Source organism: Podarcis erhardii (genome assembly GCF_964252035.2).
Source record: "Podarcis erhardii genome assembly, chromosome: 8".
In the NCBI taxonomy this organism is placed as follows: domain Eukaryota; kingdom Metazoa; phylum Chordata; class Lepidosauria; order Squamata; family Lacertidae; genus Podarcis; species Podarcis erhardii.
This window is the reverse complement of record NC_138499.1, coordinates 67,141,551-67,285,729: the sequence shown is the minus strand read 5'-3', so window position 1 is coordinate 67,285,729 and position 144,179 is coordinate 67,141,551. Positions and strand designations below refer to the sequence as shown.

General features: G+C 42.0%; 1 protein-coding gene across 3 annotated transcripts; it reads left to right on the top strand.

Annotated features, from left to right (window-relative positions):
* Window positions 1–53,509: 53,509 nt before the first annotated feature.
* On the top strand, window positions 53,510–136,617 carry EXOC2 (exocyst complex component 2). 3 transcript variants are annotated; one of them, XM_081872994.1, is made up of 28 exons: window positions 53,510–53,601; window positions 56,100–56,259; window positions 57,032–57,208; window positions 58,113–58,239; window positions 67,611–67,724; window positions 71,736–71,860; window positions 74,935–75,015; window positions 79,896–80,041; window positions 80,146–80,227; window positions 81,236–81,338; window positions 84,988–85,106; window positions 94,519–94,644; window positions 95,500–95,624; window positions 99,754–99,822; window positions 100,490–100,647; window positions 101,955–102,076; window positions 102,604–102,665; window positions 103,363–103,443; window positions 103,750–103,809; window positions 104,689–104,750; window positions 106,253–106,319; window positions 107,325–107,441; window positions 110,524–110,665; window positions 128,128–128,183; window positions 129,318–129,440; window positions 132,279–132,340; window positions 133,973–134,032; window positions 135,970–136,617. In XM_081872994.1, exons 2-28 carry the CDS (start codon window positions 56,142–56,144, stop codon window positions 136,061–136,063), a joined length of 2,778 nt encoding a protein of 925 aa, XP_081729120.1. In that variant the 5' UTR covers window positions 53,510–53,601; window positions 56,100–56,141; the 3' UTR covers window positions 136,064–136,617. The 3 variants fall into 3 exon arrangements, with proteins under 3 accessions (XP_081729120.1, XP_081729119.1, XP_081729121.1); XM_081872993.1 differs by lacking the exon at window positions 53,510–53,601 and adding an exon at window positions 53,623–53,763; XM_081872995.1 differs by lacking the exons at window positions 53,510–53,601; window positions 128,128–128,183; window positions 129,318–129,440; ... (1 more) ...; window positions 133,973–134,032; window positions 135,970–136,617 and adding exons at window positions 53,623–53,763; window positions 112,606–112,754; window positions 114,962–115,069.
* Window positions 136,618–144,179: the final 7,562 nt, after the last annotated feature.

The window sequence follows — 144,179 nt, the reverse complement described above, 5'->3', positions numbered from 1 at the left end:
CCACTGTGTGAGTAAAATATTTTCTGCTCTTTAGGGATCTGAACGTGGTGAGCATTCTGATCCACTTCAATACAATAAAATAGGTACTTGCTTTGAGAAAAAAGAATATGTAATATAAAAAATATCAGCTGGGGAGATATGTACATGCTCATTTATTTATTTGTTTGCATGTACAGACAGTCTGGAGGGACGTGGGTGGCACTGTGGGTTAAACCACAGAGCCTAGGACTTGCCGATCAGAAGGTTGGCGGTTCGAATCCCCGTGATGGGGTGAGCTCCCATTGCTTGGTCCCTGCTCCTGCCAACCTAGCAGTTCGAAAGCACGTCAAAGTGCAAGTAGATAAATAGGTACCGCTCTGGTGGGAAGGTAAACGGCATTTCTGTGCGCTGCTCTGGTTCTCCAGAAGCGGCTTAGTCATGCTGGCCACATGACCTGGAAGCTGTACGCCAGCTCCCTCGGCCAATAAAGCAAGATGAGCGCCGCAACCCCAGAGTCGGTCACGACTGGACCTAATGGTCAGGGGTCCCTTTACTTTTATACACAGTCTTATCCTTGGGTACTATATGAGTTCCGGCATTTCTCATCCAAGCTGTTTGTATGAGGAAACTGGATCAGCAATCATTAATTCAGACAAAGAAGAACTTGTAAAATGATCAACAGTCTAACTGCTGGGATCAACAGTTTAACTGCTGGGAGATACTTAGTCAGTTGACTTCTACACCTCCCACAATCCCATGCTACAAAGTCAGCATCTCGCTGGGATGCCACCCATCGTATCTGGCATAGCCACAAGTCCTCCTTATATCCCTGCTTGATCCCAGGGGTCTTTGAGGGAATCACTGTGAGTGGTCCCCCATGGCTCAGACGCATAGCCACAGGAGCCTTGAATTTGGTATTGTGGGTCCAATTTTGTGGAACTCCCTGCAAGCTGAGGTCAGACAGGCCACCTCCCTGCTGAACACCCAGATTTTAAACTGAATCCAGATGTTATTGTCTTAACTTGTTTTTTAGTCTCATTGTAGTGAGTCTTCTTAGAGTCTCCTGTCATTCAATGGTATATGAACTGCTGAAATAAATAAATAATAAATATGGCCATCGGCTTGAAAAAAAAGGTTCCCCATAGGTCATAAAGGATGGTTCACAAAGCAGCTAAAAGCAGCTGACCACAGTCATATGGAGCTTTTAAAACTGGTCACAAAAAGCTGGCAGGTTTGTGATAAGAGTATTAGGTACAGTTTCCAAGCCACATTGAACCTGGTTACAGAAGGACAATTTCCTCAAGGGTGCTATATGGACCACTGATCTGGCTTAGCATAATACAGTTTTCTTCTTCTTCACCATCTCTATTATTATTAAATCAAGTAGAAACAAACTAATGATCGTACTGGATAGGATAAATCAGCTCAGTTAACATTTGTGTTTTGAGGACATTAGTAACTGAATGACTAACTAAGCCATATAACCATCTTGCTGATTTATCATGATTAAAATTATGTATCCTTTATCTGGCTGTATTTCTGAGCTATGCACAACCTGCGGTGTAATGAAAAACAGTTGCCCAACAGCAGCGTCTGCTGAATTTTATCTCATGGTTAATCAAAGATAACATTTGTAAATGTTTTTCAGTAACAGGCAATCCGCATCCACCAGTATCTCACCTTGTTACATTTTTACACGACCTTGCAACAGATATTTCCTGGGTAGGTTTCACAGATGCAAACGAAACAATAACACGATGAGGATGTAATTCAGTCTTAAAACAATACGAATAACAGCTCTTAAAATAGAATTAACATTTACTTAAAGGGGTTTTAAAAAGCCTGGGAGAATATGCCCAGCAATGAAAAGTTAAGTTTGCATCCTGCAATCTATACTAGGGAGAAAGTTCCACCCAGGGGATGTCATTACTGAGAAAGCCTTGTGCCAGTCACATCCCATGGGATGTGGGCAGACGAGCCTAGTGCCCAGGCAAGTTGATGTGGTAACAGGCATTCAGGTCCTAATTCATGCGGGCTTTATAGCTGAGCCATTCACACTCATTCCTATTTTACAAATGGGAAACGGAGGCCGAGAGAGTTGTAACTGATTGAATTTATGCAGAGATGTGCCCAGCCTGCATTTTGACATATACAGTGGTACCTCGGGTTACAGACACTTCAGGTTACATACGCTTCAGGTTACAGACTCTGCTAACCCAGAAATAGTACCTCGGGTTAAGAACTGTGCTTCAGGATGAGAACAGAAATCGCGTGGCGGTGGCACAGCTGCAATGGGAGGCCCCATTAGCTAAAGTGGTACCTCAAGTTAAGAACAGTTTCAGGTTAAGAACAGACCTCCAGAACGAATTAAGTTCCAGGGACACTTTTCCTTAGGCCACCCCTGTTTTCATCAGAGAAATGTTGAAAGGGATGGAGTTATCTGACTGCCCGAGCCATCTGAAGGCAGCCCTGTATAGTGAAGCTTTTTTATGTTTAATATTTTAAAATACGTATGCTGGGAACTGCCTAGAGTGGCTGGGGCAACCCAATCAGATGGGTGGGGTATAAATATTATTATTATTATTATTATTATTATTATTATTATTATTAGCGTTACAGATGCTTCAGGTTACAGACGCTTCAGGTTACAGACTCTGCTAACCCAGAAATAGTACCTCGGGTTAAGAACTTTGCTTCAGGATGAGAACAGAAATCGTGCTCCGGTGGCAGTGGGAGGCCCCATTAGCTAAAGTGGTGCTTCAGGTTAAGAACAGTTTCAGGTTAAGAACGGACCTCTGGAACAGATTAAGTTCTTAACCCGAGGCACCACTGTATTATTATTATTATTATTATTATTATGAGGTAAAGGGACCCCTGACCATTAGGTCCAGCCGTGGCCGACTCTGGGGTTGTGGCGCTCATCTCGTTTTATTGGCTGAGGCAGCCGGCGTACAGCTTCCAGGTCATGTGGCCAACATGACTAAGCCGCTTCTGGTGAACCAGAGCAGCGCACGTAAACAGCGTTTACCTTCCCACCGGAGTGGTACCTATTTACCCACTTGCACTTTGACATGCTTTCGAACTGCTAGGTTGGCAGGAGCAGGGACCGAGCAACGGGCGCTCACCCCATCACAGGGATTCGAACCGCCAACCTTCTGATTGGCAAGTCCTAGGCTCTGTGGTTTAACCCACAGCGCCACCCGCCTCCTATTATTATTATTATTAGACATCCCTATTTTCATTGGAGAAGTGTTGGGGGGTGTATAAATACTGTGCAAATGAAACAATTTGCTTGTATTACTGCACCTGCTTTGCCCTCTGTCCCTGCCCACCACAGTCATGTGGCCCATGGAAAGTTGCCAAGGAAGGAGTGAGGCCCTCTGTAAAAGATTCCCCACCCCTGAACTAGTGAATGTAATAAGTGGCACAGGTGGGTATTGATTTGATGAGGAGGATGTTGTCTCACATCTCGCCCACCATTCATTTCTAACTCTGGTGCTCTGCCTTGTTCTCCCCACAACTCTCCTCTTCTTAGGGTGCTTCAGAAATACAATGTGGTAGAAAGCTTACTTGAGTAGAATGTGCGGAACAGCCTGACCCTTGTCACAACTGGCCCACAGCCTGGATTTCCCTGCATTATTCTCGACAGTCACCAGAGCCCTCCCTTGATTACACCTTTGTAAAGGCTTAGAATGCATCAAGAATAATTGCAGTTTGTTTAATATGCCTACATCCTTGAGGCTTTAAAAGCCTCTCTGCGCCGCAGCACTATGCCTTCCTGTTGAAACTCTGAGAAAAGCACTCCACAGTTCACGGCACGAAAGTAATTTAATCAAACCATTTTCTTTCCACCGTCATGCTTTGAGCTGAACCAAGGTTTTCATTATGAAGCGGTTACTTAATATTTTCTTCAACGTTAAATGCTTTTTATTAACGTTTCAATAGTACATATGCCGTTGAGTAAGTCGGGTTGCACAGTTAATGATGCCAGTTTCATAGCTCGTAGGATTGCGTCGGCTGCTAATAAAAACCGCTTCAGTTTCACTACCAACATTCTTTCGGAAAAATTCAGAGACGGTTGCCTTTTCCATGGGCTATGTGCATAAGCCTTTCCTGGAATCTGGAACCTTGTGAGACTCATGTCCTGGATTCTAAGTCCTGGGGAAACCGACACATATAGAAGCCTCTGCATATTGCCTTTCCAGTTACTGATGCTCTGACCCTCCAAGTGTCCCTGTTTCCCAGCGACAGTCCCGGATTTTACAGAAGCCATCCTAGTTTCTGATTTGAGCCCAGAATGTCCCGCTTTTCCTTAGGACATCCCTGTTTTCATTGGAGTAATGTTGGAGGGTATGGAGTTATGCAACCCCCGAGCCAAGGAGATAAGTAACTATACTACCTTTTAAGACGACACCTAAAGGCAGCCCTGTATGGGGAAGGGTTTTTTTAATGTTTAATGTTTTATTATGTTTTTATATATGTTGAAAGCTGCCCAGAGTGGTGGTAATATTAATAATAATAATAATAATAATAATAATAATAATAATAATGGAATAGGACATTCCTATTTTCATTGCAGGAATGTTGGAGGGTATGCTCACACCTAACGCTTAGATATTTGGAGGCTGGGAAAGGTGCATAATTTCTGGAGTTGGGCCAAGACTGTCCTATAATGATGTGGACCACTTTCTCGTTTATAACACAAGAAGGTGGCTTATGGGTGAATCTGTCAATCTCAGTTTCTCACAATTTCACATCAATTTGTGTGGTGTGTGTGTGTGTTTTTAACAAAAAAACCGGTCCTAATGTGAATTCATTCCCAGTCACAGGGAAAAAAGTTGTTTGTGCTTTAAAAAACAGTAGTAGTCCTCATACTTTTCTGTGTATGACTTCTAAAAAGTCAGGTAGTCTCTGGATTTTTAAAGTCGAACCCGCTTGATAAACCAATTGAAGCTGGCTGGCTCACCATAGTTTGCTGAGGGTGAAATTACTTTAACGCACCAACATCATACAAACGCCTGGCAAGTAATCCAATGTGCTGCTTTGAGGGCCTGAATATCTATGATTGAGCGTTCTTTTGTGACCCCTAGTGGTTAATTCTAATAATGTCCTCGAAATGAGAAAGGGTGGCGAATCTTCTTAAATCGCTTGCTTATTTCCATTCCTTTTTAGAAAGCTGAAAGAAAGTGAACTGTCAAGCATTTGTAGCAAATACTTCCATTTCCCCATTTTCAAATTACCAAAATTACATATCCGTCTCTACATTTTAGCATATCGCATGCAAGATGTGAAAACTTCATTCAGCTGTCTCGGTGAAGAATCAAATCGTTTTACTCCTAGAGCAGCCCTTGCCACAGCCTAAATAAAACCGATGTGCAGTGCAAAGCTATGCATGTTTACTCAGAAGCAAGTCACACTGTATTCCATGGGGCTTACACCCAAGTAAGTGTGCATAGGATTGCCTCTGTTTCATGGAGTTTTAGTTCCTAGTTCTGTGGAAGTCATCTCCTTATGATGTTACAGTTTATTTGGAGAATGCTTAATTCGTTTTACATGCTGATGCTAAACACATTTATTATTGAAAATTCCTGCCCATGTACGCGCCCTTTCTATTGTACTCCTAGTCACGTATTTACATGATTTCATCGCTTTGTGTGCCTGCCTAAGTAGTTCATTTGCTGAAAGAGTATGCTTGTTAAAAATATATTATTACCTTGGACAGCAGCAACGTGGAATGAAAAAGGGGAAAGGGGGCGTCTGTGTACTTTGTGCAGAAGATTTCTCTGGTCCACTTTAACAGAGAGGAAGCTGGACAAATCATAGGCACACAATGGTAATGAAACTCTGTTTAGAAACACCATCTCTAACTTAAACAGAAACTCCTGCAAGCTGAAATACAGGGACTTCCAAACCCTTCAGTAAAGAGCTGTGGACAAGCTAATGGGCTTTAAAATGCTCCATCTGTGGAGCCATCCACAAGGACTGAGTGGCCTCTTCTGCAACTCTCACAGATAGCAGGACCTGTCCTGTAATCCTTCGACGTATACGTCAAAGAGCCGAAAATAAACGGAAAACGAAACAGAAGCGCGGCAGCAGTCGAAGCAGGTCACGTTCCTGATTGTTACCATCTGGGGTTAGGTCCCACAGAACACAGGAATGGGAGTTGTGTGTATAAACACCGGCTAATTGGCAAGCAATGTGGGGGAACCTGATCCTGCATTAATGAGGGAGCTGCTGCCGGGCCACCAAGAGACAACGGCTTGGGAGCCGAAGGAAGCTCTAGTCACGCATCTCTGCAAGTGTCATCATCCACCCAACTCGCCAGGTGTTGCTGGAGGCCCAGACCCTGCCACTTCTGACCTCTCCACTTCCATGGTAGGAAAGGCAAACTAACACTCCGTGAAACAGCTGACACTTGGTCCTTCTTTAGCAACCTCCTTGGGAAATTCCATAGCTGTACGTAGAACTGGATATCTCTTTGGTGCATGTTATCGTTTGTGATTGCTTTCTTTCTCTCTTACACTACTATAAGTAAAAAAAAAAAAAAATAGAATGGTTCCCTAGGACTTGTTTGTCGGGACTTTCAGCAAAGAAAGTGCATTACAACCCTTATGCTTCATGTTTTCACAGAATAGCACTTTTACAAATGGGTGGCAGAGGCTGGAAGAAAATAGTCTGGATCGCCAAACACCACCCTATAACAGTGGAACTTTGAAACACACTGTGCAGTAAGTCATCCCAAACCAACATGAATTTTCGTTTTTACATTTGACTGAGGTGGGTGGTGGAGTGGAAGGCAGCAGAAAAGGTAAAGGACCCCTGGATGGTTAAGTCTGGTCAAAGGCAACTATGGGGTTGCGGCTTTCAAGTCGAGGGAGCCGGTGTTTGTCCACAGACAGCTTTCCGGGTCATGTGGCCAGCATGACTAAACCGCTTCTGGCACAACGTAACAGAAACCAGAGTGCACAGAAACATCATTTATTTTCCCACCACAGCAGTACCTATTTATCTATTTGCACTGGCATGCTTTCGAACTGCTAGGTTGGCAGGAGCTGGGACAGAGCAACGGGCACTCACCCTGTCACAGGGATTCGAACTGCCGACCTTCTGATTGGCAAGCCCAAGAGCTTCAGTAGTTTAGACCACAGCACCACCTGTGTCCCCAGGAGAGAAGAGTTTGCTAGGTCTGTATCATTCTTTGTTTACATGGCAATAAAGCTGCTTTACAAGGAATCAGACCACTGGTACATCGAGCCTAGAATGGTCCGCTTTTTTAACGAGCCGGTAGCTTATAGGGATGCGGGTGGCGCTGTGGTCTAAACCACTGAGCCTCTTGGCCTTGCCGCGACATGGTGAACTCCCGTTGCTCTGTCCCAGCTCCTGCCAACCTAGCAGTTCGAAAGCACGCCAAAAGTGCAAGTAGATAAATAGGTACCACTCCAGCAGGAAGGTAAATGGTGTTTCCATGCACTGCTCTGGTTTCGGAGTTCTGCTGTGCCAAAAGTGGCTTAGTCATGTTGGCCACATGACCCGGAAAAACTGTCTGCAGACAAACGCTGGCTCCCTTGGCCTGTAAAGCGAGATGAGTGCCACAACTGCAGAGTCGTCTGTGAATGGACTTAATTGTCAGGGGTCCTTTACCTTTACCTTTACCTTTAACTTAAGTTAGAAGTGAATTGCAGACTTCACAATAAGGCTGCATATGCCTAAGCACATATGAAGCACATTTGAAGAATTCTGGACACTGTGGTTAAGGGTTTCTGGGAATGGCATCTCTGTAGGGATAAACTACAGTGCCCAGAATTCCTTGAGCAGGGAAATGTGCTGGAAGTGTGCTTGAAGGGTATTGTGTAGATGCAGGCTGAGTTATATGTGTTTTGTAGCAATCTTGGATCAAATCCCCTCCATAAATGTAAACTCTAAAAGTGAACAAAAAGTTGGCAGAAGCACACATTGATGTTATTAGATCAAGAGCTACGAAATAAAAGAGGGAAATGTCTTAAAACAAAACATCCATATGGTGCAAAACGTCAATGGATGTCTTTTACAAGTACACAGAGTTTCCTACATCAGAAGAGAGATTCAGCATTTTTTGCATTGTGATCATTTCCAGAGTCCTTGAAAATGGCCGACTCGTGAGGCAATCCCACATTCTCTCCCCGAATGTACAGTTCATTAACATTCCTACTGGGATTATGATCAAAGTTTTGTACTCAGTTCCATTCCACATGCTCCTTTCAATGTGTTCCAAGTCTTTTACAAAGTCAATGTGTTGTGTATTTGTCAAGAGACCTTCCTGAACTTTTCCCACCATATCTAGAGGGTTAAAAGGTAGACATCTCAGTTACAGGGGAAATGGCTTCAGACTGGCCATTTGAAGTAATGTGCATTTGGGGACAGCAGAGCTCAGTTTGAATTAGCAAAGATGGTTACATTATTTCAAAGCAGCTTTGATTTTATTATTGATTATTTCATTTCTAAACCGCTTAATATATTAAAAATATATCTAAGCAGTGTACAAAAAACTGAAGCAATGACAGACAACTTAAACAAAATGTTACAAAAATACACATTTCAATATAAAAATGTTACATTGATACAAAGTTACTCAGGGCTTTTTTTTCAGCCGGAACTCGCCAGAACTCAATTCTGGCACCACTCATGTGGGCGCCATTGCCATTCTAAGAGAATGAGGGAGGCATTCATGGTGAGTTCCAGCACCTCTTTTTCTAGAAAATAACACTGAAGTTACTAATATATATGAATCAATATGGTTTACTTTTCCTTCTGACACACTCGCCTTCTCAGCCTCTGGGTTCTCACCCAGGGTCCAAACCAGGCATAGGCAAACTCGGCCCTCCGGATGTTTTGCAACCACAATTCCCATCATCCCTGACCACTGGTCCTGTTAGCTAGGGATGATGGGAGTTGTAGTTCCAAAACATCTGAAGGGCCGAGTTTGCCTATGCCTGGACTCCAAACAAACTCTCAGCTCACCACAAAAGTCTCACAAGGAGAAGAGTTTCTGGTTTGAGCTACAATCCTAATTATTGTGTTGGTCTAGAACCTGGGAGACAAGGGTTAAAATTCCCACTCAGCAATGAAGCTTACTGGGTGACTGTTAAGCATATGGGTATTATTATTTATTTTATTGATAAGCATGTTCATATACCACTGTATCATAAAGATTTATCTCAGTGGCTTGCAAGAATATAAACAGAAAACATTATCAACATGTCATGGCACCAAATAACACTTTGTTGGTGCAGATTTCCCTAACAGACAGGCAGACAGACAGACATCTATTGACACTTAAGGCCTGCAATACTGAAAACTGGGTGGGGGCAGAAACCCCCTTGTTCATGGCCCCCATTCATTTCAATGGAATATACGCATATTGCTGCCTCCACCACTGAAGTAAGCTGTGATGTTCTTTTGTAGACTGAATTCCCACATAAATAATGATCCCCTGAGTCAGACTGGCTATTAAAGTATGAGAGATGTGTTTATTCTTAAATGTCCTGTGGACATCTGTAGCAATCTATTGCCGTTTGATTAGCTTATTCCTGTCAATAAGAATGTTTTTTAGGATTCCATTTGGATTTTTAAAATTGCCATATTTTGGAGAGGGGACTATAGAGTATAAACGAGGTTTATTGTAGAAAGTGGAATTTTGGAATGGGGCAGCATTCTCCTTTTGGAAGAATGAGCATAGGTTCTTGATTTGTCTATAGGCCAACTTCCATCAGACAAAGGCTTTATAGTGTAGAAAGTACGGTACTCATTCAACAAGAAATTATATTTTTGAATTAAAAGAGCAGAAGGCAGTAATCAGACAGCAAGCAAAGCAAAGACACTTTAATAAAAGAGAACACAGTCATTTTGATCCTTAGCCATATTGTAATAATATAGTGAGCAGACTGTCCATTAGACCATAGCCTTTGGTCTGCATGGATGGGAACGCGCAAAAAGTGTAAAACTAGCCACAAGAAAATGTTCTTGTTATTGACTGAATACAATAAAGACCAAGTGAGATTTACAAGGGAAATTTTAATAAAATATTGACTGTAGAAGCAGTAGTTTTCAAAGTAGTGTTCTCTATATCCAAATATCTGCTTGTGTGTGTGTGTGTCTGAACCTTATTCAGTAATAAGGTTATTCAGTAATGAAAGATGAAAATAATAGGTTTCCATTTTACTTATAAATATTTTCTCAAGCAAGAAACCTATTAAATCATGTGGAGGCTGGATCACATAGTATTAAACTGATCATGGCTGGGGGAAGAAAAAGAAATAAAACCACAAGTCTTCAAATGCATAAGACTATGACATTGCACCAGCACCGGTACTGGTTCCACATCACCAGGGACCAGCTGCACACTGGACACACACTGTGTGCTGACATGTGACTGGTTCCTATAGACCGCACTAGGAACAAAGGAAGCTGCCTTCTAGCAACTCAGACCATTGGTCCATCCATATTGTCTACAGTAACTGGTAGTGGTTCACCAGCATTTCAAACAAGGTTCTCTCCCAGCTCTATCAGGAGATGATACCTGGGACCCTCTGTATGGGAAGCCAATGCCCTACCACTGACCAACCACCCTTCCCCACTAATAGGCATCAGTTGAACATTGGAAGTGTGACTGGCCTCCATTTCCTCCTCTGCAAATCTATGTGATTGGGAGTAGGGGTGTGTGTGTGCCCAGAAGCAACCTTTGATCAGAGTTATCCCCGTGATGTTGTTTTCAAAGGAAAAAGGTGTTGAAGGACACTTCATTCCTGATCAATGTGCATTTAGGCCAGCTGGTATGTTGTCATGGTGTGGAAACCACTTCCTGCTTATCAGGTCCCATGCTAGGATGGAAACTTCCATAGATACAAACCACTTGAGATGGGCAGATTTGCAGAGTTACTTACTATGCCAGCACCACCTGCTTCAAGCATGGGAAGCAGCTATGTCATCTGTCCATCATATGCATTTCCTGTTTGCAGGCAGCTCGATCCATGCACTTCCTGTATACAGACATTTTTTGTGTGGCATAGGAATTGACCGTGGAAAGTTGTTATGGGCCTGCCTAATAGTGAATAAATTATAAAACTATTGGGCATAGGATTTTGATAGAGCTCACTACAGACCCTAACAAAGTCCTCACTGGGCAGTTTTTTAGCCCATTGGTACTTTAAAAAAATACTTTCTGTAGACCTCAGGCTCCCTGATCCTGCTGCTATCTCCCTCTTGTTCTTCATTAGCTCTGCTCCATCTTTGTTGCCCCTCATTCACTTGAATTTGCTATTAAAGGGAATAATACTCTTTCACCTGTCCACAGAGTTCATAGTAGGGAAGATGTCTCTTAACAGAGCATCCCTCCAGCTCCCCTCCCACTAAAAAAGCAAGTTCTTTTTGATAACAACTTGCTCCCCTTGAGTGCTAGAGTTGATATTCCTTCCATTCACTGATCAATTTTGAGGGTGTAATTGGATTACTAAGCGATCGACAAATATCTTTTTGCAGCCAATGCCATTAGAACACCATTTCAGAATATCACAACCAGATAGTGTGTTTTCTGGTATTTTCTACTATGGAGCCCAGTGGATCAAACCATTCAGTCTAGTGAATCCTTTATGTCTGATCTGGTGCCTGGTGTACATGCCACAGACAAATTGCCATGTCTGCCTTATGAAAAAGTGAAGCCTCTTAGATTTGTGGGACCATACAAGCCCTTATTCATATATTTGAATGCTTGCCTGAATTATTATAATGCAAACCATGGTGGTCTGCTAGGATGTAAGACCCAGGCTGCTGGGAAAAGGATAGTTACATTAACATGAGGCATGGCAGCATCAGGGGTACCAGCCTTGTCAATGTCTCATGCTGTGATTAAACACAGGGGTATTTTTCCTACATTAATGAAGCCCAAAGGTATTTGTTTTGATTTCATCACTCTCACCTCATTAGGCATGAGAAACGTTAACTTATACACTGGGCCGGGTTTGCCTAAGGTTCTGTTTACTCTTCATAAATTAACATCTTAATTCACTGTAATAAAATTCATGGTTTACAGAAAGATATCAAACATCGTCATCCATTATACTCCTTAATGCTGCGGCTTCAGACTGTGCAGCTCAGGGCTCTATTTACAAAGCAGCTGGATGGAGCACTTAAGACTGCAGCAATTTACATCCTAGTATGCTCCATTTTCTGAAGTGGGCCGAAAAAAAAGAACAGAGATTATTTCCATGTACTGTGACTGACTAGCTTCAGAGCATAAGCCTGAAGGGTGTAGAACAGGGCTCCACAACTTTTGATCCACCAAGCCAAGTGTAACCCATGGCTAGGTTTAGTTTTGGAGGGTTGTGGGGTATTTTTTATTTTTTTTTTTTTGCTTGGGGGCAGTTTGTTTTCATTCACCTCATGTGGCAGTTAAGGCATTGGGTGGAATCCTTGTCTTTCTGTTTTTGAGTGAAGTGGTGCATCACCGTGTCTTGAACCAGTGGTGTATCCCTCGTGAGAGGGATCTTGGTGGAATCTCTGTCCAAAAGCCAAGCGTGGAGCAGATAGGCCGTAGATCTTCCAGTGGTGGTCTTGGGATGGCCACCTCAGTAGATCGATGTCTCGGGAGAGGCCTATATTCATTGGCACGACCCTGATGTGGTTTCAGCCCTCCAGCGGGAGGCTGAAATGGATACACACCCAATGCCTGAGCAAAAATTCCACCTACACCCGTGGCAGTTTTTAACCCAGGTCATTGCCTGTTTGAGTTTGTTCTATCTTAGTACTTACTGGCTGGGTGAGGGTGGCACTGCAGCTGGTACTGCAAAAGGCCAGAAGGAATGGATTATTTCCATGTAATATGATTGACTAGCTTCAAAACATGAGCCTGAAGGCTATGGATCAGGGCTCCACAACGTCTGATCCACCAAGCCCAAGTATAACCCATAGGTACAACCAACCATGGCTAGGTTTAGTTTTTGGTTTCTTGCTTTGTTTGTTTTATTTCATGAAGTTGCCAGAAACACACACACACACACACACACACACACTCTCTCTCTCTCTCTCTCTCTCTCTCTCTCTCCCTCTCTCTCTGTGTGTGTGTGTGTGTGTAACTGTTGCAACACTATGCCTGGGATGTGGAAGTATATGTCTTTTGCAGCTAGCTTCAGTTGGTGGGTCTTGAGGGTCTAGTGAAAAACAAAGAAACAAAGGCGATTCCACACCCACCCACACCCAAGTCTGTACAATAGGGAATGGGAAGCCTCTGGTCCTCCTCTCTTTGCATGCTGTTGTTGGAAAGCCACTTCCACTATCTCTGAACACTGGCTATTTTCTGCCATTGCCCCTACACTGTGGAATGCCCTTCCCTCTGCCATAAGTGAAACATTGCCCATCAGTTGCTTCAGACATCTCAGGAGACATCGCTTTTGGCCCTGGATTTCCACTGACCTGTGAGATTCAATCCTTTAATTGCTAAACTCCTGGCTTTTTATAATACTGTTTTACAAGTCTGTATGTTGCATCTCTGTTTTTATGTTACTGTTTTGTTGATTTTACATTGTGTTTTTGTACACCACTTAACACACTTGTAAGTATTAAGCGGCTGGGAATGCTTAGATAAATAATTTTAATTACATCTAATTTGGAAACAGAGGAACAGACTGGTAATCAGTGCAGACGTTATGGAATTGATTTAACATTTTTGCATGGGCCACACCAACATCCTTGCAGCAGCACTGAAGACGGTCTGAAGTTTCCAGAGACTTTTCAAAAGTCTAGAGTACATTGTAAAAGTCAAACCTGGATGTAGCTAAAGCATGTATTACCGTAGCCGGGGCTGACTTTCCTTGGGAATGGCTGCAGCTTTTCCTGCCACAGAGATAGGTTTCACTCATAGTTTCTGTATGTTAGCCTGCTCTTAAAGACACAGGAGAAGGATCAGCCATATTGCTGAAAACATAGGATGGCTAAAAAATAAAGAGTGGTCTGATAGCCTAAAGCTCAAACACTAGCTCAGCTGGTTAGAGCATGGTGCTGATAACTCCAAGGACACAGGTTTGATGCTCATATGGGACAGCTGCCTATTCTTGCATTGCAGGGGGTTAGACTAGATGAACCTCAGGGACCCTTCCAACTCTACAATTCCATGCTTCTATGCTTCTACCCATGGCCATTGGCATTCACTGACTACTTGCTACTGCATTGATTGCATTATCAGCGGCTTTGAATATTTCTTAAAGAAAAGGAGGTTCTAAATCAGCTACATATTATGGAAAGTTGTTTGCCTATTTGCTATGCATTTGAAGACCTCTTAAGATACCGTAACCAAATTTTGCATGATAGTTCCTGAGATCAAGGAGTAGGTTGTCATCTTTCTTTTGGTACAACTGGATGCCATTTTGAATCAAGATGGCAGACTGATGCTTTCAAAACCACACTGATTTTAACTACTAATTTCAAAACTGCCCTGGTTTCTTTGGTTCCTTAGAATTACTGAGCAATGTCAGGTATGACAAAACCTCTGATTTTTTTTTTTTTAATGCTAGGGTTTTACCTAATGACAACGGCAATTCTATATAAACTCACCAAGGAGTAAGTCTTATGAAACACCCACTGTAAAGTTGCCACTTTGGAATAAAAGCTCTGAACTCAAAAAAGCAAAGGGAATTGACTTCAGTGGCAAGGAATTTTCAGTTAATTTCCCACAACTAACTTTTTCTTTCTTTCTTTCTTTCTTTCTTTCTTTCTTTCTTTCTTTCTTTCTTTCTTTCTTTCTTTTTCTTTTTCCTGTCTCTCTCTCTCTCTTTTTAATAGAAAATATATTTGTAATGGACTTGATTACATTTATGCCCAGAAAGAAAAGGGCGTGGTGAGATTGGCACAAGGGTAAACAACTGGCAAATGATTCATTATTCAAAATGTGCCCAATAGCTTTTGTTTTCACTCCAAAGCCTTTTAGAAATTAGAAACTGCTCACCAGATGGTTTTTTGTGTGTGTGCATGTGCGAGGGGAAAAAAAATACTAATTTAACTGCTAAAAGGTTCATTGTTATAATATTTTCCTGCCGAAAATCTCTATGTCTTGTTAAATGTTTATTGAATACTGTAATGGTATTACATTTACTGTTAAATGATATTGACATTTTTGAATAAAAAGAGGGGGTTGGTACATTTCACCCGCCTCCCTTTACCCTTTTTAAAACCGAGTCAGGATAAAATATGAACATCTGGTAGGAACCTTATGTGTGGCATTGAAACAAATAGCACTTTTGGCAGTGTTTCCCTTGAGTGTTTTTTTTTTTTTTTTTTTTTTTAAGCAGCATATAGCTTTTGTAGCACTGAGTATGATTAAGTACAAGACCTTCTTGCTATCAGGGTAATGTTTAAAGACAAGTCGCCAATAAACCCTCAACAAGGTGGCTAGTGAAGTTAGGTTCAGCTAGCTATGAAACAGCTGCTTCTGAAGCAATAGCCCAGCTGTTTGGCATGGGAGAGACCTTCCTAGAATTATATTAATCATGTTATTAAAAATAGAAAGCTAGCTCACCGTGGACAGCCTCTGGCAGCAGACGCTGGAAGAAACGGCAATCCCATCCCCACCACAAGGAACGTAATAGGAATAATGGGTGTTCCGTGTTTATCAGAATCAATGCGTTTGTAAATGGTGGATGAAAAGGGATAGCCAGCAGCAGAATGTGGATCATTCTTCACTCTTCTCTTTGGTGCACCGTTCCATTGCTATAGTATTTTGTTGACTATAAGTGCTTTTCCATATTCCTCGCAGCTTCTCTTGTAAAGGTGGAATTGGGTGAGCTGTTGGATAGTGGAGAATCTTCCCCACCACATCAATGTTTTAGGGGAACTTGATGCCTTAAGTAGGATTTTGGAATTTCAGATCTAACCTATAATGGCTTTGCACAGGAACAACTTGCCTTCATGCTCCCTTCACTGCAAGGTTCGAATTCCAGCCCTCTATTTGAGAATCAATGGTCTAAGCCACCAAACACTGTATTCTTCTAAATCAGCCTTCCCCAAACCTTGATATGTTCTAGGAACATAGGAAGCTGCCATATTGTATTGCATTGCATTTATACCTCAACTTTCCTATAAGGAGTTCAAGATGGCATACACGGTCCTCTTCTTCCTTATATTATTCTCCTGCTTTCGTTTGAGCAGGGGTAGTCCATATGGTGCTCCTCAGATGTTTTGGGGCCATGGCTCCCATCATCCATGATCACTCCTTGTCCTTGCTGGGAGCTGTAGTCCAACACTTCATTAGCTAACTCCTAGATGGGTTACCTTCCCAGGTTGACAAACTCCATCTCACTTCCCTCTGCAGTACGTACAGAAACCGCCTTCTTGACTGTTGGACCCATTATTGGTCTTGTCCACTCAATCTGCTGGAGCCTGTCTTCACATGCAGGGGAAGTCCCTAACTCACCAAGGGTTTGAGACCCATCGGCTACCCTCGCCTGGTTTAGGCTGGGTGTGGCTGCTGTCACATGCTGACAGCTTCTACGAGCTACAGGTGAGAGTCGAGTGTAGGGTGGGGACCAAAGGTGGACAAACTACCCCAGAAGGAGCACTCTGTGTCCCTCACCAGAGGAACTACCCCTCCCCTAACACCCCATAAACCCATTTATCCACACATTTGCATATTGTCATGTGTGGAGAGTCCATCTCTACCTTCAGTAGCTTCACAGATAAGAATTAACGAGCAGTTTATATTTTATAGTCTTTTTTATTCAGGCATCAGGTTGCAAGCAAAAACCCACAAGGAGAGCAGTTAGCTACTCTAAATCATTCCCCTTCCATCTTCTGCAACATACTAGGTGCCAACAGGAAGTTCCTCCTCCTCACTGCATCCTTTGTTCTCTAATAGAGTTGGACCTCCTAGCTCGTGGGGAGGGAGTGTTCCCCACACTCTTTAATGATGTCTCTGCTATCTGTCCCCTCCCTTCTGTTTCTCTTGCCATTATCTCATAGCTAGGCAACTCCTGTCTAAGCTGCTCTTTGTGTCTCACACAGCTTCTGAGACAGCCGTAGACAATCTTCCCCTTTCAGCTCCTGAGAATGCATTCCCCAATCCTCTGCTTCAGACCATTCCCTGACACACATATGTGTGTACATATCTATGTACAGTATGCATATATATGTATACATATAACATAGAAATTATATGCAAGCAATCTTTTCTTGTCCACTTTTTTGGCAACGTGTACATGACCTCTAAGGGATGCAGGTGGCACTGTGGTCTAAACCACAGAGCCTAGGGCTTGCCGATCGGAAGGTCGGCGGTTCAAATCCCCACGACGGGGGTGAGCTCCCGTTGTTCCGTCCCAGCTCCTGCCACCTAGCAGTTCAAAAGCACATCAAAGTGCAAGTAGATAAATAGATACCGCTACAGCGGGAAGGTAAACAGCGTTTCCGTGCGCTGCTCTGGTTCGCCAAGTGGCTTAGTCATGCTGGCCACATGACCTGGAAGCTGCCTGCAGACAAACACCAGCTCCCTTGGCCTATAGAGTGAGATGAGTGCACAACCCCAGAGTCGTCTGGACCTAACAGTCAGGGGTACCTTTACATGACCTCTATAACCAGGGCTCCCAAACCCTTGCTCAGAAATCCCATATTTACTTCTTGATTCCATTACCAATCTATGTATGGGCTTATGTCAGCGTAGTCAACATGGTGGCTTCCAGCATAGCTAGTGGTGGAAGATGATGGGAGCAACATCTGGATGGCACCCAATTGAGTAACCCTGGTTTATGTGCATTATTTAGAATTCCTTGTGGGGTCCTTTTCTTTGTGTTGTGGCTACCAGCAGGTGCGCAGGTGGCTTCAGGCTAGCTTTAACAACAGTGAAGTAAGATATTTTGACTGCGCCATCATCCTGCCCTTCTCTTTAAATTTCAATGCCGGGTGTTCATTCAAAACCACACCAAAAAATGTGAACATTCGCTCCAATATTCTAGATGTAGGACGGGAAATTAAATAGCTTTATGGCAGTGAATTCTTATCCTCATAGGCTCTTCTTAGCTCCATTAGTTAGCTGCAAAAAATGTGCTCCAGGCTGAACTTTTGTTCACTTGACCAAAGGCAAATTTTAATACTCAGTTTTGAAATATGTATTTTAAGATGCAGGGCTTGAGGTATAAGAGTTTAAAATAATACTTTATTCAAAGGCTTGTGTTTCATTTCTATAGTGTAAAAACTCTCTGAAATCTAGAACTGGAAACAAAATCAAATATGAAAAAAATAAGAGTTTTTCCCTCTCTCACCAATAATACTGAAACCTGGCTCTCAGTTTACAGCCAATTTAGTTATGATTTGTGCATTTTTGTCTGGTCTACGGGCTTCCCATTCTAGCAGTATTTGAAAACAGAATGAAAATGTGCATAAAAATGTCCAGAATTAATGTTAGGCCCATTGCAGCAAAAACTGTGTAACCAGAACCATGGTCAGACATCTTCAAAGACCATCCCATTTAAGGGGTCCACACTGCCAGGCCTTTATTTGCCCTGTGCTTGCTGGGCCACCCTCTCTGACCTGGGGCTGAGTGAGGATGGAGAAGTGAGTGAGAACAACTACAACAAGGATAAGTAGCAGCAATGGTTAGTCTCTTGCAGCAAAAACAACAAAAGTTCTCTGGCACCTTACATTGATTTAAATATGAAGAAAGCTTATGTCGTATAAATAAATGCATAAGTTTTCTATATGTCACAGGTCTATTTGTCATTTTTAAAGGGGGGGGGAATTATTTACATAGGGCTGGCTAACCCAAGATTGTTGCACTTTGATTCAAACGTCTACAGCTAGACTGAAATGAAGAGACCAACAGGTCTTAAGACTTACTGCATTAATGTGGTTAAAGAATTGTGCCATACCTATACACCTTGGTTGTCAAACGGAATCCATTCCGGAAGTCCGTTCGACTTCTGAAAACGTTAAACAACCAAGGTGTGGCTTCTAATTGGCTGCAGGAGCTTCCTGCACTTAACCGGAAGCTGCGTAATCAGCGCCAGACATTCGGCTTCCAAATAACGTTTGCAAACCAGAACACTCGCTTCTGGGTTTGCAGCATTCAGGAGCCAAAATGGATGAGTACCAAGGTGTTCAACAACCAAGGTACAACTGGAAGTCTTTTGATGCATGTGCATTTGAAAAAAGATGCATCCCTGCCTATTATGGGGTGAACAAATTTGTCTGTTTCTGGTCCATATCGCTTTCACATCAGCATTAATCTGTCCCCCCTCAGCAAAATAAACCTAATTCCTATCCAAATAATTTCTTCAATACATATTTAAATGTGTGCTTTCTCTCAAAATCCCTCTGAGAGCTTAACTCATTAAAGAACATTTTCTCTCAAAATACAGATATTCAAATGCACATTTTGTTACATTTAAAATGCTGAGAGCATTCAGAGAAGAGCGGTAAATCTGGGGAATGGCTAGATTCTGACCTGCACATTAGCCTGAGAGGTGAATATTGGATCATTTCCTAAAGGAATTTGCAAAGATCAAATTCTCCAAACGAAAAGATGTATCCTTTGCCTACACAGAGCTTTATAGCTAAAATCCTGAACATAATAGGCATAAGATCCATTGAACACAGTGGAGTTATTTCTGAGAAACCATGATATGACTCCCCTGTTGATTGCTAGTTATCGGAATAACCATCCTAGCACTAACAAAATTATACAAGGCATCTTCAAAGGCAAAAAGGGGGCAGTGATCTACCAGCAACGGAGACCAGGACATAGGGATTGTGCTTGGGAAACAGGAGTTGGCAAAACCCAAAAATCTTACACTCATTGTCTCAAATGTCCTAGCAGAGTACCAGAAACAGCGGCTTTAACAATGCTTCATCCAGTATCAAATGAATGCTTTCCTATGCTCACTTAAAGGCAAGTTATAAAGTTAACCTGTTTACACTGAACTTTTTTATAGCATACATTAACATATACATTGAGCTTGGAGAATGTAATTTAACTTGAGGGGGCAAGAGCATGCTAGAATCCAGCCTTTGGTAATCTGGTGCCTTCCAGATGTTTTGGACGACAGCTTCCGTCGGTCCCAGCCAGCAAGGCTATTCTGATCCATGCTAAGGAGCAGAACTGAGGGAGGCGAGGAAAACCACTGGAAAATGAAGACAGGCAAACACACTACAAGATCTTTTGTTTTCCCCATACCTTTTCCTTAACAAATGCCTTTATTGAGCTGTGTTTCCAAGTGATGCCCACTGCAGTCTTGGATTTCTGCTACAACACGGTCACATATGCAGACAGACTGTATTTGTGGTCATCCTCGGGTGGAAGATGTCACTCATCTGTTAGCCTGCCCCTTATAGAGAGAGCCAAGAGGTTGTTTTCTCCCTTGGTTGTTCACAGAAGCAAACAGGTACACACTAGTTTCTTTTGAGTGACAATAATAGCTTTGTAACTCAGAGACTGGCCCCCTATGCACTGGCTGGGGGGGGGGTCAGGAAAAAAACAATTAGATTCAGAGGTTTAATCTGAAATCAAGCTGGATTTGAGTTTGTTGGTGTCTCTGGTAACTTCCCTCTTACATCAAACTGGATTTTAAAAAGGCAAAATAATATGGAGCTGTCAGAGGTGCACAAGGGTTTTAACACTCAGAAAATTGGCAACGTCTTTTTTATATCATGGATTTTCATATTATGGGTGTGTGTTCTGTATTGTTTCATTAATACTATTGCCTAATACAAGTTTGGCTAAAATAATTAACTTAAGAACTTGAACACAGGAGGCAGCAGGCAAGGAGGTAGACCCTCCAAGTGTCCCTATTTTCCAGGTACGTCCCTGATTTAGAGAAGCCATCCCGGTTTCTGATTTGGTCCTGGAATGTCCAACTTTTCCTTGTTGTTTAGTTGTTTAGTTGTGTTCAACTCTTCATGACCCCACGGACCAGAGCACGCCAGGCACTCCTGTCTTCCACTGCCTCCTGCAGTTTGGTCAAACTCATGTTCATAGCTTCGAGAACACTGTCCAACCATCTCGTCCTCTGTTGTCCCCTTTGCCTTGTGCCCTCAGTTATTTCCCAGCAGCAGAGTCTTTTCCAGGGAGCCTTCTCTTCTCATGAGGTAGCCAAAGTATTGGAGCCTCAGCTTCAGGATCTGTCCTTCCAGTGAGCACTCAGTGCTGATTTCCTTAAGAATGGATAGGTTTGATCTTCTTGCAGTCCATGGGATTCTCAAGAGGCTCGTCCAGCACCATAATTCAAAAGCATCAATTCTTTGGCGATCAGCCTTCTTTATGGTCCAGCTCTCACTTTCATACATCCTTAGGATGTCCCTATTTTCATTGGAGAAATGTTGGAGGGTATGGTAGGATGTTCCATCTGAAAAGAAATAGTCTATACTATTATTCTTACTATTTCCTTCTAGATCAGGAATCAGGTTCTTGGTGTTGTGATGATCGTATTAAACACCTGTTAGTAAGGTGGGTGGGTTGAATTCCAAGGAGGTAACAGGTACTGTCAAAGGTAACAGCACAAACCACAAGTTGGGCAGCTGGGTACTTAGATATATGGCATGCACAGACATGTAAGCAGGCCTTTGCTGTACAGTGTGTGCACACATCTTTGGACCATCAGGGCTGTTATGTGGAATTAGCTCTTGTTGATATCCATGGGATCTCTATAAATATGTTTAGGATTAAGGTGAAAACAGTGGATCAGCACTGTCAAAAAACCTCCGGCGGATATTCTTCTAAAGCCGAAAGGCAGCTTTACTCTCACAGTTCTGCACACACCTACTTCTTGATGTTTTGACATTTTACATGTCCAAATTATTCTGGTTTCTTCTGTGGAGACCTGTAATTATTGGTCTCTGTGTATTTCCTGCAGACTTGATGAAAGCAAGCCAGGATTGCTACCAAGCAAACGAGAGCAATTTGGGATCCTGATGAAAGTGAATAGTAATTGGTCACTGAATTTAATAAACAAAAAGATTTTGGGCTCAAAAACATCTGCACTGAGTAGGTATCCAGCTGAATATGCAGGGATTTGAGTGAGATGTGAAAATAAGGATAAAAGTCACGTTGAGCAGTGTTAGTTGTGGTTATTCATTTCAAAGTCTTTAGACTTTTCAGTAAGGCTTTTTTAAGAGCATGAACTGAACAGAAGAAACAGCAAATACACAAGGCAGCTGTTTTGAAAAGGAAATCTTAATGTCTTGCATTGGGTTTTTAAAAGAGGGAGGACTTCACCGTCCCTGATAAGGCTTTGGACCACATGAGTATGCTTATTCTAGCACCTCAGATCCTGAATTCATTAGTTTGAGAGAAGGTACATTGAGGTCTTTGATGAAATGGTCAGGAAAATGAATGTGCTAGCATTTCTGTACACTGTGCCAAATTAAACCAGGAAAAAAGGATTAGTAGTTATATTTGGTCCAAACAGTGCTATTTTTCTAGAAAAAGAGGTGCCAGAACTCACCATGAGCACCTCCCTTGTTCTCTTAGAATGGCAATGGCACCCAACTGAGAGGTGCCGAAACTGAGTTCCTGAGAGTTCCAACTGAAAAAAGCCCTGGGTCCAGAATACAGAAATGCCAACACACACAATCTGATCCAGTTCAGGTGGGCTGCTACTGGACCCTTTTGACTATATATAATATTGCATGTGCTGGTGGCGCTGTGGGTTAAACCACAGAGCCTAGGGCTTGCCGATCAGAAGGTCGGCGGTTGGAATCCCCACGACGGGGTGAGCTCCCGTTGCTCAGTCCCTGCTCCTGCCAACCTAGCAGTTTGAAAGCACATCAAAGTGCAAGTAGATAAATAGGTACCACTCCGGCGGGAAGGTAAACGGTGTTTCCGTGCGCTGCTCTGATTCGCCAGAAGCAGCTTAGTCATGCTGGCCACATGACCCGGAAGCTGTACGCCGGCTCCCTTGGCCAATAAAGTGAGATGAGCACCGCAACCCCAGAGTTGGCCACGACTGGACCTAATGGTCAGGGGTCCCTTAACCCTTAATATTGCATTGCATGCATGGGTTGGGTGTTGCCGACTGAATTTAGATTAGTAGCCAAATTCTCAGTGTTCAGTGCGTACCTGCCTAAGGTTTGCTGCAGGGCCTCCTACCTTGATATTATACCCTGCAGACATTTGATTGCCTAGGCACAGTCATTTCAAGCTGTATGTAAGCTGTTAGGGACCTTCCACTTAATGTTTCTTTCAGGGTGCTGTTACTCATAGATCATTTAGGATCTGCTGTAGCACCTTCAAGTAGTGTGTAATGACAAGAGAATTCATGCTTTCTGATGTGTGCTGCCTATCAAAATTGTTGTTGGGTTATTATTTGGCCCTTTGTAACTTGTTTGTCTACTGTTGTTCGTAACTGAAAGTCAAGAGTGCTCATAAACCCCCCCAAAAAAACCTTCCAAGTGCTTGCTGAGGTCACTTGGATCAGAACAGATTAAATCAGCTGGGAAATACTTGTGTCTGAAACTCCAAAGAGCTACTGCCAGTCTGTGGAGGAAATACTAAGTTAGGTAGATCAATAATTTGACTTGGCATAAGGAAGCTTTCTAATGTTCATCTTAATGCATACTACTTATTTTCAGTTTAAACCAGATACCCAAGAGCTGGACTTTAACCTTTTTTGAGACTCTTGCTTCTGTTGCTGAAGACTGTTTGCATGCAAAGGAGGTGCTCTCCCACTGAGACATGGCCCTTCCCATGACTTTTGTTACCATTTATTCATAGTTATATTCAGTACCATTTTTTCTAGAAAAAGAGGTGCCCAAGCTCACCATGAACCCCTCCCTTGTTCTCTTATAGTGTCAATGGCACCCACTAGATTGGTGCTGGAACTGAGTTCTGGCAAGTTCCAGCTGAAAAAAAGCAAAAAATATATATTGATTGCATCAATTGTTTGCAATTATTTGAAAGCTGAAGAAGAGCTTTTCATATTAGATTGTAGAGTGGCCTGGCAACTGCCCAGATCACTGCAACAGAGGTTCTTACTTGAGAGTAGGAAGCAATCTGTGCTGGTCCCGTGGGTTAAGCAAGAGGCGAGGTCCGAGTCCAGTCCAAGGTCGAAGGTTCAATATGGAGGCAGTCCGTCAAAGCTGAAGCTGGGTACAGGGCAGGGAGTAGGGTGAGGTCAGATGCTCTGGCAGGAAAGCAGGACAGGGTACAGGCAGGAACTGGCTACCAACAATGTTGCTCCCGCAAATTGGGACTGGGGCTGGCTGGCTTTTATCTGCCCTGAGGCATAGGGCGGCCCCAATCCTCAGGTGACTCACCTCTCCTGGCATGGAGGCGAGCACTCCTCCTCTGCCCTAAGCCTCTGCAGCTCAGGAGAGGCTGCAGGGTTACCGGACCCAGAGGCAACCTCAACTTCCTCTGACGAGGCTTGTGATGGCCTGGGAATCTGATTCAGAGGCTGAACCGGAGGAATCCCAGCCTGCACAGGAGTCCCCGCCTCCAGGGCTGGCTGAGCTGGGGCAGGGCCTTGATTCTGAAGCGCCTGCACCTGTGCTGGATCCTCAGGAGCAGGCACCAGGTGAATCCACTCTGGCTCCGGAGGCGATTGAGGCCGCCTACAGGTTGAGCATTGCCTACAGGTGCACCTCTCCCAGCCCTGTCAGGGGAAGGTGAGTCTCCCCCTGGGTCCAGTAACCCACCGGCCTCTCCTGAGCTGCAGAGGCTCAGAGCAGAGAGGCGGTGGGAACTGGTTTCTCCCAGGAGGAGTGCTCGCCTTAAGGCCAGGAGAGGCAGGTCACCTGGGGGCCGGGACCGCCCCTGGCCTCAGAGAAGATAAAGGCCTGTCAGCCCGGTCCCAGGTTGTGGGAGCAACGTCGTTGAAGAGCTGTTTCGTCCAGCACCCAGTCCTGTTCCCCCAGAGTTCCTGTCCTTGCCCGGCTCCTCGCTGTGGACCCCGCTTCGCCCATGGAGGACTGTCTGCCGACCCTCAACTCAGGTCCTGGACCTCGCCCCATGGTAACCTCCCCCTCCCTGGACCAGCACAGGGCTGAGGGGGGAGCACCTGCAGGCAATGGGTCCTCCATCACCTCAGGAGCCAGAGTCAGCTGGTGCCTGCACCTGAGGATCCAGCACAGGTGAGGACCCAGGAAGAGCTTGTGGCAGACAGCAGTTCAGAAGCAGAGGCTGGAGAGAAGGTGGGACAAGAGGGGGAGATGAGGCAGACTGCTGAAAAAGCCAGGGAGCTTCCCCCTCCTGCCGTGACTAACTCCCCTCCCCATGGTCAAAACAAAACAAATTCCTTCCAGTAGCACCTTAAAGACCAACTAAGTCAGTTCTTGGTATGAGCTTTCGTGTGCATGCACACTTCTTCAGATACTTCAGATATCCCCTCCCCATGGTCTCTCAGTACCCGGATAGGTATGTAGAAGATGGGGCAAAGACAGACAAAGTGAAAATACCTCAGATTGCTTGAGAAGGACTCAGGGGAGAATGAAACTTAAGAGAGCTGTGGGATGGCGGGGGTCTTCAGTCCTTGCAACTGCCTCATTGGGGAGAAGTTGCTGGGATCACTAGGCCTGCGCTGTTTTGTTTCTTTGAATAAAGCGTTAACTTCACTGACACCTGTGAGTTCTTGCTGATCTGATCCCTGACATGCGTCTCTTGTGCCTTGCAAGACTGCCAAGCATGCAGACGTTTGCTGTGTTCAGGAAGATGCATCTGTTCCCAGTGATAGGAGCATCAGTATGTCCTGCCCTCCACTTCTGACTCCAGTTCCTTCAACCCAGATATGGGCTGATGCCCTCTTTAGATTCTCCTGTTGTCCTACTATCCTTGGAAGGAAGAAGAGAGATGGGAGTCTTGCTTCCCTAGGTGGGCAGCCGTATCCTGGAAGGGTAAAATACCCATCTTCTCCAGCCTCTGTTCCCTGGTCTCAGCTTCCTCCCTTATCAGTTCCCTCCTTGTCAGTTTCAGCCTGCCACACCATTCCTGAGTCCAGCAATGCCCTGGGGCTCAAGACATAAAGGGACTTCAGTCTGCCACTCCTCCTAATCCTTATGGTAGAACTGTGCTTGTTCTCTTGAAGATGTATCACGTCTTTCAATTCCAGACCTTTCTTGAATTGAGGTATTAGAAAGTTTTTTGCAACCAGTGTAACTAGCCTTTTTCAATGTTGCGGCTTTTACTGGAGGTTATATTTTCATTTTCCGACACATGATCTGTATAAGCAGAGTATCGTACTGGACCGTAGTCTGGACTGTAGTCACCTTTTATTGTAAATGTTTTTGGTTCTTCCAAGTCAATGTTTACACTATTTTTATAGTTCACACATGTGAAATAACAGCTGGAGTTTGCCAAAAAAATGTATTCATCAAGTGGTGTAGAAGCAGTAGCTTTAAAACTAACACAGGTGCCCTCGATCCCCTATATAGAATAAACAGAGGCACATGACCAAGATATGCAGAACTCTTTTCTTGAAATAACTTCTCTCCTTTTGGGGAAAAAAAAATATGCCATCAGCTCTGTTCTTCAAAGACATCATCCACAAATGAAATTCTATTAATTGCCTGCACTATGTTCTCTTTAACGGCAGAGGTACAGTCCAATTCGAAACTTCTCTCCCTCTCTTGTATACTATCTTTCATCAATTGATCCAAGGATGCTTGAACTGCAAGCATTATTATAAGAAAGTCTTGCTGAGCTCATTAGAACCTAGAGATAATGCATACATGTTGAACTGACCCTCATTTGAATCAATGACAGCTGGCGCCAAAAGTTTAACAGGCCGGGTAGAAATCTTAGATGTAGCACCATTCTTGGGCAAGGTGCACCAGAAATAGAGTGATATCTGTTGCACCTGGCATGAGTACCCTTCCACCCTATTACGCTTTTTATAGAAGCAGACCACTAATATGAGCCATAGTATTCATGCAAATCGGTATAGAATTATAATCTGTGAATAGGTTCTTGCTTCCTAGCAGTCTGGCTGTTCTGCAACCCTAGTTCATGTTTGGATTTACCATCTTTCTATAATGTAGAGATTGTGACCTCATGAGGCATCTAGGAAAGCTGACCCTACAATTAAGTGAGGCAACCAATCCTGGCTGTTATGAAAGGGTAAAAAGGTAAAGGGACCCCTGACCGTTAGGTCCAGTCACAAACGACTCAGGGGTTGTGGCGCTCATCTCACTTTACTGGCCGAGGGAGCAGGCGTTTGTCCTCAGACAGCTTCTGGGTCATGTGGCCAGCATGACTAAGCCGCTTCTGGCGAATCAGAGCAGCACACGGAAACGCCGTTTACATTCCTGCCAGAGTGGTACCTATTTATCTACTTGCACTTGATGTGCTTTCGAACTGCTAGGATGGCAGGATCAGGGACCGAGCAATGGGAGCTCACCCCGTCACAGGGATTCGAACTGCCGACCTTCTAATCGGCAAGCCCTAGGCTCTGTGGTTTAACCCACAGCGCCACCCGTGTCCTATGAAAGGGTAGCAAACTGTTTTGTTTTGTTTATTATTGATTGATTGATTGATTGATTGATTGATTGATTTTAACTGGGGCAGGAAGGAATTCCTTGTGGCATTCTCTGTCTCAGGTGCCAAAATAACTTGATTAACTTACTGCTCCTTCTTGGGCCCCTCTCCCTAATCACTTGCTTCACCACACAAACTACTCCAGAGTAAGGATGAGGGAGAAATGTGCTTCAGTTCACATTTTAAGCCAAATCTATAAAATTTGCGTGTTACGAGACAATGCCAGAAGTGAAACACAAACTTCCTTTGAAATTTGCATTTATCCAAAATTTACGGTGCAGTTCTCCAAATATTGTTTACCCCAAAAAAAATCACATATGGGGGGTTTGTGCATAAATTTGAATATATTAATAAAAATAGCATGCACAAATGCATTATATTAGGATAAATCTAGGTGAGATTCCTGCATTGCAGGGAGTTGGGCAAGAAAACCCTTGGGGTGGCGTCTAACTCCATGAGTCTACAAAATGGTTTGCAAAAAATGTGCAATTAGTCAAAACTGCACACAGAAATCTGTTCATTAGAAGAAATGGGCACTGAAATGCTGAAGGATTTCCATGAGGAATTATTATTATTTTAATTACAAATTGCTGCAGAAATGTGGAGAACAGAACTTAAGACTAGACAAATTAGGAAACCAAAATAACAGAAACGGACAGGTCCTTCCATCGTTAAAAAGGTTAAGGGTCCAGTCGTGGCCGACTCTGGGGTTGTGGCGCTCATCTCGCTTAATTGGCCGAGGGAGCCGGCATACAGCTTCCGGGTCATGTGGCCAGCATGACTAAGCCGCTTCTGGCGAACCAGAGCAGCGCACGGAACCGCCGTTTATCTTCCCGCTGAAGCGGTACCTATTTATCTACTTGCACTTTGACGTGCTTCCCTTACTCTAAAGTAAAAGAACTGGTCCTTGGATTTCTTCGTTGTCTGTAAGGGCTCAAGATGAAGGGGAAGGTCAAGCTGACTAAGGGAGCTTGCAGTGATGGACAAATTGTCACAAGTTAATGAATTACTTGGGGTGGGGAGATATGGTGAAATATAAATCAGCCCTGAGATAGTATTAAACATCACTTGGGAAGACAGGCTGGATCAGCGCCAGATTTAGGTTTGATGAGGCCCTAAGCTACTGAAGGTAACAGGGCCCTTTATATGTCCAACTGTCCTTTGTCAACAACAAATTGTCGCTGTTTTTGTGTTGACTATATGCTATATGGTAATTAAGAACGGATTAAGTTTGAGAACCAAGTTACCACTGTATATAGGAATGAGCAAACCAGTGATATTTTAGGGAACAGGCCATGTTCAGTTTCTGTTAATTGATTCTCATGAAAACTTGCAGATTCTGGCTTCACACAATTAACTCAAGGCAGTCTCAATTTACTCTTGGCAGAAAGCCAAGGTCTGCTTGACCTAGAAACTACTTACTCTGATTGGTTAATGACCAGCACTCAACTCTGTTATCTAGGAATGCTAGCACAGTTTGGTGTTAGGTGTGTTAGGAGAAGGAGTGCTGTGTATGGTTAAGAGAGAGAGAGAGAGAGAGAGAGAGAGAGAAAGGATTTATTTTACTTTGTTTTGTATGCAGAAACTCTGCTGGTTTCTTTTTCCTTTTAATAAATCCTGTAAATAGTTATTCTGAGTCTAGCTGACTAGTCATTTCCACCTCAACTAGCTTCTTCGCTGTGCAGGAAAACTCTGCTACGTTTGGGCTAAAGCCATTAGAGCTATGCCTGACACTTCAAACTTCCAAGAGGTTATGGGTATTGTGCTGCCAGCCTGAGTTGTGGTGGTGTCAGCGCTCAACGGTGTTGGTTCCAGTAGTTCCGGAAGTTGTTGTTCCTGTTGGTGCAGCAGATGGACACTGGCTGGTTCCTGACTGTTGTGAGCTGGTGACGTAGTGGACACAAGGACAACAGCTGCAGCGTGTGAGTGCTGGGTTGCTGTGGTTCCCGTTTTCTCTCTCGGTGGTCGTGAGTAGCTGGTTCCGGGTTCCAGGGACATCGCTCTCAAGATGGCCTCTCAACCAGTTCAGATGGCTTTTGAGCGTCTGAATGACTCCAATTACTTGCTGTGGTCGGAACGCATGCAGGCAGTGCTGCAGAGGGATCGTCTCTGGCAAGTGGTGAGTAAGTTTCTTGCGAAGCCTGATGATGAAGACCTCGATAAAGACCAAAGAGCAAGGGCCACAATTGTTTTGGGGCTGGAAGATTCCCAGTTGCCGTATGTGAGGGGAATCAAGACAGCTAGAGGTGTGTGGCAAGCACTTAAAGAACTTCATGTGCGTGAGACAGCGGTTTCCAAGCTGTTCATTCGCAAGGCATTGTACAAGGCAATGTTACAGCCTGGGGTTACAATGCAGGAACACCTACACAGTTTACAGTTAAAGTTTGCTGCGCTACAGGAAAGAGACTGTGCGTTAGACCAGCAGGAGAAGGTGGCTATTATTTTGAGTTCTCTCCCGGAAAGCTGGGATAATTTAGTTTTGTCTCTAGAAAGCATACAGGAGCATGATTTATCAGTCAGTTACGTCACTGGGCGTTTGATTGAAGAATGGCAGAAGAGGCAAGAAAGGTCGTTTGCTGCAGAGGCTTCTACAGGCGGGCGGTTTGGAAGGAGTTCTCATGCCGTGCCAGAGGTGAAGCAAGAGCAGCGTACCGGTGAGGAGTCAGCGTTTGCTGTTAGGCGTTGTTTCCGATGTGGGTCTTCAGTGCATCTAAAACGACAATGTCCGGAGTTGGTCAAGTCTCAGTGGCCGGTGCAAGAGCAGAGACGAGATCATCATCAGCAGCAGCAGCAGCAGCAGCAGTGTAAAAAGAAATTCTTCAAACAAAAACAGTCGGCTCAGCTGGTGACTGCCGAGGTCAAGATTGCTGATGAGAAACAAACTGCCTGGGTGGTTGATTCGGGAGCGTCTCGGCACATCGTAAATTCAGATGAATTGTTTGTTTCCAAGAACTCAGCACAGCGCAGCCAGGTGGCCCTAGCAGACGGAAGTACTTCCGAAGTGATTTCGGGGGGTGCAGTTTTTGTTCCTTGTTTTCGTGAATGCCTGCAAAATGTACTTTGTGTGCCTTCATTAAGGAGCAATCTGATGTCTGTAGATTGTTTGCTAAAAGCTGGGTTTAAAGTGTATTTTGAAGGAGACAGTTGCATTATTAAGAAGGCTGGTGAGATTTTAGGCACTGCTAAGTCAGAGGGAGGCTTGTTTTGGCTTAAAGCAGGATCTCAAGTTGCAGCAGTAGTCAGCAAATCTCAGCCTGCAGTGAATAACAAAGCTATACATGACAACTGTGTGCACTTATTGCATAGGAAATTGGGGCATGCTTGCTGGAAAAGTGTACTAAAAATGTCTGAATTGGCTGATGGGGGTAATTTAAAGAGTTGTAACAAGTACCTTGATTGTAATGTCTGTAAAAAGGTTAAAACCCACAGAGTCTCTTACCCCAGAAGTGACAGAGTTAGTGAGTCACCGCTACAGCTGGTTCACATGGACGTAATTGGTCGATTTGCTGTAAGCAGGGGTGGATCGCGTTTTTCATTAACAATTGTGGATGACGCCACGCGTTACTCTTGGGTTTTTCCCATGAAGAATAAGGGTGACGTGTTCACTAAGTTTAAAGGCTGGGTGGCATCTGTGGAAAGATTTCTGTCCCTTAAACTCAGAAGGATTCAGACGGACAGAGGCGGCGAATTTATGTCAAATGCTTTTAGAGATTGGTTACAAAAGCGTGGCATTGGGCATAGAAAAACGAACGCTTTTTCCCCAGAGGAGAATGGCGTTGCAGAGCAAAAACACAGATCTTTACAAAATATGATGTTTGCCATGCTTGATGATGCTGATTTGCCCATGTCTTATTGGGGGGAGAGCATGCTCACCACGTGTTATCTCCAAAATAGGCTTTTTCATCAAACAATAGGTACAACTCCGTACTTTAAATTGTTTCAGAAAAAACCCAAAATTGACCATTTGCATGTGTTTGGATCAAAAGCCTGGGTACTAATTCCAAAACAAATGAGAAAGAAGGGAGATCCTAAGACCAAACAGTTAGTGTTTGTGGGTTACCAGGAGCTGGGAAAAGGTTTCCGCTTTGCTGAAGGGACAAATGGCATTGTGATCTCCAGGAATGCCAGTTTTTGTGAACATGGTGGCTGGGAGAGACTACATGCCAATACTGAGGTTTGGTTTGAACCTTCCCAGGAGCTTCATGACTCTGAAGGTAAACATAGAGAATCAGAGTCTGAGGGGGAGGAAAGTTCAGATAAGAGTTCTCAAGAAAGTGGAATTAGCCAGAGACCAGTTGCTAAGCAACAAAAGAGAGGTCATAGTTCTGAGGAGGAAAGTGGGTCAGAAGAAAAATTTTCTCCCAGAAGATCTAAAAGACAAAACAAAGGAGTGCCTCCGGTGCGTTTTTCTCCAGATACTGCAAATGTGTTTAGTGTAATTGCAGAGCCCAAGAGTTTTCAGGAGGTGTTAAAGTTACCAAAAGAGGAGGCAGAGCTCTGGAAACAGGCAATGGAAGAAGAGATGTCCTCTCTGAATGAGCACAAGGTCTTTACACCAGTAGCAGCGCCTGAGGGGGCAAAGATTGTAGGCTGCAGGTGGGTGTACAAACTTAAACCTCTGGTGACAGGAAAGTACAAATACAAAGCTCGTTTAGTGGCTCAAGGATACTCTCAGAGGCCTGGAAAAGATTATGACGAGACTTTTTCCCCTACTGCTAAGGGGGACAGTGTAAGGCTGATTCTAACGCTTGGAGCAAAGAGAAAACTCCTGTTAAACCATTTTGATATCCAGACTGCATATTTACATGCATCAATATCAGAAGACCTGTATCTAGCCGAACCGCCTGGTTATGAGACAGGTTCCAATAGAGTGTTGAAATTAAACAAAGCTTTATATGGTCTCAAACAGGCGGCAAGATCTTGGAACAAATGTTTCCATGAGGCCTTAGTGTCATTTGGTTTCAAGCAGAGTACAGCTGACAATTGTGTTTATGTACGTGGTACAGGCAGTGATCAAGAGTTTTGTCTGATTTATGTAGATGATGTATTGTATGCTTGTAAAACAGATAAACAAACTAAAAGGTTTGCCAAGCAATTGTCCAGTAAGTTCAAAATGAAGGACTTAGGCCCGGTTAGGACATATCTAGGGTTGGAAGTGTGCTGGGCCCAAGATGGCAGCTGCCTAATTAGTCAGCAGAACAAAGTTAAACAACTACTGACTACATACAGGATGCAGGATTGCAAAGGGGCAGTGGTGCCTATGGATCCAGGTTTCATAAAAACACTTCATATAGATGAGAGTCCTGAATTTGAACATCCTGATATATATCATTCTGTAATTGGAAGTTTATTGTATCTAGCACAATGGTCCAGACCTGATATTAGCTATGCAGTAGGCATATTGAGTAGATTGGTCTCAAAATCCACACTAAATGCCTGGAAAGGGGTAAAACAAGTTCTGAGATACCTCAAACAGACAATTGGCTATATGTTACAATTAAATTCTTCAGAGGATGAAATGTTGAGTTGCTTCTGTGACAGTGACTGGGGAAATTTGCCAGATAGAAAATCTGTCACAGGACTAGTCATAATGGTCGGTGGAGCTTTAATCAGCTGGCGGTCACGCAAGCAAGACGTTGTAAGTGTGTCATCAACGGAATCCGAGTACGCCGCATTGAGTGAATTGTGCAACGAGGTGATTTATTTCAAGCATTTGTTAGCAGATTTAAATGTAAATTGTGGAGAACCAGTACGAGTTTACATTGATAATCAGGCTTGTATAACCTTAAGTAAAACAGAGGGTTTCAAATCACGTTCCAAACATATCTCTGTAAAATACCAAAATGTACGTTGCTGTGTACAAGACAATATAATCACATGTACTTATGTATCAAGTGAAGAAAATGTAGCATATGTATTAACTAAACCATTGGCAAAGATAAAGAACAAGCAAATGTGCAAGGGTTTAGGTTTGCTGGAAAAATAATCTCCTACATAGGTGTTATTTGATGTTAATTGTCCAGCAGAATCTGTGAGGGGGTGTTCAGTTTCTGTTAATTGATTCTCATGAAAACTTGCAGATTCTGGCTTCACACAATTAACTCAAGGCAGTGTCAATTTACTCTTGGCAGAAAGCCAAGGTCTGCTTGACCTAGAAACTACTTACTCTGATTGGTTAACGACCAGCACTCAACTCTGTTATCTAGGAATGCTAGCACAGTTTGGTGTTAGGTGTGTTAGGAGAAGGAGTGCTGTGTATGGTTAAGAGAGAGAGAGAGAGAGAGAGAGAGAGAGAGAGAGAGAGGATTTATTTTACTTTGTTTTGTATGCAGAAACTCTGCTGGTTTCTTTTCCTTTTAATAAATCCTGTAAATAGTTATTCTGAGTCTAGCTGACTAGTCATTTCCACCTCAACTAGCTTCTTCGCTGTGCAGGAAAACTCTGCTACGTTTGGGCTAAAGCCATTAGAGCTATGCCTGACACTTCAAACTTCCAAGAGGCTAGCAGGCGGGGCCCATTACTTACATCATAGGAGCCTACACAACACAAAACACTGTTGTTGTATGTAGGTGTTATTTTATTTGTTTTTTATCTTATGTTTTGGAAATGTACATCCAGGTTTTCTTTTTCATTTAAATTTTTGGGGGGCCCGCAAGAGAGTGGGGCCCTAAACTATAGCTTGTTTAGCTTATACGTAAATCTGGCACTGGGTTGGATCCAGAATTGGCCTCCACAGTCACTTACGGACTCGCTGTTAAAACTGTGTTTATGGAAGACAATCTTACTCAGCTATGAGTGATTGCCAAAGAGAAGAAGAAGAGTATTAAAGAAGGGGAGGGCGTTTCTGTGAATATATATTCCTTGATTAGTACTGAAGGAATATTTTATCAGATCTTCTTTTTTAAAATCCCTCTTTCCTGGTTGGAAAATAAGGTAAGATGTGGTGAATTCCGAATGATTTACTGCCAACACAGTGTCTTGTTACACAAGTGCGAGGGGTGGCCCATACAAAAATGCCATTGCTGAGGCGATAAAATATACAAAGGATGTAGGTCTGTAAACAGAAAGGCGCATGTGGAAATGTATGGATGCAGCCTGTTTTTTTCATGCTTATTTTCAGTTGTGCACTAAATTATTACGTATTTTGTCACATGAAAAAATTATTCTGATGCTTGAATTTGTGGGGCGGGGAATCCAAGTAGCATCTATCAACAGAAAAGTGATTTGTGTGCTTAATTTAAGTACTTCTGTCTTGCGCCACATGGGGAAAATCAGCATGCACTGTTGAAAGACAACAGTTTTATTTTTGTGAAGAATAACAAAGGTTTCTCCGCCCTCTCCAGACTTAGCCTTCAGAGGCTGAGATTCTGAGCCAAACCCTCAAACCCTAATTCCAGCTTAACTATGGCTTACTTCTATGCTTTTAAAAAATATTTGGGATGAAGTCCTGCTGTGCTCAGTAGGACTTAATAAGTAAGTTTCAAATAGTGCAATCTGATGTTCACTTACCTTGAATAAATCTCAACGAGTTCAACAAGGCTTACTCCTGAATTGACACCTATAGAATTGCACTGAGGTTTTAGAGCATTTGAAAAATATTATCCTCTGTCTTCCAAACAGTAGCAAAAAAGCACAAACTATGGGAACCTCAGGCCATGGGACAGATTTGGGGCACTGTCAAATCCCTATAAAGCGGGGAAAGGGTGTTGGAGAATAAGGCCACAAAGCAAATTGTATCAAGCAGCCATGTTATTTTTGTGTTAGCATTTTTGGTTGAAATTTCCAATCTGTTCTGGGTATCGTGGACAGAGCAAACAAGAAAAGAGAATCAAAAACAGCTGTCAAAAAACATAAACCCACGTTAAGGGTCAATTGCAAAGACTGATGTTCCCAATGTGTTTCTTCATACCAGGTGAATTGTACCTATGACTCTTGCATCAATCTGCTCTAATTGTATACTAACTGCAAATAAAGCTATATCAGATTTGCTAATTTGTCCGCTGGCAAATCTAGGGCTGAAGAGAAATATACAATGCTTTTTTTCTGGGGGGACGCAGGGGTATGCATACTCCTAAACATTTTGTGAATCTTAGTTGGTCCATCCAGCTATAATAATTAGCAGTTTCCTACCATGCCAACCAAGGGATATGGGGGGAGAAATCTCATTCAGTTTGCCTTTCAAGGCAAACCTGCCAAATTCCCAGTTTCCAAAACAAGAATCTAACTGAGACGCAGCTATCCTCTTGAATTTGCCCTTATCTGAATTTTGCAATGTAATTCTCAAACACCCACCACACTAAATACATAGGTTAGTGAAAAGTGTGCCTGAAATGAATATATTAGTGAAAATAACATACAAAATGCATTACATTAGGGGGAATTGCTTCCAAAAATATACCCTAAAATATTCATAAATTTTAGTGAAGGTTGTTGGGCTTTTTTTTAAAATAAAAAATTGCAAATTGCTGCAGAAATGTGGAGAACTGAATTACAGATTGGAAAACTGAAAAACTGAGAGAAACAAAACTGGCACACCCTTTTATCCTTTGTCAAGGTATACAGTACTTGAGACTGATTGCCACTGTTGCTCTGGAATAGCAAAAGGGAGGGAGGGAGAGAGAGAGAAAGAGAGAGAGAGAGAGAGAGAAAGAAACCCTTTGTCATTTTTGCTGCATGATTTCCTTGGTTGCCTTGCAGAGCTGCCTAACAGCCGATCACAAATCCAAGGAGGTCTTCGTCTTAATTGGGTTTTGAATTGGCCCGACAGCCCATGACCTGTAGATGAAGAACCAATGTACTCCACACCTGGAAAGGCTGAGCTAATAAGCACCCCAAGAAGAGGCTTCCACGAGTTCTGTCCTTCTGAGACCACATAAGCTTGTGCAGCATTATAGAAATATGGTAAGAATTAGGCCAGTGGTATTTAAAGTATTGTTTTCAAAACAAAGGACAAAGATAATACACACCACACTGTACCACACATCACTTTCAAACAGGCAAAAAGGTCTAGGTTTCTCCCACCTCCCCTCTCCTCATCAAAATATTTTCCGCTAGCTTTATTTCTATTTCTCCTTTTAAAAGCCACAGAGGGGAAGGCTACACTAATGCAGTATAAACAAATGTCACTTTTGACTTTTGGGTATTCTGTTTTGCTTTTATATTGTATCTGATGATTCTTGAAATGTATTCTTGTAGGGATGTGGCTGCATGGCGAGTCCTCGCAGAAGGGCTCTTTATAGAACTTTAATCATTGTTATAAATAGTGTGCTTTGATCTCATATACAATCTTTAAGATGCGTATCTCATTTAGTATGCATATCTCATATGCAATCTTTAAGATGCGAGCTTTTTCATTAAGTGCTGTGATTCTGTTTCATTATATATATATGTGTGTGTGTGTGTGTAACATATCATTTCCAACAATCACATAACATAACTTCTTATCTTATACATTGTTTTAGACTTCCGTCAACACCTCTGATGATTTTCCATCTTTTATCACTTGCTGTGATTCTGTTTCAAATGACACCCTGGAATATTTGAGCAGGGGATACCTGAGCCTTGTTAATGAAATGAATGAAATATGAACACATACTAATACTTTCCTCCAAAATGAGAGTGCCTGGAGCAGAAAAGTCGCACACACCCTGCCCAGGTAAAATATGTATATTTTACACATTACCTAACTGGCAGTTTGCCACACATTAAAGGCACCCCCAAATTTGCTACCCCAGGTGGACCTTGCTTAAAGAAGCAAAGGATCCCTCACCAAAATGATCCGAATTTTGCAGGTGATGATGTAATCCTAGGCGTGCGAGATCAGAAGCAGTGGTACAGTCATGTAATTTTAAAATCTGAACTTAATAGTCTCACGAGGGTGGGTGGGTCTCTTTAGAGGATGTGTATGACTTCACTTTAATGTGACAAGCCATGCCTGCTGCGTTTGGTGGGGGGGGTTTCCTCCTGCTAATTTTGCTGAGAAGGGTACCAGACCTCTTCCTCAAAGACCACTGTTCAGAAGTAGGCCTCACTTAAATGTATACCGGATTGCAGCCTGAACACCTGAAATTCTGCAAGCCAAGGAGCTTACACAACCTCCACGTGTCTCTGTTTTCCAGAGACAGTCCCAGATTTACAGAAGCCATCACAGTTTCTGATTTGATCCCAGAATGTCCCGCTTTCCCTTAGGACGTCACTATTTTCCTTGGAGAAATGTCAGAGGGTATGGAGTTACGTGATCCCTGAGCCAAGGAGATAAGTAACTATGCAATAGTTTCCAAGCACAATTCAAAGTATTGGTGCTGACCTTTAAATCCCTAAATGGCCTCAGTCCAATATACCTGAAGGAGCAGCTCCACCCCCCATCGTTCTGCTTGGACACTAAGGTCCAGTGCCGAGGGCCTTCTGCCATTTCCCTCCCTGTGAGAAGCCAAGTTATAGGGAACCAGGCAGAGGGCCTTCTCGGTAGTGGCACCGCCCTGTGGAACGCCCTCCCACCAGATGTCAAGGGAATAAACAACTATCTGACTTTTAGAAGACATCTGAAGGTAGCCCTTTTTAGGGAAGCTTTTAATGTTTAACAGACCACTGTATTTTAATACTTTTTTGGAAGCCTCCCAGAGTGGCTGGGGAAACCCAGCCAGATGGGCGGGGTATAAATAATAAATTATTATAATATTATTATTATGCAATCTTGAGAAGACATCTGAAGGCAGTCCTGTATAGGGAAGTTTTTCAAGGTTTAATGTTTTATTATGTTTTGTTTTTTTATATATATAAATTTTTATTAAGATTTTTGAATACAAATACCAAATAATAAACAATCTTATTTTTAACACAACGTAGTTTCATCATTTCTTTGGACTCCCTCACGTCTCCCGCTCCCATTTACATCGTTAAAAGGTTTTTCCAAGCAAATTATTGACTTGTTTACGATCTTATATCCACTCATTTAAATATAATCTAGCAATTCTCCAAAAAAATTTATGTTTTATTATGTTTTGATATATGTTGCAAGCTGCCCAGAGTCGCTGGTGCAACCGAATCAGGTGGAGAGCATATAAATAAAATTATTATTATTGTTATTGTTATTGTTATTATTAAATAGGACATCCCTATTTTCATCAGAGAAATGTTTGAGGGTACGAGCTTACATAAAAATGCACAAATCTATTAAATGTGCTTTGGACCACAAATGAAAATTCTGGATTATATTTTTCAGAATTAGAAATTTGGAAAGGGACATAGACTTTGGTGGTGAAGCGGAAATGTAGTGTATAGGGCAATATATTTGGATGACCTGGAAAACATGGCTGGGAAATGTATTCAGACTTGTTGGGCTTTCAGTGCTGGAACATCCACAGACAGACCTTGATGCAGAAAAGTATGCAAGGCATTCCACCCCCCTGCCCTCAGATTCCTGCCCCTTCTCCTGTTAGGACTCAAATACTGACACGGTTTGCATTTTTTGGGTACAGAATGTATTGATTTAATGTGTAGAGATCTTTCCTATTCTATTGTTTCAAGAAGATTCTGGAACTTTCTCTGTGTGATACAAGCTGCCCTCAGATTCCTGTCCCTTGTGGGTATTGTTTTGTTCATCTGCCCTGTCTAGCAGAAGGAAGCCACCTTAGATGGCATTTTCCCGTTAGGACTCAAATACGTGGTCGCTAGCGGCAGACCTGCGTTCAACCCTGGGATCTAACATTGTTCTTTATTTTTCACAAGCCTTGACCGGCCGTTGCTGTTTCAGGTGGCTAAAAAGTATGTGCCTGGTTTGTACTTTGAATGTTTAAGAAGCTTAAAGCCGTAAAACGCATAATGCAGCTTGAACTTTTTAGTGTTATTCTATCAACAGAAAGGCAAAGTCTTTGAGGCTCGGCCTTTGTCAGAATGTAAATTCCAGCTTGTAATACCCGGGCTGTATGTTTCAGGAAATCGGTATCAACCTATTAGCATGCCGTTTTCCTTGGAGAAGAGCCATTTTCACACTGAGCCTGTATTCCTAGCTGCAAACCTTCCTGTCACTGTTCCGTGTCCACGACCCAGCCTAAGGCAGCCTTTGACGGCTCTCTAGCCATTTCCTGCATTCTGCCCGAGCACTAATTGAAAATTTGGGTGGCCTTGCTTATTTATTTTCATGGAATGCAGTAGGTTATATTTTCATGGCACTTTCTCAGCAGTGCAACGTTTCAATTTCAAAATTGCTGCGGCGCAAGGAGAAGTGCGCTCCCAGGCGTGCGTGAGCACAGACAAAAGGATGAGGCATGGAACTTTGATTAAACCATTAGAAAATAACGGAGGAAAATAAGGAATCGGCGTTGCTTTTCCCTTGCAGAACCAGAGGCACAAATGCTTGTTTTTAAGCGTTAACGTGAATTTCAATTTTGAAAGCTCGGATGCCAAGCGTATTATTACAGCTGGAGACAGATGATAGGTCTTATAAAGTTTTAACCCGCTATCTGGTTTAAGCAGGGTACTTTGGGGTGGTTTTTGTATCGTTTCGAAAGAGATGACAGTGGAATAAACAAAATGTGTGTGCATGTGTATTACTTTATACCCAGATTAACACTGCCTCTACCATACCACTTTTCAGCTCTCTCTAAAAAAAAATGTTTCTAGCCCTCAGGATAGTGCAATAGGGATCCTCTGCAAGTTTCAATGGGTATACATTCCCCCCCCCCCACCCTCAAAGAAATATCCAGTCTTTTGCTTCCTCCTCCTCTAAGTTTTACAAAATTGCCAGTAAATCCTAGTAGTCTGGACTAGGCATGGTTGATTTTTTTCAAAAATGTGATTCCACAAAATTTTGGTGCGAAACCATTTGGGACAGTGTATTTAGGAATCTGGCTTTCAAGTGCATCATTAAAAAATAACTTCTATATAGCTTCTTGTGGGTTCTTCCTCCCTTAATTCTCTTTAATCCTATGTATTTTTCGAACATATGAAATACTTCTTTTGTTTTATATTAATATTTGAAAAAACTCTGCTATGTTGTGCTTGTCAGAGTGAGGCATGTTCATGCAAATCTACACACCTTAAGCTGGGACAGTAAGCTGTTGCTGACATTGCTGGCATAGCAGGGCGCAAACACTCGCTCTCACCCACACGAGATGCAACTGTATGCCATTGACAGCACAGAATACATTTATCTATCGAAACTTTGGCATTTAAATAATAAATGATTTGATCATTAGCAATATTTGTAAAGTGCGGTTTCATTGGAGCAAAACGACTTGGATGTGCTGAGAAGAGTCCATTTTCTTCGGTGGTGGATCTCTTCAAGATGTGGCAAAAAAGGAAAAAGAGCCATCTTCAAATATCTAAAGGATGGAGCAAGCTTGTTTTCAACTGCTCTGCAGGGTAGGGCCCAAACCAATAGCTTCAAGTTACAAAGAAGGAGGTTCCGACTAAACTTCAGGAAGAACTTTCTGGCTGCAAGGGCTGTTTGACAGTGGAATAGGCTCCCACAAGAGGTGGGGGGCTCTCTTCCTTTGGAGGCTTTTAAGCAGAGGTTAGGTGGCCATCTGTCATGTATGATCCAGTTGAGATTCCTCAATTTCAAGGGTTGAACTCAATTTCAAGAGTCCCTTCCAACTCTACAATTCTATGGACTCTTTTGTTTCTTTTGCTATTATATATTCTTTCTATATCTTTACATATTTCCAGTCTTCAGGCTTGATCCAGCAGGCTTATGTTCTTATGTGTTGCTGGATCAAACCAAGGGCCATCTAGTCCCTTTGTCTGGTTTCTGTCTGTAAGCAGCAACCACCTCCTTTGGGCAACTTTCACCTTTTCTGAATAACAAGCAGAGTCACTGGGGCAATCCACTTGGGGATACCAGATTTATTAATGTGCCCATGAGGTGGACATTATTACATTTGGGATTGCCAAACTAGACAATATTAAAATGTCAACCATCTCTCTTGGGGAAAGCTCAGGGACCCCTTCCAGCCTGGAAACACAGAGCTTTGAGTGGGAAAATGGTCCTGTCAGGGAACTGACATCGGAGCCAGAAGTGGAGGCAGGGCTCCCAAGCGATGCTGGAGAAGGGCCAAGCAGGGAGAGAGGGAACTCATCGGCTGGGGAAGGAAATCAGCGTAACACCAGGGATAAAGGGGGGTGGTTGGGGGAATCGGAGAGGGGTCTCCAGGACTCTTCGCTGGAGACCAGCGGGGAGAGCACAGGTCCTCCTCTGTCCACACCCACCCTGCGCAGAAGACTTCCGCGCAGGGAAAGTAGGCGTAGACTTGGCGTCAAAGAGCTTTTGTGCTGGAAGAAGTTTAAGAAACGCCCACTGACGGATTTTGCTAGTGACTGAACAGCCACGAAGTGAAGGGCTGTCCAGTCAGGAAAGGTTTAACCAGGCTACCTAGCCAGATGTGGTGGCAACTTACGCACGAGCAACCCCCATACATTCATTACAGGTCCTAACCTCTACAAATGGAGGTCTCACTTTCTAGAGGAACAATGCTAAATGCATATGAAAGCATACTGGTTTTCAGCATTGTTGGCATCTGTATGTCTCGAGAGACAACGGGGTGCACTTCCTGGGGTGAAGTCAAATCACTGGAGAATCACAGCACCTGCTGTGGCTGTAGAGACCAGAAACTCATAACTGCTGCCCCCTGTGTAGTTTTTGCTGTTTTAGCAGCACCCAAGTGTCCTCTCTGGGGTGCAAGCCGGGGCAGTGTGTATGGAGGTCCTGGGTTACCTAGACGATGAGACCCTCCTCTTGACCCCACTGATTTGGGCCAATGGAAAGCAGAGCAAAACATTTGGCACCATCTTAGCTGCCGGACTTGGCAGATGAAGGCGTACAAGGCATCATCCAACCGCCTTAGGGACTCCACTCCAGATTTGTGTAGAGTTTACTGCTTAGCCTTTTCTTCTCCTGAAGACATACCACAAGGCAGCGAGTGTGGATTTTTCTTCAGGGTTTACTCCCAAAGCCTTTTTCACAAATGAGTATAGCCGCAAGGCAGCAGAGGTTTAAGATCAGAGTTTTCCTTCTCCGTTTTCAGCATAATACATCAGGATTGTTGTTGTTGTTGTTGTTGTTGTTGTTGTTATCAACCACCCTTCACCAGCAGGAGTATTGTTTCCATTAGACTCAAATACTCTTGCGTTTTCTCTTTAATTTAGAATTGCAAATAGTACATGGAAGGTATTTTTCAGAAGCTATGTTTGTACCGAGCCAGAAAAATAGCAGCAAAAAAATGAACAACATTCTTTCCTGATCTGTGGAAAAACATTTTTGCCTGATCTGTGGAATACAATATTTAGTATTTTTTAGCTGTACAGGGTTTTGTGAACAATTTTGGGGGATTTGTTTGGCTTCCAAAAACAATGCCTCAGGGTCAACAGTGCATGGATTCACAGATAAGGCATTGAAAAGAAGAGGAGGGTGGAAATGACTGGACTGCAAGCCAGCCAGATAAAGCAGTGTGAGAACTGTGGGTTCTAGTCAGGCTACAAAAGGCCTTTTTCTCTGGCGCTGTGGATAAATGGACTGTTAGACCATATTGTTTTGGCCATGCTAAGTGAGGAGATAATTCTTTTCTAGGTTTCCATTCCTTCGTTTCTACCGTCATTTAAGATGCTTCCTTGTGGGTATTGATTGCTAGATGTTTTGATGGGGACTGTGGTGTCCAAAATATGGGACAGGTTTTGTGTTTTACCAAAGAAAGACTGTAAAAGGTATAAATGGGTTTCAAATGGTAATAAATAAATAAAAATAGAACAAGTCACTGCACAGGCTGTAGCCTGCACTATAAGAAGAAAGGAAGGCAGCAAAAAACAGCTAAATCAGCCCTTCTGTTTTAACAGCACCACTGGCACTAAGTAGATATCCTTTATTTCCCCTGGTTGCCTGCACTAAACAGTCCATAAACAGAAGCTATGTACTACCATCAGTGTGGAGGAAGCATGGCTCTGAGTACAGGTACCAGATACTGGGAATCTCAAGTGAGAAGATTGTCTCCATCCCCATCGTTCAGCCCGGACACTGAGATCCAGCGCCGAGGGCCTTCTGGCAGTTCCCTCACTGCGAGAAGTGAGGTTACAGGGAACCATACAGAAGGCCTTCTCGGTAGTGGCACCCGCCCTGTGGAACGCCCTCCCATCAGATGTCAAGGAAATAAGCAGCTATCCTATCTTTAAAAGACATCTGAAGGCAGCCCTGTTTAGGGGAGTTTTTAATATTTAATGCTGTACTGTTTTTAACACTTGATTGGAAGCCGCCCAGAGTGGCTGGGGAAACTCAGCCAGATGGGCGGGGTATAAATAATAAATTATTATCATATTATTATTACTGTTGAGTTCATGTCCTGCTTTCTATTGGCATCTGGTTGGCCCAGATTCTCAGAGAGGTTTAACATTCAACCTCTGTTCTCATGGAACTCTGGGAATTGTAGTCGCCCAATAACTCTTGACACTCTTAAAAACTACAGCTCACAAAACTATTTGGAGAAAGCCATGTTTAAAGTGTTTTTAAAACGACTATGTTGAGGGGATACAATAGTGGTTTATAAGATTATGCACAGTGTGGGGAAAGTGGATAGAGAAATATTTTTCTCCCCCTAGAACTTGTGGGCACTCTGATGTTAGAAGATTCAGGACAGATAAAGGAAAATTCTTCTTCACGCAGCGCATAGTTAAACTTTTCTGTCACAAGAGGCCGTGATGGCCACCAACCTGAACGGTTTTTTAAAAAAGGATTAGATAAATTCATGGAGAATAATGGTGGCTACAGTATGTTATACACACACACACACACACACACACACACACACACATATGTGTTTGTGTGTGTGTGTGTGTTGATTTTAACATATAAATTATAAAATGTACCACAAAACTTATACAATCTTTTTAGACTTCCATCAGCACCTCTGATGATCCACCGTTTTAACCACTTCTTATGCATTTCTTAACTTTATATTGCCTTTACATCTCTTAACAAATCATCCTTCCCCTTCTCCATTTTTGCAATACTTCCAATAATACGCCTCACAAAACTTCTTGCAAACCTACAAACGTCGTCTGATCTTCACAAATACTTTTCAAGTAGTCCGTAAATTTACTCCAGCCTTCTGTGAATTTATGGTCCCGCCAGGTTCGAATCCTTCCTGTTAGTTTATCTAGTTCTGCATAGTCCATTAACTTCATTCTCCATTCTTCAATCATCGATAATTCTTCTTGCTTCCATTTTTGGGCGGTGGCTACAGTATGTTCTACCTTCCACTGTTGGAGTCAGTACACCTCTGAATACAAATGGCTAGAATTCACGGACAGAGTGTTAGGGATTGGACGGAAGAGGGCAAGACCGCTTCTCCTGACGCTGCAGGAGAAGAGGAATGCAGTATTGATTTACAGCAGGGGTTTGAGGAAGGTCACAGCTCAGAGATAGATGAACAAAAGAGTTGGGAAGTGTTAGAAGAAGGGGGAAGTTGTGACAGGGCAGCCAGTTGACACGTTGTCACTGGAGAGTATTTCTGACCCCCCTTCTCCCAGAACTCAGAGTTCATTAAGTGTGCAGTAACAATGGAATCAGAGACTTTGGGCCACAAGCAGCCACCGTAAAGGGAGATGCTGTTACTAGGACGGCGAGAGGAGGAGCCCAGTTTGGAGCAACGCCATTGTTAAGGATTGTTGCGTTCTTTTGCCTCTCACTATTAAGATTGAATAAAACTCAATTAAAAAGGACTATACCTTGTTTTCTCTGCCCTTGCTGCAACCGGGGGAAGAATGGCTTTCTCGAAACCTCGACAGAGCCCTGACAGAGAGACAGCACTGTTGTGCTTAAGTTCTGTTTGCGGACTTCCCATCTGATTTGCCACGGTGGGAACAGAGTGCTGGACTAGAGAGGCTTTTGCCCTGATCCAGTAGGACTCCTCTTATGTCCATGCTGCTCTTACTTGGAGATGAAAAGAAGAATTTTATCCATAACTCTTACAGCTTCCTGCCATGTTGTATTAACTGGGAAGGGTGATATGGACATGGTTTTAAATAGAGTTGGCTAGACAGTCCTGGAAATAAACAGGGCAGTTTCTAAAAAGCTCTTAAAACCACCAAGTAAAACCTAGGTTATAGAAAACAATGGTACTGTTGATGGCAGCGATGCCCTAGTCTAGTCTTCAGGCTGAGTATCTGTGGGGGCTTGTGACATGAAGCTGGTTTGCAACTTTTTAATCCATTCTTTATTAAAACATGTAGCCAAAACATTTTACTATAGGAAAGCCACCCAAAAGATGTTCAGGATTCGCTTGTCACTTTGAGCTACTAACAAACAGTTTGCTAGAAATTAGTCCTTTTTCCCATGGATTGATAAGCCTGTTTTTCAGTCCCTATCTCTGACCATCCTGCTTTCTGAGCTGTACCCAAGGTCATGTATATTTTCACTGGGATATGCCTTTAATATTGCATTTAATATGATCTTTCCTTTTATGTGTAACAGGATGGGTTGATTTACAGCAAGGCAACTGAAACTGATTTTAATCACAATAAAAACAAATCCTTTTCTTAAAAATAAACCAAAGCTCAAGCAAAAAGGTTTTTACATGGCTTAAGAACAGTTTGCTTTCACCATCCCATTCACCTCCAATCAAAACATTCAGGTAGGCAAGTGCTGGTTTGTTACAAAAGCAACACCTTAAATTTCATTTGTACACAGTCCATGTATAAAAATTGTGTGACAGCTTCTGTAATACTGTTGTATTATGCATATGTGAATATACTTCACTGAATATTGTGGGACTTACTTCTGGATAAACCTACATAGAATTGTGTTGCACAAATCTTTTTATTAAACTTGAAAATATGCACGTTTCAGTTGAATTTATTGTTGCTTTAGCACTCCACCAGTGCTTTACCATACAAGTTATCATATAAAGTTGCAATTCCAATTTGTAACCGTTAAGGGGTACCCTTTTTACAATAAACACCATGCATTGTAAATATGATTTCCAGATCTTACTCCTGAAAACATGCTGACACATCATGACTTTGTACATTTATTATTTCATTTATTTTAAAATATTTATAGGCCACTTTCATGAATACAAATCTTTCAGGGAGGCTTACATAATAATAAAAAATAGAACAAAGCATAAAAGCAAACAGCATTACTACAAATCTCCCTGGCAGTAATAAAAAGACCCAGCCCATAATTTAAAACATGATTTCCACAAAACCAGCTGTTCAGGGAAGACAGAAGAATGCTCACATCAAAAAGAAAATACAGCTCTTGTGCGCCATCTGAAATAGGTAAGTCTTCAAGGACTTTTGGAATGACTAAGCTAGGTGGCCTTCTCTGGGGGTTACTCGTAGAGTTGGTAGAGCGCTGGGGCCACCACAGAAAAGATCCTCCCCTCATCCCTGAAAACTTCATTTATCTGAGGGGCAGACAGGTGAGAAAGGACTCTGTTGTAGATATTATGGGCTGGCAGGTTGATATATACAGTGGTACCTCGGGTTAAGAACTTAATTCGTTCTGGAGGTCCGTTCTTAACCTGAAACTGTTCTTAACCTGATGTACCACTTTAGCTGATGGGGCCTCCCACTGCCGCCACGCAATTTCTGTTCTCATCCTGAAGCAAAGTTCTTAACCCGAGGTACTACTATATATGCAGGCAGCCCTTCAAATAGCTCCAGTTCAAATAATTTAAGACTTTAAAGGTTAAAACCTCTAAAGGGCCTTCTCAGTGGCTGCTCCCAGAGTCTGTAACATGCGCCTGGAGAAGCTAAACTGGCTCCCTCTTTGCTGTCCTTCCACCAGTAGGTAAAGATTGGGAACTGACTAGTTTTAATGAAAGGGCTCATGCCATTCTGTTTTTATTGTAATCATTTGTGTATTTAAAACATTTTATATGTGTATGTAGTTTTAATTCTATCAATGTTTAATTGCTTTTAAACTATTGTCATTTCTATGTTTTTAGTGATTCTTTTTTTTAATCTTTAAGCTGCCTTGAGTCCCACCAGGGGAAAAGGAGAGGTATAAATAAATATACAGTGGTACCTTGGATATCGAACGGCTTAGTTGTCAAACAAATCGGCTCCCAGACACCACAAACCCAGAAGTAAGTATTCTGGTTTGCGAACGTTTTTCGGAAGCCGAATGTCCGACGTGGCTTCCATGGCTTCCGCTTGAGTGCAGGAAGCTCCTGCAGCCAATCGGAAGCCGCGTCTTGGTTTTCGAATGGTTTTGGGAGTCGAACAGACTCCCAGAACGGATTAAGTTCCAGAACCAAGGTACCACTGTATAATAATATTAGTAGTAAAACCACCACTTTGAATTAGGTTCAGAAATGCTCCAAAAGCCAGAGAAGCTGGTATAATAATGGTCCTACAGGATCCAGCTGCCCCGCTGACAGAACTTTCTGACTGCTGCATTGTGAACCTGTGAACCAGCGGAAGTTTCTAAGCCATCTTCAAAGATGCCCTCACATAGCGCACATAGAACCAGCCAAGCCTAGATGTGACTAGAAGATGAGTCACCAGCGCTAGGCCTGACCTCTACAGATAGAGTCACAGTTGGTGCACCAGTTGAGGAGGCAGAGGAGGCGGAGTTTGGATTTGATATCCCGCTTTATCACTACCCGAAGGAGTTTCAAAGCGGCTAACATTCTCCTTTCCCTTCCTCCCCCACAACAAACACTCTGTGAGGTGAGTGGGGCTGAGAGACTTCAGAGAAGTGTGACAAGGTCACCCAGCAGCTGCATGTGGAGGAGCGGAGACGCGAACCTGGTTCACCAGATTACGAGTCTACCACTCTTAACCACTACACCACAGTTGAAGCTGGTGGAACATATTCCTGGCTACTGGTCTACCCCAGCTAGCATAGAGTCCACAGAAGGACTTCCAAACAGCAGGAGGAAAAGATGCATTGCTGTATAAAGCATAGAGTTGATCAGGTAATGTCCTGAGGATATAAGAGACAAATGCCCATAGGAATCAATGGAGAACTCCAGGATTCTAATCTAGCTACGACTGGGCATATGTAACACCCCATCACCCAACTTTGCTCAGCAATGGAGAGAAAACCCTCAAAATGAAGATAGACAAATAGCCCAAAGACTGAGTGATGGATATGGAATGCTCACTGACCACTGAAGGGGGGGGGGGGCAAGAGCAAAACTGTGCAGGCCAAGAAGGGAAATGGAATGAACGGTCTGGAATCCTGATCACAAACACAGCATACTGCAATATTCTGTTGCAGTGCCCCACTTTTCATTTCCAGATTAGTGACCGACTAGAAGCAAAGTTTGAACCAGGACTTCCTAGCTCATGCCGAAGTCCCTTCCTTCCTTCCTATGCTGCGCTAGCTCTCTCTAATGGTCATTTCTGTAATATCCGAGGAAGAACCCACATCCATTTAAATGGGCACGATCAATTCTCGTAAGAACCTGTGATGGGGCAGTCATTAAGCGGAAGCTCTTGTGAGTTTGATGCCAGGAGGTGCCCAAGATATCACGACAAAAGGCCATGACCGTTGGTCGGTGCTCTCAGCAAGGCCTGAGGATCCCCACATCCCTCCTCACCAAACCACACAGCCCTCAAGCCAGCTGTACAGATAGGAGGAGGAGGCGACAAGCAGCTTTCTTAAATACACACACACTTTCCCACCCCCCACCCTCCCGGTACCTCAGCTGAGTGACAGCCTCTTGATGTTGCGTGCGAGTGAGTTCAGCTGGTGCTGTGTGGTCTGGGTGTGTGGTCTCCAGCTTGGCCGAGAGGCTGCTAACAGGGTGGATGAGAGAGAGCAACTCTGTTTACTTTAATTTATTTCGGATGCCGGAACTGTGCCCAGAGTTTCTCCTGAGCTTGATTCCACAGTTAGTGGCAGCAATCCCTCACAGCTGCAGCGCAGTCTGAAATATGTGCTGAACTCCTCGACCAAGTGCCTTTGCAGCATCTGCTTCAAGTCCAGCCTGCTAATCCCCTGTGACTCAGAAATGTTAATGGCATTGCTGAGTGCTGTGATTATTTTGGTTTTACTATGTCAAGATAGGATCTCCCTCTCTCCTTTTCTCTCTCTGTCTCTGAATCCTGGAAGATGTAATTTTTGTGGGTTATTTAATGCAGGAATTTTAAGATATTGGTAATATGTACTGTAGCTATGAAGTCTGATACAGAAGGTCTTTTTAAAGGTGTGTGTGTGTGTTTAGCTGTGACATACAAACTTGTAATCTAGATTCCAGATCTATTTGGGTCAGGCAATGAACCTCAAGTTGTGCAATCTCATATTCCTATTTTTACCCTTTCCCATTAATTCACATTTTATTTTGCTCACTGCTTTAGAATTGGTGAAATGCCAGAAATCTGCTTTTATTTTCTTATTTATTGTACGTATTGATATTATACCGTAAACTGCTTCAAAGACCTGTTTATTGGGATAGTAAAGCACATTAGGAATGCTGGAATAAAGCTGCAACCCTATACACTTTCTTACCTGGAAATATGCTCAATGGGACTTAATTCTGAGCAGAGACATAGAGGATTGTACTGAAAAACAAAACAAAAAAACCCTATTCAAAGTTAAAATGGCTTGTCATTTGCTAATATTTGCTTGACGTGAACGCCAGTTACGACAAGATAAGGCAAATTAACCTTTAGTTATTTAGACTGTTTCTTTATGCGTGCTTATCTTTTCATTTTAAGTAGCTTAGAGATATTTGAGAATTTTTTTAAAAACCAAATGTAACATTCATGACCAATACTTGTTTAAAATGACAAGTCTCCTTTCATTATTCAAATAAACATGCATTCACTCTTAATATGACTTGGAATTCCAGCATTGTTTAGCTTATTCATTCCTAGTCTTTTCTGGCAGACTTGCAGGAATGAACTTAGTATTATTGATGCAGCGTTGAAGGCTGTAATATTCATAGCAGTGGTGAAGGCTCTTGCAAATCTGTGGGCTAAAGCTCTCCAAAGGGATTAAGGAATATCACCATCATTTTTTAAAAAAATGTATTGAGGTGGAGGGGGGGAGTGCCTTACTGTTTTAACTTGTGTCTACTATATTTCTGCATTTATGTTGAATTCTAATTTTCCTTAATTTGTTTTTGTATTACCCGCAGTGATCTCAGATCACAGCTTGGAAGAAGTAAAATGTTTCACCGTTTCAGTCACTGCCTGCAGGTTACAATGCAAGTGACATGACACACAGGGGTGGGGGGAAGAGGGGAGAAAAAATGTAAACAGTCATCAAATCTTAATTTAACAAAGTTAAATATAAGTTCTTTGGGGAAGGGTCATAGCTCAGTGGTCAGTGTAGATAATATTGAACTAGATGGGCAGATCATCTTCAGTCGGTCTAAAGCAGCTTGCTTTGTTCTTACAATGACCAGTTGGAATGGATGTCGTGTTGTTCAGCAAACCAGTTACATAAGAAGTAAAGCAATAATAATGCCATATAGGTGTTACACTTTTAAAACATGAGACAGCAGGGTGACTGTATTGTTTAAGACAATGCTTTCTAAGACTCACACATTCAGAATACTTTTATCCTTATGTGGTTCTTAAAGCAGCTTACAAAATATTTGCACAATTCAATCATGTTCAAAAACTTTTGACCCATACTCAGAAGTAACATTTATTAGCAGTGTTTATACACGTTTATGTAGATTCCAAAGTGCTTTCCATATCACTACAATATCAACAGAAGACAGAATACATTTAAGACCTCTGTAATGACCAAAATGCGATTTCATCCATTTAACAACTAAAAACAAACAAACAAACAAACAAACAAGGAAGAAAGAATTAAAATTCAGACCCAAACATTTCTCACTCATATTCTTGGTCCTCCCTGGTGTTGCCAAGACAGGAGGCCCACTGAGTTTCTTTGAAGTTAGTTGAGTATCACAGCCTTGGAGTCAAACTCCCCATCTTCAGCAGATGAGTTCAAGGATGTGGGGTGGAAGGAGAAATTGCAGACAGAAGCACTGCCACAAGACTATACCTTGGTGCCAGTACCCCACCAGCCTAAGGATGTTGTACTGCCATCCTCTGACTCAGAGGACTCTATTGCAAAAGCCCCAGTACAACCAGTCTCCTTCACTTGCAACTGGGACAAAACTGCTGCTCCTACATAGGGATTGCTCTGACTGGTGCTGACCCAAGTGCTGTTCTCCTATCACACTGAGGATGAACGCTGCACAAATCAGCTTTGCTTTGTTGCTGTGGAGGTCAGTACTTGCAGCAAGACACTGAGCAGTTGAACTTTGCTCAGTCCATGGTGAAGAGTCTTTCTTCACTGGTTCCCACGGATGGCCTCTAAAACCAGGGAGAGGGGCTAAGCAGTCAGAAATTGCTCAGCCTGAGATGGAGTCAATTCTCCCCTCATGCATACATCTTCTTAAAAACAATACTTTTTTGTAGATATACTGCTTTCTCATATGCAAATTTAATCAACTGATAAATATATTAAGCACTCAAAGATGCAATTATTGTGTAACGATCCTAACACAATGTTTTCATTGCCCAAGCTTTGCTTCTTTTAAATTTACTTATTTTGCTGATAATGGACACTGGTCAAACTCAAAGCACTATAATGCTCTTGAGTCTTTTCTTCATGCTCACCATTCCAGTGCAGTTTTTTAAAAAGTGTTCTGCAATATGCACGGAAATACCTGAGTAAAAATATTAGATTTGGGGAGGCTCAGCATTTTTATTACATGAATTCATACTGTAATGGAAAGAGGTAGAGTGTGCCAGCTTCTGAAATCCAATAAAGCGTGCTGCAATATTTTCTAATATTACTGTCTAGTATAGTCTTAATTCCAGTGCATCACCTGAATGCCTTGGCATTATAGACTAAGGGGGAAGTGAAACTGGGAAGAAAGAATAAATACGGAGAAAATAAATATTCGGCATATAACTTCCTTCATATTAATATTGCTTTTTAAAAAATAATAATAGTTTGGGCCTTTATTTTTATCCCTAGGATTATTGTTCCCCCAACATGTCTTACTATGCATAAGGATGTCTTTTACTCGGGTAACTCAGTGAATTTGTGCTCCTTGCACAGTATTCATGTTCTTACACTTTGGCCTGTTGCCAGAGTTTCAAACTTTCAATACGTTAGAAAGTTGCAATCTCCACACACACAAACACAAACCCCACTGCAAGTATCAGTTCAACATTAGTTTATTTATTTTTTGCATCAATTTTAACATCCCACCTGTGTGTAAACGCTCTGAGTCTGGACTATAGTTCCAGGAAGCTCCTTGCACATTGTTGGATGTTCTAAATAAATATTAACAAGTAGGGAAACAAGCCACGCTGAGCAAATCAGATGGGGTCATGTTGTACTGACTTCTGTTTCAGTGTATCTGAAGAAGTGTGCATGCACACGAAAGCTCATACCAATAACAAACTTAGTTGGTCTCTAAGGTGCTACTGGAAGGAATATTTTTTAAAAAAATTTGTTTCGACTACGGCAGACCAACACGGCTACCTACCTGTAACTTGCACTGATAGAGGAATTCTATCCCTGCACTACCCCACTGCCCCTAAATTGCAGCAATCTGGGAGGAAGGCTGGCAACTCTGCAGGTCACCAGGGTACCGTAGATGGTTTTGCAAATTGCCGCACTTGCCGCCCTCCTAGCTTCAACGACCTGTCTCCTCGCCTTGTTTGAAACAACCGCAACCACATTGCGCTGTGAACTTTCCGTTCAGAGCTTCTCGTGGAGGGAGCACTGCAAATACCGCAGTGTTAACAAGCTAACAGTGAAATAACATACTGAAATCTGGGGTAGCATACCTGAACCAACAGCATAAGGACAATTGTTTTCTGAATGCTTTGCTACTGAACGAATAATAATAAAAAAGGAAATGTATCATTCTGCCACAAGGTAGATGGAGGAGAAGCAGCAACAACACAATTTGCACGGACATAACGCCCGCGCTCGACCCTGGCGAGGGACATGGAAAAGAGCGAGGAGGAGGGGCGGGGCAAAGAACTCTGCCGCTCCCTCCTCTCGCGAACCATTGGCTGCGGACGGCTGAGTGGCAGCGCCGGCTTAGCCAGCCAGCCGGCGCTCGCCCCCTCCGCTCCGTCGCGTCACGTGCGTGGCGGCGTCAGAGCCCCCTCGCGTAGCGCTCCTTCCGCCCCTTTTCCGCCAGCTGCGCTTCCGGCGGGAGGTAGGTCTCTGCTTGAGTGGCGTTTTAGGGAGCGGGGCGGCGGCGGTGGTTGCAGGCTTCCTGCCTCAGGTGGCGGTTGACGGTTGGGAGAGGGTCCTTCTCCGCCACCTCCGTTCCCAGCTCAGCTGAGGGCGCTGAGGGAAAGCCCGGCTGACGGGTTGGGTGGGGCTTTTATTTTTATAGTATTATTTTATTTTGCCAAGGAAGAGAGTGGGGGAAGGGGGTTAACTGGGAGGGGTTTTTTTGTTTGTATTATGCATTTTCTCTTTTTATCTTGTGTTTTTATGCTATGAACGGCCCTGAGATCTTCAGATGAAGGGCGGTATGCAAACATGTATATATATATACATATATATGAAACGTCGCCTAGACACCCCAACTTTTACACGGGAAGACACCCGAGGACACCAAAACCTGCATTCCTGTACCCGTGAAAATCTACGAAAGCAAATATATACATATATATATATATATACACACACACACATACATATATATATGTATATACACAAACACACACTACATATAATACAAGCACACAAACATATGAAATAATAATACAAACATGCAATAATAATAATATGAATTTTAATTAATATGAAATAATTATTCATATTATGAAATAATAATAATACTTGTACAGGCATACCTCAGGTTGAATATGCTTCATGTTGAGTGCGTTCAAGTTGCGCTCTGCGGCAACCCGGAAGTAACGGAGCGTTTTACTTCCAGGTTTCGCCACTTGCGCATGCGCAGACGCTCAAAATGACGTCATGCGCAGAAGCGGCGAAAAGCAATGTGCGCATGCACAGACGTGCTGTCACTAGTTACGTCTGCTTCTGGATGTGAACGGGGCTCCGGAACAGATCCTGTTCGCATCCCGAGGTACCACTGTACACACACCATACATGCATACCCCACTAGCCGGCTCGTGGGGGAGCCCTGGGAGGCCACCGTGCGCTTTGGGCTTTCTGGGCCACCAGGCTCTGTCATGGGTCATGGCCAGCCTAGTGTCACAACTCAGACAGCGTGCATGACACATGCTCTGGTTCAGCATCCTTGTACAGTCATACCTTGGAAGCCAAACAGAATCCTGCAGCCAATTGGAAGCCACATCGGACGTTCCAAGTTCCAAAGAACATTGGCAAACTGGAACAATCACTTCTGGGTTTGCAGAGTTTGGGAGCCAAAACGTTCGTCTCGCAAGGCGTTCGACTTCCAAGGTACGGCTGTACTTGATCCAGCACTTGCAATGCCTAATCCTAACCTTGCTTCACTTGAAAGTACCGTTTCGCTGTGCTCAGCGAGGCTTTACCCTGGAGTAAGCTAGTGACGGATTTGAGCCTTGAAGCAGTTTATTGTTGCTGCCATTGCTGCCATTGCTTTGAGCATGGGGTCATGCCCATGGGTCCCTCCTGTCACCTTTTCAAGCCAATGTCTGGTCGTTAAGTTTGCCTAGTGCAGAAGGCCTGGGAGATTTGCAGTAGATCTGCAAGGTTTCTGATTCCAAACTTAAGCTAAAAATAGCTAAAAATAGCAGGAATGAAATAATGCCCCCCATGCCCTAAATTATGCTACAGAATTAAATAAATTTAGTACTCAAATTGATTTAATTCCAAGTGCAAGTCTTTTGAACCAGGCTCTTTTTAGTGTGTGTATCTGTCTTTCTAGTAAATGACCCCAAGCCCAGTACATAAGATGGACCACCGCTGCTATGCCACCCTCCAGGCGGTGATGGTGTTGCCACTTGCTGGATGCAGTGACAAGGGCAGGGGAAGCATTGAGTTGGTTGGCGCAGGCATTGATACATGCATGCTTTCACCTGTGACTACCATTCCACTTCTTCCTGCATCCCTTGCTGCCATTACTCCCAAGTAACAGCAGCACTGCCACTTGCAGAAGAATGGTGCAGTTGTGGTGCCCCATCTTGCACACTGCAATAGTGCACACCTGAAGTCTCCCCAACCCAGATATATCCTGTAGAAAGAAGGGCACTGTGGCAGGTAATTTCATGCTTTCTTTTGATGTGAATCATTTTGGCTCATGGTTTGTTTCAGATAGCTCTGACAACAAACTGAATGCCCAATACAGTAATGTTGCCCTAAAAGTAGTTCCATTGGAGTTGCTGACACAAGTAAATGGAACTTTAATTCCTAATTCTCATCATGGGTGTGGATCTAAATGTCCAACTGGTATAGCAGGAATCAGGGCATTCATGTATAGGCCACCCACATGGAGCTAGCAGTTCACACAGACAGCGTTGGCTGGGAGCCTGGCAGTGATCCTGGGAGCTCCCAGGGTTTTCAGATGGGCACCCCCATGCATCTGACCCAACCCTGATTCAAAAGTTGAGAAGTTTCATCTTGATACTCCTTAGGAACCATCAGCACTTAAGAATTAAACACACCTTATCAAGACATTTTAAATCACACAATTGAGCATTTCTAGGTTTTATCGTAATTGGTGCAATGTAAACATTTCACTTTTTTCTGATTTAGACTGCTGAATATATCAGTCTTTCACCAAAGAAGAAAGCTATAATGTCTCACGCACGCAAGCCCCCTCTTGTGACGGGCATTTCTCCCAATGAAGGCATCTCATGGACAAAGGTCACAATTCGAGGAGAGAACTTGGGAATGGGCCCAACAGATCTAATAGGTAAATTCAAGAAAGCTGTTTCCGTTTCGATGGCAGTAGAGTTTATTTGGAAATGTGCAGTTGCTGATAATTTACGGTAGTGGTATTATGAAAACAATTGATAGACAATAAAATGTTGTTGGTTTTTCTTCATGAAGTTGAAGAGATCCTTTCCTAAATACCAGGGGAGGAATTCAGTGTTGTGCTAAAACAAACGTTCAGTTAGCTCGAGTATTTCCGCTTGCATGACAGAACAACCCCTCTCACCCCATGCGCTGTTCTGGGGGTTCTCCCGACACCTCTGGAGCCAATTTGAGGGGGGGGGGAGCCCTGTTGCAGAACAGCTTAGTTGAGTCCAGCCCGGGGGAAGTATTGTTGCAGTATTTCTTCCTGAGCTTCCTTTTTCTCAGATCATGTTGAAATGATGGGTCAGTAGGGATGTAGTGAAAGGTTTTCTGCCAGGGGAAATTTAATTCGCCCCTTCAAGTGTCTCATGCTTCCACTTTTGAGAATCACTACAGTAACATGCCACTTGTTCTCTTTGAGCAAGCTTGCTGTGTTGTATCTGTATCATCACTTTCACCCATTGGTCAAGACTGAGTATTTCAGTACTGGCTACTAATGTTTATGTATTTAGAGCAACACTTAAAAAATATCTTTCTGGAGTCAATCCATAAGACACTTGAGATGCGTTTGTGGGCTGAAAGCACTTCAGGTTCCCCCGATAATGATGAAATACAAAATATTCACTGTTAAGCAACATTTGTTCCTCTGCTTTGTGTGACTCTCTCAGGCTTGACAATCTGTGGACACAACTGTCTTCTGACTGCTGAATGGATGTCTGCCAGCAAAATTGTGTGTCGAGTAGGTCAAGCTAAGAATGACAAAGGGGACATTATCGTCACTACAAAGTCAGGGGGCAAAGGAACTTCCACTGTTTCTTTTAAACTCCTGAAACCTGATAAAATAGGTATGGTTGTATTATCCATTTATTTCTCTTCCTGTAAGTATTGTTCTGTAATAAAAAAGTTTTGTAAAAAAGAAAATCTTCATGGGATGTGCAAGTGGGTTTCTTGAACAAATCGTAAGACTGTATTTATTCAGATTTATACTATTGGCCCATCTAGTCCAGGTCTGTCAACTCTGACTGGCAACAGTTCCCCAACCTGTCTCAGGCATAGGTTTTATCCATGCCTGGTCCTTGAAGTTGGTATTGAACCTAAGGCCGTGTAGAGTATTTATTCTGACCTCGAACGTCAGCTGTTCTATGTAAAATCTTATGAATTCAAAATACTTGAGGTTCTCTTGGTTGCTGATCAATTTTTAAATTAGGCTATTCTCATACTAGCACCTCAAGCTCATGGACTTCTGTATAGCGGTATGTTCTGTTGTATCCAATGGGCATTCCACTGAGTTTCTAATAAAACTGCTTTGATTATACTGTTATAAACATGATATACCAGCACTTGATAGCATAAAATATGTTTGAATCTTTCTGATGCTATTTGGGCACGTGTGCATTTTAAAGCTGGGTGGAATGTAGAGCCAAAATTAAATGTATTTTTTTTGCCAGTTGAAGTTTTCCTTTTGCAGTATAGATACAGGAAAGCAAACAACAACAACCACCCACCATATTTTCTGACGTAGCTGAGAAATCCAAATAAAATCCTCTGAGAACCATATTGCTCTAAAACTCTTTGGCTGCAGAGGCAGATTAGGAGCAGTGTTTCGAGGTTGCTTTTACCCTATTTCCCCCCAGACAATGATCTAAGTATGCATTTTATACTTGTAGGACTTTTTGACTTAGTGCATGAGAACTTCACGATGCTCGACAGAGCTTGTTTTTCTAAGGATATCTCTTTTGTTTTCTCAAGGTATCTTGGATCAGTCTGCAGTCTGGGTTGATGAAATTAACTATTATGACATGCGCACTGACAGGAACAAAGGGATGCCCCCTTTGTCTCTGCGCCCTGCTAATCCTCTTGGTATTGAGATAGACAAGTGAGTACCAAGTAGTGTCAATTTACATTCTTACCTGACTTCCCTGTAAGAATTCAAAAATATTTCAGAATGTGAGATTTGAAGAAAGCAAGACTATAGTCTGATTTCACTTTGCCATGGAAAGATAGTGTTTCTTCAGTTTCTTATTCTGGAAATGGGAAGAATAATTATATTTCTGTCTGAGGTTATGCCCTATCAACTCAAGAATTTCTGCATGTGCAGCAGGTCTTTCCCCCCTGCATGTGTGCCAGTCCCTCGCCAAATCTATTCTTGAAAGTTAAGCGGAACCCCCCAGAACAGATCACGTTTTAGCCAACTAAGTCCTGCCCAGAGTAGGCTCATTGAAATTAATTGGAACTGTGAGTCATGTTCATTAATTTTAGTGCGTGAACTCTTGAGTGGGGCTGACATTGGCTACAACCCTTAGATTTCATAACATATTGAATATTAGTGTTGTTCATATTTTTATTTATGAAAATATTTCCACACCACTTTTTATTTACAGAGAGGAATATGAAAGTGGTTCACAGTAATAAAACATAACAAATGTAGTTAAGACTTCATACAGTGTGAACAATTTTAATAGCTGTGGGGGATGACAGGATGAGGTGGCAAATGACCTGAGATTAGCTGTTAAAAACACTAGCTAGCTTTATGTGATTCTGTTTAGATTGGGATTTGCAGCAGGAGTTGCAGAGTAAAAATATATTTTCCATCCATCTGTCTTTTTTCTTTTAGTTTTTATTGAAATACTAATTTGTTTCCTAGCCACAAACCTTAGTGTTTTTATACACAAATGCCACATTTAGTAGTTGCATTCATATAAAAAACAGTGTATACATATTTAAAACACTTGCTGTCATAGCAAGTTAAGTTCTGCAATGCTACTCTAATATTGCAGATGAACATAACCATGAAGAAGTAGATGCAGATAGCTGGGCACTTGGCCAGCGACCCTGAAGTTCCTTTCTGGCGTACTGTCCTATCTACTTCTGCAGTCCTAGGGGTGAAGGAATCAGCCAGGAACGAGAACAATGGGTATAGAGATCTCTGGCCATGTGGTAGACATGGCTGTGTTCAGGAGCTCCTTAGGGTCAGTGGTGGTACAGGGGTCTCCTGATGGCTCCTTGTCCTCCTCTTTCATTGAGGAGACAACCAGCTCCAGGTCTGAGCAAGGCTGAACCTTGATACTTGCACAGTAGATGGAGAAGGGGCAGGCTTTCAGACAAACCAGTGCAGCAAATAGTGCTCAGCTTTTAAAAAAAAAAACAACAAAACTAACTTTAGGGATATTGACATACAACATATGACAACATAGTAGTTTTGGCTGGTATGTGACCTCAGTGCTACAATAGCAATTTTAACAAAAATCTTTCTAATCTGGGTATAGTGTTTCTTCTAAATATAGCAGACAGTAGTTACTATGTATTGTAGGTTCAATCCCGTATAAATTAGGTTACTTTATTTAATTTCCAAGAGGACTATATGTATAGCAATGCAAACGTCTACAGCAGTGGAGAACCAATTCTAGCAGGAAAGCCGTTCTGCCATAATGGCTAATGCTTGGATCCTAAAAAAATTAACTTAAGAAAGTTCATACAAGGAAAACTGCCTCTTCTCTCCTAACACCCACTATAGAACAAGGTCACTCAGGTTTCAGACTTGTTGTGAAAACCCAGACCGCAGTAAACTTATTTGCATTTAAAGTGTCATAGGACTGTGTGTTTTTGAGCAATACAGTTACTCTGTGCTGATAAAACTGATTTGTAGCTCATTTCTTTTCGGAGATGAATACACTAAAATATGACAGTAATGAGCAATATTACATATACTTCATCTGCCTAGGACAGGCTAGGAATAATAGTACAAAGCCTGTGTATGCTTTGTGTTCAGTTACTGTGTCATTCCTAGACATTTCTCGAAGTATTCGCAGTAGCACTACATGTCGTTTTATTAGTAAATTTAAAAATGGTTTCCATCTGCAAGGTCTAGCTTGCTGAGCATACACTGCCACCTAATGGAGTATGCGAATCCTCTTTTGTGTAGGCAAAGTTGACAATTTTATCAGAGGTAGTTCGTTGTGGTTTTTTGTTTATATGTAAATACAAGAAGGCTGTCATTCAGCAGCTCAGCTGGGAAGCTAGCTGCAGGTTCAGTTAAATATTTTGATTGTCAGCATCAGAAGTCAAAATCTTACAAGGAAAGAAAACTCTCCATAGCAATCTAGGCAAGGTGATGCCTTCATAGGCCTAATCTGGCCAGTGTTAAAACATTTCCAGTGATTTAATTATGCTCTGGGCTCTTCAGTTGAATGGAATAAAAGTGCTCAGCTTTGATCAGATTTTGCCCTGTATTTGCCATCAGTTGAAGGTCCTTCTGTTGTCTCCCACTGTCTTATATGGATGCAGTCAGCAATAGTGAAGTGAGGTTCTGCTACATCAGTGTTGCCCTTAGGCTGGGTCCAGATTTGCCATTAGCTGTCCTTTGGACTGTTTCCAAAGGCCATCCTTGTCCTCTGTCCTACCACTGGAGAAAGTCCTTGTTAACACCTTTGGGTTTGTCCTGTTTAGTCTACTCCAGCGTCCTTTCTGCTGGTCTTCTGCATGCATGAGTAACAGAATACAGCTGGTACAAACGTATGCTCCTATGAGTCTGGCGGGGGGGGGGGGAATGTGAATGGTTACTTAGTTTGTTTATGGTGGTTGCCATTCAGTCTTTATTTACTTAAAATGGCTCTTCTTGACCTATAAAATCCTATGGAATCCAGTTCACAGGACTTTTCACTGACAGTGTCCAGTAGAACTGCCTGGTTTTAGTTTTTAAATAGATTTTACGTGGCTTTGTGCACAGAATCATTACCCCTGGGTGGTTGATAACTTTTTAAAAGCTTTATTTGTGAGGCACAGATTTACATTTCTTCTTATATAAACCTGTCAAATCCCTCCATATAACTAAATTCTCTCAAGGCAAGCAATAGTATTAAACTGTTTCTTCTGAAGCATTTGCTTAAATGGAGTATTCTTGCACCCAGTTTCCAAGCTAGGGCTGAAATCGTAGCCTGGCAGCACCTGGAGGGCCAGAGGTTCCCAACCCATGACATTCCTTTTCTGTCTTCCCATCCAACCTCAAGAGCCCTGCTCATCCTTAGGGGGAAGTAAGTAACCCAGGCTACCACCTACCGTATTTTTCGCTCTATAAGACGCACCCGACCATAAGACGCACCTAGTTTTTAGAGGAGGAAAACAAGAAACAAGAAAGCAACGCAAAGCCTCTTGAGCGAAGAGGCAGGAGCACTCTGGCTGCGCTCAAGAGACTTTGCGTGGCTATCCCTGAAGCCAGAAGAGCAAGAGGGATTGGTGCGCACCGATCCCTCTTGCTCTCCTGGCTTCAGCGATAGCTGCACAGCCTGCATTCGCTCCATAAGACACACACACATTTTCCCTTACTTTTTAGGAGGGGAAAAGTGTGTCTTATAGAACGAAAAATACGGTACTTTCTCCTTTCCTCAAGAGGTAGCCTCTGTCTTCTTCAAACCTCTCCTCTTCTTACCGCATTTCCACAATTACTTCTGAGGCTTATGAGACATCAGGAAGAGTCTGAAGGCTTTCCGAGTCTTGCCAGCCCCACCCCTGCGTTTTGGCATCCCATCCTAGCCAATTACTGGTCAGGCTACTGAAAGGCAAGCCCAGCAGTTCCTTCTCCACAGTTAGTTTTAGATGAGCCAAGCAGAGGCATCTAGGAAGAATAGCAATGACAGTTATAAAAAGAGAAGAGAGATTAGAAGAATAACAGAAGCACTGCAGATTATCAACATACTGATAATGAATTTAAAAGAGGAAATCATCGTGACAAAAGGAAGGTGATAAGAGGTGGAAAGAAGATGGATTGTCCTTAAAAGCTATAAAACAGTAATAATGAAACATACATACACATCAAAAATCAAAGAAGAATTAAATGTTATGCGACAGTTTATATGTTACAGATTATATTTTAACCACTTTTGGGGCTGAACATAATATTATTACAAAATGCCAATGTAAAATATAACGGTAATACAAAGTAAATATTAGTACAAAAGAAAAAAAGGCAGTACAGTCAATCAGAACAATATAGCAAATATCCAAATACCCACCATTCACTTTCACGGGCAGCTTTCGGCACAGGTGTAATTCCCAGCATTCCTTTTGGGAACTGGGATAACTCACACTCCCCCCACCTTTTCCAGTCTCTCATTTCTAATCAAGTTCATTCACAACAGTAGCCATGGGGGAGTGGCCTCAGCCTTATCAGACAGTGAAAGAATGCCCCCCTAAGCAGTCATGTCTTTGGTGTCAGCCCCTTTAGGGTTTCCCCACCAGGACTGTCCTGCCAGGGGTCTCCAAGTAGATACGCTACGCCCCCCCCCCAAAAAAACCACACCTAACCACAGCTATAGCAAATTCTTGTTCTGCATGGGTAGGATGAACTGGCCAAACACTATGGCTCCTCCAACAGTTAGTATCCTCTTTACAGCTCTCCATAGCCTTGTTTCCGACTTGTCTATGACTCAATAAGCCAAGTTAAAAAGCAAATGATTGAATACTCAGTTTTGTGGATAACTCAAATTTTCAGTGATCTCTTAAGAGCACATTGAGCGGAATGACAGTAATAAGAACCAAATTGAAAGGGATCTGTACATGTTGCATAGTTGAACTTTGGAATTATTTACCATGAAATGTGCTGATGGCCACCAACTTAGAGGGCCTTAAAAAATTCATGGAGGATCTGGCTATCAAGAGTTACTAGTCATGATGACTGTATTTTACTTTCAGGGTTAGAGGTACCATGGCTGATATCCAACTACGCTCTACTGAGAGTAGATCCATTTAAATTAATGGACTTAAGTTTCTTATGTTGATGGACTTCAGTAGGTTTGCTCTGAGTATGACCATCATTGGCTATCATCCCATGATTTTGAATACCAGTTGCTAGGAAAGAACGCTGAGAGAATGCCATTACCCTCATGTCCTACTTTTCAGCTTTTTGGACTAGATAGGCTTTTGGTCTGATCACAGTTGTTAAATCTGCATGTAATTAAGACATGAATAGCCTCTGCTGTATCTGTCTTCTCCAGAAGAGGCCATAACTTCCAAAACAGCCGAATCTCATTAAAAATAAAGAAATCTATCCATAGTCACCACTTGACTATCCAGGAAAAGTAATGGATCCAGGAGCATCTGCAAGCTAAACCCAAATGGTGGAACTGCAGTCTAAAGTACATCAATCTGATTAGTTTTATCAGGAGTGTAAACAACACTCCCTTGGATTTATCTCAGAAAAAGTGATTGTGTAAGGCAGAGCTTCCCAAATTGTGTGTCACGGCACATTAGTGTGTCAGTTACAGTGTGTAGGTGTGTTGTGCAAACACTCCCCGCGCTCCTCCCAGGGTTGGAAAGGGGTTAGTTTAACCTCCAGTTTGCTAGTAAAACTGAATTACTGTGTTGTGAAATGATGCATGTCTAAAAAGTGTGTCACCAACATGAAAAGTTTGGAAAGCTCTCGTGTAAGGTGTGTTTACTGCTCAGTGACTGCAGAACCGAGGAGTGACTTACATTTGTGGAATAGATTAATCACTAAAGAACTCCCAATATGACCCCAAGCACAATGCTTTTTATTTCAATTTAATTTTAATTTTAATTCAGCATTGCAAATCATGGGCTCCTCATTCATAACATCAGTATCATCGCTTAATGATGACGTAATGAGTGAACGACTTCCATATGTGAATGAGCCATAAGGAATCCTCATTACCATAGATAATCATGCCATAGCACCTCCACCACAGAGCTTTGTTAAGTGGTCATGTGATAAGAAATCAAGTGGTGAACATGCATGTGTGAATTCCCCTTTAAAAGGCTATTTTATGTGGAAACGTCCCAAAATTCTAAAGATGGTGTTGCTTCTCAACATACCTCCAGTGGAGCCAGCCAAAGCAAAAGCATTTGAAGTTGCATTCTTCTTGATGTGACACTTCTATTTTGTTTTTAAGATAAATTAGATACATAATGCCATTTTACATTTTCCAGGCGGCTCAGCATGGTCGCTCTTTGGTTACAAGCTGACGTTTGCCACCCCATATTTTGACTCTCACCTCTCAAGTAAGACAGATATCATAGACTCACCATTGTTACTGTTGCAGGCTGACTATGGTACTTGAGCCAGTAAGCAAGTCCTAGAAATTAATTTGACAGTGGAATTTCAATGAAAACATAACACACTTTGAGTGGAGCCAACTGTCTCATATACTGTCATCCAGTCCATTTGACAAACTGAGCTATGATAATCAAACCACTTACCAGAATACAATTCTGTTTTTATTAATGGATGTTGCCCAATGGTCCTCATCCTATCACAGTCTCACTTGATTTCTTTTTGGCATGCTTTCATAAGCCTGTGTGCATTTTGTGATTAGCTTCCAGAAGCATAGAAATTGATACTAGGTGCTATAGTCAACATCCTGAAATGTTATTTCATTTTTAAAGGGACTTCTACTTACGTATTTATTCAAACATTTTTATGCCACCCTTCAGCCCTAACAGTGGTCTCCAATGTGGTTTATTTAAAAAAAAATTAAGGGTAACAGGATTAAAACTAAAAAGAACACAGCTGAAAGTTTCAATATCAGTTAAAAAAACGAAAAACAACATTCAGAGCCAAGTGGAATCTTTGTTCTTTTTTTACTGCCCACTTTGAAAGCCTCTGTTTTAGCAGGTTTTTTAAAAAATAAAAAAATCCCATTTCCTTTCTTAGCATTTAAGATTGTCTACCTCTTGTTAATGCTTTAGCTCCCTTTTTAATTGTTGAATTGCTGTTTTTATGTTGTCATTGGACTTTTGTGATTTTGCTTTTTTATATATATATATATTAAATATGTACTGAAAAAGTTATTGTTTGAATAGTGTTTGCTATCAGGAGACTAACTAATACATTTAGTAAGCAAGTAAATAAAGTTTGCAAAATACAAACAGTCTTGCCTTTATACGTAGCAAGATGCAGCTCTGCTGTCTATTTTTTGCAATGTAACTGTAACATTATAGCTTTTAGACCCATAGCAAGATAGGAGGACAGGGAATGGAGGAAGGAAGGCATCCTTATTGCTGACAATTGCTGCGTGATTTAGATACAGTATATCTGTTCTTCAGTTCATTTGAGCCAGTAGAATCTTGTGAACAGTGAAGAATAGCGTTCATGTGGTTTCTGGTGATCTAAGCTCCACTATTCAGCTTTCAAGATGTTATCCATAGCTAGATGCATTAGATTTGGGTTTCCCAACCCTCCGACAGTTGAGGCACACATATGGAGGAGTAAGCAATACCTGTCCTCAAAACAATGTGAGTAGGTAATTTGGCATTGGGAGCAATAAAGGTTGGGAAGGACCTAGCTCAGTGCATGCAGAAGGTCCGAGGGTCAATTCTCTGCATCTCCAGCTAGCTTTGGGAGGGACCCTTGTTTGAAATCAGTATAAGGTAACTTGCTATGCTCCTTTGTTATTGTGTTCCATAGTATCAGTGTGGTAAAGACGTCATTGCCCCTACCCTTAGTACATCATTGTCCCTTCCCAATTTAAAGGGTTCTTGATGGTGTGGATCCAATCTGCATGTGTTGCTTATAACCACATTGACCAATAATAAAGGATGTATTGGAGTAGGGCAGGAAAAAGTGGTTCCAGATCTCCATCATGTCTATAGGCTAGCATTCGGAATTCACCAGGTTCCAGGCACATTTCACACCTGGCTATTGGATAGAATTCTATCCATTATATTTTTATCTGCACAAACAGAATGAATTTCAGGAACCAAAAAGCCGTATTGAAAAATATGACTTTTGAGCCATCTGGCCCCAAAATGGCAACTAGGCATTCCGTTTTGGCGACTGTAACCCTGGTTTAAGGGGCCATTTGCAGCCTAGCTTATGTATCTGAGTTTCTAACATTGCTATATAGGCTCTAAACTGAACCACCTGCAAAGGGCTCTAATTTTCATTGAACCATGTAGTTCCAAGGAAATAAATGGGGCATCCAATCCAACACCCTTCCCTAAGACAGAATATCCTCTTCATTTTTCCATTTCTGACCTGATGTTATAACACAGAGCCTTAAACTCATACCAAGTTATTTTGTTTTCTGTTTCTATTCCCATTTTATGAACAGGAAGAAGATAAATATAAGGGAATAAGGGGCAACCCAGTCAGATGGGTGGGGTATAAATAATAAATTTTAATATTTTCATTCTGTAAGAAAGCGAATTTATTTATTACTGTAAAAGCTTGGGATCCATTTCCATGTGGTCCACCCTGCAATGGTAAAGGCTGTACACAAAATTTGTGGGCTTAGGTTTAGCAGACATGGTTGCTTCCCATGCCTCAGTGGTAACATATGACTCAGGTCTAAGAACAGGATGTTCACTCAAAGGGGGTTCTGTTTTATTCTAAATGTGTCATGCACCGTAGAGTGTTCGCTTTTATGGCAGAGTTCGCTGGAGTCGTTAAGAAACAAGAGGCTTGGTTTCTGCTTGTTTTGTGGTCTCTCAGTGAATTTTCTAAACAGGTGATCCATAGCTAACTACTATAAGTAGAAGTGCAGGGCTGATTAATACAGGAAAACAAATTAGTCACAGGTTTCATCCATCATGGAACATAATGTAGTTGATAAGTTTCACGCGAATCAAGGAGCCGTGTAATATGATAGAGCTAGCTTAAATGACATTCAGATTGGTTTAATGCAGTGTGCTGTATGTAGGGCTCTTCTTTCTTTCTTTCTTTCTTTCTTTCTTTCTTTCTTTCTTTTGGCAGCGGGTGAAGGAGAGACAGTTGAAAACTCCAATTGCTTCAGAATACTTCTTCTAGATTGTTGACTGGGGCTGGTTGAATGGAACCTTGCCAGTTACAACCACACTAGCTTCCAGTCCCATTTCACAGCACAATTCAAAGTGCTGGTTTTAACCCTTCAATCTGTACCCAATAGACTGCCTTCCCCTACACAAGCCTACGTAAATGTTAAGTTTGTCTTCTGAAGTGCTTCTTCTGGGTGCCCCTGCCATTAGTTATATGGGAGAATACCATTCTGGATGTGGTGCCTCCCCTCTGCCATGCCAACGACTTACATGCTCAGAGCTTTAAAAAATCCCCAGCTGCATTAAAACAGACCTGCAGACATTTGCATGAAAAGTGCCCTGAAATCCATCGATGCCCGTGACACATGCAACTTGTATGTGGGATTGTAATGTTAATGCTTGATACCTTCATTTGAATGACAATCCATTGTGTTTGTATATGTAAGAGAGCATTCTTCCTCCTGGCCTTGTTTCCGTAAATATTTTTTATTTACTTTTCAGAGGAAAGTTTCCACAAAAGGAGCTGGAAGCTCTCTTTCCTGGGATGAGTGCTGACTTCACCAGTGAAAACTTTTCTGCGGCCTGGTATTTGATAGAGAACCATTCAACTACAAGGTTTGTAAATACGAAATTTGTGTGGATGCTTTAATGCTATCCAGGAAGTATCAGTAATACTGGGTGTGAATTGGTGGTTGATGGTTGCAGATCAGTAGCTCATAAAGATTTGTGCCGGTAACATCTTTTACTGACCATGTGAGGCAGCCTTCAGGTTGGTCCAGAGGTTTCAGCTTGTGCAGAACGTGGCAAGTTAGATTGCTTGTGCAGGCAAATTATCGCCAGCATAAAGGGGCCCCTGACCATTAGGTCCAGTTGTGGCCGACTCTGGGGTTGCGGCACTCATCTTGCTTTATTGGCCGAGGGAGCCGGTGTACAGCTTCCGGGTCATGTGGCCAGCATGACTAAGCTGCTTCAGGAAAACCAGAGCAGTGCACGGAAACACCGTTTACCTTCCCGCCAGAGCGGTACCTATTTATCTGCTTGCACTTTGATGTGCTTTCGAACTGCTAGGTTGGCAGGAGCAGGGACCGAGCAACGGGAGCTCACCCCGTCGTAGGGATTTGAACCGCCGACCTTCTGATCGGCAAGTCCTAGGCTCTGTGGTTTAACCCACAGCGCCACCCGCGTCCCTATCGCCAGCATATAATTGTGGGACTTCAGGATAAGGTTACCTGAGAGATCTCCTTAACCCTTAAATATCTAGTAGTCACTGCAGAGCATGGGAGAGCTTCTCCTGCAAGTTTCAAAGATATCAAAAGCCCATTCCACAGGAACTTGGAGCAAGGCTTTTAGTATGGCTGCCTCTGTTTTGTGGAACAGTATTCCTGTCGAGATATGACAGGTGCCCACTCTCTGCACTTTCCGGAAACAGTTGAAGACATTTTTGTTCTGACAAGCTTTCCCAGCTGGATGAACAGATCTCCTCCATGGGTTTTTCCTTCCCCCTCCATTTTCAACTCATCTGCTGTTATTTTCTATTATGTCTTTAATTGTTTTTAGCAGTTTTTATTATGTTGTGCACATCACCTCGAGACGTACATGTGGAAGGCGAATAAATAATGAATAATAGTAATTGCAAAGGTTGTGGATTGCATCTTAACTCTGAGATTTGGTGTAAGTGTATTAATATTAGCCATAAATTAATAACTCTGGGAACAATTTTCCTATTCATAAGATTTACTATCATGTTAATTGAATGCAAGAGATGAATGAAGAATGCAAGAAAACGTTCACCAGCTTGAATGGCTTTAAAAGAGAATTAGACAAATCCATGGAGAATAAGACTATCAGTTGGTACTAGTCATGATGGCTATCTGTTGCCATTATCACAGTAGGTGAACACCACTTCTTGGGGCTCATAAGTGGATGAGGGCTGTTACTGGGCTTCCCATAGACATCTGGCTGGCCACTGCGAAAACAGAATGATGAACTTCCTGGGTTTTTGTCCAATCCAGCAGAGCTGCTCTTACTTTGCTTGAAAAACCCAATAATTTGATTTTACCGTGTTTTTTAAAAAGTAAACCACCCCAGTACTTTGCCTCTGATATGTATGAAAAATTGTGCTTCTCATTTCACCATTTTAGTGTGTAGAATGCATTATTTCATACCTCCATCTATTTGAAATACCAAACTCTTTCATTTCTTGGAATGTAGCCCTCTAGACGGTAGCCATAATTCATAGCTGGAGTTCATTGTTAACGTATTTACTTATTTAAATTGAATATTCCTCCTCTTGGCATGTTTGCTGAACCAAGTACATTTGTCATTATGACAAGAATAAACAAAAGTACAAGGATAGAAAACCGAAATTTTAAAAGGCAAAGATCCAATTATTGTTTTAGACTAGTAACAGCAACTAGGAGATGAAAGATTTGTATGAATGACATTTTGGTTTGCTATATCATGCAGCTGTAAACAATTTTGTTAATTTGTCTATTTCTATTATTTTTTCCTTTTCTTTCTCTTCCCGCCCCCTCCTCAAAATCTAGTGGTTGTTTTTTAAAAAAGAAAATACTTTTCTTTTTTGACCCACACAATACTGACCCACACAATACTTTGTGTTTCAGTAAACAAAATTGTTTCTAATAGATATGGAGACCTAGCTGGTCTCACCTCTTCTGTAAATCTTCCTACTTTTTTTGTTCTGTTCTCTTCCTTCTCCTTACCTGTTCCAAATGTTTTTGGTGGTGCATTCACATAACCATGGCTTTTTCGTGGTTGATTCTCACATTCCAACCTGGTAATTTACAACTTCCATCAAGTACAGTGGTGCCCCGCAAGACGAATGCCTCGCAAGACGGAAAACCCGCTAGACGAAAGGGTTTTCCGTTTTGGAGGCGCTTCGCAAAACGAATTTCCCTATGGGCTTGCTTCGCAAGAAGAAAGCCCATAGGGAAATCTCCGGGGACCTCTTTTAAATGCTAGCGGTGGGGAGCAAAGCCTTTTCCCCCCCCTCCGGCCTTCAGAAGAGGTCCAGGAAGGCCGACGGGGGCCGAAAGGCTTTGCTCCCCACCGCCAGCATTTTAAAAGCAGTCCGGGATAGCAGGGAAGCGCTTCCCGCTATCCCGGATGGCTTTTGAAGGCAGGCAGGGGGGAGCAAAGACTTTTGCCCCCCGCCCGCCTTCAGAAGAGGTCCAGGACCTCTTCTGAAGGCGGGCGGGGGGCAAAAGTCTTTGCTCCCCCCTGCCTGCTTTCCCGGAGAGCGGAGAAACGCTTTCTCCGCTTTCCCGGACGGCTTTTGAAGGCAGGCAGGGGGGGGGGAGCAAAGACTTTCGCCCCCCACCGGCCTTCAGAAGAGGTCCTGGACCTCTTCTGAAGGCGGGCGGGGGCAAAAGTCTTTGCTCCCCCCCCCCCGCCGCCTGCCTTCCCGGGAGAGCGGAGAAACGCAGCGCTGCGTTTCTCCGCTCTCCCGGGAAGGCAGGCAGGGGGGACAAAGACTTTCGCCCCCCACCGGCCTTCAGAAGAGGTCCAGGACCTCTTCTGAAGGCCGGTGGGGGGCGAAAGTCTTTGTCCCCCCTGCCTGCCTTCCGGGGGCTTTTAAATTGCCCCGGGACAGCGGAAAATTCCTCCGCTGCCCCGGGGCGATTTTAAAATGCTGGCGGGCAGCAGCGCTGCCGCCCGCCAGCATTTTAAGATCACCCCAGACAGCGGAGGAATTTTCCGCTGTCCCAGGGTTTTTAAAATGCTGGTGGGCGGCAGCGAAGGCTTCGCTGCCGCCGGACAGCATTTTAAAATCGCCCCGGGAGCGGAGAAGTCTCCGCTGTCTGGGGTGATCTTAAAATGCTGGCGGGCGGCAGCGCTGCTGCCCGCGAAGCCTTCGCTGCCGCCCACCAGCATTTTAAAAACCCCGGGACAGCGGAAAATTCCTCCGCTGTCTGGGGTGATCTTAAAATGCTGGCGGGCGGCAGCGCTGCTGCCCGCCAGCATTTTAAAATCGCCCCGGGGCAGCGGAGGAATTTTCCGCTGTCCCGGGGCGATTTAAAAGCCCCCGGAAGGCAGGCAGGGGGGACAAAGACTTTCGCCCCCCACCGGCCTTCAGAAGAGGTCCTGGACCTCTTCTGAAGGCGGGCGGGGGGCAAAAGTCTTTGTCCCCCCTGCCTGCCTTCCCGGGAGAGCGGAGAAACGCAGCGCTGCGTTTCTCCGCTCTCCTGGGAAGGCAGGCGGGGGGGGGGGAGCAAAGACTTTCGCCCCCCACCGGCCTTCAGAAGAGGTCGGGGGACAGACTGTCCCCGGACCTGGTCTGAAGGCGGTTTCCATAGGAACGCATTAATTGATTTTTAATGCATTCCTATGGGAAACCGTGCTTCGCAAGACGAAAAATTCGCAAGACGAAAAGACTTGCGGAACGAATTAATTTCGTCTTGCGAGGCACCACTGTATTAGCAAGCACAACACTGCAACATGCCTAGTCAGCTCCTGCCACTGGAGAAATTAGGAAATTGTCCACTAGGCATTCTGGTGTCTCTTAAGTGTGTACCTAGGGTTTTCAATCTCTTCATAATTTAAGTATCTCATTTCGTGTTTATTATATGAATGAATTCAATTTGTTTTCTTGCCTCTTGGTTTCAGTTTTGAGCAACTTAAAATGGCAGTTATGAATTTGAAGAAACAAGCCAACAAGAAAAACGAGGGAAGTCTACAGTATGTCAAAGGAGGCCTCAGTACTTTCTTTGAAGCACAAGATGCCTTATCAGGTAAGTGTCAGATGCAGTATACAGAAAACTATACTGTATTAATTGCCTTTATTTTTGCCCTGATTTCTAGAACAATATGTGGATGGACATGGATTGGACAAATATGAACATTATAGATGACTAAGTTCACTAGTGGAGGCAGGAAGTTCTGAAAAGCTGTAAATTGATAGAGAAAAGTACCTGTTAGGTATTTCCAAAAGATTTTGTAACTTCCCTCTCCAAAAATGCTAATTCTTACTTTTGAATAGCATTAACTCACGTGAATAGATGCTTACATTATTTTACTCTGGTGACTGAGTTAACAGGCTTCGCTATATTACTGAGGTAAGAATTGGCATAAAATACATTTGTTTTCTGGAAATTAAATACATAGATGTTCTCTTTCAGCACAGTTTGTAGCAGGCCCCAGAATTACGGAGGTTTGCATAAACTGGATCCTTGCATAAACTGATGCTTACGTCTCATCTTAAAACAATCTGTATGTAGTTCATAGAAGGAAAAGCTCTCTTTAGTTCTATCAGAAGAATCTGAGGGAAGCTGCTATCTGGGATCAGAAAAGAAGTCCTTTACGTGAACATTTGTCATTACCCATTTGTTGAGAGTGTTTTGTTTTTTCCCCTCGTGGGAAGAATTACATTTCAGAAATGTGAGATTCTGGTCATGGAACATTTACAATGTGTTCTGCACTTTTATAGGCTTTCTTAACTGCCTTTATTGTTTAGTTTGTGTGGATGTAGAACTGGAGAGTAAGTGTGCTGCAGTATCTCATAGAAGGTGCTTTTCAGTATTTAAAAGCTTTTTGGGGCTTTTCCAGCTTTTTGATAGTGCAAAGCAGAAATGCCCTATGCTCTTAAGTCCACACAGATAAAATCAATATTGTGGCACTAATATAATAATAAATGTTTTCTTAGTTTATCTATTGTATTGTTTTGATCAGGCACATCTCCTGGAAAAACAAACTCTTGTTCGTAATTAGTGTTGTAAAATGGATATTGGCTTAAGCATGACAGTTCTCTGCTTTTTAACTAATTGCCAGGCTGTGTGAAAGCCACATAATCTGGGTCTTCTTCCCATTTGGCAGCATACAAAAAGAAATATATTTCTAGTGTTTGCTGGTATAAACAGGGAATAAAAATTGGGAAAGTAGGGATGCCATGTAACTGATGCTTCATAATCTAAAGGGTTGTAGCGTTACCAGTTGCCTTCATTGCTGTTGGACAGGCATGGTGGTCCAAATCCAGCCCTTTAATATATTTTATCTGGTTCTTGGTGGACATATCAGATTTTAATCATGTGGGCAGAACATTTTTCAGCACTTTATTTTTCCATGGCAAGATCTTCTTATTTTGTAAGTTTGTTAGTGAATTGATGCCATTTGCAGATATGAAACTAGGCAAGCTTGGCAGGTTCAAAGAGTTTAGCTTTGTTTACCAAATGCAAGTAATATAAACATACTAAATTACATCACTCGCTAGGGCATCAGAACATTTTCCTATGCAAACTGAAATTTTTCTGCTGTTAATTACCTATGCAGATCATCTTAATTTGCCTAGAAAAATTAATACATCTCTCTTGTCAGATCCTGTCTATAATCCCCTGTGTACTTTAATTGTAAAGTGGTTGCATTTAGATGATGCCAGCATTGGAGCGTGATCATTTGTGAGATGCAGGTAGAAATGGCATCTATGTAACTGACTGAACTTATGTGGGTATACAAAAATGCAAGGTGATCAAGAAGATTTCATATTTTTACATTAAACGGATCCAGTAAAATATATCATTTTACCTGATTTGTAAATCCTTTGGGAATGCCAAAGCAAGCACTACTGAACTTCCTTCCAGTGAACATTTTGTTGTTTGGCAAAACTGTGTAAGATCAGCCCTTCTTTCCCTTTCCCTTTTCACATCTAAAACAATAGTTTTGTAGACATTACACATTCCAAATTGGTATGGATAATGGCTTTTAATTCAGCGTTATTTAGTTAGGCATGTGATGTGTGATACGGCACAAGAAGTCTTAACATCTACTTTGGCATATTTTTGGCTTGCCCTATAGGTTTTTCATTTCTTATTTTCACATGAAAGTCAGTTTCAAAGCATGGGCCTGCAGAACAAGCTTCCCACCCTTGGTGTAAATTGATAAATGAAGGACTTTGGTGGGAATGAATTCAGCAAACATTCTCCCACCACCGTTCTCAAGCAAGAGGTCCCATTGCCTAAACTGGAAATATTCAAATGTTATGTTTTCAGTCCAACCGTTATTCAGAAATCCTGTGTGTGTGTTCTTCATAAACTACCTGTTGTAGTAGGGATTCCTAGTCACAATAGCCCCTGAAATATGTTACAGCACAAGCAATAGCAGAGAATAATAGGACAAGAATAAAGTTAATGGACATCAGGAGTGAAGGAAGCAAAGGGGGGGGGAGTATTTTAATTTGGAAGCTATCATGGGAATCTTCTGGTAAGATACCCTAAATAAATAAATGAAGAACTCAGGCATGGAAAAGCTCTAGAGTTAAGGAAAGTCGTGGCAATGTGCCCAGGTACTGTTAGTAAAGACCAATGGTTTGAGGAAGGCGTGAAAAGTTGGTGAGATAACAATTATATCTAGTTTATCCTATTCCACAGTGCCGCATTGACCTTTCCAAATTAGAGCACAGTAGGACCTACAAAGTGGTATAAAATAAATTTGCTTCTTGAGAGTCAGATAAAGCAAGAAATTATAGTCAATGAAGCAAAATAAAATATACGAAATAGAACTATTTTATACTACATACAATAAAGCCCAATATATAATACAGAATTTTAATGTTAATTTAGAGGACTAAATAAGGAAACCTGGCCCCCCACAGGTTGATGACTTCAGCCGTACTGCCAAAGATCATACTGTAAGCTTGCAGAATAGGAGAGTTTAGAAGTCTGAAGTATCTGGCTCTTATCACCAGTGCCCGCTTCACTAGATCCCTAATTCTTTTGTAACAAACATGTACCGCTCAGATCTAACAAGGGTACTGCTCAGACATGTTGTCTCACCCATTAAAATGGTTGGCATTTAACAAGATGTTTTATTTCAGCAATCCATCAAAAACTGGAAGCGGATGGAACAGAAAAAGTGGAAGGATCCATGACGCAAAAACTAGAGAATGTTCTGAACAGTGAGTTTTGAACACCCAGTAACAGCTATTTATAGACTTCATGTTTTATAACAAGTTGAGGCATATTTCTTGGACTTTGAAATTTTGGGGGAAACACATTTTTTTTACAGATTCTTATTTCCAAATCATGAGAATATATGGAGCCTAAGAGTTTAACAAATGATAGCATTGCATAGGATTTCATTACAAAGGGCAGTTCATCTGGATATGAGGCAGGTTTACGGAGCATAGTTTAATAGCTTTTATTATATCATTTAACATTTCATATTCTTCAGAAGGAGTTTTGAATATCAATCGAGACATGGAATAATTTTGCAAGTACATGGTCTTGTTTCTCTACATTGGATGCCATTTGTCAAAATATCGGATAAATGGTAGCCATTTGGGGAGCAATCCGATAGCAACATCCTCTAACATAAACAGTTTAGGATCTCTGGTTGATCATTGAGGTTTCCAGCATAGCCAGCTTACTCTGACTGAGCTCCCTCTTCCTCGGCTCACCTGGACATACAATGACATTTCTCCTCCATCCTGGCCACTCTGGGACCCAGCCAGCTGAGCCAAGCTTGCTAAACCTTAAAGGGACCCCTGACCATTAGGTCCAGTCATGACCAACTTTGGGGTTGCAGTGCTCATCTCGCTTTATTGGCCAAGGGAGCCGGCGTACAGCTTCCGGGTCATGCGGCCAGCATGACTAAGCCGCTTCTGGCAAACCAGAGCAGCACACGGAAACGCCGTTTACCTTCCCGACAGAGCGGTACCTATTTATCTGCTTGCACTTTGAAGTGCTTTCGAACTGCTAGGTTGACAGGAGCTGGGACCGAGCAACAGGAGCTCACCCCGTCATGGGGATTCGAACCACCGACCTCCTGATTGGCAAGTCCTAGGCTTTGTGGTTTAACTCGCAGCACCACCTGCGTCCCTGCTAAACCTTAAGCTGGTGCAAACCCTGGGAAAGGGCTGTTCTGGGTGTGGGACGAGACAGGAAAAATGGTCACCTCAGTCACATGACCTGGCAACTCAGCAAAGTTAAGGCAGCAAAAAGCTCAAACCCTATTTTAAAGGCTTGATTCTCCTCTGCCATGCTTATTCCAGCTCAGCCAGCAGTAGCCTCACAGCTGAGCGGGGTTTGGATCTGGTGTAGTTTTACATCAGCTTAACTTAACACTGGCTTGCTTTGTGTATAGGATGGCTCCCTGAGTCTTTGATGTGCGCTGAAGACACTAACATTTCCATTTCTGCTATATCTGAGAAATTCCTTAGCCTCTTTAGGTTTTCAGAAATGCTCTGTGCCTCAGTCTGGTGATACCACTTTATTTATTTAAAAAAATTTCTGTTGAACTCTCTCTCTATATATATATATATTTAAATGTGAACAACCCCTTTCCTAAATATAAAAAGCCTTCAAATTACAGAATGTGATTTCTAACACGAAACCTTTGTCACTTAATGGCATTTCTGAAAATACTTGGGAGATTTGCAGAGACACTGGGAGTTTTTGTCTCATGTTATATTCCACGGAAATAATTATATTATGTATGATCAGACTTCTTTCTTAGCTTTCTACTCAGCCAGAGGCTTAGATTGCAAGATCCTGCTACATGAGAGGGTTCACCAGTTCAACCCTGGTATCCCTGCAGGCCCTTGTACCCCCAGAAAGTTGACTCCAGAAAGTCAAAGGACCCTGTGGACCACCTGTTTTGGGGGGACTGCAGAAAGGGCGAGAAAGTTGTGAAAACTGCATGACCAGAAGTGGCTTCTTTTTGCAGAATGGGATCTTTGGTTTCCTAGCACTAGGGGGGAGAGATATTCATGTTCTCTTAGCATACCAGCTTGAAGCTTTTATAGGGGTTTCATTTCAAACCCTGCCTGGTGAATACAGAGATTTTGCCTTCTCTGGATGAAGCCACGGCATTAGAGTAACTGATCCACTTCATAAGGGTATGTTATATCCAGGACGTCCACACCCTACTCTTCCACTCAAACAATTTTAGCAGACGATGTAACCTTTGTCTCACTTGCTTTGAAACACATATCACAATTTAATAAATAACGGGATTGTAATAAACTACATTTTAAAGGAAGAAGACAAGTTAATGCTGAAATCTTGGATGATATATAAAAAAAATATTCATCCCGGCATTCTAAATCAAACTTAAATAGTGCTGTTAAATAGAGGTTCACGTTTTGAAGGCTGGTTTCTAAATATGTGATTAGGTGTTGCTTTTCTCCATGTTAACCAGAGTTTAGTTGAAATAACTTGACTTCCAAACTAGGAAACATTTTTATTTGGCATTTTGTTCAAGAGACGGGGAGTCTTTCAGAAGAACCATTAAAATATGAAGAAAGTGTTTTTTTGTGGTGGTAAATTGCAATGGATACTATACTGGATAAATTCCAGCACATGGCTAATCAGGGTATTTGGTTCAAAAGAACAGAAAAGTATTTTGCAAAAGACTCTTATTTTGTTTCATTGTGATGTAAGTTCTTTTACCTTCCTCAGTGGAAGCAATACTTCCCTTAAACTGTATCAGTAAGCACAGAACTGCATCCTGATAACTGACTCACTATTTGAGGATATGAGGATATTGAATGAAATCAGAAAAGTGACATGAAGGCATTTTCTTCTCCCTTTTCATGTCAGGATGTTTTGTTTGCGTATGATTAAAGTCTCACCACTGCAATTGGAAGTAGTAACCTTTGAACAGCGGTATGCTATACAGAATCTCATATTTATAGTTTACTTGTCTGTTGGGACTCTCATTTCCCTACAGGCAAAGCTGGAGGGAAGCAAGTGTGAGCCAGAATTTCAGGCACAGTTTCTCACATCCCAGTTCTTTCAGTCTTAGGACATCTGGGAAAAGAACTTTAAAACCAAAGTGATTTAAAATGCAGTTTTACCAACTTTTACAATATGACAAATGTAGCAGTTCTGAGGGTTTCAAGACAAGATCCAGTTAACCTCAGTTGTATAAAACAACCCTGTTTGAATAAGGTCAGTTTTTTAAAAAAATAAAAAAAAGTTTGGCTGACAACATTTGTTTTGTATAAAAAAGATGTTGCATACTGTATACAGATCTCTAAAAAATACTAATTTCTTGCCAAATTCCTGGTCATCTTGGCCAGAATAGGTGCCATTTGCTGTAATAGGAAATGGTATAGCATTAATTGTTGCAGACTATTAAAGAAAAACAAATTTTGAATAAAAATAGCTTTTCACTGTTTCTACCAACTGGAAGAAGGCTGTTTTTGAATATGCTGTCTTGGAGTTCCTTGACTATACTGTTCTATGTTTCAAAACTGGAAATTTAAAATCACTAAAATGTCAGTAAATTGTTCTGAGCTGACTATAAATGTTTTTGAATCTGCTTCAGACTTTAAATGAATAATGCCATGTGGTTTTTAATCAAAATGCATTTTGCGACACTTGTTTATCAGAAGACCACATTTGATTTGGCTCGATATCACCCTATTTCATTATTGGAACATTATTTTCTTCCAGATACTCATTTTCCAGAACCATTTTTTAAAAACAAAAAATGTAAAATATAATCCGGTAACCCATTTCTAAAGAATAGGATTTAGCAAAAATACCCCACTAGGTTTGAGACATCAGGTAATTGTGGTGTGTTGTTTTTCCCTCCCTAACAGCCATGAAATGTAGTAGGACCAATTCTCCTGGCAAAACAAAGTTTCTTGCATCGAGGGCTTGAAACTCCATCAGTGTTTAAACATTATTTAGATATAACAATTATTTTACAAAGGCTACTTCTAACATGAGCAGCCCACCCACAGTGTTGACGAGAGAAAATGGCATGCAAGCCACCCAGTGAGACTGATGTAATTTTTTCATCTTTGCTTAAATTATAGTCACTAGACCAGATAATGTAGAAACGTGGGGTTTTTTTTTTACAGGCAGCCATCAAAAGAGCTAAAAACATTCACCTTTTTCTGGTAAATTAAAAATAAGTCACAGGAAGGGGGGAAAGTAAAATGTCTAATACATCTCGTCAGTGAAAGAGGCAGGGGCATACTTTTGTCAAACTGAAACATGCTTTAGTATTGGATATACTATGTTAGGCCATGAAGATTAAACACAATTAACGGCTTGATCTCTCATTATTCAAACATTTAACACAGAAATTCTCATCCACTCAGGTCTTTAGGTTCCTGGTTCAGGATCTACTGAAACCAGTCTGTGTTGCTCAAAACTCTGGATCCGAAGAAAAGTCAGAGCTTGTAATTTGAATAATTTCTTAAACAGAATCATTTAATAGAAAATAATAAGGGCACCCTGCTAGTCACATTTTCCTAAATAATTGGACTTTTTAGGAAAATGTGACTAGCAGGGTGCCCTTATTATTTTCCGTTAAATTTCTGTTTATTATTTCTCTTCCCACCAAAGAACAAAATCTGTATTTTGTTGCTCATAACAATGGCATTAAAAATCATGTTTGCTTCATTGTATCCTTCTGTAATGAAAGGAATGTATTATGTGATGCTCAAATTGCATACAAGGCTTAGGTAGAACTGCAAAATTCAGCTCTGTAGCCAAAGCAAACTCTAAATTCACCACAATGAAGTCAAAGAATTTGGTCTAAGAACTAGGGTTGCCTTAATTGTACTGTGGTTTCTGCCACATTAAAAGTCTTAAGTAATCAACACTTATAAAATATTGATTCAGTACCTTAGGTTTTTTTTTAAAAAAAATTCTCTTACAGATTTAATATGAATGCTTGTGTGTGTTAATGTAGCTATAATTAATCACTATAATTAGCTTGACAGATACATAGTTAAAACTGATTACAAGCTACTCTACTTTCCATTGTAAACAACTTATTTACATGTATGTTCCAATTTTATTTTATTTTTTAAAAAAGGAGCAAGTAACACTGCAGATACCTTGTTCCAGGAAGTTTTGGGTCGCAAAGACAAGGCAGATTCAACAAGAAATGCACTCAATGTCCTCCAACGCTTCAAATTTCTTTTTAATCTTCCTTTGAATATTGAAAGAAACATTCAAAAGGTACTTGTTATTTTAAGATACAGTACAGAGATGATTTTTGCCCGCATGAACACTATATATTTCTGGTGGCAAATCTTTTTTCTTTCCTTTTTGTATTTTTCAAGGGTGATTATGATGTAGTCATTAATGACTATGAAAAAGCGAAGTCATTGTTTGGGAAGACTGAGGTTCAAGTGTTCAAAAAATGTGAGTTTTGAACTTTAAGAAAGTCAGTTAGGAAAGAATAACAGCACAAGCTAAAAAGCCCTCTGTGGCATTTAATTTCTGTTTCTGCGAGGCATTTTGCAATGTGTGGAATAATTACACAAAACAACAGTGCAGATTCTACCTGAGAAGTACAAGAGAATGTACATTATTCTGTACTGCATATAGCAGGAGTTTGTCAGTCCTTTTGGCATTATGTAACATGAAACTGGTTGAGATATGGGGTGTCTTCTTTGGTATATTTGTATCTTTTAAAAAGCTATGAAGTTGCAGCCTGCAGTTTTAAAAAATAATTTTCTTTCAAATCTTTCCAGGCTTAAATTAAAATATAAGTTGCTTGTGTATTTGCCTGAGTGCGGAAAAAGATTCTGAATCCTAGTACGAGTTCTTTCCTGATTCTCTAAAAATACATTGTTGCATATTACATGTGGTTTTGATATTCTGCAAGGTACATATTTCTAGATCTGTAAGTAAACTATCATTTCAGAGTTAAATGAAATTGGATGAAATTAGTAATAAAACAAATCAAGGATTTGACTGAAGAAGTAACAGAAATTCCAGTTTCTCTTTCTACTTGTAGTTAGGCATGAAAAGCAGAGAACTATCAAATGTAATGAATGAGGAAGAAAATTATATGAAGGTGATAGTAGTACAGATAACTCACAAATTATGCACATCTAACTTTCCTGTATTCAGCTGTATATGCTTGGCAATTTTAAAAAAATGTCTGGGGAAAAACTTTGGCAATCCCATCCACCATTGAACCCAATGCATTTTCACTATACACAGTTTTGGCTTTTCGCTCTGTCACCAGAATATACCCCCTGTGTAAGTTCAGAGTCACCTGTGTAACATCTTGCATTTTTTGACTACTAAAAGTTTTGCTTAAAAAGCTTGAACTAATAAAGGTTCTGTTTAAAAGGTTTAGCTTTACATATACATAACATTTTATGCTAAGGAAAACCAAATTTATCCTCTTTACAACCATAGATTATGCTGAAGTTGAAACACGAGTTGATGCATTAAGGAAACTGCTTTTGGATAAGTTGCTCGAGACTCCATCAACATTACATGATCAGAAACGCTATATAAGGTGACCTTTTCACATTTTTTGTCTTTTATATATGTTCTTTGTATAGATGGGAATATTTCTGGGATAATACCTTTTTCTTAACGTAGTAATGTGTTACCATAAAATAATGGCAAAATCTCTATAATGTTTTTCTACTCCAGTGTTTTGTGTGAAACATTAACATCAGATTACATTTAATAGTTTAGATAAGTTTGAAAAAGTCTCTTTCCTGATTCATTTTTTCAAAGTGTTTCTGACGTTGTGTTTAACTGGAACACAATGCATTATTCTAATACTAGGCATACTGGTTTCATGATTGATTTTGTGCAATGTAAGAGGTGTAAAGCAGCTTTCATCTGAAAGTGCGTATTAACAATACCTTTGAAATGGACAATACTGAAATTAGGAGAAGTTAATTATAGAAACACTTTGCAACCTTTGTATTGCTTTGTCCTTTAATACTCGTTTAATTTCACCCTTTCTTTTGGAAGACACATACAGAGCTTTGAAAACACTTACTTATGCAGCTAATCAATATTTTTCCTGCAATGCAGAGTATCTGGAAATTTGCACAGTATACAGGGCATCTTAAAGGAGCTATATATCACTCTGGGGGCAAGAAGTTTTGGTTTCTCTTGTTGTCCAGTTTATTCAGTTGGCTATATTTAACTTGGATAATTAAATACGAATTTAATGGTTTTAGAGATGGATATTAAAGCAAATTATTTTAGCTTATGCCATTTTCTTTTAAAGAGGAGACAAAATAGTGATGATGTTTTGTACCCACATTGACCGCTAGATGCTACTGCACAAGTGACAGAGTTGAATGGGGCAAACAGGGATTTGCTGTTTCATCTGTTGGCCTTAATCCATCTTGTTTCCTGCTTAGAAGCAGTGTGCTATATGCATCCCTGCAGCAACAGAGGACCCATTTTCATCATGATTTCTTTTTCATATTTTGCATCCTAAACTCTGAGACCCAGAACACTTGCTAATCAATTTGGCAAGAGCTTGAAACGGCTCAGTGGGGCTTGTATTCAGGGCATTTTAAATTTGGCACCTAATTTAAGCCCCACTAGGATTGGTTCAAAAAGTGAGGTTTTCAGGCAATGTGTGCCTGCAAGCCCCACTAGGATTTGCTGCGACTGAAAATCCCTGAGTGCCTCTGATCACTGCTGAAGCAAGGGAACTCCCCAGTGCTGCCAACTTCAGCAAGGTTTTCAGGCACTGCTGATCAGCAGTGTGTGTCGGGACACATTTCTAGACAAAATTGCACAGGTTTAATTATGAGGCAAACCTAAAGTTAATTTTGGGTGTCCTGAAGCCTAAATATCCACAAGTTTCTTAATAAGGCTCCTGTTGCAATGGTTGGAAATATTGCATACTTTATATATGACTGACTGGAAAGAACCTTGAAGAACTGAAATGCTGTTTTAGGAACATATAGGGTTTGGGTTTTTTTTAAAAAAGAAAGCTAGTAGTAATGTCTGCCAGGTGCAGACAGGAACATAGATTGTCACCGCTAGTCCCCAGAGAGCACAGTGTGTCAGCCTCTCATTCACAGCCGTGCGCAAGGCAGTGAGAATGGGGAAGAGACACTTGAAGTTTAAGCAGCGCTTAATTGGGTCAAAATCCCATTCCAGTTGTGGAGGAGCAGACAATTCTGTACATCCCATCACCACACGTACTATGTACAGTGGTACCTCGGGTTACATCGCTTCAGGTTACATACGCTTCAGGTTACAGACTCCGCTAACCCAGAAATAATACCTCAGGTTAAGAACTTTGCTTCAGGATGAGAACAGAAATCGTGCTCTGGCAGCGCAGCAGCAGCAGGAGGCCCCATTAGCTAAAGTGGTGCTTCAGGTTAAGAACAGTTTCAGGTTAAGAACGGACCTCCAGAATGAATTAAGTACTTAACCCGAGGTACCACTGTATGTGATAATACCAGTGCTCCTTGTAGCCAGCTGAATGCATCTATGTCTGTGCAGTTCTTTCTTCTCAATGAAGAGACAGAAGATCACACAATTTGGCCCTCCCCCTCCCCTATGAGGGAGAATATTCCTGCTTCCCTTACTGTGTTGCATTATGAGCATGATGGAGAGGAATATTCCTGCTTTTGCCCCACAGAACAGGATTTGGCTCAGGTAAGCATCTGAATTAGGGTCCTGTGTATCTCCTCAACCTGCGAGGATGGATAATGAATCCTCTTGCCAAATACTCTAACTGCTCAGCTTGCTTAAGCCCCTGGAGCTGATGCAAGAACTTAGAATAATTTTTCAGTGACTTCCCCTTCGCTCCCCAAGAAATGTAGGGGAAGTGGTATCACAGCTGAGTAATACGGAAAGATGCAGTGAGGTAGAGTAGACAGTGGGAGGAGCTGCACCCCAAGACTCGGTGTACTAGCTAGAGACATATTTCATAATTAACTGCTTCTTTTTTTCACCCTCTATTCAATTTTTTGATTTTATTTTCAGAAATCTTGAATACTTGCCAGTGGGGAAAAGAAAGAAAGAATAAAAGTGCTCTGGCTTAACTATATCCCTTTATTTATATTATGTCAAACCCCGCAACACACATATACTGAGTGGGGATTTAAAAAGGCTTAAAACTTCTCAGCTTGCTTTGGTGTATTCCTAGGATATGAGTGATATAGGTGCCCCCCCTTTTAACATTACTATGCGTTTGTAAATAAGGGGCTGCCTTTAGTTTATGTCTTGTAGTCTGCATCTAACACAGCAACCTGGCTGAAGCCGAGCAGGTCTTGTCACTGCCTGCACTACCTGATATAAGTGTAGTAAATAAGTTATCATTTGCAGAGTCTACAGACTCCTCTAGCCTTGGAAAATAGTGTTGCGGTATGAATGCAATCCCATATAAAAATGTCATGGTGTTAGCTAGAAATAACTGCCTATAGCAAAACAAAACAGCAGACTGAAAGCATAATACCACAGTGCCTCCATTTCCAGATTCACAGTGAATTTACAAAAATCTCTCTTTTAAAAATAAAAATCAGTATTAATAACTACGTGCACATGCTTTGTTTCTGGATTAGTGTGTCTGCCTCTAGGCATTTACTAGTGAAGGTATTTTTTTGTATTTGGAAACTTAAAGCTAGGTGAATAGGCCACTTTTTAAAACGACTTCAAATGTTTGCATGTGTAACAAGCCTTAATCTCCAATTACCTGCGATTGGCTACCTTTCCATTTTGCTTGGGAACTGGGCCTGTCTTACTCAGAAGTCAGGATTAGTTGTACTTAAGTTGCAATCCTATACATACCGTTTTACCTGGAAGTATGCTCGATTGCACTCGGTGGTTCTAAAATGTCCATGTCTAGGATTGCACTGTTAACTGGAAACAGCTGCCTTGGAATATTGCAAAAAGATGCACATTTAACACAAGCTCTGTGGCTGTCTTTCTGTTGATCGTAATAGGCTAAAGCCGTATTCCACTCACCTGGGGGTAAGCCCCACTGACTGACTGGGACTTACTCTTGACTGGGATTGCACTGTTAATTTTCAAGTCATCAGTTCTGTTTCAGAACTCTGGTTTTTCTCCCTTTTGCCCAGGATTGGGGTGGGTGGGAAGAAAGGGTACTGATCCATGAAACACAGAAGTGGCATGGATTGGTTTTGATTCCTCATTTATTCAGCATAATAATTTTGCAGGTATCTTTCTGATCTCCATGCAGAAGGGGACCCAGCATGGCAATGTATCGCTGCCCAACATAAGTGGATTCTGCAGCTTATGCACAACTGTAAAGAGAGCTATATTAAAGAACAAAAAGGTAATTAATTTTTTGTTTGAAAAAGTGTCCTCCATTGAACCTGAAGACTGCAGTATAGGTTTTCCCTCTGCCGCCCCTCTCTCTCTCTTTGTATAGATTTCGCGTACGTAAACCTTTTCAGCTATTCAGTTTTGATCCATCTTATTTTACAAGAATTCATATTTCATATGAATTCTTATGATTCTTGAAACTGACAGGGAGGAAGATACAAAAACACAACTCCCTTCCTGGTAGGAATGATACCCAGCTACTGCTTGTCTTGCCATCCACTTTTTCTGGTGGTCAAGAGAAGCAGTGACAGCTGGAGCTCCCATGAGAGCATTCCTGAGCTGATGTGCTAGGAAAGAACCCTGGCCTCTTCTTCCAGGGACACAAAAGCTGCAAAACCTTTTTTATGGAAGAAGGTAGCTTGCAATTGAGGGAATGGAAAGAAATAAGTAACTGTGTCTGGGAAAAGAAGTGAGTGGATTTAAGCAGTTTATACTGCATTGCTGTCTTTGCTAGGACCAAGTGCATGATTAAGGCATGCCGAGTTTGATCTGGTTTTAGATCCTGGTTAGTATTAAACCACAGTTCAAGTAAGGGGAAACTGTGGTTTAAATAAGTCCCAATGTTAGTACTGCAGCTGGGCATGCAAGGGCAATACATAAAAGTGGAATACGCAGGCTCTCTGTTTGTTTGGGGGCCAATAAAGCATGGTTTATCAGCCTGAGATCATTATGTCTGAGTTGCGCTGAAGACTCCCCAGAGTGGCAGAAATCTTAGTGCTTAGTGCTGATTTCTGCTGCTGGGGAAATACAGTAATATGCTGTGGCTCTTCTGCCTGATTACTGCTTCTCTTTTTGTCTGTTGACATTGTGTGAGGAAAGAGGGTTTCAAATGGACTTCCCAACGCAAGTTGTATAGCACAACAAACAAGAAAATCAGGAAGGGCGTGCTATGCAGTTAAGAAATGAAGTCTTTTAAACATATCTGTAGAAAAGCCTTAACTTATTCCTAGGTATGCTTGATATCATGCTAGCTCCTACAGAATCTCTGAGCACTTTTGCAAAATGTTCAACTTTGATAGAAAAGTATGAATATCAAGCAAATTGTGAAACTTGCTTCTGTTCCTGGAGTAAAAATATGTGTTTGCTTTTAGTGCTAACGTACCAGTAGCTTTGCCTAAGTGCTAGGAAATCAGACAGATCTTTGCCCTTTCATGCCTCCTACCAGACTTCTATTCACCTTGCAATGAATGATCTATCTTTGTTTGATCAGACAGACAGGCCAACAGGGCCTGTGTCAAAGGAGCCTTTTCAATTTGTTATCCTAGCAGCTGGTTCTCCTCTGTTGCCTTTGCATACTGTACATCTGGAAGAAGGCCTCTTGCAGCTGGGAGTTATTTCATCCCTAACTCACATCCCCTGTTCCTAATAGAAATATTCTTTTAACAGTGAATGTTCAGACAAAGCTTTAATGTAGTATCAATTATGAAATTAAACTAATAATCATTATACAGCTTGGCATTTGCTTCTTGAGCTCTTGCCAGCTTAGCAGACGTTTCACAACTTTTAGGTAGCTTACCTACTTCCGTCAGCCGCATCTTAAAATAGGATGAACATGACTACAAGTGCATTTATACCAAAATAATGCAGATCTTAAAAAGTATAATAAAGCTCAGCGAAGGTCAGTATTGGTCAACTGGGTTCTTGAAATTTGCAAAGAAATGTCTATATAAACCCTGTTCAAATTAAACCAGTTCCAGTTCCTCTGAATTTTATGCAGTTTAATCAAGACCAGCACTCAGAGGCACATGCTGTATTAAATAGATTTGGTATTGTGCAACTCTTTTCAGTGGGGCTTACATTAAGAGAGGTTCATCATATAATCCATACTATGTCAAGGCATCTTAAAATAGGCCATACATAGGCTCCACACTGTCACAAAGCCTACCACAGAGTTTTACTAAGTCTGTATAGGTAAATTCGCTCTACAGCAATTTGAATTGGGTTCAGAGTAATTGCTGACCTCCTCCATGCTGAACAGAAGGCAGCAGCAAGTACAGCAGCAGTTGAGCAGCTGGATCCTATTTCTTCCCTTTCCCTCCAACGTTTAGCAGGTGCAACCAAAGAGGAGGCTTCTGACACGGCCTGTGAAATGGCAACCTTCCCGGGGCATATGAGGCAGAAGGTGTAGGTTGCCTTGTTTAAAACAAACAAAGCTCTAAATTGCATTCACTGTAGTGTTTTGCTAACCTAGACATGTATACAACAGGAACAAATGAGTGGGCTGCTCATTCAAAAATGACATCATGATGAAGTTCAAGGACAATGTACAGTTATGCCTTTTCCGCAGTTTTTTCAGAGGAGTGGCATGAGTCTGCGCCACTTGTATTGGCTATAACATGGTTTCCCAAACTTGGGTCTCCAGTTGTTTTTGGACTTCAACTCCCATCATCCCTAGCTAGCAGGACCAGTGGTCAGGGATGATGGGAAGTGTATTGCAAAAACAGCTAGAGACCCTAGTTTGGGAAACCCTGCGCTATAGTATTGGTACAGTTCTTGCTCACTTGCACTGGCATTTAGAGCTTAGTCCAAATATTAAAGTAACATGGAGGGTTTCCCCCCTAATTTTTCTTTTTATATGTTGTTTGTTTTATCTTCATTTTCAGAACTGCTCCATAATTTTCAATTCTTGACCATGGGGGTGGGGGGGTGGAATATCCAACTAAGGCATATTCAGCGTACACCTATGAAAATAAATGTTAAGTAACTTGAGCCCATTGATTTTAGTAGGTCTATTCTGTGTATAACTAATGTTAGACGTTTGCTGCAAGACTTTAGTTTTCTTGTGGCTTAGACTCTGACCCTTAATTCTGAGCTTCCCCACATTTTAAATGCATAAAATTCTTAGGAGGGCACATTCAGGATTTTACCATTCACCTAAAGCACTGAAAGAAGGAACTCGGAAACAGTCTAAATATTAATGGCAGGTTTTACTTCAATACACTGCAGAATCTGGTAACCCAGTTTTTTTTTAATAAAAAAAAAATCATTTATCAATCAATTGATAGATATTAAAACCACTTTGTTCAATACCAAAATGTGTATTTGTTTTAAATGTAAAAAAATGTTTCTAAACTGAACTGAACTAGTTGGCAGTTATGATAGCAAAAAGCTTTGTAAATGAAAGGCATATTTTTTTTATTAGCAATATCTTTTTAATATGCGCTTCATAAATGGCTCGTCTTCGTTTCCAAATATAGGCAGATACGGAGAACAAACAGGACATTTAAAAATACATTGTTGATTCAAGTTAATTTTAAAGGAACTTCCTTAATTTCTAGCTTCGGCAAATTGAAAGTCTTCTGTGTGGCGTGTTTGAAAGGAATCCTATCCTACTTGTGTCGGTGCAGCTTTAGGCACTGCCTGTTTGGTCAACAAGCAACGGTGGGTGGTCGGACTGTAGCTCAGGACAAGGGCCTGCTGTGCACAGGAAAAAATGTTCAAAGGTGTTTAAGGGTGGTAAGGAAGTCTGCTGCCCTTCAGAGAATCCAACAGCTATAGATCAGTGTTTCTTCTCACTATTGTAGCCGTTAAAAGAGACCACGATATGGTGTGCAAAGCAAGAGAAAATACCTCAGTTTCATCATGTTGTGACATATCTGTAGAACTTTCATAAACTTGTGTACAGACTCTATGCGTAACAGTTGATTTTTCTGTTATTTGACGGATTTTCCTTTATCCGCTGGATAAGCCATGTGCTTAAAGCAAGACCACAAATAATTTCATTGGAATGTTTTTGCTAAAAAATCAAAAACAGATAGAACTAAACTTTACATTAGCTCTTATCAACCACGTTAAACCGCGTGTCTCGCTTAATGTGAATTGTGCAGATGAAGTTGTGGAAAAAATAAAATGTTCTGAGGAAAATGAAATTGCCACCAAACATTTGTGCGTTGCTTCTTAAAAAATCAAAGCTTCCTAGTTCAAAATTATTATTCTTGCTAAACCTAGACTTCTAGCAAATTTATCTATAGCCACACTTTTAATAACTAATTCACGTTAATTTTCAGGGACCTGTATTGAAACCTGTACATGGATTGTGTAAATGTGAATTTTCCCAACACAGTTGCAGCTTTGTATAGATTATAAATTGCAGTCTCTATAAACGCCATTTTAAGTAGTATACCGAAATGTTTAAAAAGATTCCTTTTTAAAGGTAGGCACTTGCTCTGTTTAAGGTCAGTTGGTTTCTCCATTGTTCATAGACGTTTTATGTTATTTTAAACGGGTCTTGTGTTTTCTCTGTTACTCTTAGTTTTGGCAAACATATTTTTTTAAAAAGAATCATAGCAATTTAGGAGTATTTCACACACAACACACCTTCTTCCAGCATATTGCGAGCCCCAAAATTTCCCCTCAATTCATGTCTGAAGTCTGAAAGCTGCAATAACGTCTCCTGAATTTGGAGAAAACACAGCCAGCTAGATAATAACATCTACATCCAGTGCTTAAAATAGTTTTAAACGGCCACGCTTTAACTTTCTGTTCTGAGTGAGTGATGTTTGAATGCTGATTTGTACAAGAACTCTTTTTCTCCCCTGGCTGCAATGTGTAGTCCTGAAGCGCTATCTCCTGGACAACTTGGAAAAAAGTCAGCTTTGCTAATGCGCTCCAGATGTTCATTAGTCCTGAGGGTATATGTGCTGTTGCCATTCCCTGCTCCTGTGTTGTACTTTCTTGTAATGCTAGACAACCAATTAAGAAATTAGTTTCATGTTAAACTTTCTTTTCCTGGTACCACTGCAAACTGATGATGTGGTTTCTAGTGGAACAAGAGCGTATTCTTTGCTCTGTTTTCTATTATTGGTGAATAAACAAACCATTGGTGGGGTTTTTTGTTTTTTGTTTTTAGTGCAGGAGTGGCAATTTGGTGTAGTCATGCTCTCATCATATCAATCTAGTAACAGACAAGCTGTTTTGACCAATACTACAAAAGGATCACTTTTTGAGCTGGTGTATTTTTTTGAAATAACCATACCAGTATACTAAGCTGTCTTTTTTATTATTATTTTAAAAAAACCTAATTACAAGAAATCCTTTGAACTTGAAATAGGGTACAATGCATAAATGAGAAATGTGTTTTGAAATATCAAATGCACATAGGAGGGGGGAAACCCATAGTTTTTACTCTTTCCTTTTGCAATGCAAGTTGGAACATTCTGGAAACTTTTTTTTTAAATCAACTAATACTAAAATGCCAGAAAAATGTTTTTGATGTGAATATGCAAAGAGAGGGGTAATGTATAGCTTTAATGTATGAAGAAGAGTGTTTGACCTGGAAAAAGCTATGCCAAACAGAATAATTATGTTTCAATTTTGTTTTGTCTTACTATATTTTTCCAGTGATTTTCAGGAAATTTACAGATTATTTGACTTAGTTTTAAACAACAGAGCGAAAACCATATGTATGTAAAATGAGTGATTCAAAGCATTTAGAATTTCAACAGGGTTTCTAGAATACCCTTGTGAATTTTGGGTTGGGAAAGAAAAAAAATCATAATTAGCATGCTTTCCTTTTTGTTTGTTTTTGTTTGGTTTTCCTGTTTAAGAGAGGTTACGCTAATGCTAATTTAATTTGTTTAAAAGCCATTCTGCAAATATCGGTCAAATGCCCACACTCAGTATATACATCTGCATGAGTAGATGTGTTTTTCAAGTACTTTTGTAAATTCCCTGTACTATTTTTTTTTCTCCTTCATAGCGTTGGTGCCTGAGCTTTACTCTTAAATATTGTTTTGCAGCTAACCTAAATAACAGTTCCTTTAGTTCGTGTAGACCCATTGCTTAAATCAGTCACTCCATGAAATAAAGGACTGAATGGTCAGGCTGCCAAATTGTTTATTTTTTGTTTGAAAGTAGGTGGGTGCTGTTTAATAAGAACATATTGACAGTATTTGAGAAAATTCATAAATATTTGTATTAAATACTTTTTCAGTCAGGAGTGATATAGATTTACTAAGGTTAACATTAAATTTCCATAAAGGTTACATTTGTAACTTTCTTTTGTGGTTGACTGAGCTGGTGTCCCAAAACAGTTGATTGACCTATCAGAAACATAATGTTTTCTACCAATCTTAGGCTGTGTTTACCAGAATAAGCACATCACATCATTTGGCACTTAGGGTCCTCTGCACAAGCTTTCCTGGTAGCAGTGGCAGCTAAGCCCAGTCAATGCCTGAACAGGGCAGAACTAGACTGAACAGATCCGTATTTTACAGCATAATCCTTTATACGCCTGCTTCTTTAAAAAGAAGTCGAAGCAGATTTACAAAGAAACTTGACACATTTTACATGTGCAGCCTTAAAATGACAGCGGTGCAACAACCAATCACAATCTTCTTTGCAGGAAATCCAGGAGAACTGATCTTCAATATTGCTTGCATGCCACCAATCTTTGAGCGGTGTAAGATTCCAGGGGTTCCAAGGTTCGGTTTTCTTGGAATAAGGGTCAGCGGAGACTATGGTATCTTTAGGATACAGTGGTACCTCAGCTTACATACGCTTCAGGTTACACACTCCGCTAAGCTCGAGTTAAGAACTTTGCTTCAGGATGAGAACAGAACTCGTGCTCTGGCGGTGCAGCAGCAGCAGGAGGCCCCATTAGCTAAAGTGGTGCTTCAGGTTAAGAACAGTTTCAGGTTAAGAACGGACCTCTGGAACGAATTAAGTACTTAACCCAAGGTACCACTGTATATGGTTTATTTACACATATATACAACCTGAGCCTGCGATAGAGGGGCTTGTGGCATTAACACCCCAAGAGGGTCTTGCTTCCTCCATGGCCACAGCCTTGGATCCTAGCAGAAATCGGACATGGTTCTACGGTCTCGGTCCAGTATATCTGAAGGAGTGTCTCCACCCCCATCGTTCTACCTGGACGCTGAGGTCCAGCACCGAGGGCCTTCTGGCAGTTCCCTCACTGCGAGAAGCCATGTTACAGGGAACCAGGCAGAGGGCCTTCTCAGTGGTGGCACCCACCCTGTGGAATGCCCTCCCACCAGATGTCAAAGAGAACAACAACTACCAGACTTTTAGAAGACATCTGAAGGCAGCCCTGTTTAGGGAAGCTTTTAATGTTTGATGTATTACAGTATTTTAATATTTTTTTGGAAGCCACCCAGAGTTGCTGGGGAAGCCCAGCCAGATGGGCGGGGAATAAATTATAAGATGTTGTTGTTGTTGTTGTTGTTGTTGTTGTTGTTGTTGTTGTTGTTATCTCCTCTCTGGCTTCTGCCAGCTTCACCTCTGGTCTTTTGTCTTTCTGACTACCAGACAGTTGTGGTTGGAAGATGGACAGCACCCAGGGGTGTATGAAGGGGGGCGGGCGGGAGGCAGTTCACCCCAGGTGCCACCGGGGGTGGGGCGGTGACAAGATGGCCTGCTGCCTCCCCACCAGCTGTAGAGCGGCCAAGGGTATGGGCGCCGCATGCGCGCCGCTCTGGGTGCCGGAGAGGCTTCCCATTTGCCCTCTGGCACTGAGCCACTTCCTTTGTTACCTTAACAACGGATGCTTAGCCCATTACCTCACCAGGAAGCTAGCCTGGCTATTCCAGGAATTGAATCTGTGCTGGGTCCTGGAATTGGAAGGGGACGTAGGCATACAGCCTAGCCTCCTCCAAAGTCACAATACTACCTCCTCCCAGGAACAAGACATCTGTCCCCAGATGTACAAGCAAACAGCAGAATACAGAATTCCCTGCAGAAAAATAACAGACAAATTAATGAAGGTATTAGTGTACACAGCATCAAAAACAGATAGTCAAACACAGTTGTACCTTTAACCCGGCATAGTAGCAGCTTGTTCCTTTCAAGCAAGTTTCCATTCCATCACGATCTCTTCAGGCCTTCCTCTGCAACCTCCTATGCTGTGGGGTGAAGAGATCTATAAGCAGCAGCTCCTCACCTCCATTTTGCAGTTTGCTCTTCTTTTCTTTTCTCCTGCACCCCGTCTTCCACAGCAGGCTCCCAGGGAGTGGAAAAATCAATTGAAAGCAGCTCCTCAGCTCCAGCCAGCTCACCATTTGTTGTCTTCACCCTTGCCCCCCAAACTATGTTTTCAAATTAGCATTACTGGGAAGTCAGACATGAGCCCACTGATGGAACAAGAGAGATTATTCCAGCAATGGCATTCTGAAACTAAACTGATTGGTGCCTGAGCTTTAGAGAGGCTGAAGGAAGGGCAGGGTGGATCTTGAAGATTTTGCAGAAGGGAATAAATGATTCTTGAAGATGTTGAGAAATTGTAGCAGTAATGGGTTTCTGTGGATAAGGGAAAGAGACACAGGTTGCATTAAGATTCCAAGAGTAATGTTTGCATATCCCTCTTTGAATTTACCGGTAATTAGGTTTCTTTGTTAAGGTTCTGTGAATCACTCCGGCTTAATAGTGAGCTCATGTGTTGAGTGCCAAGAGAAATGGAACCTAAAGCGGCTTTCATTTTCCAAGTAGCCAGTGTTGCATTTTGCTGTAGGCAAAAAGCCATTTCCCAGATAAGTCATAACATTTGTATCTGCAGTGTGGATTGTGGGTTCCCGGGTGTTACTGGTGCTTTGTGGGTGTCACTTGTGACATAGCTTTTCCTCCCTGCTCAACCACATTTTGTTAATTGCTCAGACATGCAGCACTACTGTGTACATGTTTTGAAAGTTATTGTGAGGTTGTGAATTCCCCTGCTCCACCTTCCCAACTGTCTAATGCAGGCATGGCCAAACTTGGCCCTCCAACTGTTTTGGGACTACAACTCCCATCATCCCTAGCTAACAGGACCAGTAGTCAGGGATGATGGGAACTGTAGTCCCAAAACAGCTGGATGGCCCAGTTTGGCCATGCCTGGCTAACGTAACATCAACATTTAATAAAAGACTGTATTATTGGATGCTCTAGAACCCCCGCTTTCAAACCCTCAATTTTTTGCTTAAATGTATTTATGCTCTTCCATAATTTAGGAAGGAGCAGTAGATTTCCTATGCTGCCTCTAACCCAATTCTATATTGCTTACCTCTATACTTACATCATGGAAATTACCCTTATGTGCATCAGCTCATGCTCTGGAGTCCACCTCCAATGTTGCAGGAGCAGCAAAAAGCCACAAAGCTACTGGCCTACCAAAGTACAGTGGAAATGATGAGCTAGTGTTGTTTATATCAGAAAGGTAAATTCCATGTGGGTTCTGAAGCATGGGTGTGCCCTTTGCAAAAAGTATATATCATAAAGAATAGAAAAGTATACATCATTTTCTTCATGCACCCGCCTGTCTGTATAGACCTCAGCACTATGCTATGTTTATTTTGCGTGTTTTAACACTGTTCAGATCAACAGATTGCTAATGCCAATAGCTGTATAATTCTCCTCCCCCCACTTCCCAGGCAATCCATTACTGCACAGTCCAATGTTGGATCTGGACAGTGAAGTACGCTCCTCCTCACTTGGCCATCTCAGTCGGAGTGCTTCACTGAAAAGAGGCAGCAGCAATCAGTCCAGTCGTGATGAAAGTAGGTGCTGAGATTTTATTTTCTTGTTCTGCTTTTTGAGAAACCGGTGTTGCAATTTGATGCTGTTGTGATGCCCTGATCATGTCTGCCTGTTTGCACAATGGAAATCTTTGTGTGCAACAGCAATTCTGGTTTCTCATCTTCCCCACCCACCCCCACCCGTGTGCCCCCAGAATCTGCTCTTGGGGGGGGGTGCTCCAACCCTCTGAAGCAGATTATTGGGTTGTGGGGAGAAAGTTTGGTCACGTAAGCAGATGCCTACTTTCTCAGTGCCCTTGTTTTTTATCCTTTTTGTCCTTTTGTAAACCACTTAGAGGTTTTCTTACAATCAAGTGATACATACATTATGTTAAATAAATCCATGAATCAGGAAGTTTTCCTGGCTTATTTCCCACCTAGAGAAACTCACTAGTTGTGTTTAAGCAACTCATACTGTTTATGCCATTTCCTGCAATTTCATCCTCAGACTTCAGTTGTAAGGATTAAAGTAGACTGATTGTGTGAAGTGGTTTGAATATTCTATAGAGCTATGTAGATTGATGATGATGATTTTTTTTCTTTGCATCCTCACAGCATCCTTACAGTGTGCTGTCACCAGAACTTGAAACCTATGAGAAACTAATCAGATTATTTATTCTACCATGATGGAATCATGTGCCAGCCCCTCATAGCGGCATGTTCCTCAGATGGTTGTTATAATCAGTTAAAATTCCTTCTTGATGTGAGCACCTCTGTAATTGCCTAAAGTTAAACTTGTAAAGCAGACAAATTCCAATGACACATCTACAATTGAAAACAATTCCTTACCAATGATCCTGTAGTAGTTAACGGCTGATTTTGTTGCCCCTTTTCCAGCTTGGCGATTTAAAGCTCCTCAGCAGGTGGCGTTTGTCGAAAAGCTAACAAAGCTTGTCGTAAGCCAACTCCCCAACTTCTGGAAACTCTGGATTTCTTATGTGAATGGGAGCCTCTTTAGTGAGGTATGGCATTCAGTCTTTCCCATACTTTCAGCTATATACAGTTCTTTGAGGAACATGACATCTTTCTCCAGGTTTCTTTTGTTTATGTATCAGTCATGCTTTGTGCTCTCTCAGTTTCCTCTTGCTAGCCAAAACAGATGATCCATTCCGTGAAGAGCCTTGGAACAGCTGGTGTGAGACTTGTCAGTACAACTGGATTGAAACTGCTTCCTTACACTCCTTGAGATCCAATATGTCTAGTGGTTAGAGTATCAAATTAGCCTGGGGATAATGAGGTTCATATCTCCCCAAGCTCACTGAATGACCTCAAACAAAGCACTATTTCTAAGCCTAACCTATGTCTCAGGGCTCTTCTGAGGAAAGATTTGGTGGAGGAGAGGAGGGGGGAGCAGATCCAAGTATACTACGTTGAGCACTTGGGGGAAAAGCAGAATATAAACCTAATACATAATAATAATGCCTTTTTTCTGGTTCTGCTGCAGGCCAGCATCAGTGATTAGCAACACTGATCAGCTGCCAAAGGTACAGGGAGGGCCCCTGCTACTCTGGCATGCCTTCCCTCTCTTGATGGTGGGCATGGCGGAGGAGATTGGGTTCCCTCTGTCCCCCTGCATGGCAATCCTGACAGCAGCTCCCCTTCATTACCTTATTTCCACTACCACACCGAAGATCAGCCATAACTGCCACTGACCCTGGATTTCTGTATGGCAGATGAGAGGGCTGAAAAGGAGGAGTTCTCATACCTATTAGAGGGGCCTTAAACATTGTGCCCCCCAAACCTGGAGCCCCCCATCTTCTGAGAGGACGAGGGAAGGGTCCTCCATTATTTTCCTCTAGTACTTTTGATGTCTGGACTTTCATATGCACCCAGAGTTCAACATCCAGGATACTTCTGGGTGCCTTAAAATGAAGTCCACACTTAAGCAGGCAGGGAGAGAAACAGTTTGGGGTTTCATCCCACTTAGCCCATAATTTTTATGGCTGTTCCAAATTTCTGACAATTTACAGTGGTGCCCCGCAAGACGAACGCCTCGCAAGACGGAAAACCCGCTAGACGAAAGGGTTTTCCGTTTTGGAGGCGCTTCGCAAAACGAATTTCCCTATGGGCTTCCTTCGCAAGACGAAAGCCCATAGGGAAATCTCCGGGACAGCGGGGAAGTGCAGCGCGTCTTCCCCACTGTCCTCGGACCTCCTCCGAAGGCTGCCGGTGGGGCGGAGAGACCTCCTCCCGCCACCAGCCTTGGGATGGCTGCTCCGAAGGCTGGCGGTGGGGCGGAGAGACCTCCTCCCGCCACCAGCCTTGGGATGGCTGCTCCGAAGGCTGGCGGTGGGGCGGAGAGACCTCCTCCCGCCACCAGCCTTGGGATGGCTGCTCCGAAGGCTGGCGGTGGGGCGGAGAGCCCTCCTCCCGCCGCCAGCCTTGGGATGGCTGCTCTGAAGGCTGGCGGTGGGGCGGAGAGCCCTCCTCCCGCCGCCAGCCTTGGGATGGCTGCTCCGAAGGCTGGCGGTGGGGCGGAGAGACCTTCTCCTTGCACCAGCCTTCGGATGGCTGTCCTGAAGACTTGCGGTGGGAGGAGGGTTTTCCTTCCCACCGCCAACTTTCAGAATGCTGTTCTGAATGTTGGCGGGGAGGAAAAACCCTCCTCCCACCGCAAGCCCCGGGAACAGAGGAGAAGCGCTGCGCGCCTTCCCCTCTGTTCCCGTACCTGTCCTGAAGGCTTGCGGTGGGGAGAAAAGCCCTTCTCTGCACCGCCAGCCTGGCAAGCGGTCTCCATAGGAACGCATTAATTGATTTTCAATGCATTCCTATGGGAAACCGTGCTTCGCAAGACGAAAAACTTGCAAGAAGAAAAAACTTGCGGAACGAATTAATTTCGTCTTGCGAGGCACCACTGTACAGCTAAAAGGACAGTTGCGCATAGACACTGAGGCACAAAGAAGCAAAAAAAAAAACAACCCCCGCGGGGCCTCATGTAGTCATGAAAGTGATGAGCAATGATTGAAAGGAAACGACCAGTAATAAAGGAACTGTGATTTATTTTCTCGAAGTTATAAGGGTGATCTGTATTTCTTTAAAAACGCACACGTTTTGGTTAGGGTTTTTAGTTTTTTTCAACAGAAGGTTTGTAGCTAAACGGAGACCCATTTCTGTGTACAGATTGAATCTGTAAACAAAACTAACCGTTGGTACTTACCACAGAGGTCTGTATGGGAAGGTGCATAACTATTCAGCAAAATCAGTGGTGGGTGGAAGGGAATCGGTAGCTTTGGTGCACCTTTATATGTTTCTAGAATCTATAGGGTTAAGAGGGAATGGAGGACATCTAATTTTAACTCCTTGCACAAAGACATCCATTGCCCTGTCTCATTCTCCCTCTGATCAGCTTATCTAGACTGAACAACACAGGAAGTAAGCAAAACAGGTTTAATGAATATTGAAAATTTGCAAGGTATACAGACAGGCTGAGTTGAATCAGCTTCCTATATTTAGCAAATATTTAAATGGGGCAGTACATACTTGGGCTCATTCTTAGTAGGCAGGGTCTGATTATTACTTTAGAAAGTGGAAAGTATAGAAAAAGGGTTTTTTGTAGCTGACAGACTTGTCTCTGTATACTTGAATGTAATATAGGAAATGTGAACTCCATTACTGCCATTTTAGTTTCACCCATATTAGAAACATCACTTTTTAAAAATAAAAAAGAAATACAAGTTTTATTGTTTAAAATAATAAAATAATAAAGAAGCATTTTTCCAAACTCCAGTTTTGCAATCATCACTACTGTCCATGAGATGTCATTCACTTGTAACAATATGTGAAGGCTGTAATCCTAACCCCTGGACAGCAGCAGCAAGACTGGATAAAGTGCATCCACCGCTCTGGTTCTTGTGCAGGCCCAGGGCACAAGGTGGTGGTGGTGGAGGAGCCAGGGAAAATACCCCTTCACTGTGGCAGCTTCCAAGCTAGTACTGTGAAGAGTCCTAGATTGGACCTGTTGCCGTCACATGGTGGCAGCAGGGTCTGCACAAGTTCCAGCAGATCTGAGACACCCCATTGACTTCTGCATTGGGTTGCTCCTCTCCTGCAGAAGCCCTGGTTGTCTCCCGCTTGGACTACTGCTCTATGTGCGGCTGCCTTTGAAGGTGCCTCAGAAACTACAACTAATCCAGAATGCAGCAGCTAGACTGCTGACTGGAAGTAGCCACGGGGACCATATAACACCAGTCCTAAAGGATCTTCACTGGCTCCCAGTACGTTTCCAAGCACAATTCAAAGTGTTGGTGCTGACCTTTAAAGCCCTAATCCAGGCATCCTCAAACTCAGCCCTCCAGATGTTTTGGGACTACAACTCCCATCATCCCTAGCTAACAGGACCAGTGGTCAGGGAAGATGGAAATTGTAGTCCCAAACGTAGCTGTCAACTTTTCCCTTTACTTGTGAGGAATCCTATTCAGAATAAGGGAATTTCCCTTTAAAAAAGGGAAACGTTGACAGCTATGGTCCCCAAACATCTGGAGGGCCAAGTTTAAGGTTGCCTGCCCTAAACAGCCTCAGCCTAGTATACCTGAAGGAGTGTCTCCACCCCCATCATTCAGCCCAGCACTGAGGTCCTTCTGGTGGTTCCCTCACTGTGAGAAGCAAAGTTACAGAGAACCCGGCAGAGGGCCTTCTCAGTATTGGCACCCTCCCTGTGGAAGGCATTCCCTTCAGATGTCAAGGAGATAAAGAATTACACAACTTCTAGGAGACATTTGAAGGCAGTCCTGTATTGGGAGGTTTTAAATGCTTGATGTTTTTATTAGGTTTTTAGATATGCTGTAAGTTGCCCAGAGTGGCTGTGGAAACCCAGTCAGATATATAATAAAATTGCTACTGCTTCTACTACACTACTACATTAGTCTTCTTTGATTTATTAATTTGTGAAAGTTTTCTGGCATGTTAATATGTTTGATCTAAGCATGAATTTTCTACTGTTTCTTAAACTAATCAGACTTTGTCTATTAAGAATTAACCTGAACATATAACATTACTAGGATAGAATTCATAGACCTGCTGATTTGTTCCAGGTGAATGTTTGCAATGGCTACCAGCCGTAGTATCTCTGTTGTTGTTTTTCTGTTTCCCAAGACTGCCGAAAAATCAGGCCAAATGGAAAGATCAAAGAAGAACGCTAGACAAAGACAGAATGATTTCAAGGTAAGTAGGTGTGCAGCCACCCAAAGTGGAAGGGTGTAAAACCTTTGAAGACCAGCAGAGGTTTATTTTTAATAATATTTTGTAATGGGATGGCCTAATAAGACATACAGTCCTCAGTGCACTCAAGCTGCTACCACCTGATCAAGAAGATACTGGCTTTAAAGCTCTATGAGCTCTCCATCCTTACTGGGCCTAGCACCATGCTTCAACCATTTGTTTGCCCTTCAGATAGCTGGTGCAGTTAGGCAGGGCAGGAATTGGCTCTCTCTGACGTGGCAGATCTGCAGTAGATTCTCTGGACATTCACATATTGTACACATAATAGCCTTTCCATTGTCTATTTATTGCACATTAGGTATAAGTTAAATAAAATTGGAGGAGAGGATGGAATGAGCAGGAGATACCCCAGTTATGGTCTGTTGTTGTTTTAGTTGATATAAGCATTGAATTAGAAATAAGTAGAATAATTTAGCAGTTAGCTCACCATGAATGTCTCCCTTGTTCTCTTTTAATGGCAGTGGTACTGATCTGAGAGTGCTGGAACTGAGTTCCAGTGAGGTCCGCCTGAAAAAAGCCCTGGTCTTATGAATTAACTGGTTACATAAAACACAACTTGTTACACATGTTCCGGTGTTTATCCACGAAATGTTTCCTTTTCCTGTTGTAGATGATGATTCAGCAAGTGATGAAGTCCCTGGTCAAACTGATCCGTGGTGCTTTGCTTCCATTCAGCCTTGGAGAAAGTGAACTGAGAGAATATGGTGGCTGGGAGATGAAATCTGAACTTTCTGGCCAATGGTTACCTCATGTCATCCAGACAGTTAGGCAAGTACTGTGGTAACTCAGTAGAACACCTGTGTGCATTGGGATAAATGGCATGGGGTTAAGCTTCAGTAAGCTCTGTTCTCTGTCCCAGTTGTGGGTCCTGTGTGAAGCCAAACAATTGGGAGTCATGGTGTTATGACAGCTTGGCCCCGATCCAGATCAACAACCCAGGGAAATGGATGGCTGAGACACGGAGAGCAAAGGCAAGAAGGTGTAAACAGTATTTAAGCAGTGCAACTATCCAGGTGTCCGCTCAGTACCTTTACTGGAGTGGATTGCTGACAAATAGAAATTATGGCAAGTGGGAAACATTCAAAAGATGGAATCAGGCATCAGCTTGTTAACTAGGGGTTGGGGAGAAGATGGCTTACAGCATTGCCAAGCAGCCGTGACAAAAAAACAAAAAACAAAACCAGAGTGTGCTATCAAAGCATCAGTATTGTCATCTCTAGGCTTCTTGGGACCATGTAGTGACACACACACAAATAGGAGAAAATCTTTAATTATTTAGAATGCTTAAATATTAGTTTATAGCTCCGGAACACAATCAAAACAGCTCTTTAAAGTTCTTCAAGTGATTCTACCCAAACAGGAATGGAAATTGTTACGTCTTATGAAACCAGAGTGGAATCTACACACCTATAAAAATGCTGTGAAAATGCTTTTTTAAAAAAAAGTTTTGAAAAATACATTAAATTTTGCATAGCTTCATATCGCCATCTAGTGTCACATTTGTATATTGCACTTAAAGCTTGTACAGGTATAACACACTTAAAGCTTCCTATTTGCAGCTGTATAGCTGAGTCCCAGGATTATTCAGACAGCATTTCCTGAATGATCCTTGTTCTTCCCTGGTGTCATCCAGGTAACTGCTCCCACTGAGGTCCTCTAATGCAAAGGAAAGGAGTTGAGCAGCTAGAAGTTGCTCAGCTCTGTGATGGATGCAAATCTTCCATTGCTCACATATAGCCGCTTTCAGGCAACAGCACCTGCTTAGGTCTTCTGAGGCAAGGAAGGGAAGCTTAGCAGCTGGATCACACACTGTCCGAGATAGAAGTGGCCTCCCTTGCCAGCAGTTGGTAGTGCATAGTGTATTGAGTTCGAGAATGGAATTCAGTACCCAGTACAGATGAATAATGATAGCATAGCAACTCTCACAGAAAAAGAGGGGGGTGCTGTGATTTTGTTGTTATTTTTTTTAAGCCTACTTCTCTTCAAATCTTAGGGTTCTCAGGAAATTATGACTCCCCTTAGCATCTGAACTACATCAAAAACTATAGCTTCACATTATTTCCCTCATTTTCCAGGCTTAGTTATGAATCTCTTGCTGCGCTTGAAATACCAAATGATATGCTTCAGATCATCCAGGATCTTATTTTGGATCTCAGAGTTCGCTGTATAATGATCACATTACAGCATACAGCTGAAGGTAGTAAAATACACTTTATCTGTCTTGTTGGGTGTGTCCTTCTGATTGGATTTTTCCCCTAAATGATATTATCCTCTTTGTGATTTTTACCTTCATATATGTCAAGTGTACTATTAGATGCTCTTATTTTCAAGTGTTTTAGTAAACTGGGTGTACGGCTGTGTCATCATATTAAAAGTAGAAATGACAATTCAGCAAAGGATTACAAGTATTGGTCTTCGCAACAGTCATTTTCACTCTTGTGGCTTCAATATGCTGCATTAGTGTTTTATCATAAAACAACTATTTCACACATAATCTCTGTGACACAGCATGGTTTATATCCAACCTGTTGCATGCCTATAACTAGCTGACTTGCCTTGCTGTAAGCATGTTTGATGCGTAATAAAGTTGCTGCCGTCTTTTTAAGGTACCAGTGGCAATGTATTTGAATGAAAATCACTACAGTGATACACAGAGGGCTTTCCTCATTTTTAATTTTTTTTTAATAGAAAAATAACCATCTAAAAACTTGCCTCCTTTTGCAGAAGTAAAGAGATTAGCTGAAAAAGAAGACTGGGTGGTGGACAATGAAGGCTTAACCAGTTTGGTGGGTATGCTGCTATGTCTTTAGGCATCTGTATTGATTGATGGATTTTGTAGTCTAAGTCCAACTCCCTGCTCACTATGAAACTGGCTGGGGGGTCTTGGGCCCAGTCTTCATTTCAGCCTAATATACTTCAGTGGGTGAGTGTTGAGGATATAGTAGCTTAACCCCATGCATGAGTTGCTGGTGAAAAGTAGCCTCATTTCTTCTTACTCTTCTGTGAAAATTCCACCCTTTTCTATCCCCTCATATCAGTGAAAACTGATACATGCCCTAGTCATCTTGTCCTGATAAGCCAGGATCAATGTTAGCAAATGCAATTACATTTATTTGAATTTATACATATATCAGTATATTGAGAGCTAGTAAAATATCAGACTAGGATCAAGTTCCCACTCAGTCTTGAAGCTTGCTGTGTTACTATTTCTCAGCCTGCGATTTGTTAAGGAGAGAGGAGAGCCCTGTATTGTTAACTGAATAGATAAGGTATTTTTAATAATGAGATTGCAACATTGACTTCCAATTAACATGGCACTATAGCTGTTACACAATATAACGAGCATATAAATCCCAGTATGGTCTGACTGGACATTGAGAGCGGGAGCTTTAAATAGATGGTTGATTGGAAACCAGGACTGTTCCATGCAGTCATGATTTCTAGGTTTCAGATGTAATTTCTTGTTTATTCTCTACCTTTTAGCCATCCCAGTTTGAGCTGTGTATTGTGCATTCTCTGCAGTCACTTAAAGGTGTCCTGGACTGCAAACCTGGAGAGACCAGCGTAAGTCATGTCAGGTTGTGTTTGGGGAAATTCAAGGGTATGAATAGCATGATGGACACTGAAATCATCTCAACCTATTACGTGTATAGAACAATAATCTGTTCCTGCCTGTGCATTTTCTTCATTCTAACGTAATAACCAGGAATGGCATGAGAAAGAGCGAAGAGGAAGTTCTAAGTCTGGCCTTAAGATTTTACTGTTCTACTCTATCACCATAATATGCTGTCCTCATGTTTTTTTGTCTTATTAATTTAAAAGGTTTTTCCCCTGCTTGCTTTTTTCAGTTACCATTTTCTGTTTCTTTAGGTTTTTCAGCATCCCAAAATACAGGAGGAGGTGTGCCGACTGAGCACTGATATTATGCAGGTAATCTAAATGTGTGGCTTAAGGCAGTTCTCTAAGCAGTAAATGTATGTCTGTTGAATTCTACATACTTGAGAAATCGAGGAGAGCATTCGCTTTTCATACAGTTAGCATATAGTCTAATTCTGTTAGGGGTGGGTTAGAGGGTTCAAGAGTAGGTAGCTCGGAATGTGAACTCTTCCCTCTCAAATATGAGTTTGTGTTGTGCAAAGCTCCCTTAGAGCTAGTCCTGACTCAGAATTGCATGCACCCTGCCTCTTCCATGTACAACTGGAGATCATGAGTAAGAGGGAGGCCTGGCTGCAAATGACCAAGCCATGTAGCTGAACAGAGGGGTCTGAACTGAGGCCTGCAGGTTTGAGAGAGGGAGGAGTTCACATTTCAAATACACAACTATTTATGCAACCAAGAACAGTGTGGTGCTGTTTAAAACCTGCTTCAGGATTAAGCAACTTCTTCCACTGATTTCTTCCTGCAAGTCTATCCACTATCTGCATTTGGCTTATGAACAAAAGACAGAGCTGGGGTGTGTTTTCCTCATAATGTGGAGTTCCTGCTTTTAGCAACAGGCAAAACTGAAACATGAAGAACTGCAACCATTGGTACAGGCATACACTTATTATAAAAGTGTGGGTTTGTTGTCATAGATTATACCTTCTATTAGTTTAATTTCAGCTCTCAAGTGGAGAGGTCTGAGTAATGAAATACAAAAACTGTGATGACACAGGACATTAAAATTTGGTTAAATTGGAGGTTGTGAGAGTGAAGGGGGAAAATGCTATGAATATGTGGTTTGAGAGTTTACCATTGACTAATGATGTTCCTAACAATCAAAGTAGTCATGTTAAATAGTGATTTTCCCCGTCTGTTCATCCTTCACAGGTATTCATTGACTTCCTGGAACAGCTAAGTACCAAGCCTGATAGTGATGTAGATAATACACAGTAAGTAAAATAATCTGGTCGTGGTCTTTTTGGCAGTAATCCATGTTCTACTTATTCCAAAGTTCAACAAGTGGTTTCTGGTTGTGTTACTGCAGGCTTCTTCAACCTCTGCCCTCCAGATGTTTTTGGCCTACAACTCCCATGATCCCTAGCTAGCAGGACCAGTGGTCAGGGATGATGGGAATTGTAGTCTCAAAACCAAGGTTGAGGAAGCCTGCATTACTGGTTGATGTGCATGCAAAGAGTAGAATACCATTTCCCCATGGAGAATGGTGCCATGCTTCTCATTAAGGGAAATCATCTGAGGCAGAGTTCCTGCTCATTCCCTCATTGTCTCTCAACTGCCAACACTAAAGCATATCTATTCAGCAGCATCTTTAGCTCGTCTTAGTTTATTGGTATTCTTCCAATGTTCCGGTTCTTGTTTTTGGAGTTGTTTCTGTGTTGTTTTTTTAATTTAGATATTATGTTTCTGAAGAAACGACTTTAAAATTATGGCTTAGGCCAGAGATGGCAAACCTGTAGTCCTCCAGATTGTTATTGTATGACAACTTCCATAATTCATGGCTGTTGGCTATGCCAGCTGGAGAAAATGGCAATTTAAATCTGACATCTGGAGGGCCACATGTTTCCAGTCCATGACTTAGGCCGAGATTGTTCATGAGCCGTTAACTCCAGAGGTCCCATTGTATTCCAGCCATACTCCAAAAGGTCTAAGTCAGGCATGTCCAAAGTCTGTTTTGGGGGGCCTAATCTGGCCCACCAGTCGATCTAATCCCCGTGGCAGTATATGTCCTGGGGTAAAATCCTAAAAGAAGCTCACCAACTTTGGAGTAAAATTGTAAAAAAAAAAGCTCAACAACTTCAATCCTAAAAAAAGCAACAACCTTGGTCGGCCCTCAGGCATGTTCACTTCATCAATTCCGGCCCTCCTTGAAAAAAGTTTGGGCATCCCTGGTCTAAGTGCATGTCCATAATACTGTTAAACAGAATCATTCCTTCCTTGGGAGCTGCAGTTCTGTGAGGGAGGTTAAGAATTCTTACAGACCATTCTCAGCACCTTTTCTGAACTACAGGTTCTTCTTTGTGGGATCTGTGCAGTCTCATATAGGGGGTATGTCTTTATATTTGAAATAAGGCCTAGCTCACTCCCCACCCACTGAAAGAGAGGGAACTGAAGATCCCTACAGATGCTGCCTGTATGACAGTGAAGAAAAAGAATTTGAACAGGAAGGTGAAAACCCATGCCCTTTGAGGTGTGGGAGCAGGCTTCCTGCCAAAACCTTTTATCATCAAGCTCTTAAAAGTTCTTTAACGGCGCTTTGCATGGGCATAGATCCCATACTGCACAGATGACCACTTGCAACAACTGCAGTTACAAATAGGCAACCTGTTTCTCTTTGGGTTTAAGTAGCAAAAACCCAATTTGAGTTAGTAACGTAGAGATACATTCTTAAGTATTTAGAACAAGTGCTTCAATAACTTTGTACAAAATCTTTCAGTCTTTCAGCTGATGTTTCATCTTCAGATTTATTTGGAAGTATCCATGAAGACTCCAGTTTGTCTTTGGTAAGTGTGACTTACCTTTACGTACACATACGGACAGAGTAATCCAAATAATAGGAAGCTAGCATCATATGTGCCAGTGTAAATTATGCTGGTGTAACAAAAAGCTGCATCACAATCCAGAAATCAAAGTTGTTAAAATTAAAGCAAAGGAATACTTACTAGGAATCCATGTGAGTGGTATCGCTCTTACCTTTTCTGAGCCCTTCATTTATCTACTTAAAAGTTGGTGTTGAGTCTGACTTGGTTACTGGCCTGAAGGTAGATTAAAAAAATAAATAAATCAGAATCCCACGTTTTTTCATATTGCTCTGAAGATCCAAAAGGAGTTCTCCATGTTATTAAATTTTCAGGTGCATTATTTCTCAGTCAGGTATTTGGGCATACATAGAACAAAAATCTAAATATGTATTTTTTTATCATTAAGTATGGCCTTGTGTGGGATCAAATAAATAAGGCTTTGTCCGGGTGGAAGCTCAATCTTGCTATTATGGACAGATTAGTTGCAATTAAGATGAAAGCCCTATCAAAAATTATATTTATGTTCCAAACTCCCCTATTTAGACCTCTGGTAAACAGCTTCAGTTATGGCAAAGAGAGATTAGCAGTACATTTTGAGGAGTTAAAAATGGCCTCTACCTTATGGAAGTGGTTATCCAAATAGCAATGATACAGAAGCTCCACTGCCCAATCAAGGACAGGTAGGCAGTGTTGCAGCAAGAATCTCATGGTTTGGGGACAATGCTGTATAACCAGACTTGCTGGTTCACCCATGCAAATAGGTTGGCAATTCATCTGAATACTGTGTTGTGTGCCCATGTTAAGGTTACACTTGTCTTTCAGACAATTCTATTTTAAAGTCTCAGTATTGCCCCGTGGTCATAATTTGTAACCTTAGCGTGATTTCTGTCTTAGACAACAATTGCTTTCTTCTTAGCAAAATTGTTTACCTGTGTGCCTCTCTTGTACCATTAATTCATTTTTTTGTTGAAATCTTCCTTGATTTAGGAGCGGAGACTTTTAATTGTGCTTAGCAACTGCTGCTATCTAGAACGTCACACTTTCCTAAACCTAGCTGAACACTTTGAGAAACATGGCTTCCAAGGAGCTGAAAAAATCACTCAAGTAAGTATTTGATCTCAGTTCTTTCAGTCTCAGTTTTCAGTAGGCTTCCAAAATAAATTATAAATAAGATTAGCACCACTGAATAGAAATTTAATCTGCAATTGCTCAGAAGCACATATACTGTACAGTGGTGCCTCGCAAGATGAAAAGAATCCATTCCGCGATTCTCTTCGTCTAGCGGTTTTTATCATCTTGCGAAGCAAGCCCATTGACAGCTTAGCGGATTAGCGCTATTAGTGGTCTAGCGGCTTTTAGCGATCAGCTGTTAAGCGTCTTAGCAGCTTAGGAAAGGGGGGGCGGGGAAAAAACGCAGGAACTCGCAAGATTTTTTTGTCTTGCAAAGCAACCCCATAGAGAAATTCGTTTAGCGAAGCGCCTCCAAAACGGAAAACCCTTTCGTCTAGCGGGTTTTCCGTCTTGCGAGGCATTCGTCTTGCGGGGCACCACTGTAGTTTGTACATCTTGTTCCTAAACTCTATTTTTTTAAAAAAAAAATCTAGAGAATTTGGTTTTGTTGTTGTTTTTAACTTTCATTGTTACCAAGTTGTTTTTTGAAGTACTCAGTCAGATTTCATATCTGGGACTTACAACTTTAGATTTATTTTTTTTAAGTAGAATAAATGCACTACATCCATAGTCTGGCATATTCCACATTCATAAAGAAATATGTAGATTGACATAAGAACTGCCTTGCTAAATCAGAGCAAAATTTAATTTAGTCTGGTATTCAGTGACAGCAGTCACAATACCTTAGGAAACTCATACGTAGTGTATGCTGAGCACAGCCATTTACTGTGTGGCCTCCGCATCTGGTAATCAGAAGTATACATCTTCTGCACTTGGAGACTACATTGTCCTGAATTATAGCTGGAAGTTCTTGTAAGATTTGCTATCTGCGAATTTGTCCAATTCTTTGTAAAAAAAATTGAATCAATGACTAGTGTTGCATCATTGTAGCAATTCCTTAAATGCATTGCATGCTGTGTGAAAAGGTAAAGTTAGATGAGTTTCAAGCAAATGCACATAAACCGGAGTCTCTAGCCACATCCCTGCAGAATGAAGCCAAAATGCTCTGTTGTAAACCGATCTGAAACTACAGGACTGATAAAAAGGCAGAGAAGCTGGTCAGGAAAATCTGTGTTGTTTCTGTAGATGGCAGCTGGACAGCAACCAGCCTGGAGACCTAAACTAGCAACCCTACTGCAGAAGCAGGTTGGACTTAGGATGCAAAGCCTACCAGCCTATTGGGGTCCAACTGTTGGGGTCCATCGGTTGATAAGCAACAGGCTAATGCAATAGAAAAAATGGGGTTAGAGAAATCTAGCCTACGGACTGGATTATGACATTTTCTTTTGCTTGTTCTGAACCTGCTGCTGGAAATGTATGTTAAGTGGATGCTTTTTTGTTACTAATTGGATAAACCTCTTTAATTTCTCGCCCCTTCCCCTCCCTTTTTGCTCTAAATGATAAAGACTCAGCTTTTTGAGCTCACGATAGGGAAGGTGTCTGCATTCATGTTCATCCGTTTATCAAATTTTTATGAACAATTTTAGTCAGTGGTACATAGTTGTAATAGTTTTTTGTGGCATTAAAAAATTCCAAAGGTATATAAAACATTTTTTAAAAAAATATTAAAGGTAAACTCCACAGCCAAGTGCTGGGGTTTTGCTTCTTAACAAAGAAGAGAAATGTCAAAAGTGGGCGGGAGATGATGTCTCATTGTCCTGACTTTTTGTAAATTGATAACTTACTTTTTAATCTCTAACATTTTGACTTATTAGGACTATACACTTAGTTTCTTTCACAGAAGTGTGCATACTTTTCATAGTAAGCCTGTTTGACATTTTCTAGGACACAACAAAGGTCTATTTATGGTGGCTATATTTTTGTAAATTACATTTAACCATTCCTTTTCTTCAACCTTAACATTTGCCCCTCACGTAGGGTAAGTGGAAGTTGCCCCGAACATGCAGCCAAGTAGCAAAACATACCTACCACCCATCCTTTTGCTCCACCCTGCTCACATGTACCATCACAGCTCTATTCTTGGAGCCTGTTCCAGCCCTTTGGAAATCAGATGTGCCAGAAAAATAACATAGTGCAGCACTATGGCATCTGCATGCAGAACTCTCTCCCTTTTTTTGAGCCCTAGTTCTCTGTGCTAAGGAAGAAAGACAGGGAATGTGCTGGTATGAGAGGCAAAATGCAACCATCCCATCAGTATTTATATTTGCCAGATCTCTATTGTATTTTACTACTCATAATTTGTACTGCTGCATGATTTTTAGCTATATTGGCCAAGTCTTACTTGTCCATTGGTTTGACTAATGTTGGTTAAAACCTAAATATCACTATCTATCCTGCAGTGTCCTTTTTGATAGAATCCTTTAATCTTTGCTCCTTTCACACTTACAAAGTCTGATGGCTAGTCTTTAGGACTCAAAATCATACTATATAGATATCTGTGATGTTACAATTTTGTCGTTACTCACTATTCCATTCTTGTTTCAGCACAGCTTCACCTGCATTGAATATAATAAGGCTTTGGTGCACATCATCCATAAGTGCCCAGTCCAACATACTTTTAATTTTGCCCTTTGGTTGTCACAAATTTATTCCCGGTGCCTTCATGCTGGGGAAGTATTGGAGCCAATGTCCTCTGTTGTGCATTTTGAGAGCCTCCCTGTAAAAAGGGTTTCTTAGCTGTCCTTCATCTTACTACCAAATTCCTGGGTTTTCACTCAGTCAGGTTTCTATAAAAAGAAGAGAAATCAATAGGTAGAAGCTTTTCCGCATATCCTAGCAGGCAGGACAACATCTCAGTCCAAGTGAATGATTAAGGAATATATAATATTCTGGCTGGCAAAAAATAACATCCATCTGACTTTGAGGAATCTGCCAGCTTCTTATGAAGCTTCTTGGCTCTTTGTTCATTTTTTTAAACAGAAATATTGACTTCCAAAATATACATTGTATAACATTATAAAAGTATTAGATGCCTGCCTTTTTTTTAGTAAATGAGAGGAGATTTACACACAATAATACTATTGTAAATAATCATATTTGTACCTTTTTGTTTTAGGTTAGCATGGACTCACTAAAAGAACTTGATCAACGACTGTTTGAAATGTACATTGAACTAAAGGCTGATCCGATAGTAGGCTCATTAGAACCTGGCATTTATGCAGGTTATTTTGATTGGAAAGACTGTCTTCCTCCAACAGGTAGGAATCTTTAAGCCTCTGAAACTGTAGTAGAAACAGATATGATTTAAAAAATAAAATAAAATAAATTATATATCACTACTTAAAGCTTTTTTCCTTCAGTGGATCCATTGTATATAATTCTTAGAATGCTTTTCAAATAACCCATATAATTATAGCATCTTCTATCAGTGCTAATCTCTCTGAATTGTTGTTTTTGTTATCATCCACCTTCATCTTTCATACATTTTTGAATAGTTATGAAAAACAACTTTGCTGTTGTTTTTTTACAAATCCATTATATAAAATCTGGTCACTTGTGTATGATACCAGAATGCCTTTGTGTAAGAAAATGTGTGAGAATAGCACTTTTAAGGGAAGCTTGTCCTGACCCACTCCCTCAGATGATAAAAGAAACTGGTATAAACGTGTTTAGGTATAAAATATGTAATGGGTGTTATTTTCAGTATTATTATTTTTAAAGATCGCTATTCATCAAAGCATATATTTAACAAGCAAATTATCTGTGCCTACTTAGAATTGAGTTTCGTTTAAAAATATGAGCACTCAAGGATCTTAAAAGTTATTTAAAGTTTTGTACATTGTAGTCTAGTGATAGCATCTCTGCCCAGTCTGGGCGCATGCTGAGGCATGCCTGAAGTTCCTGCAGCTACCACTTTGTGGCAGCAGGGAGCAGGAGACTGTGAAGCAGGAACAGTGTAATGTGCCAGAACCAGCGTGCAACTTATGTGCAGTTTTGCCCATCGTGCTGATCTTGCTGTTGCCATAAACTTCAGGGATCCTGAAGGTTGCTACATTGGCGGATCTCTCAGTGCGGTTCCTCCTCTCACAATGTTAGCTAATGCCATTCTCCGTTTGCAGCGATATTTTTTAGGCTTCAGTTTTGTCCCCACTTACTTAGGAGTAAGCCCCATTGAGCAGAGCAAGAGTTTCTCCCAAGGAAACAGGGATGGGGTGAGGCTGCATGTGTTATGAAACTGAGTGTTCCAGAGTGTCCAATAAACATCTCTTTGGTCGAGATACTTTGGCCAACATTGATTTTAAGGCTTGCTGAGTACACGTTGACTTCCTGCCTCAGACAGAGGAACCTATTGAGTGCTATCTGGCATTGCACAGGAAGCTTGCTACTGGAGGTAGATTTTTCCTCCAAAATCTACATATGTGCATTGAGGCACATGTACACAGGACTCTTGAAATAACGTATCACTTTTTACCTCCTTTCTACATCCATTGTCCACACTAATTTTCAAGCATATTCAATATAACATAGGTCCAGGTCTACAGGCATTTAAGTTGTGTTTTGGTGAAAGTAGTGGCAAGAGTCAAGATGTGTGAAGGTTTGTGTATGCATATGGACCGCTTGATTACTCAGTACTTTCGGATTTGCCACTGCTGTCCTTGATCAAATGAAGTGTGGTACATCTGTATTTCGCTTTCTGCAGTAGAGCTTCAGTGTTTGACCTAGATTAGATGGCATACTTAAATCTATAGCAAACTGTTGCTTGGCTAAGTAGGGCTTAGGAACTGTTGCCACAGATGGTACCATGGGCTGGGCGTTGGGAATAGACCAAGGAAACAGAAAATCAGATCCCTTCTCAGCTATGACACTTAGGGTTGTATTCAGTGAAACCATTGTGCTAGTGAAAGCCAGTACAATGATCCCCGCTAGTGTTACAGGATATTAACAGAACTGTTTTTCAAATACAAATTAATGTTAATTGTGAAAACAAATGAAGTCCTTATAGACACCAAAGTCTGAAAGACTTAAAGTAAAAGTGTTTATTACTTGAGACGTCTTCGGGGAAACCTTTTTTCTCTCTTTAGGATATTGCCCCTGCATCTGCTGAAGTAGCTTTTACCTATGAAATTTTATGTCAGAAATGTGTTAGTGTTTTAAAATACCACATAGCTATTCCCCCCCTTTTTTTTTTTACTTATAGACAGTTTTCAGATCAGTATACAAAATCAGATGCAATCAGGTATCGAGGGAATCAACATACTGGAAAGCAAAAGGGAGGACAGAACAATAGGGGTGAAAGTTGTCATACGGTTAGCAGGAGTTCTTGGACAGACTTATGTGAATATTTCAGTAAGTTGTAAGATGAGTTCATTCCAATAGTAAATTTGTGATCTGTGATAAGGAGTTGTTATTTCTCACTTGCCTATAATTACTAAGCACTGTGAGCAGATTAAGAACAAGACTGTCCCTGCCCTCTGGTTTTCAGTCTAAAAGTGAAGACCCCCAAAGGAAAAAGTAATGGAGACAAAAGAGAGAAACTTGGAAACTGGCATCAATCCTTTAAGTTGTGTAGGAATAACCAGCTTGATTGCAAATGGTTCAGAGAGGTGAGGATGGATGCAGTTGAGGGAGAGAAGGAGCCAAATGGCAGCTGATCAGTTGCCCTAGCAGAGTCGTCCTAGTTAATCCAGTAGGATCTGATTTGTGTCACCTTTTTCATAAAAAAATTGATGAGCAAGTTTGTTCTCCATGGTGATGTTTGTCCCAGAGTCCCTTATGCACACATTGGTATGGTCATCGACTTCCAGTGACATGCCACCGTTGCTCTAACTGTTACCAAGAGATTTAGAATCAGAAATAATAATGTTGGTTGGTTGGTTGGTTGGTTGGTTTGTATACCCCATCCTTCTGAGTGGGTCGCCCCAGCCACTCTGGGCAGCTTTCAACAAAAATACAGTCTAGCAGCTGCATTCTAGTTTAATCGTAGTTTCCAAGTTACCTTCTACAAGGTAGCCCCATGTAGAACGCATTGCAGTCATCCTTGAATAATATGCAGTTTTGCTCTGTCAGGCAACATACCCAGAGCTGCTAGGCAAGGGATGGCAGGATGGATGGTTTAGTGCCTGTCACTGAGCCAACACTTTGTTTTAGAAACTTGACACAACAGGATACCCTGAACTTTACAACTCCTGTACCTGTCATTTAAATTGGGTTTACTGGGCATTTGAGCTTTCATTGCCACCAAATCTCATCCTTAAAAGGGTACCCCTTGCACCTTTCCACTGATAAGATTTCAGTGGACAGGAGAGCAGGATTTAATCCCGTTAATATAGAATTGTGTAGGGTTGCCATATTTCTAAAAGTGAAAATCCAGACAGAGTTGTTGAGGGTTTCTTTTTTGCATTTTTGAGGGGGGGGGTAGACCCTGCCACCTTCCCATAGCCTGCCTGATTTTGAGAAAGCAGTGTAAGGGCTCTTCGATGCTTCTGCAGCCCTGGCACTGCTTTTCCAATGCTCTGTGGAAGCCCTCAGAGGGAGGGTGGAGTCTGGAAAGCAGAGAAAGGCAGAGAATGGAAGAAGGAGATGGATCCTGGCAGAGGGAAAGAGGGAAGGAAAGGAAGAGGGTCCAGAGGAGGGGAGGAGGGTACAGGGTGGGGATCCAGACAGGAGGCGGGAGGCAAAGGACTGAAAAAGCCATGCAATGGAGAGAGGCTGGGATGGGGGCAAGGGAATGCAGCAGCAGAGAAAGCGAGGGCGAGCATCAGAAATCACAGCAAGAGGAAAACACTTCAAAAGCAACTTAAAATTTGCACAAGTTTTGCCATCCCAGCATCCCTATGTATGTGGTATGCCATTATAATTTTCATTTTGCAGACTGAGAACATGATAACTGGTGACTTGCCCAAGGCCACATGGGTTTGGTGCTGTATCCACAAGAGAGACGGAACCATAAATGGTTGAAACAGTTGTAGGTGAGGAGGAACCTAAGAACAAGTCCTTCTGCTCAGATCCATTTGGCACTGATTCTGCTTAGGGCCAGCCAGTCAGTATGAGTCCTGGTGGCTCAGGGGTGCACAGAGCAGTGGCATAACTATACCATTGCATGTGCAGCTTGCTAATGGCATGGGGCCAAGCAACCCTAGCACCCATAGAAAGGAACACAATGCTTCACTATGAAGTCTCACAAATCATATGAATATGCTTGTAGTGCAAGGGGCATTGCTTTCTCCCAAACCAAGCTCCACTGCACTGCCATCTCAACAGTTTCTCAATATCCAGGATCAATAGTGGGCAAAGATGGTGAAATTATGGTCATATGGCAGTCCCCTGTGCACAAAAAATATACTAGGCTTAACCACCATAACTCAGAATTTTTTCAGAGGTGATGAGTAAGAAAAGAAGTCAGAATGTAATATTCTTTCATTTTGAGGTCATGTTTATTTCGAACTTATGTTCCTTCTTTCATTATGTGTGCTAATATAATACTGGTTGTTTAAACCCTTCTATTTAAGATTTAAAATGTTGTGTAAATATATAACCCTTGCTTTTATTAACAGGCAGTTGCATGGGCCCAGGGATGTACAGTTACCTTCCAGGTATTAACTAAACACTTCACCATGGTTTTTATTTTATTTTATATTCTTTATTGAAAAACAAAAAGTACAAAATTACAAATGCACAGAGTAAGAAAAGACACAAAAAGAAGAAACAAGAAATAGTACCCATGAAGAAAACAAAACAGAAAAAGATATTGTGTACCAAAAAAAGAGGGGAAATTGTTACTGTAGCTAACCAGACCTTAACCTAATATGGTATTTATAAAAATGAATTCCAAATATTGTTAAATTTGTCCATGGCAAATCTGTGTTTGTATGCAACTTGTTCATGTGTAGCAAGTTTGTACAAATCTTCCGGTTCATCAATACCAGTCATTTTGCCATAGGAAGGACAGAGAGTCCATTCATATTGTCCCTTTGTTAGATTCCTTGTGTTGGGTATATAATTCGAAAGGGTGGTATGGAATGAAAAGAATAAAATGTACGGGTCAGATCCAGTATCATAGACTTCCCCTGTGCGATCTTGGCCCCCATATTTTCTCATTGCTTTCCACCCTGCCAGATAGAATAATAGTAGGGACGTGGGTGGCACTGTGGTCTAAACCACTGAGCCTCATGGGCTTGACAATCAGAAGGTCGGCGATTTGAATCACTGCGACGAGGTGAGCTCCTGTTGCTCTGTCCCAGCTCCTGCCAACCTAGCAGTTCAAAAGCATGCCAGTGCAAGTAGATAAATAGGTACCACTGCGATGGGAAGGTAAACGGCATTTCCGTGCGCTCTGGCACTCGTCATGGTCCTCCGTGCGCCAGTAGCGGTTTAGTTGTGCTGGCTACATGACCCGGAAAGCTGTCTGTGGACAAACGCCGGCTCCCTCGGCCTAAAAGTGAGATGAGCGCCACAACCCCATAGTCGCCTTTGACTGGACTTAACAATCCAGGGGTCCTTTACCTTTACCTTTTTACCTAATAGTCCATGCAGCTCTTCCCCTCCCCACCTCCCAGCTTGTGTGATGATTATGGTGCACAGAATCTGAAGACCTGCAGACAAGTTGAGTCAAAAAGATTTTGCAGCAGAGGGGGGAGTATTGCACAGCTGCAAAACCTGATTGACCAGAGACAATAGCACCCTGGACTTCTGGGAAGCAGAGGTGAGATATAAATGCAAATAAATAAAATTAACAATTTACCTGTAGGCAATTACTTTTTTTCCTGGATGGGCTACCTTGAAGTGACTGCTAAGCTTGACATTTTCCCCCATAAATAAAGAAATAAAATGAACTGTTTGAATCTTTGTATTGAAGCACAATCATAGCAGTGAACTCCTTTACTACATCAGAGTATTGTCAGGCACTCTTCAGTTTACAGAGTTGGGTTCACCAGTAAGTTAAACTATGAAAACTGTTTATTGGTGGGCAACAGGAAAAGAATTTGGTTTGTTTTGGGGGTTTTCCTCCCAACACGTGACTTTAGTAGCTTTCAACATAATGTTTTTCGATCCATAATTTTTTTGGTGGAGTTTTAGGTTTAAAAAAACCTTGGCTGGTGAATTGAATGTAAACCTTAGTCTGGAGCCAAGCTGTAATATTGGGAGATCGAATGATCCATTAACCAGTATAGCAGGGCCATTGTAATAGCAAACATTTCATTATTTTAAAATTTCTCTACACTCTGCTTAGCAATTTCAATTTAATGAAACACTTCACAATTTTATTAATGTTTGGATGAGATTAGAGCTCTGGACTTGTTCTGTAGCTTGGAGTGATTCAGAATTATTAAACCCTTAACTTTGAACTGTGAAAAATCTTCAGCTTTCCAGTTCTTTACTTCATTCATAAGGTTAGATAAGTTCCAAATGTTGAATTTTGAGCTGAGTGCCATAGCTCACACTAAAAAAACAAATCACTTTCCATTCTGCCACTCTCCCAAGTATATAAGATTATGGTTCATTTTGATGATGATTCTTTGGAAGTAGAAAATGAAGCGTGAACTGCTAAAAACATTTAAAGGTGTGTACTAGGAAAGTTTTGTAGTTTCCCTCTGAGTGGAGTAAATAGGAAGCTACTTAGAAACCATGTAGCACATAGTGTGTAAAAGTATCCCATTTTTATCAAAGTTTGCCAGTTCAAGCCTTCTAAACTGCAGTTTTGTCTTATTACCTTGTGGCATTTAATTAATTGTTTGCATCTCATTGGGCTCGCTATTAAAATCTTCAAACACATTGAGAGATGACATTCTTTTCAGGAAGTATAATATCTGAACATGCATAATGAGATCTTAATAGGCTGCCAATGTTTGTGCAGACTTTAATGCATGCAGCAGTCTTGAGACAAGGATGGGTGTTACAATCTGACTGCAAAAACTGAGGCTGCAATCCTAATCCTACTTACCTGGGAGTAAGCCTCATTTAATTCAATAGTAAACCTGGGTATACCTGATTAGGATTGTGCTGTAAATAACTGAACCCAGTAATGCACACAGAACAAGAGGATCAGTTCACACACAAGCTCCCATGGCCCAGTTCTCTCTTCCCTGAGATTCCTTACACATGTGATTCCATGCAGACAATCCCCTTTGGACTGGAAATACATGTGTGCACTCTTGAGATTGAGCCACTGCAGTTGAATTTCTGTGATTCCCACACACCACATACGTCCTTTCTGTGTGGGACAATCTATTGGGCACATATATATTCCATTTGTGCTTGTAGTGCAGCCTCTTATGCAGCAAGTATGTACATGTATTTGCTTACATGTATTCCTGGCTTCCATGATCATCCCATTGCTTTTCTGAGATAGAAGAGTAAATAGAGATTTGACATATACTCATACTGTATACGTGTCTCTTGCACTGTATACTTTGCATGCAGTGGCAGAGTGTTTGACATTGTGCATATGGAATTCACAATTACATCAGCACAAACAGTATCCTTGGCACTGTCTGTATTACTTTATTTCACAACAGGTATATACCATGAGATTATGAGCAAATCTGTAGGCAGTTTGCAGAAATTCTAAGTGGTTTAAAAAGTCCACCTTAAAAAAATATCCCTAATTCATGTTTGTTCAGATTTTGGGATGTCCAAACCTTCATTCTGGTTTGAAATACCTCTATGCACCTAATACCTAGAAACCCGCTGGTTTTTAATTAACCCACTTCTTTTCCTGTACCAGTAACTGATCTTTTAACATTTATGTTGGGTCCTCCCCCCCCCCCCCGGATGATAAATAGTCCTGAATGTTCAGCAGCGGTAGCATGTATTTGGTCTTAGTGATTTTGTTACAAAGGAACAAATGAAGCATCCAGTTTTTCACAGTGGCCATCAAGATGCCTATGAGAACCCCAGGGCATGAGAGGAATAGCCCTCACCAATGATTGCTTCTGAGCAACTAGCATTCAGAGGCCTCCTCCTCTGATCCTGGACCAGTAACCATTGATGATCTTATCCCCCCACAAATTCCTGCAATACTCTTTTAAGACTGTCTAAGTTGGGTGACCCTCACTACCTGGTGTGGTAGGAAATGTCATAGTTTAATTATGCCCTATATGAATAAGTGTTTCCTTCTGTCTGTTCTGAATCATAGCATCCAGTGCAGCAGTGTGGTTTGAGCTAGTACTGGGAAGACCAGGGTTCAAGTCAATTAGGAGCCTCACTGGGTGACATTAGGCTGAGAGATAGTGACTGGCCTAACCTGCTTGACTGGGTTGTTGTGAGAATAAAAGAGAGGCGAGGAACCATGTGTGGCATGCCAGCTTGAACTCCTTGGTCCAGTTGCCCCTTTGGGTCTATGTCTGCTAATGTTAGGAAGATTAATTTGAAAGTGGTCCACCACAGGTTTTTTAACCCTGATCTGACTACCACAAATTGTAGTAGCTATTTCCCCCTTATGCTAGTAAGCTTGTAAGGTACAAGGAACATACTGGCAGATGTAACTGTGTACACAAGTTCTGGAACCTGATTGTAACAGAAATTAGTATTATTATTGGCACACGGGTAACCTTGAACCCCAAGTTATATTTTTTAGTGGGGTGAGAGAGCTGAAAATAATGCCAAATATATTTCACATTGGGCAACTAATGTGCCGCTTTGGTTTCAGATAGTACATGGGTAGACATGTCTAAATACCCTGAGACACAAATTCTCACAATCCTCTAGTGCATGGGTAGGCAAACTAAGGCCTGGGGGCCAGATCCAGCCCAATCACCTTCTCAATCCAGCCCGTGGACGGTCTGGGAATCAGCGTGTTTTTACATGAGTAGAATGTGTCCTTTTATTTAAAATACATCTCTGGGTGTTTTTACATGAGTAGAATGTGTGCTTTTATTTAAAATGCATCTCTGGGTTATTTGTGGGGCCTGCCTGGTGTTTTTACATGAGTAGATGTGTGCTTTTATTTAAAATGCATCTCTGGGTTATTTGTGGGGCATAGGAATTCGTTCATCCCCCCCCCAAAAAAAAAATATAGTTCGGCCCCCCACAAGATCTGAGGGTCAGTGGGCCAGTCCCATGCTGAAAAAGTTTGCTGACCCTTATCTAGCAGCTGTGGTGGCTCATTTACCAGAAATAATGTATTTAGCATTAACTCGGAAAGTGTATCCTCAATGTGTATACTTCTTGGAGGCTTAGTTTGGTCAGAATCAAGAACAGTCATACCTTGGAAGTCAAACAGAATCCGTTACGGAAGTCCGTTTGACTTCCAAAACGTTCGTAAACCAAATTGCGGCTTCTGATTGGCTGCAGGAAGGGCATTCTCTGGGGAGTGCCTAAGTTGTGGAACTCCCGACAGAAGTGCGTCTGGCAACTTCACTTTACTGTTTTGGGTTTACCTCTTTACTCTGGTCTTTGGCACTTGAGATGTATATTTTTAAGACCCGCCCTACTTTTGCAATGGTGATTTGTCTTAAACTGTTTTTAATGTTGCTGTTTTAATTCTAACTTGTTCTGGGACCTTAGGTTGAAGGATGGATAATGGTGGTGTTGTTATGTAACAGATGAAAACCTAGGCTGCTTGAGGATTCTCATTTTTCAGAGACAACTCGTAACACAATAAAAGGGACAGAATGGTTGCCCAGTTAGCCAGCTATTCTGACTTGGCTGCCTATATTGAATTTTCCAAATTTTTTGCCCCAAACCCAATGCACTATCGCCCTTGTCTCTCATCAAAGGTTTTGGCATTTTTATGGCCATGCAAGGAGAAGACAAGTATTTCAGAGAGAATTAGGCTTCTGTAATCTCCATCACATTCCAGGCATTTTCCCCCAGATGAAGTCCTTTTTCAGATCAATGGATTCATTTTCTTATTTTTCTAAAAAGTAATATTCATAATGTTTGAGTGACAACCAAACTAAATTCATAAACATTGCATATCTCTAAGCCCATTCTTCATTTGCAAAATTGCTGTCATTTCATCTTGTAAAGGCTATGACAGGTTATTATTATGGCAACAGCTAACAGCTTTATGGATTTATAAGCGCCTATCACTTTTCAGCTAGTTTGTGTATTGAAGATTTTCATATAATTTTTTATAAAATCATAGTGATGGGAGGGTTTGGAGAAAATAACACCTTGCACCCAGAGGATGGTTTATATTCATAAAAAGAAATAGTGGATTAAATGCCCAAACACTAAAGCATTATTTTTTGTTTTGTTTTGGTGGGTGGCACCTTTTTTTAAATAAAAAGTGGGTTTAAATTAAGATGTACCTATTACTGATATGTTTATGAATAAGCACTCTCTGCTTATAGAGTGGTGTTGTAAAGTAGATATTTAAGTAACTTAGTTTGTGTCTTTCAGACCAATGAAGACTGCTGATAGCATTTAAAAAATTGAATAGAGTCTCCAGATTGGGGGAAAGAGGCATAGTTAAGCTCTTTGCATCTTCCATAGAGGTGCATATCAAGAGAGATGGGTCCTCCAGCTCCTCTTGCACCCATTCCCAGATTAAACCATGCCAGTGGCTTAGCCAGAGGTAGAAGTCAGCCAGCAACCTGCATCTCTCATATGGTTTGCACTTGGGTGTCTACTTGAGAAAGCAATTCCTGCTATTGAAATGTTGCTTGTGCTCACAAAATCAGAGTGTTACCCTATGTGTGTGGGTAAAATTCCTCCCACAGAACTTGTGCTGGCAGAAGCGGGAAGTTGGTTTTTACTGGCTTTCCCTACATTTCCTGTCGGAGGACCATCCAGAACTTTGTGATGGGTGGTCTGGGGGTTTGGGAACTCTGCTGGAACTAGGTAGCTTTTTGTGCAAAGTAGGTACCTTTCTGCTTTCAGGAGAGCAATGAAAACTCCCTTTTTTAAAAAAAGCTCAAAGCAAGGAGAGAGAAAAGAACCCTAGGGTATTTATAGCAACTGTTTTCTTCAAGTTATTTTTGTCAGGCTACAACTACGTTAGAATTAAGGAGTTAAAAACAGGAAATGTGATTAAAGTGGTGGGTAGTCCCTCCAAAGACTTTCCAGAGCTGGCCTACATGTTCACATTTTATTTTTCTAGCTACTATGATATCAAAGCAAAGTGATGCAGAGCATCTTGAGATCCTGCTATGATCAGTGGAGGAATGTTTCCATTAAAAGCAGGAAATGGCTCATAGAAGAAAATACTTCCTTCCTCATGCAGATGATCACCATTCGCTTCCAGTAAATGTTTTAAGCAAACTGTAACCTCTTCATTCTGGATTTCTGTGCATGTTGTTCAGGTTCTAAATTACAGTCAGGGTCAACCTAAACATGGCCACTCTAAATCTGTTTTTTCCTTTGCTCTTGGAAAGTTTATTCTCTTGAAGAGGAACAAATTTATAATCAAGGGTCTGTGAGCATGGAAGGCAGTGGCCTTACATTGCAATTATTAGTTTTATTCATGTGGCACCAGTTTACAAATAATTGGCATATTCATAAAATCCCGATTTTGATTGTTCCATTTTCCAAGAAATTTAAAGAAACCCTTTTAAGGTTTTATAGTGCGGTCTTTCAGCCGAAGACGTCAGTGAGGTTAGTATCACAGCCTCAGATTTGACAAAGTGCTTCCTCTTTGACTTCCAGAGGCTGTACCAGTTGAAATTGTTGACACTTCAGAAAATCACATGCTCTTACTCTTTACTTGGTTGGAACATGCTTGGTCCCTGTTCTCACAATCATTACTATGGATTTGAATCAGCACCCCATATTCACCCAGTGCTTTACAAGCTGCACTGGCTCCCGGTGGAGTACAGGATCAGATTTAAGGTGCTGCTTTTGACCTTTAAAGCCCTTCACGGCCTAGGACCCTCGTACCTACGGGACTGCCTCTCCCGGTATGCCCCACGGAGAGCCTCAAGGTCCATAAATAGCAACACCCTAGTGGTCCCGGGCCCTAAGGAAGTTAGATTGGCTTCAACCAGAGCCAGGGCCTTTTCAACTCTGGCTCCGGTCTGGTGGAACGCTCTGCTTCATGAGACCAGGGCCCTGCAGGATCTGATTTCTTTCCGCAGGGCCTGTAAGACAGAGTTGTTCCGCCTGGCCTTTGGCTTGGAGCCAATTTGATTCCCTCCCTCTCTTTCTTTTTTCTTTTCCTTCTCCTCCTGCGATGAGGCTACATTTTAATATTTTAATGTTTCAGTATTTTAATGTTGTATTTTTAATTTTGTTTTTAAGTTGTAATCATTTAACTTGTTTTTATTATTGCTTGTAAGCCGCTCTGAGCCCGGCCTTGGCTGGAGATGGTGGGGTATAAATAAAAATTATTATTATTATTATTATTATTATTATTATTATTATTATTATTATTTGTTAAATGCTGAAGTGCACTTGAGCATTCAGTATCCTTTCATCCTTTCAATGCGTGTTTAGAGGCATTTCTCCAACTTCCTCCTTAATCCTTGGCTGATCCAGCATTGGTTGGCTAGAGTGCCACGAATTTGCAAGGGTGTCCCAGGCATGGGGAACTGTTTAGTGAGGGCTATTTTGTGTCCCCATTGTGCAGGGAAGACCTGCACATTGCAATTTTCTAGCAGCTGGCTGAAGCTAGAATGATTGCACAGTCACTGACATGATCAGGGTCATCCTTCAAGCGTTCTTTGGAGTAGTCTATTCTCTTTTGCCTTTGCTCAGCATTGCAGTGAAAGATACGGTCCTGGGGCAGATCCTGCCTTCAGTCCCCACCAGGCAAGACTGAATGCCCCTGGAAACGTGACCTTGTTGAAGCCCATGCACCCTTACCACCACATCCCAGTGTGGTTTAGAAAGAGCTGCTGCTCTGTCTTTGTATATATTTCAGAGAACTCCTGCTGTTCCTCTTCAATAGTCAATGTAGAATTACTGCATGTATTCCTCCGCAAGGAAGATTCTTGCAAAGCCATGGAGCATGCAGTCATGCTGGCTACAGGCCAGCTCCAAGCAGGAGTAAATCATTTTTTAAATAAAACACCCTTTAAAAAACAACAGAGCATTAGCTCTGCACCCAAAATTGATTTATGGCCAGATCTGGGTCAGGTCAGTTGTTCCCCGGGTCAGCCCGGGTCATGGCCCTGATGTCTACAAATAATAAATGCTAGACTGGGAGACCCAGAAAGTCAGCACAGCCATACAGTGCCGATGGCAGAGGAGAATGCTGTTGTACTCAGGTCCTGCCTGCAGACATCCCATAGACATCTCCTTGGCCGCTGTGGGAACAGGATGCTGGGTGAGGTGGGCATTGATTTGATCCTGCAGGGCTGTTCTTTCAAATGTTGGGATTTAATTTGATTTTGCTAAAAGCTGCATATGAATAGTTCATTTTTGCTTGTGGCTGGATCAGGAGGCTGGCTGGTTGAGAAAAGGGTTCTGGATAGTTGAACGTTAGCCTGAACCTACAGGACCATTCTAGTGTAATGCTATGCAACCTGCCCAGCCAGTAGTGTGGTATCTTAGTGAAGAATCAGGTGTGTTTTCCCCCCTTCTCTCTCTATCTCATCCATTTTCCTACTCAGTCGAATACAGCAGTCTATTTTGTGTGTCCCTGGGGAATTTCCCAGTCAGACTTCTACCTTCTGCTAAACGAGTCAGAAGGCATGTGGGTGGGGACAGTTCTGTCAAATACCATGACATCAGATCTGCTGCCTATGTCTGTCTTTGCATTTAGAAGGTTATGGTTTTTATAACTTGCACCTTCATCAGAAATACCTTGTTCATCACCGACTGACCAAAAAAACCCACTTGATTTACAAGGCTTCCTTTTCTTTTAAGGCAGTTAGGAAGACTTGATAAAAGCCCATGTCACATAGCACAATAGTCACAGGTTTTTACACTGACCTGCACATTAATTGGGAGTGGTATTCAACTATGTTTTACTCAGAACAAATCTGTTGAATTTGATCTTAGTCATCTTCATTCATCTCCATGGGGTCTACTCTGAGGAAATAGCACCCTTTCTGCACCTTAAGGTGTGTTGCCTCCACCTCCGTTTATTTTCTTCTTTTCTTTCGTTGTGGGCGGGGAATGGAAAGACTCATTTTCACAGCATAATGTGATCACTGCTCCTCTTCACTGAACTGGGGAAATGGCAAAGAAAGAAGCACTCCATCTGAAGGCCATACCTAGGGGCAACTTGGTGCTGCATTCCTCACACAACTTATCAAATTTGGCAGGCCTCCACCTGTAAGAAGTAAGCCATCACATGAAATTGACAAGATGGCTTTAGAGCTCTTAGGGCCATGAAGAGTAGTGTGACAATAATATGGACCACAGGAAGTACCTTAAGAGGTACTGTGATGCCACAAAAAACCCTCTCACTTTCCTCCTCCATTTCAGCTCTGGAAGGGACTTCCGCTTGGAACCCATCTTCCCCAGCTCATGGGGTCTTTGTGCTCCCAGCAGTGTGGTATTCCAGTTTTATGGGTGGTGCTAAAAAAAAAAATCACACCCTGCCACATGTATGATGTGCATTTCATGAGCTGTATATATGAGACAGATTTGGACCACACAAATTTGACATAGACTTTCCTCAGAGAAATGTTGGAGGGTATGGTAACGCTCATGCCATGGACTGGGTACAGAAGGCCACAAAGTGAACCAGGCTTCTGGAGTTTATACCTGAGGCTAGTTGAAAGAGAATTGGAGAAGGTTTTTATTTTTCCCTTCAGAAGCTGTACGTGCCAGCACACAGCTCCCAACCAGACTAGGATAGTGAATGCAGAAAGGGCTCTTCTGCTCTTGAAGCACCCATAACTCAGTGCGTTTGAATAAAACATAGGTCTTTTGCAAATTGGCAAGCAGTGCTATTTCACTTTTCAAAGTGGTTTGAGGGGTTTTGGTCTTGGATGTGTGGGTAAACTACGGATCTCTTGTCAAAGGGAAGTGCCGGTTGCACTTCCTAATTCAGCCAGCGTTGTTCATCATATCTTCAGACTGGGCAAACCTCAAAGAGCTTAACATACAGGGAAATTGAGTTGAAAAAGAATTCTTGCTTTTCCTGCTCTCTTGGCAGCATTTAACTCCGTTCTTTGCGCTCTTTGTTCTGGAGGGCGTTATAGCGTTTGAAGTTCATGCCCTCTTTGAATTCATCCCAGGTTTCTGTTAGATGTGTTTTGGCATTTGAAGGTGGTAATTTGCTGGAATTATTAGAGGAAAAGTTCTTACACTCCCAGACTGCCTCCAATAGTCCCATGCTTCGGATGGGGGCTGCAAGAGAAACTTTAATTAACCTTCTAACATAAATCCGTCTCACCCAATAACCCATTTCTGATACCTCAGAGCACAGCGAAGAACACAAAACTTGAGAGAGCATTCCTTCTCTGTGCCCTAACCAGGCACTCACTTCAAATAATAAAACTTCCAGCCTTTTATGCAATGTGATTTTGTTCCTACAACTATTCTGTGGAGCCTACTTCAGATTTTTACTCATTTCTTAGTTATTTATCAGTACAAAATGGTCTTCCAGGCTTAGCTTAAATCATAGTACTGTACCATTGTGCCTATGGGAGTACATTGGGGTTTCTTTACCATGGTTAAACAATAGGTTTTGTTGCAGTTAAAGATAATATAATGAGCACCTGTAACTATGTGTTTGTGCAGTCAGGAGCCTCCAGCATATAAAATGCTTTTTAAAATAAAAAGGCAGAAAGGATGCTGTCTGAGCCTGGCATCAGACCCATTGGGTGCAGCATGCTTGTGCCAAGCTGGGTGCTGAAGACAGGCCTGTTGTTTTCTACTGCTCTGAAGTGCAGAGTGTTTGAGGACCGGGACATTCGCAAGGAAACCAAAATGCTTGTTTACAAAGCTATTGTACTACCAACCTTACTGTATGCTTGTGAAACATGGACCAAACGCCATCTCCAACTTCTTGAAAGATTCCATCAATGGTGTCTCTGAAAAATCTTACACATCACTTGGGAAGATAGGCCAATTAATATCAGTGTACTGGATGAAGCAAAGATCACCAGTATTGAAGTAATGATTCTTCAACATCAGCTTTGTTGGACTGGTCATGTTGTGCGGATGCCTGATTATCGTCTTCCAAAGCAACTACTCTATTCTGAACTTAAAAATGGAAAGCGTAATGCTGGTGGTCAGCAAAAGAAATTTAAAGACTGTCTCAAAGCAAATCTTTAAAAATGTAGTATAAACACCAACAACTGGGAAACACTGGCCTGCGAGCGCTCCAGTTGGAGAACAGCCTTCACCAAAGGTGCCATGGACTTTGAAGACACTCGAACTCAGAACACAAGGGAGAAACGTGCTAAGAGGAAGGCACACACCGTGATCAACTCCCGCCCGGAAACCAATGTCCCCACTGTGGAAGGACGTGTGGGTCCAGAATTGGCCTCCACAGTCACTTATGGACTCATTGCTAAAACCGTGTTTATGGAAGACAATCTTACTCAGCTACGAGTGATCGCCAAAGAAGAAGAAGAAGTTGGGGTCTCTCAGGGTGTGGCTCCGACCATTGTTGCACCAGTGATTTCGGCTCTTAAAAATATATTTCATCTTTTTTTATTTTGATTTAGTTTACTCAGACAACCAGATGAAAGACTGGTTATGAAATGTTTATCAGAGAAGGTCCTATATATTACTAAGTTCATGTCTAGAGCAGCTAGTTGACTGTGTTACCTAAATGGAACAAATAGTACAATATTCTTGCTTCTCTTCCTTGTCAATTATTCTCTGTATTTGAACAGGTCATATGACTGTAATTAAAGACTAACTGATTCACAGTTCATCTTAGTTTCTGCTTTCCCCAGAATAATATATTTCCGTTCTATTTATAAGCCATCACTGACGTTATTGTAGCACGTTTTATTTTTCTCATTCTAAACTTGGCTTATCTCCCTCCATTGTAAAGAACAATTTGAATGCTAAACAAACCCATGCGCTCTCAATGCATTTCACCAAACTCAGTTTAAAATATTCACAACAGAGGGACAGAAATATATGCACGGTATAAGCAAATGTGAATAAATATATTTACTATGTTAACACACACTCTTCCTGTTGAAACGTTCCGTCTGTTTCAATATTTTATTTACTTATAAAATGGATTGCCTGTCTTTAGAAAGCTCAAAGTGGTTTATAAGCTTTTTCTTTATATTTATTGGTAACAAGTAAAATATTGGTTCTGTTAAAATAAATGCTGAAAATTTCATGGCCTTTCTTTTTAGCTTGATTTCACTGTGCTTAGTGCCACAAGCTTTTTGGGCTGTTTGATCGCAGTTGTCTGCTCCGCCTTTGTCATGAGTTACATTTGAAGCCACCAGCATAGAAATGAGATGGTTGTTATTGCCAGTGATTTCTGCAATCCTGTTTTCCAAGCTCATATTTCTCTTTAATAATAGCAAGATCTATTTAGTAAGACAATCGCAGTTGAAAGCTGCCTTTTATTGAATAGTATTTGAAAGAATGACCAAAAAAGCAACAACAACCACCCCTTGATGCTATTTTGAAGAGGAGGGAACAAGGGATGCCAGACGAGAATAGGAACTTCTGGCTTCTTTAACCTTTTGTGTAAGGAAATGTGCCTTTCTCCATTTCACTTTCAAAAAGGAAATAGATTTTAGTGGTGTGGTTGGGAGAAGTTTTCATTTTCTGTATGCTGGTATCGTAGTCAACGTTGTACCTGTTATAGGATAAAGAGGCCTGCTTGGCATGTCAAGTGATATTTCAGCGTAACAGAATGAAAATCACCAACTATTTTGTCATAATTTATTTTTTTTAATTACAGGTGTCAGGAACTATCTGAAGGAAGCCTTAGTTCACATCATTGCTGTGCATGCCGAGGTAAGGCTCTTTCAGACTATCTATGATGAGTGTCGATGTGTTTAAACCAAAACATATCAGTGGAACTGGAAGTTCAAGAAAAGCAGGCCTTTTTCAGTGCCAGAAAATTGTTCCAAATAAATATTAGCCTGGACTATGCTCTGTTGGTATTCAGTTTGTGACTTGTGAGCAGGCCCTGGCCTTTGGTGGGCTTTGCCAATAGTACTTCAACCATATTTTAGAGAGAGGCAGAAGAGGAAGACCTGATCTGGTTAGAATAGGAGCACTCCTTTTTGAGACTGGCATGACACTGGTCTTTACAAGTGCTCACTTACTTTGCTTTTTTAAATACCTATTTTGGATCACTAATGGTCAGCAGGTATTAGGCTGCTTCTACATGACCTGTTCATTGAGCATTTATCCCAACTTGTTTGCAGGGAGACCAGATGCCAATGACAATTTAACAAGCATTCCTTCTTATTTGTGCGGAAGTTGGATGGTGCGGTGTCAAAGCAAGGGTTAATCCCACACTTTCAGGGCATTTCTCCATCACTTTCCTTACAGCAAAAAAAAGAAGTCTTTTGGGGAAGTTGGTTTGTTGCGCAAGACCTCCCAAGCAGCTATAATCATGCAACACAAATTTGCCACTATGCGATTGAGTCCCATCCAAACATGGGGCCACCTTTAGACAGGAAAAAAGGTCTTAATGCTGACAAGGCCTTCGGAGGGAAAAAGCAATTCCAGCTTTTGAGATTTCGGTTGTATTACAGTGGTACCTCGCAAGACGAAATTAATTCGTTCTGTGAGTTTTTTCGTCTTGCGATTTTTTTCGTCTTGCGAAGCACGGATTTTAGAAAAGCTTCAAAAATCACCAAAGTCTTCAAAAACCTCAAAAAAGGCTACCACACCGCGTGCTATGAGTTGTCAAGTCGCAACTGCACCCCCTGAATGCACGGTTTCAAGAAAAAGGAAACAAACTTGCAAGACAAAGGAAACAAACTTGCAAGACGTTTCCGTCTTGCGAAGCAAGCCCATAGAGAAATCCGTCTTGCGAAGCAACTCAAAAAATGAAAAACTCTTTCGTCTTGCGAGTTTTTCGTCTTACGAGGCATTCGTCTTGCGATGTACCACTGTATTTTAATTTGAAATCTGCAGGTATTTGCCATCTCTAAAGAGCTCGTACCCCGAGTGCTGTCGAGGATTGTCGAAGCAGTCGCCGAAGAACTTAGCAGGCTAATGCAGTGTGTTTCATCCTTCAGCAGAAATGGTGCTTTGCAGGTAACTGAATTCTACGAGTGGCGGGCAAATGTAGCTTTTTTAACACAGTTAAGTCCTGTTCAGATGTTTGTATATTGTATTCATGGAGGGGGCACTCCCTCTACCCCCAACCAACCTGCATTGAGCAAGAAGTTCAGAAGGAGGTTGTAAGTTGGGGTTGCCATACGTCCAGATTTTCCCGGACATGTCTGGGATTCCAATGACGGAATTAGCATCTGGGGGAATTTCGGGAAATCGGCAAAATGTCAGGATTTTTGTGTTCAGAATTTTTACTTCTCGAAATACGGCAGCCCTATTGTAAGTGCATTTAGCTGAACATGGTTACAGTCCTTTTCGCAATCTGAAACCCTGCTTGATTTGCAACCACAGATTAACCACAGGCTAACTGTGTGCAGCTGAACACACACCACTCCTTTAAGACCTTTTCTTGCTAGGTGGAAAGGTCAGGAGTTTGAGGAGGTGTGGGCAGCCTCCAGCCCCTGCACAGATACAGGAATCTCACCTAGACATCTTCACATCCCCACCAGTTGGGAATTCCAAAAATTAATTCGAAGTAGCCATTTCAGTTAAACTGCTATGAAATGAATGCACATTTGCAGTACATGTAAATAGACATGTCTTAGAAGCCTGCAATGAGCAAGTCAATGCAAAAATGATCAAGTGTAGTCTCCAGGATGGAAGGGTGCTGTAGATTCATTTCTGAAGAAGTATTGGTGTGTCTGACACCCACACAGAGTTACTGCATTGTGACGTGCAAATTATTGTTTTTCTAAGTGTATCAAACCATGTCAGACTGCCTGGGGAGATGGAACTCTTTCTATGATCAAATTTTGCTCTCTAGCAATTTGGATTCATTTGTGAAATTCAAAGAATATTTAGCTAAATATTGTGATATAATATAAATAGAAAATTTTTGGAAGTAACAAATAGGCCTAGGGGTAGAATAAGAATACGTGATGGTAAATATTAAGGATTAGAATATCAATAAAGGAGAAGAGGTTAGTAAATGAAAGGAGTTAATTTTATTAGAAATATGAACTTGGAGAACTGTTATACAGGAGATATAATGAAATTCAGTTAGAAGGGACTCGAGGAAGTCAGTTATCACTGTGATGAGAGTTGGATATTTGAAGAGATATTCCTTTTTGTGCATATTTACCGTATTTTTCGCCCTATAGGACGTACATTTTCCCCTCCAAAAATGAAGGGGAAATGTGTGTGTGTCCTATGGGGCGAATGCAGGCTTTCGCTGAAGCCTGGAGAGCGAGAGGGGTCGGTGCACACCAACCCCTCTCACTCTCCAGGCTTCAGGAAGCTATCCGCAAGCCTTGCAAGCCCTGCGGGAGGTCTCGCGGGCTCACAAGGCTTGCGGGCAACAGCCTGCAGCCCACAAGCTCGGGGGACAGCGGGGAGTCGGAGCGGCGCCACCCCGCTATTCCCGGGCCTGAACTGGAGGCTGGCGGGGGGGGGAGAAGCAAGCTTGCTTCTCCCCATCACCAGCCCCACAAGCTCGGGGGACAGCGGGAGAAGCCGCTGCCCCACGGAGGCTAGAGAGGCTGTCCCTGAAGGCAGAAGAGGGAGACGGAGCGCTCTGTCTCCCTCTTCTAGCTTGGGGATGGCTGCGCAAACCTGGGGGGGAAATAAATTTTCTCCCCTTGATTTCCCCCCCAAAAAACTAGGTGCGTCCTATGGGCCGGTGTGTCCTATAGGGTGAAAAATATGGTAGTTTGTTGTAGTGCGGTGTGTTTTTCTTTGTTGTGTGCTTTGTTATGTTATTTTTGTGATAAATGTTGAAAATCAATTAAAAAAATTGTAGAGAAAAAAACAATTTGGATTCATTTAGCCAGAGCTCAGTTTTCTTGATTCGCTCACAGGAAGTTAGGAATTTACATATTTTTAATAGCGTATCACAAGTTGTGGAGGAGATAGAGAAGCCAACCTCCTTCTTACTTCATGGGCTCCAATAGAACTAGAATATCTAGCTGGAAGAATATAGCAGTGTGGTATTTGCTGGTACTTTTAGTTTAACAGTAAGCGCTTATGCGCACCACAGTTTGTCACCTTTTGTAATTACATTACACATGGTTTGGATATGAAAGAGGACCCTGCAAGATCCCACCCACTTTTGACTCTGGCCCCGCCCACCACTGGCATGTACCTACTATACGTATATAAATGACCATTTATCCCTTCATCCTTCCCCAACCTAGTGCTCTTCTGATGTGCTGGACTACAACAGCCGGTCTCAGCCAGTGATGGTCAGGGATGATGGGAGTTGTAGTCCAAAAACATCTAGAGGGTGACATAAGGCTGACATAAATGAACTTCTTAAAACCACTGAATGTGAAGGGGTGGAGGGGAGCCTTTTGTTGTTGCTACTGTTCAGCAGCCAGAAAGTGGGGGGGGGGGGGAGAGAACAAGATGCATATTGACAGACTTCACCCTTTTGCACTTCCTTCCTCTTTGGTGGCACTGTATATGAAGAGGTCAGAACCTCCCTGGTAAGAATAAATGCAAGCACTTTCCAGGGCTTTTACTTTACATTTACAGGGCAGGGGTAGCGAACTTTAAGAAACTATATTTGCGAACTTTTCCTGATAGTCAGATTTGGTTTAATTCATTTCCAGAACTTCCCAGATCTCCTATTGTCTTTACAGCTGTTTCAGGACTGATGTTTCCAGCACAGGAAACAAATTTTCGGTGAAGTTCTCTTAACTTTTTGCCTCCTCCTGCTGCACCAGCAACAACATTGTTTTGCTTATGCAGCCAAACCTTGTGAAATCAGATTCTGAAGCTATAAATACACTGGCTTTACGTTTGAACATTTATGTCCTTTAGGCCCGGCTTGAAATCTGTGCACTGAGAGATGCAGTGGCTGTGTTCCTCACATCTGAAAGCAAGTAAGTGCAAAAGTCAGATGTTTGGCAAATGTGCACAAAGGTAAAAGGAGCCGATGCTGTTGTGTTCTCACCTCCTGAGTAGCATAGAAGAGTTTGGATTTGATATCCCGCTTTATCACTACCAGTGGGAAGGTAAACGCCATTTCCGTGCGCTGCTCTGGTTTGCCAGAAGCGGCTTAGTCATGCTGGCCACATGACCCGGAAGCTGTACGCCGGCTCCCTCGGCCAATAAAGCGAGATGAGCACCGCAACCCCAGAGTCGGTTACGACTGGACCTAATGGTCACGGGTCCCTTTACCCTTTACCTTAAGGAGTCTCAAAGCGGCTAACATTCTCCTTTCCCTTCCTCTCCCACAACAAACACTGTGAGGTGAGTGAGGCTGAGAGACTTCAAAGAAGTGTGACTGGCCCAAGGTCACCCAGCAGCTGCATGTGGAGGAGCGGAGACGCGAACCCAGTTCCCCAGATTACGAGTCTACTGCTCTTAACCACTACACCACACTGCACACTACCAACAAGGATTGAGCCTCTTCCTGGGTAGCAGACAGGCTTCTTGAAGCAATGACATCACCGTTGGGGAGAGGTTCCCCCTGGCCACATGAGCCAGGCAAGATTTTTGAGAACTCCCAACCAAGGGCTCCCCAGTCATCCGGTTCATTTAGAGATTACACAGATGCTCTCGGTCCAGAGGAGTTAGGCTCTAGCTGGGCTCTATCATTCCTTTTCTTTTTCATTGATTGCTACCACACATTAGCAAAGCAATGGGAACTGCAATTTTGAACCAATTGTGAGGTCTTGTTGGTTAGGTAGAGTTCCTGGAATTGAAGTTTCTTCTCCAGGCAGCTGCTCCTCTTCTGTAGCAGAACCACAAATTACACTGTGCTAAGGGCTCTAGTTTCAAGCAACGCACATAGACTGTTCGTAGCTGAGTTTTGTATAATTTTGAAAGTGTGTTACCTTTTACCCTGCTCTACAAATGTCTAGCAGAGATTAAAAATTACTTGGCATTAGCTGAAACAGTCGGCAGTATGGTTCCTATTAGGCTCCCTTTCCCACACATCCATCAAGAACAGGAACGAGAGAGCCTGTGCGTTCATTTGTTTTGACCAGTTGGGTGCAACTGTTATGAACTCTTCTCTCCCATGAAAGCAGGAGCCTTAACATAGCGCCTTCCTGGTTCTTTCTGTGAAGGACCCCTGCATGTTATTAAAATAATAATAATAGTCTGTCATTTATTAAAAGGAATAGATGTGGAGGAATTCATAGAGCGCAGCTAGTTTTCAAAGCAAATAGAGAAATGGCTTCATAAACAAAATAACAAATGAAACAGGGAGCGGGAAACGGCTAAAGTTTTAAGCTTCTTTTCATGGAGCAAAATGCACTCGCATGCATGTACACGTCTGCATTTGTACATGTGCACTGAATGCTAGCTACATGCTGGAAAGTGTTGTAAATTGAGGCATTTTATTGTGGTGTTAATTTTAGAGGGTAAATGCTTGTATTGTGGAAATTCATAACTATATAACCTGCATAATCAAAAAATGAGTCTATACTTAAAGCATGGCTATAGGTTGGGGATAAAAAGGTCATTGTAGATCTGAGATACAATCAGTGTGTGTTTTAATGTTACAGCTCAAGCTTTAAGCAAGCTTTGGAAGCCTTGCCACAGCTGTCAAGTGGTGGAGATAAAAAGTAAGTTCATAAGTTAGAAAATGTGTTCTATGAACAGTAGGATGGTTAAAATGTTCCATGATGATAATTGATATTTCATAAGGTTAGTCCAAGAAGTAACCACCTTGCTGGTGGTTAAAGTGGTGATGTCTCTCTTATTACCCTCTTCTGCACACACATTCAATACTATCGTGATGCCGTTTGTCTTTGAATGCAATCTGTGGGGCAACTTAGTTGAAGGCAGAGGTGGAGAAACTGGAGGCCTGGAGAGCTACATTTGGGCCTCAGGCTTAACATCCGCCACTCCTGACCTGCTAATTTAGTTCAGCACCACACAAGCAGTATCAGGAATATGATCTTGTCCTTCCCACATCCAAACATGACATCCTGTCCACTTAACCAAACTGCCACCAAAAAGCCTGTATCTTTTTAAATTTTCCCGTTCCGCCCAAGTGATGCCAAGAGGGAAGTTTCCTTTTAGATGCTGGGAGGTCAACACACTTACATTTCCAGATGTAAGTTTGGGATTTGGTTTGCCTCCAGCAGCTTCAGTGCTGAACTTCGAGCAGCAATTGGCATACAAAAACGCTTGAGTTTCTTCCAGAACGCAGCTGGCAAACTTAAGGGTTATATTCCCTCTTCCTTATTATTTGCCCTCATACACTGCTGTTGCATCTGCAAGCTCGCTGCACACTTCTTGTAATGAATTCACATTTATGGAATGATTTAGACCTGTTCATGTTGCCAGTGACATATTATATTTAATATTGACTTATTAAGTATTTGCCTGTGTGTGGCTGCCCTGCTAATACCTGTTCCTGCAGGGTGTTATTGAGGAAGTAGATACTGACATGTTTATGTCTTTTCCTTGCTGGCCCTGGCACAGATTATACAGCTGTGGAATTTACTGCCGCTATTAAATGCTGCGTTTTTTTCAAAAGGAAATTGGTGGTGGCTGCCTAACGACTAGCTCAACCTTTTTTTAAATACAAAATTATGTGGTTTCTTCCCTTTTCTTTCCTAGAGTTTTGAGGGTTTTACTGATCCTTTAAAAAATGCACACACAAGTGTGCATGCACACGCACACAAATTATGCTTACCACCTAAAGGCTTGGCTTTATCATAGGTATCTGGCAATCTGAGAATGTTTATTGAATCTTTGATTTAACTAATGAGTAAACATTGCAATCAAAGAGAAAGGAGCCCAAACAACAGGGTTTCAGTTTCTGGTTGTGCCACACAGTGAGGTTATGTAGGCTAATCCCATTGTCTGTCTGAATTTCCTCAAGCTGTTGCAACTTCAAACACACACACACATGCTAAAAAGATCTGTGAGCCTGCAAAACAAGACATAAGTTCTATGACAGGAATGGGGAATATGTGGCATTCCAAATGGACCACAGTTCCCATCATCCCTGACCTATCAGCTTAGGGCTGATAGGAGTTGGAGTCCATCAATATCTGGAGGACACAGGGTCTGCACCACTCATTGTGATTCACTTCAGTGTAAGAATCAAGAACACTATTTAAGAACCCAGAAAAAGTGGCCATTTTGCCCAAGTTTCAAACCATGGGTTATACTATGGTTATACTATACTATGGGGGAGGGTTCCGTTTTATTGTGAACACATCAGAAAACAGGTCATTGAACCTTGCTATGAGTCTTCCTCCCACCGAGAAAATTGTGTGTGTGTGTCCCATGAAACTAAACTAGCACTCCTAGTATGCATACATAGCAGATTAGACATAATCTTATATGTGTGTATGCAATGCACTGCGTTCTTTACTATTAATTTTATATCTCATACTCCAAAGGAGCCCATGGGCAGCAATTTGTGGCACAATGTAGTTCTGTTTCTGCCTTAATTCCCCCTGTGTATGAAGTTTGTTGGTTCTGTTCATGACCAAAATACTGCGCAAGCCAGTCGAAACCTTAAAAGCATTTTCCTTTCGAACAGGTTGCTAGAAGAGCTACTGAATATATTCAAGAGTAGCATGCAGCTGCAGCTCACCTGCTTTCAAGCTTCTTCCTCCACAATGGTGAAGACATAAGGCAACTCTGAAATGTAATCGCGTTAGGAAAAGGAGACAGTATCAGTCCTGATAATTGCTTTTTCTTCTCTATATGCTACTGTATTTTAGTTGCCGACAAGTAACTATGTTGGTCCATTTGTGTGAATTGTGTCTCTTGAATCCAAACTCCAGAGGTTAAAAAGATTTGCCAGCCTTTCATTGCCTAACAGAATGCCTACAGAAGCTTTCGTAGTTGGGGGTTTGTCTTGAAAATATGCCAATTGCAATTTTCTATATGATAATTTACCACAGCACATGTGTTTGGCAAGCCAATTATCCTATCAAACAATGAGAATTTTCCGGCTTCCCCAGGTTTCTGATTAACTACAGAAATGTGGTAAAATTCTCCAGTTTATTGACTTACCAGGTGGCGACATGCAGATCGTGATTGTCATCTATATTCACCAACAGACCTCTCGGTTTTACTTACCCCGTTTGCCAGCTTTGTAATGATCTGTTTCAACCAGAGAACATGCTGCAACTTTTATGTCAGCAAATGATCAAACGGCTTTATTATCCAGGAGTTGGAGGACCTTTATTATCCAGGAGTTGGAGGACCAATAATGTACTGAAATGTTGCTGTCTAATAAATATAAGCGTGTACTCGTGATTGAATGTGTGTTAAAGTTAGATGGCGGGAATAAAACACACGCACACTCGCATAGACACTTATTTTTCCAGTTAAAAATATGGACGAAACTCCAGAGGCTCAGTATAGAGGTTACACATCTTCCACAAACTACAGCGTTGTTTTCAGGCCTGGAGGATACCAAACCATTTGCCAGAACCCACCAGGTTGGGGCAGCTGCTAGCCTCTCCCTCACACTTAATTCATGAGCAGTGGTGGCTCTATAATGGGTTAGGGCGCTGGGCCTTTGCTTGGTTTCCCCATTCAGTTACTAAACCCATTCTGGAGAATTAGGCACCATTTTACATGAATCAGGCTTACCAGGCAGCAGAGACCATGGAGCTGTAACTGAATAGTAGAGCCAAGCAGTAAGGGTGTACCTAGTTTTTCACACATGGCTTCTCCATTTTTGGCTCTCGCTTTTTTGTTAAATAAACCACAACACAGTGTAATATGTCATGTTGTTGTTCATCTGAGTGCAGCTTATTTTCAGGCCAATACGGTATGTAAAATCATGAAATTCAAAGAAGGTCTGGCGCTCACACAGGGTCACCGGACGTTTCACCATCTATTGATCCCTGTGCCACCACTTTATTTCTCGCTGCCACCACCCAGGCCCTACCTGGTACAATACTGAGTTCAGTCAGGTTTAAATTGGAACATAAACTTCTGTTTGTTTATTTATTGCAGTTTAACAAGCGTGTGGTTTCATAAACGGTATCAGTCAATTACAATCATGGGATGCCTATCCAGACCTATATCTTCTGCTACCTGCTCTCACTAGCTAAACCACCTCTCAGATATTTACTTGTCTTCCCCTAACTGTTCCTGACTCAGCTTATTTCACTGTTCCTGACTCAGCTTATTTCGCTACACGAACTCAACCTACCCACAGACTCTATCCCAATTCACTCCCACTCCAACCAACCACCCAACTCCCAATGAACTTTCCCCTTACGCCCCTCCCAGAGCTGGTTTTATAGTCCCTCTGACTCCACCCCCTGGGTTCTGATTGGGTAACCTGTTTAACTATTTCACCTCCAGCACTCTCCTATGTTACCATCACAGGTGTACTTTCTTTTCCCCATGACTGTACCTTGCATTTCTGCCCACCATCCAGAATGAGAAATGGAGAAGGCAGCTGCTTCCTCTCATTACCTACACCACCCCTGGCATAGAGTTCTGCAGGTGTGTCAGGGGAACAAAGGGCTTTGGATCTGGTGGATCGTGTCCCTAACACATCCAGTCCTCCCCTCCCCTGCCTCAGAACATCTACACCAACAGTCCTCTCCAGAAAGGTAACAAGCAGAGCTCCCTCTCTGGCATAAAAGCAGCAACACTTGCACTGCTTCCTGAAGTGCTTCCGCTGGCTGCCTGGGTTGGGGAGGCTCATAGCTTGAAGCCAAGAAAATCCCCAACACCTCTTCCCCACAATGATAGTCTATTGGCAACAGTTATATTGTAGGATAAGGGTGCCCTACATGCAGATTCACAACAACGAAAGCCTGTCAGTTACTGGCAGCCTTGTTGATGGGAAATAACATTACAGTGCACCCGAAAGACTGAAAAGAACTCTAATTTTACTCATCTTTTTGAATGGTATGATTCACAGTCCTGGAAAAGGTCCTTGAGATCATTAAGTCCATCTTCTGCCCTAAAACAGCATCTTGCACACACGACTCCTGTATTAAGCATGATTGCTCTCATCCTGCCGTCTCACAACATAGGTTTTCTCCTAGTTTTATTAACACTAGAGATGATTAAACACATGCTAGGTCAGATTCATACTGTAAGTGAAGTCCTAAATGTTAAGTACGAAAAAGTGACAGAATCATTCAATCCTTTTCTGTGGATTTGTTTGATTGTGTCCTGCAAACAAAACTATAAATAGTTCACACATTCCTTTTATGTGCTTTTAACAGTAAGACCAGACATAGAGCTGCATCTATTAGTCTTTTCTTACCACAATCCTAAAATGTAGCTATCTAATTCCTTCTCTCTTCCCAAATTTCAAAAGCAAGTTATGAGTGTGTGTGTTTCTGGAGTACTTAGAGTCTGCCATTTTTTAAAAAAGTGCTAATAATGGATTTGTTGCTGACAAACTTGTATGTCAGGGCAGAGCTTGAAAAGTTCATTTTTAAAAGGAACTTGTTCAAGTTCAGTGCATCCAAAGAAGAACTAATTCCAATTCATTTTTGTCCATTTACAATACAAACAAGTCTGTTCAGTTCAAGTTCAACCTTTTGGCAAAAGATTTTCAGCGTTCCAAATACAACAAGCAGTCTTGTAGGAGTATAAAATATACTTAAGACAAAGAAAACACCAAAACACACAAGGAAAGGTGAGTTTATTTTTCCTCACAATTGTTATATTTTTAGCTTCAAGGCCCGAATACAAGTCAAAAGCATAACAAGCACCCGTAAGAGAATTAAGTTGAAAATGAATTCGAAATCGTTCTGCCCCCAAGTGATTTTAATTTAAGTTCCATTCACCTGGCAATTGTGGAACCTACTTTCAGGGGTAGTTTTGAAGTTTTTCAGTGGATCCAGTGAACCTTGTTAAACTGAACTAAGTCATTCCTTGCACTGGTCAGGGGTGGGGAACCTGTAGCCCTCCAGATGTTGGCCTAACAGCTATAATTCTTGACCATTGACCATTCTAGTTGAGGCTGATAGGAGCTGGAGTTCAACAACATCTGGAGGGCCACAGATTCCCCATCCCTGATATATATGTCAAGATGTGCACCAACACAAATCATAAAATACTACAAACGTTTTAATTGGTTCAGAAGAATGTAATTAATTCACAAAATACATGCGGTACACTTATCAGCAAGAATGTAGTCAGTTCTTTAATTACCATATATTTTCGCTCCATAAGGCACACCTGACCATAAGGCGCACCTAGTTTTTAGAGGGGGAATTCAAGAAAAAAAATATTCTTTAAAGGGAGCGCTGAGCCGTGTGGAGTGTGTGTGCGGCTCTTGGGGGCTTTTCCCGCCTGCCTCCCCCCCTGCATTCGCTCCATAAGACGCACACACATTTCCCCTTACTTTTTAGGAGGGAAAAAGTGTGTCTTATGGAGCGAAAAATACGGTATACTTTGTTCAACAAGAAGGGAGTCCTATAACAGATCCAGTTTCATAATAAATCATCAATTTTTTGTGAGCTTACAAACCTCTGTTCTCTGTACTTACCCTGCTTTAGCTATCATGGTACACCTTTGGTCTGGTGGCCTTTGGACTGATCCATCATGGTAGTTCTTAGGCAGGCCGAGAAATTCAATTCATGGAAGATGTGGCTATCAATGCCTACTGGTTCTGATGACTATATTCTACTTCTAGTTACTGCATAATAAAATGGGAGAGGATTTGTGGTCTTTATAATTTTTGCTTGTTAGGCATCTGGTTGGCCACTATAGAAAACACAATGCTGGGTTGAATAGCCCTCTAATTTTCATCTTCCATTCTGTTTTCATCTTCTATTTCTACTTCATTGAATTCTGGGAATTACCATTTTCTGGGACCTCAGCGCTTTGTCTAAACTGGAATATCTATGATACCATGGACTAGTCTGTGATGATAAACTAAGTTTAGAACCCTTTTGGAGTTTACGTGAAGCATATTTTTAAATAGCTTAAGGAGGTCACTTGCCTTTTACCTGAACTCCTACAAAAACGATCAAGAGTTGCAGAATGACTCCTTAGGATTCTCCCCCTTTGAGGGGGAGAAGGTGTGTTGTTCAGCAGCCAATTGTGAACAAAAAAATTCTAGTTTAGGCAAATAATAACGCGGAGTGACCACAAAGAGGCTGGATTGTAGGCAGCTAGAGACATGAACTCTGTATTTTTCTGGCTCTCAAACAGCTGGTTTATAGGAATAATAATCATATTTTGCTGTGTGTTTTCAGTGTGGGCTTTTACATTAAAGCAAACCACGTGACACATTGCATAAGGGGATATTTAGAAAAATGTCATTCTTGAGCTGGCAATCTATGCAAGAGCACATGTGGTTAAAAAAATTAATAACACAGCAGGAGGTGTCTTCAGGCACATCTGGAGTAATATTGATAGTGAGACTTTGCATCAGTTTCTGTGTGTTGCATTATCAATATGTAATGCGAGAAAGGTTATGGAGTCCAAAACCTAATAAAATGCTCCTCAACCGCGTGAAAGATCCTTGCTGTGTGATTAGTAAACTCTTGTAACCTTTAGCCATTAGATGATTAAGTGGATTGTCCCTAGTAGCCCTCAAGAGTTTGCAGATAAGAAGCATTCTCAGAGCATTTCTATGAAACCTAGATCAGAATTAAAAGGAGTCATTCCAGGAAACTGGGTTTTTTAATTTATTTTTAAAGTCATAAACACTTCCAGTACATTTGACAGACATATTTAAAGAAGGAAAGTTCATGTCCCATTTGACAAGATGATTGAAGCCGCACAGTGCTGAAACACTGAGAGTGAATGTTATTTCCCTGTTAACTGGTGTGCCTGATTATTGACATGTCCATCAGCCGAGCCCTTCACACATGAAGGAAACCCAAAAGCTACATGCCCCTTTTCCAGCACTTGATGGCCAAGAGATCTAGGCTGCAAATCACATAAAGCAAGTATACTCTACCCATGTGAAGTATGATGGGTGGGGAATATTTTACAGCTCTTGAGGGCCACACCACCTCATGGGGGAACTTCCAACAGACTCATGGCAGATGTGTCTCCAATCATTGTATGATAGAGTACATTTCAGGTTCACAAAAGCCAGTGGTTTCTACATGCCACTGTCATGGACTGGTTGGACGCAGAGGAATGGTGGGAGCAACCAGTTGGGGAACACCTAAGGGAAGAAAGCTCTGAACCCAGGTATTGGTAGTGGGATGAATGGTCAGAGGGAGAAGCCTGGGAGGAGGAGGTGTCAGAAGCTGAGGAGGTAACAGGATTTAGTGAGTAGGGAGAGTCTGTGGCAGATGTCCAAAAGCAGGAGGGGAGGGAAGCCAAGAGGGAGAGATGAATCAGGCTGGTGTGATCGCCTGGGAATTGGATTCAGAGGCTGAACCTGAGGAATCCCAGCCTGCACAGGAGTCCCTGCCTCCAGGACCAGCTGAGCCGGGGCTGGGGCGTGAACCTGAAGGGCCCTCACCTGTGCTGGATCCTCAGGTGCAGGCGCCAGCTGAGTCTGCTCTGGCCCCTGAGGCGATGGAGGACCCATTGCCTGCAGGTGCTCCACTCTCAGCCCCGTCAGGGGAAGGTGAGGCTGCCTCTGGGTCCGGTAACCCTCCAGCCTCTCCTGAGCTGCAGAGGCTCAGGGCAGAGAGGCGGAGGGAACTAAGTTCCTGCAGGAGGAGTGCTCGCCTCCAGGCCAGGAGAGGCGAGTCACCTGTGGACTGGAGCCACCCTATGCCTCGGGGCAGATAAAAGCCAGTCAGCCCCAGTCCCAGGTTGCGGGAGCAACGTTGTTGCTAGCCTGTTCCTGCCTGCACCCTGTCCTGCTCTTCTGCCAGAGTTCCTGACCCCACCCGACTTCCCTCCTTGGACCCAGCTACAGCTTTGACGGACAGCCTCCACACCGCACCATTGACCTCGGACTGGACTCGGACCTCGCCTCTTGGTTAGCCCCCGGGACCAGCACAGTTGGTGAAGAAGCCAGGGTGTCTCCCCTCCTACTGCGACAAGCTCCCCTCCTGCCTGGTCACCCAAGACCTGAAGAGGTATGAAGAGGGAGGAGCAGAGACAAGTGCATCAGCACAGTCTCTGATTGCTTGGAAAGGATCCAGGAGAGGAGGCTTAGGCAGCCGCGGGAAGGTGGGGGCCTTTAGTCTCCACAACTGCCTCATAGCAGCAAGATTTACCAAGAAAAGATGTTGGCTCCTTGGACCTGCACTCCTGAGCAGCCCTTGTTTCTTCTAATACAGTGGTACCTCGGGTTAAGAACTTAATTCGTTCTGGAGGTCCGTTCTTAGCCTGAAACTGTTCTTAACCTGAAGCACCACTTTAGCTAATGGGGCCTCCTGCTGCTGCTGCCGCTGTGCCACCGCTGCACGATTTCTGTTCTCATCCTGAAGCAAAGTTCTTAACCTGAGGTACTATTTCTAGGTTAGCGGAGTCTGTAACCTGAAGCGTATGTAACCTGAAGCATATGTAACCCGAGGTACCACTGTAAAGAGTTAACTTCATTTACTCAGTGTGATTTATTGCAGGCCCACTCCTGACTCCCACACATTCATCTGACCTGCATCCAGGCAACCAACAGGCTTCCTCAGAGTTCAAGGATGCAAGCCAGTCAGGCAAAAGCACTCAAGGAGGGTATGGAGGAGCACCACTGAGGAATGTAGTTTAAGGATAGGCCTGGAGGCCAAGTAGGGAGACTTCAAACGCCACATTTGCCCCCAGACTGGAGGTTCCTCATTCCTGGTGTGTGCACTGTGAGAGCTAACCTTGTTTGAAGCCTCATATCCCAAGGTATACACATACTGAAGATTCTTGCAGAAGTCCAGTTTCCTTTGGGTTCTTGAACGACCACAGTCTTCCTCTGATAACCAGACTTCCCACTGCGGACTCACAGTAACATGTCGGTATGTTCTATCTAACTAAGCTGCCTGCTGCTTATCACTCAGGTTTCCTACTATAAAGCCTTCACCACAATTGTGTACCAAAGCTTTGAGGAAATCTGGGTCTTGGTTTTGAGCAGTGCTTTTTTTCTAGAAGAATAGGTGCCGGAACTCACCATAAAGTTATTCCAGTAAGTGCCACACCTTTTAGCAACTAAAAAAGAGGGGCCAGTACTGCGTATCCTTGAGTACCCCCTGGAGAGAGAGAAAACTAGTTTTGAGACTTAAAAACCTGTTGCTGAAATAAGAGAAGGGAAAGTGGCTTTGGGTTCTCCCAGGGGGGAAGAGAAGAGGATTTGGTGAGAAGAGATATTTCAGTGGTTTGGTGGATGATTAACTTTTGATCTCTGCTCTCTTATAAAAGAGAAACCCTTCTCCCATAAATGTACTGTTTTCATGAACCAAGTCGCTTAATTTTGACCAGTGAACAGATGCTGTTCTTGTAGCAGTAATGGTATCGCATAATTTGGGTGCAAATAACCATTGTACGCCAACAGATTCTCCCTATATTGCATGGTTGGTTTATAGCTGGCTTATGCAATCTGCAGAAGGCAGTAGTAATGCCTGTCCTAGACTATATAATTTATGACTGCAGGTATTTTATTTATTTGTTGACAACTATTTCATTAAAAACAACAAAAATAAATAAAACCATACTGTAAAAACAAGTTAAAAACTGACATCAATTAACCATTGTGGAAAGATGTATTCTTAATTGCCTGCATAAAAATGCATTAAAAAAAACACAAACATATTCAGCGGGCATTGAAAAAGTCAAAACGGAAGGCACCTGCTGGATCTGTTAGCAGAGTATTCCACAGGACTGGGCCAGTGACACTAAAGGCTCAATTCCTTGTTGTCATCA

What these genes read in the sequence shown, in the direction of transcription:
- EXOC2 (XM_081872994.1), top strand. Translation starts at nt 56,142, where the DNA reads ATGTCTCACGCACGCAAGCCCCCTCTTGTGACGGGCATTTCTCCCAAT. An exon ending in GGTTCAAGTGTTCAAAAAAT is followed by an intron (nt 80,228 to 81,235) that starts GTGAGTTTTGAA and finishes TTACAACCATAG; the next exon opens with ATTATGCTGAAGTTGAAACA. An exon ending in GAGCTGAAAAAATCACTCAA is followed by an intron (nt 107,442 to 110,523) that starts GTAAGTATTTGA and finishes TTTTTGTTTTAG; the next exon opens with GTTAGCATGGACTCACTAAA.